General features: G+C 40.3%; 3 protein-coding genes across 7 annotated transcripts; 2 read left to right on the top strand and 1 right to left on the bottom strand.

Annotated features, from left to right (window-relative positions):
* The first annotated feature begins 1,333 nt into the window (after positions 1-1,333).
* LOC140716888 (interleukin-18-like) lies at positions 1,334-50,093 on the top strand. Of its 2 annotated transcripts, XM_073029921.1 has the most exons (7): positions 1,334-1,447; positions 15,883-15,946; positions 18,677-18,688; positions 25,380-25,511; positions 37,375-37,398; positions 42,523-42,674; positions 47,909-50,093. In XM_073029921.1, the coding sequence occupies exons 2-7, from the start codon at positions 15,895-15,897 to the stop codon at positions 48,119-48,121; spliced, it is 585 nt and encodes a 194-aa protein (XP_072886022.1). In that variant the 5' UTR covers positions 1,334-1,447; positions 15,883-15,894; the 3' UTR covers positions 48,122-50,093. The 2 variants fall into 2 exon arrangements, with proteins under 2 accessions (XP_072886022.1, XP_072886023.1); XM_073029922.1 differs by lacking the exon at positions 37,375-37,398.
* Positions 50,094-52,111: 2,018 nt separating this feature from the next.
* On the bottom strand, positions 52,112-82,138 carry sdhdb (succinate dehydrogenase complex, subunit D, integral membrane protein b). Its single transcript, XM_073029924.1, has 4 exons — positions 82,020-82,138; positions 71,390-71,500; positions 63,074-63,218; positions 52,112-54,313 (listed from the first exon to the last, which is right to left on the bottom strand). Exons 1-4 carry the CDS (start codon positions 82,066-82,068, stop codon positions 54,148-54,150), a joined length of 471 nt encoding a protein of 156 aa, XP_072886025.1. The 5' UTR covers positions 82,069-82,138; the 3' UTR covers positions 52,112-54,147.
* A 14,965-nt stretch (positions 82,139-97,103) lies between these two features.
* LOC140716890 (coatomer subunit delta-like) lies at positions 97,104-142,186 on the top strand. 4 transcript variants are annotated; one of them, XM_073029927.1, is made up of 12 exons: positions 97,107-97,260; positions 111,233-111,340; positions 112,944-113,207; positions 117,497-117,676; positions 125,116-125,315; positions 126,489-126,536; positions 126,951-127,109; positions 134,086-134,251; positions 137,915-138,062; positions 140,001-140,109; positions 140,463-140,667; positions 141,559-142,186. In XM_073029927.1, the coding sequence occupies exons 3-12, from the start codon at positions 113,010-113,012 to the stop codon at positions 141,646-141,648; spliced, it is 1,503 nt and encodes a 500-aa protein (XP_072886028.1). In that variant the 5' UTR covers positions 97,107-97,260; positions 111,233-111,340; positions 112,944-113,009; the 3' UTR covers positions 141,649-142,186. The 4 variants fall into 4 exon arrangements, with proteins under 4 accessions (XP_072886026.1, XP_072886027.1, XP_072886028.1 ...); XM_073029925.1 differs by lacking the exon at positions 111,233-111,340 and having other exon boundaries at positions 97,104-97,260; XM_073029926.1 differs by lacking the exons at positions 111,233-111,340; positions 126,489-126,536 and having other exon boundaries at positions 97,104-97,260.
* The last annotated feature ends 1,993 nt before the right edge of the window (positions 142,187-144,179 follow it).

Consider the following 144,179-nt stretch of genomic DNA (forward strand, 5'->3'; position numbering starts at 1 on the left):
GGAGATATTAGTAAAATACCTTCTTATATGGCCCGGTATCAAATATTAATATTGAGTTACAGCAGAAACAATTGCATTTGACAATTAAAAGATTTTTGGACAAGTATCTAGACAGAGATGAGCCAATGCAGGCAAATGGGACTAACTCAGACAAACTGGTTGAAATAGACAAATTGGGGCACTGGGCCTTTTTTCTGTGATTCTATAGTACAATGAGAGGCCTTTATAATGTTAAAGTTGCTGTGAAATATGTTTTGTTCTATTGCTTTCTGTTCCTCTCTCCTCTCCTGAAATTTTCCATGGAATGAGTGGCAGTTCCGGGAATGTGTCCATTTCCCAGAGACAAGTTTAACATTGTCTTTTGATTTTCCAATAAGGTGTTTGAACCTCCAACAAAGGTAAAGAAAATCTAAAGCACCTTCTGCATCTCAGGAAAGTTCAAGGTCACTTCACGTCCAGTCAAGCCCTGCTGAAGTGCAACCAATTTTTTTTTGTTGTCGCAGGAAATAATAATTTATGTTTCCCTAAAAGGGTGAAGGTGAGATATGGGATCTCATCCAGCAAAGCACTCCCTTACTGCTGACACTAGGAATGTTTGAAGGAATAATATGTTGCATTAGGGTCTCTGAAGTGAGATTTACCGCTGCTTCACAGAGAAATGGATTTGACAGCATTGGAATCCTCAGGAGACACAAGAGACTGCAGATGCTGGAATCCAGAGTTTGTGGTTAGAACTCAGCAGGTTGAGCAGCATCTGAGGAGGGAAAGTAAATGTCAAAGTTTTAAAGTTTCAATGTAAATTTATTATCAAAGTACATATATGCCACCATAAACTATCTTGAGGTTCATTTTCTTGCAGGCATTCACAGTAGAACTGAGAAACACAATATAATCAATGAAAAAACTACACACAAAACCACCACGGTGCAAAAGAAGATAAACTGTGCAAATAAAATACATAGATACATGAATACATGAATGAATGTTTCAGGTCAACTTGCTTATTGCTGACATCAACCTGGCCCACTCCTGACAAGGGGACAGATTTTTTCACTTTGGCACATTGGCCTTCATAAATCAATGTACTGAGCATAGGAGATGTGTTGTTATGTTGCAGTTGTATAGGTGTTGGTGAGGCCTAATCTGGAGTATTGTTTGCAGTTTTGGTCACCCACCTATAGGAAAGATGTAAACAAGGTTGAAAGAGTGCAGAGAAAATTTACTGCGATGTTGCCAGGTCTACATTACGACTCAATGTAGATTGGCAACCCCACAATTGTCCAGCAGATGGAACCCATGCTAGGTTTTTAAATGGAGGAAGCTAGAGCAATAACGTAATCACGCAGAGGGCAGATTTTCAGTCTGAGGAGGAAGTTTCCATTCTGACAAGCACATTTCTCAAAGTTCGTCACAGGCAAGACTACATCCACCGGGCTGATACTCATAGGTAGGTACCTATCCTCCAAACAGCAAATTTCACTCCTATCAGGATTGAATTTGACAGCAGAGAAGTTTTGTGTTAAACTTCTGCCAATCATTAGACGACATTTGGTTTAGTGTGTATGTTTTTACTTTCTACGTTACGAAGTAGATTATTGCATCAATGCAAAGTAAAACCAAAGGGATTGGTCACATTAAATGCACGATGAAGGGTCTTGGCCCGAAATATTGACTCTCTGCCATAGATTTTGCCTGACCTGCTGAGTTCCTCCAGCATTTTCTGTGCTACTCTGGAATTTCAGCATCTGCAGAATCTCTTGTGTTTATTCATCGTTATTTAAGTAAATTTGCTTTAATCCCTTAGAATTGAAATGCTATGACAATTTCAAAAAGATCAAAAGGGTTTTGTGCTCTGAGGGTGAAGTATTCTCATTGTGAGATCTTATCAGACATACTTCCCTTAAACTCCTGATTGAACAAAGATAATGATGTCAGTTTTCATTTGACATCATTCTGGCACTATACTGTATTTTGTATTTTGGGCTCTAATTCAAGTGTGTTTCTTGAATTAAACTTTTATCAGTCGGTTATTGTTATAACATGTAACTCAGTTGGACTAGATTCAAAACTGGGAGACTCATGGAGATGGACAGTACAAAAACAGGACTTTCAGCCCAACTCATCTGTGTTGACCAAAATGTCTATAGTCATGTCATTTGCCTGCATTTGACTCATTTCTATCCTGTTAAATACCTTTTAAATGTCATTGTATCTGCCTGTACCACACCCTCTGGCAGCTCATTCCATATCTTGACCCTTAAGATCCTTTTTTATCTTTTCCCTCTCACCTTCACCTTCGGGGTCCTGATGAAGGGTCTCGACCCGAAACGTTGACTGCTTCTTTCAACAGATGCTGCCCGACCTGCTGAGTTCATCCAGCTTTTTTGTACGTCTTGATTTGATCACAGTATCTGCAGTGTGCTTTGTGTTTACTAACCATAACTATTTACCCTATATACCATATAATTTTATAAACCTCTAGAACAGGGGTTGGGGGAAAATGTTGGGAATCTGTGATCTAGAAGGTCACCCCTCAGCCTCCTTTGCTGCTGGGAAGCAGTCCCATTCTATCCAATCTATCCTCCTAAAAAGCAAAGTTCCTGTGAATCTTTTATGTGCTTCATCTCACTTAATCACATTCTTCCTATAATGTGCAATCAGAAATATAAACAGTTCTCCAATTCCAACAGTTATTGATTGAGAGTGGCCTGGTATGATCATAAGTGATTTTCATCACAGCTTGCTTTATTTTTCCATGGCTGATGTTCATCAACAACTTATGTCCACAAATAATCCTTTAAAATCATAGAGGTTTGGCCACTCAGCAAATCTGGAATAATATCTGCTACCACATGAGTTAGCTGGACCTTTTATGTGTCCTCATGTGCTGAACAATTTGATCTGTGACAGCAGAACATGCATTGCTTAATGTTAATTGTCTCTACTCATGCCCGGCATTGTCTCTGTGAGGAGATTCCACCTTTGATGGAATCACATCACAAATTCAGACTAAGTACCCAGTCACATTTAGTCAAAAGGATTTTTGATAAGAATCCATTATGCAAATGTTGCAGTTACTAAAATCTCAAAACTCTCATACATTCATGATAGATTTGGGTTTATAAGATTTAGGAACAGAATTAGGCCTTTCAGCCCATCGAGCCTGCTCCAACATTTCATCATGGCTGATCCATTTCTCTTTCAACCCCATTCTCCTGCTCTCTCCTCTGTGGTCCTTCCCCACCAAAGCCCTGTGATGGCTGCACCAAGCTTCCATGCATCCCTCAGCACGCTCTGAGAGTAGCAAGGCACTCCGCATTCCTCTGGAATGAACATTGATTCTCCAACTTCAGATGAACTGCTGTCTCATTGATTTTCATTATTATACTGGATTCCTTTCCCATATTCTCTCTTTAAGATATGTCTTGCTTTATCATTTAATCTGTCTGCATGTTGTTTTGCCTTGCACCTCACTCCCTTCAGCATGGCTTTGAAAACTGTACACCATTTCCGCCCAGTTCTGAGAAAGAGTTGCTGACTCATATTAACTGATTTCTCTTTCCACTTATGTGTGTTATTATTTGTTTATGTTTTTGCTGAGAAACAAAACCTCAGGATAAAAAGCAACTGCCCAGAATTTCAGTGCTTCTGTGCACTTCATGACAGTTATTTTTTAATCAAACTTGCAGTCCACATCCAGGTTTCCATTCCACACACCCTGACTATTTGGCATGCATACACATGGAGGCTGTCAGATGTAAAGTTAAACCTTACTAGAAAGTTCACAGTTTGGCAATATGTGTTAACTTTTCTGCATATATGACACTTGGGGTATGCATGCAATCGTAACCATCGTTCATCGTAACCAGAAGGCTGGGGGCTGGACTGGTATTAGTTAAATGGAACCCAAGTTTAATGGCCTTTGCTGGGATGTATAAAGTATAATGTATATACTTATCCTTCCCAAGATTATCTCTAACTATTTCTTAGTAATCGCTACTATATCAATTAAACATAAAGGGCCATGGGATTAATATGGAAGTAACTCCACTAGAGCCAGCCGGTGGTGTAGTGGCATTCGCACTGGACTTTGATGCAATTGGACTTGGGTTCAGATCTGGCTGACTCCTTAGACGCTTTCCATGTGCGCTGGGTTGTGCGTTCAGTTAGCAACTCAGCCTCATATAAAAAAAAACAACAGACAAATATTGTGGAAAAGTTTGCTGCCTGATGCACCACAAGGCGCGGAGAGGAATAATGACCGAATGTCCACTGGACCATGTGCATGAGTTGGGCTGAGTGGCCTATTTCCGTGCTGTAGCACACAGACACATCCCCACCTCCTCCCCCACACCACGCACCAGTATTGCCCATCCCCCATCCCACACCCAACACATCATCACCCAACATCCATACAGTCTTCTCCTGGTGACCCTGATTTTCTCAACAGTTTTCCATTGGTGAGCACCTCTCCCATAAGGGAAACAGTAAAAGAACAGCTAGCTAACATGAACTGGCAACTCGGGTTAAAGGATTATTCAGTCAAGATGCAGTGGTAGACATCTGAGGGAATCTTTCCCAATATACAAGATAGATGCAATCCAACAAGAAAGAATATTTCCAATGATGGAGCCCACCATCTGTGGGTAATTTTTTTAAAAGTTGCTCATAACATAAGACTTAAAGCATGCAAGTTGGCTGGCCAGTGGTATAGTGGTATCAGCACCGGACTTCGAAGTGGATAGTCCTGAGTTCAAATCTGGCCAGGTCCCAATCTCGGCAGCACTATCTGTGTAGAAGAAAGGTCTGGCAATCTACTTCCGTATCTTGCCACGAAAACCTTATGGACAATTACACTATCCATAGGGTCGCCATGAGTTATTGACAACTTGACGGCACTCAACGACAACAAAGAATGTAAGTGGAAAAAGATACATGATTACATAGAATATTAAATAGAACAAATAATGAAAAGATTAGTAAGGAAACAAAAAAATAAAATTAAAATCAAAAGATTAGCTTCATTTGTCAAATGTACATCGAAACATACATTAAAATGTGTTGTTTGCATCAATGACTAATGCAGTCCAAGGATGAGAGGTAAGGGAGATCAGGTGCATGATGTGCGATGGATTGTGTGCAGGTACAACACGATTACTTATAAAGTAAATGGTCGTTATCATTTACTGTCAGGAAAATGATTATAAAGGTAAGGAAATTATGGTTCAGTTATACAGGACATTAGGGAGAACATTCTTGGAATACTCTGTACAGTATTGGTCTCCTTAGTCAAGGAAGGCTATTATTGTATAGGAATCGATCAGAGAAAGTTAAACCTGCCAGGTTGTCTTATGAAGCAAGTTTGGACTCATCTTGTATCCACTAGAATACAGAGAGAGAGTTAACTTGATTGACAGACAGGGAATCCTAGGAGACTTTGCCATGGTGAATGTTTCCTTTTCTGGGAGAATCAAAAACTTGGGATTGCTGTTTGAAAATAAGACATCATCTATTTCCTGTGAGTCTTTGGAATTCTTTTCCTCAATGGTCAGTGGAAACTGACAGGTTACACAGGCAGAAAGGGAAGGGGTTGCCACTAGACAGCATAGCAGTAGGCAGGTAGTGCAGGAGTCCCCTGAGGTCATCCCCCCCCTAAACAGATATACTGTTTTGGATACTGTTGGGGGAGATGTCTCATCAGGGAAAGGCAACAGCAGCTGAGTTCATTGCACCATGGGTGGCTCTGCAGCACAGGAGGGAAAGAAAAGGAGTGGGAGAGCTATAGTGATAGGGGATTCGATTGTAAGGGGAATAGATAGGCGTTTCTGCGGCCACAAACGAGACTCCAGGATGGTATGTTGCCTCCCTTGTGCAAGGGTCAAGGATGTCTCTGAGTGGCTGCAGGACATTTTGGAATGGGAGGGTGAACAGTCAGTGGTCGTGGTGCACATAGGTACCAACATAATGGGTAGAAAAACGGGATGAGGTCCTACAAGGTGAATTTAGGGAGTTAGGAGATAAACTAAAAAGTAGGACCACAAAGGTAATAATCTCTGGATTACTACCAGTGCCACGTGCTAGTCAGAGTAGAAATAGGAGGATATTTCAGATGAATATGTGGCTTGAAAAATGGTGCAAGGGGGAGGGATTCAAATTTCTGGGGCATTGGAACCAGTTCTGGGGGAGGTGGGACCGGTATAAACAGGACGGTCTGCACCTGGGCTGGACTGGAACCAATGTCCTAGGGGGAGCATTTGCTACTGCTGTTCAGGAGGATTTAAACTAATGTGGCAGGGGGATGGGAACAAGTGCAGAGAGACAGAGGGGTGTAAAATGAGGGTAGAAGCAAAAAGTAGTAAGGTGAAAAGTAAAAGTGGCAGGCAGGCAAATCCAGGGCAAAAAGCAAAAAGGGCCACTTTTCAACATAATTGTATAAGGGCTAAGAGTGTTGTAAAAACAAGCCTGAAGGCTTTGTGTGTCAATGCGAGGAGCATTCGTAACAAGGTGGATGAATTGAATGTGCAGATAGTTATTAATGAATATGATATAGTTGGGATCACAGAGACATGGCTCCAGGGTGACCAAGGATGGGAGCTCAACATCCAGGGATATTCAATATTCAGGAGGGATAGACAGGAAAGAAAAGGAGGTGGGGTAGCATTGCTGGTTAGAGAGGAGATTAACGCAATAGAAAGGAAGGACATTAGCCTGGAGGATGTGGAATCGATATGGGTAGAGCTGCATAACACTAAGAGGCAGAAAACACTGGTGGGAGTTGTGTACAGGCCACCTAACAGTAGTAGTGAGGTTGGGGATGGCATTAAACAGGAAATTAGAAATGCGTGCAATAAAGGAACAGTAGTTATAAATGGGTGACTTCAATCTACATATAGATTGGGTGAACCAAATTGGTAAGGGTGCTGAGGAAGAGGATTTCTTGGAATGTATGCAGGATCGTTTTCTGAACCAACATGTCGAGGAACCAACTAGAGAGCAGGCCATTCTAGATTGGGTATTGAGCAATGAGGAAGGGTTAGTTAGCAATCTTGTCGTGCGAGGCCCCTTGGGTAAGAGTGACCATAATATGGTGGAATTCTTCATTAAGATGGAGAGTGACATAGTTAATTCAGAAACAAAGGTTCTGAACTTAAAGGGTAACTTTGAAGGTATGAGACGTGAATTAGCTAAGATAGACTGGCAAATGATACTTAAAGGGTTGATGGTGGATATGCAATGGCAAGCATTTAAAGATCGCATGGGTGAACTATAATAATTCTTCATCCCAGTTTGGCAAAAGAATAAACCAGGGAAGGTAGTGCACCCGTGGCTGACAAGGGAAATTAGGGATAGTATCAAGTCCAAAGAAGAAACATATAAATTAGCAAAAAAAAAGTGGCACACCTGAGGACTGGGAGAAATTCAGAGACCAGCAGAGGAGGACAAAGGGTTTAATTAGGAAAGGGAAAAAAGATTATGAGAGAAAGCTGACAGGGAACATTAAAAACTGACTGTAAAAGCTTTTATAGATACGTGAAATGAAAAAGATTGGTCAAGACAAATGTAGGTCCTTTACAGTCAGAAACAGGTGAATTGATCATAGGGAACAAAGACATGGCAGACAAATTGAATAACTACTTTGGTTCTGTCTTCACTAAGGAGGACATAAATAATTTTCCGGAAATAGTAAGGGACCGAGGGTCTAGTGGGATGGAGGAACTGAGGGAAATACATGTTAGTAGGGAAGTGGTGTTAGGTAAATTGAAGGGATTAAAGGCAGATAAATCCCCAGGGCCAGATGGTCTGCATCCCAGAGTGCTTAAGGAAGTAGCCCAAGAAATAGTGGATGCATTAGTGATAATTTTTCAAAACTCCTTAGATTCTGGATTAGTTCCTGAGGATTGGAGGGTGGCTAATGTAACCCCACATTTTAAAAAAAGAGGGAGAGAAAAACTGGGGAATTATAGATCAGTTAGTCTGACATCGGTGGTGGGGAAAATGCTAGAGTCGGTTATCAAAGATGTGATAACAGCACATTTGGAAAGAGGTGAAATCATCGGACAAAGTCAGCATGGATTTGTGAAAGGAAAATGATGTCTGATGAATCTTATAGAATTTTTTGAAGATGTAACTAGTAAAGTGGATAGGGTAGAGCCAGTGGATGTGGTATATTTAGATTTTCAAAAGGCTTTTGACAAGGTCCCACACAGGAGATAAGTGTGCAAACTTAAAGCACACGGTATTGGGGGTATGGTATTGATGTGGATAGAGAATTGGTTGGCAGACAGGAAGCAAAGAGTGGGAGTAAACGGGACCTTTTCAGAATGGCAGGCAGTGACTAGTGGGGTACCGCAAGGCTCAGTGCTGGGACCCCAGTTGTTTACAATATATATTAATGATTTAGACAAGGGAATTAAATGCAGCATCTCCGAGTTTGCAAATGACACGAAGCTGGGCGGCGGTGTTAACTGTGAGAAGGATGCTAAGAGGATGCAGGGTGACTTGGATAGGTTAGGTAAGTGGGCAAATTCATGGCAGATGCAATTTAATGTGGATAAATGTGAGGTTATTCACTTTGGTTGCAAGAACAGGAAAACAGATTATTATCTGAACGGTGGCCGATTAGGAAAAGGGGAGGTGCAACGAGACCTGGGTGTCATTGTATACCAGTCATTGAAGGTGGGCATGCAGGTACAGCAGGCGGTGAAAAAGGCAAATGGTATGTTGGCATTCATAGCAAAAGGATTTGAGTACAGGAACAGGGAGGTTCTACTGCAGTTGTACAAGGCCTTGGTGAGACCGCACCTAGAGTATTGTGTGCAGTTTTGGTCCCCTAATCTGAGGAAAGACCTTCTTGCCATAGAGAGAGTACAAAGAAGGTTCACCAGATTGATTCCTGGGATGGCAGGACTTTCATATGAAGAAAGACTGGATCGACTAGGCTTATACTCACTGGAATTTAGAAGATTGAGGGGGGATCTTATTGAAACGTATAAAATTCTAAAGGGATTGGACAGGCAAGATCCAGGAAGATTGTTTCCGATGTTGGGGAAGTCCAGAACGAGGGGTCACAGTTTAAGGATAAAGGGGAAGCCTTTTAGGACCGAGATGAGGAAAAACTTCTTCACACAGACAGTGGTGAATCTGTGGAATTCTCTGCCACAGGAAACAGTTGAGGCCGGTTCATTGGCTATATTTAAGAGGAAGTTAGATATGGCCCCTGTGGCTAAAGGGATCAGGGGGTATGGAGAGAAAGCAGGTACAGGGTTCTGAGTTGGATGATCAGCTATGATCATACTGAATGGCGGTGCAGGCTCAAAGGGCCGAATGGCCTACTCCTGCACCTATTTTCTATGTTTCTATGTTAACAGGTCTTGGAATATTTTTAAGGTGGGGTAGATACATACTTGATAAGTAAGAAGTGAGAAGTTACCAGGAGCAGTGGGAATACAGAGCTGAGGTTTTCCTGAATGACAGAGAGGACTCGAGGGGCTGTGCAGCCCACTTCCGATGCTAATCTGGATTCTATCACCTCCCTTTGGTGCCCCCCCCACTTGCCCCTTCTCTGAGATTCCTTCTTCTCTACCCCTTTACCTTTTCTACCTATCACCTCCCAGCTTCTCACTTCATACCCCTCTCCCCCTCATATGGTTTCACCTGTCATCTTCTATCTGGTACTCCTCTTCCCCCCCCCCCCCACCATCTTATTCTGGCTTCTACCCCTTCTTTTCCAGTCCTGATGAAGAGTCTCGGCCCGAAACATCAGTTCAAGAGATGTAAATATGGAATTGTCCTTTGATCTTTAGCATGTAAAATGTTGTCTAGTAATGTTGTCAAGCAGGCCTCTTTCTCGGAAAGGGGTCTCAATATGATGCCGGCTGTGTCGTATAAAGAGACTGCTTCATTTCTACTTGTACTTCTCTTCGGTGACTTTGCTCACAAGGCAACAGCCCCCACCACCCTTGAGCTCCAGTAGAATAAAAAGGCTCTTTGTGCAATTTTAGGTGCATAAGACACAACAGCTTTTGGCTTTTGCAGTATGGTATATTGCTACTAGGAATTCTGCCAGAGTCCCACCACTCATCATTGCATTTCTGAGCTCCACCATTATTACTGGCAAATACTAGACAATAAAACCACATTTTCCAATTATAGAGGCAGCAAGTGAGCAGTGTTCTTGCCTTCTTGGATTCTGATGCCACGAGTGCTCTTCCAAGTTGTTTTGACTATTCAAACCATTTATTAAGACAATTGTATACACATTTCTCAATGTGTTGTTATTCCAAAAAACACTGCAAAGATAATCTATGACTCGGGAAAGTAATAGCAGAGATTTCTGTAGGATATTCACATGGAGCTAACCATTGTTTTAGTACAGTCAGAAATTTCTAACTCTGTGAGTTGAGATAAGATGTATGAACAGAATTAGGCCATTTGGCCCATTGAGCCTGCTATTCCGCTATTCCATCATGGCTGATATATTATCCCCCTCAACTACATTCTCCTGCCTTCTCTCCATAATCTTTGGTGTCCTGTCTAACTAAAACTATCAACCTTCGCTTTAAATATACCCAATGACCTGGCCTCCACAGCCATCTGTGTCAATATTCACTATCCTCTGGTTAAAGAAATTCCTCCTCATCTGTGTTTGAAATGGATATCCCTCTATTCTCAGCCTATGCCCACTGATCCTAGACACCCTCACTACAGGAAACATCCTCCCCACAACCACACTATCTAGGCCTTTCAATATTCAGTAGCTTTAAATGAGATTCCCCCCTCATTTTTCTAAAATCCCAGAGCCATCAAATGCTCCTCATATGTTAATCCTTTCATTCCTGGGATCATTCTCATAAACCTCCTCTGGACCCTTTCCAAAGCCAGCATATGATTTCTTAGATAGTGCAAACCTAAGAAAATCTGTTGGCTCTTGCCCTTTGAATTTTCGCAGCTCTCTTACCCCCATCAAAAGTTCCTGCCAGAGTTGCCAAATGCTGAGAGATTTCATTTAATGTAAACTTCTCACTCTATGTGTCTTTATAGTCTTTAATCACTGAGATTAAAGGATTGAGATATTACACAAGCAGAATTGACAAAGGATTTAATCTGTCAATCATCTACTGGCAGAGAAGATGAAAAAAAGTTGAGTTCAAAGTGAATTTATTGTCAAAGTATGTATATGTCACCATATACTACCCTGAGATTCATTTTCTTGCTGGCATTGACAGAAAAATAAAATACAATAGAATATGAAAAATTATACAGAATGGGTGTCAAATTTTTGTTGTGATGCATTTAGTGTAGTAGTGGAGCAGGTAGAGCTGGTCACTCTCACTTTCAGCTTCCACCACTGGCTGGCAGTCTTGCGAGGAGAGCTGAAGGTGCAAGTCTCTCCCTGCCAGTACGTAGCCTCTCCAACAGCAAGCCTCATGTAGTGCCTCCTCACTGGCGACACACGGAAACCGACTTCCTTTCGGACTCAGGATGAACTAGAGAGGACAGGGAGAACGTCTGGCCCCCGCAAACGTAGCGTGCAGGCCCACCGGTGTGTGGACACGCCCCGGTGCTCGTGAACCAGATCCCCAGCAATAGGTAAATAGCTCCACTGTCTTGTGGGCAGCCTCGGGAGAGACAAAGGTTATGGGAGTAAACCCAGACAGCAAATCTGGAGTGAAGCCCCTAAGGTGGCTGGACATCATTGAACATCCTCCTGACAGTTCCTGCAGCCAAGCTGGTGCCAAACATATTGCTTGCTTTCCTTTGGACTACACCAGTGAGGCCAAGAGGAGGAGCTACATACCTTCCACCCAGGCTTTTTAAAAAAATCCATTGTCCCTCGTTACAGACAGATGCCACCATACATAATAAATACTGCTAAACATCCAGTGTGCAAAAGAAAACAAATCATGCAAACACAAAAAACACGAGTTGTAGAGTCCTTGAAAGTGAGTCTGAGAGTTGTAGAATCAGTTCATTGTCCAAGTGAGCGAAGTTAGCCATACTGGTTCAGGAGCCTGACTTTTGAGGGATATTAACTGTTCCTGAAACTGGTGATGTGGGACCCAAGGTCCCTGTACCTCTTGAAATTCTCAAAGAAACAGAAATGAAAATAATATGATATATTTAATATGACCAAACACATTTGCTCAAGGATAGGAAAAAGATAGTTACAATTTTATTCTTCGTGGGAGATTTTTAAAATTAACCTTTTTTATATCTGAGCACAGCAGAAAAGCCAGCATTTATAGCCCATCCCTAAAGGCCTTTGTGAATCTGGTGGTGAATGCAGCAGACTCCTGGTGAGGCCACTCCCGCTCTGCTGCAGGGCCAAGAGTCCAGCAGCCGTGAAGGGTGGTGTGTGACAGGAAAGGAACATGCAGCTAGTGGGTTTGGAAGGTGGTGACAGATGAGGCTAGGTAAGTAACTGCAGGGCATTTTCTAGATGGTATGCTCTAGAGCTACTGTGAGTTGAAGGAGTAGCAATAGTAAGAACAATGGATGTTAGGGTGAAAGGTTAGACATTTTACCATCTGTCATTGGTAGGCAAATATACAGAACAGTACAGCACAGGCATATTAATCCATGATGTTGTGCCAACTTTTTAACCTACTCCAAGATCAATCTAATGCCTCTCTCCCACATAGCCCTCCATTAGATCTGGCAGAGCAGACTCAATGAGCTGAATGGCTTAATTTTGCTTCCATGTTTTCCAGTCTTATGGTCTTATTTTCTTTTCATCCATGTGCCTAATGTATCCACCTCTACCAACACCTATGTGCATTTAAGACACCCACCTCTGTTTTAAAAAACAATTTACCCCTGACATCTCACCTACACTTTCTTCTGATCACCTTAAAAGAATATCCGCTCATATTAACCATTACCACCCTGGGGAAAAAGGTGCTGGCCACTTAGAGTTTGGCCCATCAAGTCCACATCAGCTCCCAGTATCATTAGCTCCATTAATTCCATGACCCTCTCCTGACTTTCTTGTAGCTCTGGGTGTTCTTCTTTCTCACATGCCCCACAACTCTCCTTTGATTCCTTTTGGCATGTGCCAGTGTTGTGACTGTGAATGAAGGTACATCTGGCAGATATAAAATTGTCTTTATTCGGGCCACACACAAGATGACAGCTTTTGTAGTCACTCGAGGGAGAGGGAGACTCCTTGATCTAACATTTCAGTACACTTTATATGTTAAAGAACAAAGATAACAGGACAATTTCTATTATTGTAATGCCCTTATAATGCTTCTTTTGAGTTGCATGTAATTTTTAAGTTTCTGGGTCATCCCACCAAAATGAGTTAATTTTTGTGGTCTCCGAGTTGTGTTCATGTAATGTGTTATAGATCACAGTCATACATATGCAGACATACATCAATTGGGTGTTTCTTGGTCTGCAATTTACTGTTCTGAGCTGCATTTTAAATTCAGTCTGCAATCTATATTCAGATCTGAAGGCTGGTTGATACAAATATTAATATAATATCTGGTATATTGCATCTCCAAAATACACTAACACCTACACAGAGGATCAGTTTATGGTGGCCAATTAACTTAACAGTATTTGGAGTGGCACAGTAGTGTAGCAGTTAGCATAACACTATTACAGTACCAGTGACCTGGGTTCAATTCTACCACTGCCTGTAAGGAGTTTATTCATTCTCCCCATGACTGTGTGAGTTCCCTCTGGGTGCTCTGGTTTCCTCCCACATTGCAAAGATGTTTGAGTTTGTAGGTTAATTGGTTATATGGGAGTGATAGAGTGGAGCGGGCTCGTTGGGCCAGAAGGGCCTGTCACTGTGCTGTAACTCTAAATCAAACAAATAAAATATCCTTGGGCTGTGGGAGGAAACCAGAGCAGAAACATAGATGGTCATTGTGAAAATGCAGAAACCCCACATAAATGGTCAGAATTGAGTCCTTTGAGCTGTGAATGCTATATTACTAAAGGTTCCATCCTTCAGATGTAACATTCATATGATACCCTGTTTGCTCACTTGTGCAGAAGTCACTCCAGGGTACTTACAAGGATAGGTTATTCAATCATGGTCAATGTTTATCCCTCTGTCATTTCTTTTTCTTGTGTCTGAAAAAGAATTAGCTACAGCAATTCTAATTTTACATAGCCTTCATGAAGAGGGTACAGAAGAGGTTCATGAGAATGATTCCAGGAATGAAAGGGTTAACCTGTGAGATGCATTTGATGGCTCTGGGCCTGTACACACATAAGTTTAGAATAATTATGGGAGATCTCACTGAAACCTGTCAAATATTGAAAGGACTAGACAGAGTAGATGTGGAGAGGATGCTTCCTAAATGAGTGTCTAGGACCAGAGAGCACAGCCTCAGAATAAAGGGATGGCTCTTTAGAACAGAGATGAGGAATTTCTTTGGCCAAATGATAGTGAATCTGTGGAATTCATTGTCACAGACAGCTGTAGAGGCAAGATGAGTAAGGGCATCAAAGGTAATGGGGAAAAGGCAGGAGAATGGGTTTGAGAGGGATAATAAAATCAGCCGTGGATTGGTGGGCCAGATTTAATGGGCTGTATGGCCTAATTCTGCTCCTATGTTTTATGGTCTTATGGCATTTGACAACGTGGAGACAGACATGTAAAACAAAGAAAACAAATGTTTCAATGAATACCAATGACATGAATTAAGTGGAATATACAAGAGGTTTTAATCACTTAATGGAATGGTGTTTTTATTTCTCAGAACTACTTTGTGGAGTGTTATTACATACGCACAGATGGTCTGAGGTTTCACAAAAGTGATTAGCTACCGATAGTGGTACAACTTGTCAAGGATTTCTGGGCAGGTACAATGGCTGGTTTTGTGATAATATGGTTTGCTGACCACAAAGCTCTGAACTCAAATGAAGACCCTAAGTCCTATCGGATATAAATAACCACGTACCCTGACTGAAGGGAGGTTATACTGCAACTAGCCAATCTTTAAAAGTTAGATCGCTTCCCTGTTTGTCCTCCACGGTGAGTCTAGCTGCCATTATTTGAGTGGTGGGTCCCCCCTCTACCAAGCAGATACTTTAAACACAGTTCATTTATTTACAGTGACACATTTAAATCCAAATATTCTTAAATCATTTAAAACTCAGGATTTCTATCTTATAAAAGATTTACAAATTACAATTTCTAAAACAAAGGATTTCAAAAACACAGAAGCTAGAAATATGAAATCAAAACAGAAATCCTGGAAACACTCAGATCAGACAACATCTGTAGAGAAAGAAACAGAGTTAATGTTTCAACTTGACTGGCTTTCATGAACAGTCTTTGGTATGGGTATTGGTTTATCTGCCAGGCCTGCATGTGCAGTAACCTTCCAGTCTCCACCCAGATAATAGGATCAACTTGCTGCCCATTCCAGATTCATCACCCACAGCCTACTTAACCCCAGTTCTCATCCACAGTCCTTGTTCACTCAGAGCCAGCCAGACTCAACCAGTTGCTCCTAGCTTTCACTCTCCTTGCCTAAAATTTACTTTGTCGCTTGTTGTGTCTAGTTTTTGTTTTCGTTTTGTGACCCCGATGTTATTACTGTCACGTACCATAATCCAGTGAAAAGCTTGTTTTGTATACTGTTTATACAGATCAAATCAATACACAGTGCATTAAGCTAAAACAATAACAATGCAAAATAAAGTGTAAAAGCTCCTGAAAAAGTGCAGCGTAGGTCAACAATAAAGTGCAAGAGCATAACAAGGTAGAGATCAACTTTGTATCTTTTTCTAGAGATGCTGCCTAATCTGTTGGATGCTTCTAGCACTTACTGTTTTCATTTGGAAAAATAATGCAGCCTTGCTTACCTATTTTTGTGGGCATTACTTTCCACTATACTTCTGTCTTTTATCTTACAGTAATCAACAACAATGCAGGAAATGAGACCAGTTGAGTTCAAGGATGGGGTTTTATGGTTTGAAGGTAAGTTTGATTCAAACATTCACAGTTACTTACCGATACATATACCAGAGCCAAGGAACAAGTTTGTAAGTTAAGGTTAGGCAAGATCCGATGTGGGTTAGGATGCCTGCACAGATCAATCCTAGTCTAGGCTGGAGTATGAGGTAGTTATTCTCTAGATTGAAGAAAGCAAAGAAAGATTCAGCTAAGGATCAAAGGATTATTGACCATTTATGTAAAGATTGGCATCAAAATGTTTCACAACCTTAGCACCAAGTTCTCTGAATACTTTTGAAGTACTATTGTTTTTCTGCTGGTAAAAGGATAACAGCTCATTTACAAGCAAGTTAAAGGACATACATTCCTGTTCTATTGTGAAATCCCTTATATTCACTATAAGTAAAAGTACACAGATGCTCATCCATCACAAGTTCTGCCATCAATTAAATACAGACAAGTCAAACTGAGTTTATTATCATGTGCAAAAGTACAGTGAGATACATGTAGTAATAATAACAGAGCACTTTTCAGACAATGAAATGCTTGCTTTCAGTAGCATTACAGGTATGTAGGTTGAGATAACACACAGAACATGAATCATAAATAAAACATAATGAACACTGGGGAAAAAAGACTATACTGAACAAGATATTAGTGCAAAAAAAGAGACACAATTAGAGACGAGCCCGTAGTAGTTCTAGAAGTGGCCCATAATATTCCTTTGCTGAAGTAGGATTAGTTTTGTGCAGGTTTGTTTAAGAATCTGATGGTTGCAGGAAAGTAGCTGTTCCTGAACCTGGTGGTGTGGGACTTCAGGCTTCTATAGCTCTTGCTGGAGAATAGCAGCAAGAGGAGGGCATGACCCAGAAGCTCTTTTCATTTATTTGGATATTAATTGTTAATTTCCTGCAAACAAGAAAGCATGATCTTCCACAGAAGTAGTATAGAGTGTGGGCAATAGTCCTGAGTTGGCAGGTATAATTTTGTCACCACTCATATAGACCTGTGTAAACTGTTCACAGTGAAATATTTATTTAAATACTCACCATGAACTATATTTTTTTTATCTACTCAGGACGTTAATTGGGTTTGATAAAGAAAAACTAATCTAAATTTCCTGTGGTAAACCTAAAAGAGTTGGTATTAAATAATGCTCGAATCACACTCAGTTGCACTATGTCCGGATTAACCCATGTAAGGCCTTAACTTAAAAACAAAGTGCTGGAAATGTTCAGTAGCTCAATTAGTATCTGTGGAGAAATAAATTGTTAATGTTTCACATTGAAGATCCTCATCAGAACTGGCTATGATTTACTTCACTTGACCTTATTACTCATTTGTTGAAATATATTGCTGAGAAGCAAGATCTCTTAATTATCAGCACCTTCATGAATTTTTGCTCCAATGAATATTCATTAGCTTATAACAAGTGTAAGAAAAAACCTCAATCCAAAGCATAAAAAGCAGATTCATACTTTAACTAATGCGCCTTTAATTCAAAGTAAAGTTTATTATCAAAGTACATATATGTCACCATATACAGCCCTGAGATTCATTTTCTTGCAGGTAATACTCAATAAATCCAATAACCATAATAGAATTGAAAGACTGCACCAACAGGGCGGACAACCGATGTACAAAAGACAACAGTAAAATACAAAAAGAAAAATAAATAATATTAAAGCAATAATTATCAAGAACATTAGATGAAGAGTCCTTGAAAGTGAGTCCATAGGTTGTGGGAAGAATTCAGTGATGGGGTGAGAAAAGATAAATGAAGTTATCCCCTTTGGTTTAAGAGCCTGATGGTTGAGGGTTAACAACTGTTCCTGAATTTGATGGTGTGGGTCCTGAGGCTCCTGTACCACCTTCCTGATGGCAACAGTGAGAACATTGCATGACCTGGGTGGTGGGAGACCCCGATGATGGATGCTGCTTTCCTGCGATAATGGTCCGTGTAGATGTGCTCAGTGGTGAGGAGGGCTTTACTGTGATGGACTGGGCCACATCCACTACTTACTGTAGGATTTTCCATTCAAGGGGCATTGGTGTTTCTATACCAAAGTAAAAAAGAACAGCTTTACTGTTTTTGTGCAGTACATTCTAGTTCTCATTGGTTCAAAGTCAGAGAATGCATAAATATCATCTGAACTTAGTTTGAGGAAGCTCTCTGATCTGTTGCATGTACTTAGGTGTCATTCTATACAGGAAATGAGACCAGACATTAAGTATATAATTAAATGTTATGTGGCTTGGTGGGTATCATCTTGTGCCCACTCAGGAAACGTATCTGAAATTACTGTTACCGTTTAGTGTATTAGAGCATTAATAGAAGCATTTTGGGAGCAAATCCTCAGTGTGTGTAGGAATGTTAATTTCACCGGGGATGATATTTGTTTGCATTGTTGATTGAAAGATAAATATCGTCAGGTAGGAATTAAAAATAAAAAAAATTATTTCTTGTATTCACCTGAGTGTGAGATGACTCTGCTTAACTTTGCATTCAAAGTCTGGTTACTTCTCAAGGTATAACCGGTGACAAATAGCATAGCAATTAAGGATCATCAACTAAAAATATTAACTCTGCTTTTCTTTCCACAGAACATCTGTTAATTACAAGTATTACTATGGTTATATAGGAATAAATGTGAAATATAAACATAAATAATTATTGAAATACTGTAAGGTCACTAGACTAGTCAATGTTTGACTAATTTCTTCTTTTTCTTTCCCTTGCATTCAAACACGTAGAAGTACCAGGAGGTAAGATATGGAACGTTTCAACTGTACAAATCTTATTATATATTCTTTTCCATAAATAATGCTGTTCAGAGATTTAATATGCTCAACTTATTAACTTAAGGCGCCACAGTAGCTTAGTGGTTCGTGTGACACTATTACAGCTCGGGGCATCGGAGTTCAGATTTCAGTTATGACGTTCTCTGTAAGGAGCCTGTATTTTCTCCCTGTGACTGTGTGGGATTCCTCCAGGTGCTCAGATTTCCTCCCACAGTCTGAAGGTGTACCAGTTAGTAGGTTAATTTGTCATTGTAAATTGGCTCGTGACTAGACTAGGGTCAAATAGGTTGGTTGCTGTACGGTTCGACATGTTGGACCGGAAGGGCCTGTTTGGTGCTGTATCTCTAAATAAATAAACAAAATCTGATCTTACTATTTTAAGAGCAAACATGAGGAAATCTGCAGATGCTGGAAATTCAAACAACACAAACAAAATGCTGGTGGAACACAGCAGGCCAGGCAGCATCTATAGGGAGAAGCGCTGTCGACGTTTCGGGCCGAAACCCATTGTCAGGACTAACCGAAAGATAGTAAGAGATTGGAAAGTAGGAGGGGGAGGGGGAAATGCAAAATGATAGGAGAAGACCGGAGGGGGTGGGATGAAGCTAAGAGCTGGAAAGGTGATTGGCAAAAGGGATACAGAGCTGGAAAAGGGAAAGGATCATGGGACAGGAGGCCTAGGGAGAAAGGGGGAGGGGAGCACCAGAGGGAGATGGAGAACAGGCAGAATGATGGGCAGAGAGAGAGAAAAAAACTAAATATATCAGGGATGGGTTAAGAAGGGGAGGAGGGGCATTAACAGAAGTTAGATTAGTCAATGTTCATGCCATCAGGTTGGAGGCTACCCAGACGGAATACAAGGTGTTGTTCCTCCAACCTGAGTTTGGATTCATTTTGTTAGTAGAGGAGGCCATGGATAGACATATCAGAATGGGAATGGGACTTGGAATTAAAATGTGTGGCCACTGGGAGATCCTGCTTGCTCTGGCGGACAGAGCGTAGGTGTTCAGCGAAACGGTCTCCCAGTCTGCGTCTGGTCTCACCAATATATAAAAGGCCACACCGGGAGCACCGGACACAGTATACCACACCAGCCGACTCACAGGTGAAGTGTCGCCTCACCTGGAAGGACTGTCTGGGGCCCTGAATGGTGGTGAGGGAGGAAGTGTAAGGGCAGGTGCAGCACTTGCTCCGTTTACAAGGATAAGTGCCAGGATGGAGATCGGTGGGAAGGGATGGGGGGGACGAGTGGACCAGGGAGTCACGTAGCGAGCGAACCCTGTGGAAAGCAGAAAGGGGGGGGGGGGGGGGGAGGAGGGAAAGATGTGCTTGGTAGTGGGATCCCGTTGGAGGTGGCGGAAGTTACGGAGAATTATACGTTGGCCCTGGAGGCTGGTGGGGTGGTAGGTGAGGACAAGGGGAACCCTATCCTGAGTGGGGTGGCGGGCAGATGGGGTGAGGGCAGATGTGCGGGAAATGGGAGAGATGCGTTTGAGAGCAGAGTTGATGGTAGAAGAAGGGAAGCCCCTTTGTTTAAAAAAGACATCTCCTTCGTCCTGGAATGAAAAGCGTCATCCTGAGAGCAGATGCGGCGGAGATGGAGGAATTGCGAGAAGGGGATAGCATTTTTGCAAGAGACAGGGTGGGAAGAGGAATAGTCCAGGTAGCTGTGAGAGTCTGTAGGCTTATAGTAGATATCAGTAGACAAGCCGTCTCCAGAGATGGAGACAGAACACATTTTAATTCCACGTCCCATTCCCATTCCGATATGTCAATCCATGGCCTCCTCTACTGTCAAGATGAAGCCACACTCAGGTTGGAGGAACAACACCTTGTATACTGGCTGGGTAGCCTCCAACCTGATGGCATGAACATTGACTTCTCTAACTTCTGTTAATGCCCCTCCTCCCCCATCCCTGATATATTTAGTTTTCCCCCCTCTATTTCTCTCTCTTTCTGCCCATCACTCTGCCTGTTCTCCATCTCCCTCTGGAGCTCCCCTCCCCTTTCTTTCTCCCTAGGCCTCCCGTCCCATGATCCTTTCCCTTCTCCAGCTCTGTATCACTTTTGCCAATCACCTTTCCAGCTCTTAGCTTTACCCCACCCCCTCCAGTCTTCTCCTATCATTTTGCATTTTCCCCTCCCCCTCCTACTTTAAAATCTCTTACTATCGTTCCTTTCAGTTAGTCCTGACGAAGGGTCTCGGCCCAAAATGTCGACAGCACTTCTCCCTATAGATGCTGCTTGGCCTGCTGTGTTCCACCAGCATTTTGTGTGTGTTACTATTTTAAGTTTCAATTTGCCACAGTTGCTGATATCTTTAAATTCCATGTAAACCTTTTTGGAAGTAAATTGTAATATGCAATGGTTTCCCTGAACTTGGGATAGTTCTTGCAGATGTAGGATGCAATCAGTGTACCAGCACTTTGAGGGTAAAATGGAAGGCTGTAGAACTGACAAATGGGAAGGGTGTAGCTGTAAGAAACTGGTGGGACAAAAAAAGGCATCACAAGGTAAGAATGGTAGTTTGGAGCAAATAGGATTCTGCAACAAAGTTTAATCAGGGAAAATCTCCTCACATTAATTTTGAAGCATAGGTGTGATTAAACACACCAGCAAATTGGGGCAGTCCCATAAACAGCGATGACCAGATAATACTGGCTTGGCCCCAAAAATCCAGAAAAAATTCTGGGTGAGGCATGATCCATGAAGTTTTGGAGAGATGACTGTGAGATGAGCTATTTAAGGTCAATAAACAATTATCAGTGGTTGCAAACCTGAAAAGAGGAGAATTTTTTTTATATATAAAGGAAGGGTTAATATATGAGGAGCTTATATGCAGGAAATGTCATTGAAACCTTCAGGATATTGCAAGGCCAAAGCATGGAGAGGAGGTTTCCTTCAGTAGGAGAGTCTAAGATTTGAGGGCACAACTCAAGAATAAAGGGACATCCCTTTAAAACTGAGATGAGGAGGAATTTCTTCAGCGAGATGTTGATAAATCTGTGGAATTCATTCCCACAGAGAGCTGTGGAGCCTGAATCACTCAAGACAGAGATTGATAGGTTGTTGACTGATAAAGGGCTTAATGGGTACAGCAGAGGTTCCCATCCTGGGGTCCACAGACTCCTTGCTTAATGGCATAAAAGGTTGGGAATCCAAGGAGGGAGAATGGGAATGAAACAAATCAGTCATTATTGAGTGTTAGAGCAGACTCAGTGAGCCAAATGGCCCAATTCTGCTCCTATATCTTATGGTCTTACAAAAACTTATTTTCAATACAGTCACTAGTTTGATTTGGACATTAGTCATTGATTTTATTGACAAGTTCCATTGGTTTGTTTGAGGCAGCACACAGCAGCAACTCTTTGAGATGACTTCATGAGACTACTTAAATCCCCTGGAAGCTGAAGAGAATATTAACAGGAATGGTTAGAAGGGAAGAGGACAGATATCTGGGAAGGAAAATTACTTGCACAGCAGACTTGATGGGCCAAATGGCCTGCTTCTGCTCCAATGGCTTATAGTGTGAAACTAAGCTAGTGTGGAAGCAAGATTATCTGATATTGGAGGATCGACACATTGTGCAAACAAGTTTATGAGATGCCAAACACACAGTTTACAGCTCCTGTGTGTGGTCCTAAGGTTGCCATTTCCAGTTGGATATACGCCTGGAGGCTTCATTACATGACCTCCTACCCTTCTCCCAAGTTCTCACCATTGGTTGTTCATCATGTCTATTATTGGCACAGCATTCTTCACACCTGACATGATGATTCTAGGCTGGCCATTGAACAAACAATCAAAATCATTTTTTGCTTTAAAAAAAAGCACTATTCTGTTTAATGCTTGTGTGTTTTCCCGCATCTCTTTCCTGAGTTCTACTATTATAGAACCTGGGTGATTAATCTTTAATACTGGAGACTTGGGTGAATCGGAGATTTAATATATTACCTGAATGACTGAAATGAGTTGTCTTCTGCTTGAATAAATGTTCAACCTTTCTCCTATAGCCCAGATGTAATTCTCATTCTTGGCCTAAGAAGGACAAGGCAACTCAATTATACCCATCTCTTGCATTAAAAATATCAAAGTACATTTATTATCAAAGTTTGTATACAGTAAATAAACCTGAGATTCCTCCTCCCGCAGGCAGACATGAAATAGAGTCAGGGAACCCATTTCAAGAAAACATCAAACACCTAACGTGTAAAAAAAAACTGCGCAAACAGCATAAAGCAAGCAAATAACACACTGAATATTAAACATTTATCAACAGAGTGGTTGACATGGCCCAAGAGTGATAACCACCGAGTTAGTTCTGTTTAGCGCTGTGTCAATGCTGCAGGCCTCAGCCACATAGCCAGCTCCACGCTGAAGAGCCTTCATCAAATTGCGCAAATAGCAAGAAAGGGTAAACAGAAACACATGGAGCATGTTGTAAGTGAGGAAACAGATTCAATAGGTCTTAAGGACAAGGATTCTGGACACGCAGCCTGATGCACCATCAATAACTCACTCTGAGACGTAAGAAGCGAGATATCGGCTTTTATTGACTGGAAGAATGAACAACACTACATCCTGGAGAATGAGGCCGGGCTCAGGCCTCAATCGCCTTTGTACAGGGGTCTGTGGGAGGAGCCACAGGAGCAGTCAGCAGGGGGTCTGTGGGAGGAGCCACAGGAGCAGTCCAGACAGGTATATGTAGTTCACCACACAGCCTTAGTAGTAAAAGATTTTATTTACAGAAGGCAAACATGGGAAAATGGCAACAGAAGCAACACACACACACACACAATTTACAGCAGTCAGATCAGCAATAAAACACACACGGACCATTACTAACAAACATGGGAAAATCACGTGGGAACAAAGTACACACACACTCAAACAAACAAAAAGTCAATGAGATATACGGTACCTGCCCCCCTTGGCTCCATGCAGGCATGGCTCTTATACTACTAGGGACAATTATCAACACTCCCAACCCTATTCAATACACAACTCACCAACAGTTTCTCCAGTGCCACTATGGTCCTTGGCCTGGAGTGAAACAGGATGGTCTCTCCAGGATTGCAAAGAAGAGAGAGGGGCCTGCACACATGGCACCCTTTATGGTGCAGCAGGGCTGGAGGGTCCCACCCAGGTAATTCACAGGAAGGCCAATGGCTCGGTGCCAGCAGAGTTAAGCTGATTACAAAGGTCAATTGCCCGAGGCCAAGTACAAGGCTAATTAAAGGGGCCAATGGTTAGGTGTGCATTGATGGGTGAGGAGGGGTCAAATCTTGATTGGCAGGTGGCGTGCCTTCCGACCCGCTAATTGGCAGTGCTGTCATGTGACAGTCACAACCCCTCCAATACAGAGCATGAACTGGAGTCCTCCAAAATGAGTCATCTCTAGATCTGGCTATTGCTAGATGAGGGTTCTGCTTATGATCCATGTGCAGCTACCCTTATGAAGACAGGAGACCAACAGGTCAACTCACCAGCAGTTCATGAGGTAAAGGGAATCTCACAAAAGAATGGCAGGTAAATATCCATTAATATCCTAAAGTTTGCAGATGGCACGACTACAGTTGGTCTCATCTCTAAGAAGATGTGGCCTATCAAAGAGAGGTAGACTGGCCTGCTGTATCATGTGCTCTTAACAACTTATCAAGACAGTGGAAATGAGGGATGGTAACCCCCCCACCCGCACCCTTTGGAAATTAATGGTCAGACTGTGTCTGTGGTCAAGTCATTCAAATTCCTGGGGACTACCATTACCAATACATTGAAATGGGACAAGTACGTTACACTCATCACTAAGAACGCCCAGCAGATTGTTATTCCTACGACAGCTTAAGAAACTTAACATCTCAAGGTGTATCTTGATGAATTGTTACTCAGCCATCATTGAAAGAGTGTTGTGACCACCTCTATCACCGTTTGGTTTCCTGCCACATCCTCCCTCTCCAAGTCCAGGTTGCAGTGAGTGGTCCACTCAGGGAGAAGGTCATTGACTGTCAGCTACCAACATTAAAAGATCTGTTCATCAACAGAGTGAAGACAAGCTGAAAAAATTACTGCTGACTCCACCCACACCAGTAGTGACCTATTCACCAAATTGCCACCAGGGAGACACTGCAAGTCCATCACCACCAGGACTATACATCATCTCTGAAGCTTCTTTCCTCTAGCTATTCATCTTCTCAACAAAACTTACTCAGGTGTAATACTCTAACTGTCCCTTAACTGGTCTTTCCTGCTCTCCTTGTTCTGTTGATAACTACTGAGTCTGTTTATATGTTTGTACATATACTTAGGTTGGATTATTTATGCTTGTGCATGTGACCGTTCTGCTAATTGTTGATTGCTGATGGCTGTTTACACTATTGTCTTGTAAGTAGTTGGTTGCTATGGTGTTGTCTGTTCTAGTATTGTCCTGTGTTTTACGCTTGGCACCGAAACACAATCAATTCTGGTATGTTTCACATACTGGCAATAAAGTGATTCTCATTCTGACAGTATACAACTGGATGAAAGATTATTATTCTGTCCACTGTTCAATCTTAGGGAATGGAGTTCACGGGTTTGGGAGGTAGACTTATGTTAAATTTTCTGAGACAGGTAGTTTGGCTGTTTCCACCTTGTGATGAAGTTTATTTCTATTTAGATTACACAGAAGATTGTTTGGAGTTTTCCCACAAAAGCACTGTGATTCTGCGGGATGCACAGCAGTATATTTTAATTGTCCAGAATGAAGTAGCATACTTCAAAGATATGAACAAAAGTCAATTAAATGAAGGTATTATTTCTTAATTGTTGAAATTTTTAAACACTATTATCAATGTGAGTACTAGCATAAATACCAGAGATTCTGCAGATGCTGGAAATTCAGATTAACACACACAAAAATTTGGAGGAACTCAGCAAGTCAGGTAGCATCTATGGAGAGGAATAAAGAGTCGATGTTTTGGGCTAAGACCTTGAATGAAGACCCTGAACTGCTGAGTTCCCCCAGCATTTTGTGTGTGTTATTATCAATATGAGTTGTGTTCAGGATTCTAATTAAAATATAATTTAATTTTTAAAGCAATACAAATGTTAGGAGATGGGAATGGATGGTTAAAAAATCTCAATGTTTTAGAGAATATAGAGTATTTATGGGTTTATCCTGAATACGCTGGGTTTAATATGTGATACTGTATTCAGTTAATTTATGTTCACCATTCCATGTAATGTTAATCCTGAGGAATCATTATATTCCCTAACCCTCTATTTTACATGTTGAGGTAATCAAACTATATTTAAATTTCTCTTTAGTTAGGACTCTCTGTCGTGAGAAACAGTATGTTTTCAATACCGTATTAAACACTGTCAAGTCATTCCTTCAACACTTCTAATTTAATGAAAGCCATTCCATTTTTAAGTCTTTCTTCGTGTTTCTACTTAATCACACCTGGCAGTTTCTTCGCAAATCTTCGCAGGTGAATATTCATATTTTCCTGCAAAACATGAGCAAAGAGGAGCTGTTCTACTTAGGACACTTATCTCAATTAACAATGCTTTAAGATCAGCCAGGAATTTTCAGTCTGTGTCTGTGAGTGTGTGAGATTCTTTGAGTTTGATTGTGATAAAAATACACTAAGTTCTATGATTTGCAATTTCATCTGAAGTAACCAAGGCTAATGATTTGGCATGGTGTAGCACTTGTGAACCTGACTCTTACAAATCCTTCAACTGCCCCACATCACTCAGCTACTTTCTAATCAAGTATTACTTATTGTTAATTAAAACTTATTTTAATGTAAAGATTGGAAGGGCCATGCTGATTTATCCTTGGATAGGTTCTGGGTTTCTTCATCAGGAGATCAGTTTCCAACTGTTGGAGAAGTACATGGACAGGAAAGGTTTAGAGGATTATGGGCCATATGTGGGCAAATGGGACTAGCTTCAATGAGCATCTTGGTCAGCATGGTCCAGTTAGTCCTAAAGACCTGTTTCCTTGCTGTATATTTATTGATATTTGTTGTGAGATAAGCCAGATAAATCATAGTAATTTGACCTGGTAGTTTACTGACAAGAGTAGCATAGAAATTGATCCAATATATTTCCAAAAGAGGGCAAGACCAGAACATGTGTGTCAAGGAAGCTACCTCAGACTTGTATCTGTCACAGACAGGATTTATATGGCAATAAAAATGAACTAACTCATCCTTGGACATAAGGGCCCAATAAACCACCTTAAATTGTATCAAGGCATGTCTAGCACACATTGAAGAAGTGTTAACTAGTTGGAGAATTTTCTCCCATTTCTCCCATTTCTCTATCGGTAAAGATACCTGAAGTTCTCTTTCCCATTCATTCTTAATTTTATCAGATGTACCTAGACATATTTTCGTAATCAGATCATAAATAATTGGTATTAAACTCTTCTGATAGGGGTTTAAGCCTAAATTTTTTTCTGTAATTTCAGTTTGATATGATATCGGAAAAATGGGTAAAATAATATTTACAACCTCATCTGCAATTAGATAAACATTGTTATGTTTATCTACTTGAAACTCAATAAAAAAGATTGCTAAAGAAAGAAATTGATCCATATTTGATGGTATGTGCTCTATTATAACATTGGCATATCGTACTCTTTCTGCAATTGAGGCATTTATCAGCGAGAATACAACACAATTATCCTACCCTCACTCAAAGAGTTTTCCCCATTTTCTTAAGCTAGGCAGATAGGTAAACTCTAGTCCCAGTGTAGTTGTAGTTTGAAAGCAGCTCTATTGTTCACCAAAGCATTGCAGTGTGCAAAGAGCTGAGTAAAAAGACAGTACTTCTAGACGTTCTCACTAAAATATTTAAATATTGATTAAAATTCCTTCAGCTCGTAACAAAATCCTTCTAATAAATTAATAAATATACAAGCAATTATAATGACCAACCTAATGTCAAAGGTCAATTGCTTAGCAACACAAAAGTAAGTAATGAACAATAGTTGTAAATTTATAAGTGAGCAGTGAGATGTAGTAGCAAGAAATAATAGCAAACCAATTCAGGAGGGACATAGCAACAATATTGCTGTAATAGTATTGGCACAAATAGCTGCAGTGACTGTGGATGAATTGTAGTGCAAGCTTAACTGTTTGGTCACAGACTGCTATAAGTTTACTCATTGATGATAGTCGACCAAAAGCACACACGTTGAGCAATGTTAATCTTTAAAGATATCAGAGAACATTCCTGTTTTGATGGACTTCGTTCTAATTTACAACCAAACTGTGCAATGAGTTTGACTTTACAACTTGCTTTGAATACTATCTATCCCCATTTATCTTTGATATGTTAAGCAAATATCTTGGGATCCTCTAATCAATTTGATTTCTTTAATTAGTTTTCTGTGGTTGAAAGAGCATCACCCTAACTATAAATTTTGCCCTTTTTGCTCCTGATATAGGAAGTCATTATTATTTAGTAGTGGCTTTCTTTCCAAGCTGAGATAGTTACTTGGACACCTGTAAGTATTTTTTTCTTTTGTTAAAGACTGATAGAGTCATACAGCACAGAAACTATTCATTGGAACACCATATCAATCATCAAGTATCCATCTACCAGGGGTGCGAACCTATGGCATGTGTGCCCAAGATGACATGCACAAATATTTTTGGTATGTGGCATTTGTTGCCACCTGTTAATTCTTTAAATCCTATCCATAATAAAAAGATACATAATGATTATTTTACTGCTAAAGGAAGCAGTGAATTATCTTTTACAACAGGAGAGCAATTAAATGTTTTCACAGGAAATATGTCATGTCAGCTTGGCACCAGACAAACAATTATGAGAACGCGTGACAACAAGTTAATCTTTCAAAAATAGTTGCTGCTATATCTTATGGTCTTATAAGATATAGGAGCAGACCTAAGCCATTTGGTCTGTTCTGCCATTTCATCATGGCTGATCCATTTTCCCTCTCAGCCTCAATCCTTGTATCCCTTCATGCCCTGACCAATCAAGAATTGATTTCTATGATAACCGGTGATACACCCAGTATGACTAATAAAGTGGCAGGTTTTGTCAATCTGTTTGCAAAACATGTTTGACATCCACTGATAGGCTTTCATTGTAAAGTACACAAAAAGGCTTTGTGTGCAAAAGCTGGCCTTAAGGAATTTGAAGAAGTGATAAAAATTGTAACCAAGATAACTTAAATTTACCTCTGGATGTCCTTTGAAAAACAGACAATTTTAGAATTTACAAAGCAAGATAAATATCATGTACAATAGTGTTCATTGACTTAGTAGAGGTTCTACCCTTGAACGAGTTATTGAGTGGATGAAATTCATCTATTTAACATTTTAATTTAAACAAATTAAAATTTTTCTTGTCAAGAATTATGATGTTTTTCAGATTTGTAGATTGATGTTTTTTTGCAGAATTCTCCTCACATTTCAATAATTTGAACACCAGGGAAATGGCAAAACACTGTTATTTTTGTTAATATAAAAGCCTTTGAAATCAAACTGGAAGTATTTAAATGTGATGGCAAAAATGGCACTTTAAAATATTTCCCAAACATATAAAAACACATGACAACTATTGAAATTCCTGCAAAGATAGATGTTCCGAGCCTTCCAATGCAATTTTTGAGCATCATTGGTTAAATACTGAACAATTTTCTTTAATACTCACTAAGTTCAGGTCATTTAAAGAAACTGAATAATTCATAAAATAGGTAGACAGTGTAACATTAAACAAACTGAATCTGGAAGTGTTATAGTAGATTGATTTGGATAGTTTGAAAATGCAATTGATTAATTTTCAAAGCAGCTTAATTTGACGGCAAAATTTGTCATCTTAACAGCTGAACTAGAAAATATTGAAAGGGATTGGATCAAGGTGTGAAAATCCAGATAATGGGGTTTTAAAACTCTGGAATTCCATTTCTGAAACTTTTAATAGTCTGAAAAAATCTTGCAATGGCAATATTGACAGTATTTATGTTGATATGTTCAGGTGAGACATCATTTTCAATGATGAACTTAGTCAAGTCTGAACTGATGAAACTAGTGCTTTGTGCATAGTTCTCAAAACAACCAAATACAAGCCGGATATAAAATATATGTCTTCGTTATTGAAATTCAGGGTTTAAATTGAGGTTTATAAGATTATGAGAGGCAGAGATATCTTTTACCCAGGGTTGAAATGTCTAAAACCACATGGCATGCATTTCAGATGAGAGGGGTAATTTCAAAGGAGATGTGAGGGCCAAGTTTTTTACGCAGAGTGGTGGGTGGCTGGAATGCGCTGTCTGGGGTGATGATAGAGACAGATACATTTGAGACTTCTAAGAGATGTTTAGATAGGAACATGAATGTGAGGAAATGGAAGGATACGGATATTGTGTAGGCAGAGGGGGTTAGTTTAGTTGCTCATTTGATGACTAATTTAATTGGTTTGGCACAAATTGGGGGCTGAAGGGCCTGTTCCTGTGCTGTACTCTTCAACGTTCTATGTTAGTGCAGCAACAAGAGTCTCACTGAAAGTAAAGTGTGTTTATTTTTCTTTGCTTGATAAAATACAGCACAGAAGCAGGCCCTTTGGCCCATCTAGTCTGTGCCAAACCATTTAAGCTGCCTACTTCATCAACCTGCAAACAGACCATAGCTCTCCATATCTCTACTATCCATATACCTATCCAAACTTAAGCATTGAAATCAAGATTGCATGCACCATTTGCGCTGGCAGCTCATTTCACACTATCACAACCCTCTGAGCGTAGAAGTTTTACTTTATGTTCCCCTTAAACTTTTCACTTTTCACCCTTAACCCATGACCTCTGGCTGTAGTCCCACTCAACCTCAATGGAAAAAGCCTGCTTGCATTTACCCTATCTATTCCCCTCATAGTTTTGTATACCTCTATCAAATCCCTTCAGTCTTCTATGTTCCAAGGAATAAAGTCTGAACCTATTCAATCTTTCCTTATGACTCGGATCCTCCAGTCAATATCCTTGTAAATTTTCTCTGTATTCCTTCAACCTTATTTACATCTTTCCTGTAGGTAAGTGACCAAAATTGCACACAATACTCCAAATTAGGAAACTTTCCTGAACAGACTTGACAAACTCTATCCCATCTAGTCCTTTTACAGTATGGGAGTCCCAGTCAATATGTGGAAAGTTAAAATCATCAACTACAACAACTTTATGTTTCTTGCAGCAGTCTGTGATCCTCAAAATTGTTCCTCTAAATCCTGCAGACTATTGGGTGGTCTATAATATAGCCCCATTAATGTGGGCATACCTTTCTTACTTCTCAGTTCCAACCATGAAGCCTCACGAGATGAGTTTTCCAGTCTGTTCTGACTGAGCATTGCTGTGACATTTTCCTTGACTAGTAACCGCTCTCCCTTTAATCCTTCCCACTCTGTCGCGGCTAAAACAGTGGAACCCCGGAATATTGAGCTCTCAGTCCTGCCCCTCTTGCAACCAAATCTCACTAATGGCTACAATATTGTAATTCCATGTGTTGATTCATTCCCTTGAGTTTATCTGCCATTCCTACTATACTTCTTGCACTGAAATACATACAGCTCAGGACATTAGTCACACCGTGCTCAAAATTTTGATTCCTGACTTTGTCTGAGGTCTTAACGACATCTGTCTCCACAATCTCTCCACTAACTGTTCTGGCACTCTTAATCCCATCCCCCCGTACAGTACTAGCAAATCTCTCTGCTAGGATATTAGTTCTTCCCCAGTTCAGGTGCAAACCATCCCTTCTCTACAGATCCCACCTTCCCTGGAAGAGAGCCCATTGATGCCCTCCCTCTTACACAATCTGCTTAGCCATGTACTAAACTGTATAATCTTCCTTGTTCTGGCCTCACTAGCACTGGACACAGTTAACAATCCTGAGATCACAACCCTGGAGATCCTGCCCTTTAATTTATCACCTAACTCCCTGAACTCACTTTGCAGAACCTTGCCACACTTCCTTTCTATGTCATTGGTACCCACATGGACCACCACCTCTGGCTGCTCACCCTCACACTTAAGAATGCTGTGGACTTGATCTGAGATATCCCGGACCCTGGCATCTGGGAGGCAAGGTACCATCTGGGAATTTTGTTCTCATCCACAGAACCTCCTTTCTGTTTCCCTAACTAACGAATCCCCTGTCCCAGAAAACAATAAATAAACTGAGGGAAAAATAATCTACTGACAGATTTTTCACCTTCTCTCACTCAAGCCTCTCCTCACTACAGCCTTGAAGAGCAAAAGCCTCAAAATCCCCACGCTAACACTGTCCACTCCAACACTTGCCCCTGCTTTATTTTAATTTATTCTTGCCAATCAATCCCGATTTCTGATCGGCCGCTTTTCAAAACACTAAACTGCTGTAAGTCAATGCCTTATGTAATCATTCGGTGAACCTGAGTGAGCTACATCTTCTCACGCTTCGGGTCACTGATTGGCTGTTGCTCAAAACATCAAACTGCTGCTAATCAATGCCTTATGTACTCAATTGGTGAACATACTTGAGCTATGTTTTCTCATGCCTCGGATCGCTGATTGCCGCTGTTCAGGATACCAAACTGCCGCAAATCAATGCCTTGTATACTCAACTGGCGAACCTAAGCAAGCTATATCTTCTCACACTTCAGGTTGCTGATTTCCACTGCTTAAAAAAAATGAATATGCATATAATTTCCATTCACATTTCTTGTGTTTATATACAAGGGTCAATGGGAGTACTATTTAGAAATGATGTCATTTTCAAATGCCTTTTTAAAACATTAGTACAGTGGATTCCAGTTTATTGGGACACATTGGGACTAGTACTTTTTGGCTCAATTAAGTGGCTGCCCTAATGAGCTAAAGCTAGTTAAAAAAGTATTAAAAAATCAAACTGAGCAATGAATTATGTGTTTAAATGAAATACAGATCAAATTAGAGCACTACCAATAGTACTATAGTGCTATAAAATTGTGTTAGTTCCTCATAGTAATCAACGAACAGATTCATCCGGTGTACGCATTGAACAAAATCAGTGCAGACACCTCGTGTAGATAAGTATAATGGACTGCCTTCATACAATGCTGTCGATGACTGCATTTCCAAGTCTTCATTCTCAATGTAACATTCAAGATGATTGTCGATGCCTTCAAATTCTTCATAGTTTCTAACTTGCTGAAGTAGTAAAATCGCAAACACGAGAAAATCTGCAGATGCTGGAAATTCAAGCAAAATGCTGGTGGAATGCAGCAGGCCAGGCAGCATCTATAGAAAGAAGTACAGTCGACGTTTCGGGCCGAGACCCTTTGTCAGGACTAACTGAAGGAAGAGATAGTAAGAGATTTGAAAGTGGGAGGGGGAGGGGAGATCCGAAATGATAGGAGAAGACGGGGGGGAGGGATAAAGCTAAGAGCTGGAAAGTTGATTAGCAAAAGGGATACACAGCTGGAGAAGGGAGAGGATCGTGGGATGGGAGGCCTAGGGAGAAAGAAAGGGGGAGGGGAGCACCAGAGGGAGATGGGGAGCAGGCAAAGAGTGATTGTGAGAGGGACAGAGAGAGAAAAAAGAAAGAGCGAAAAAGGAAAAAAGGGAAAAAATAGTAAATAAATAAGGGATGGGGTAAGAAGGGGAGGGGGAGCATTAATGGAAGTTAGAGAAGTCAATGTTCATGCCATCAGGTTGGAGGCTACCCAGATGGAATATAAGGTGTTGTTCCTGCAACCTGAGTGTGGCTTCATCTTGACAGTAGAAGAGGCCATGGATAGACATATCAGAATGGGAATGGGACATGGAATTAAAATGTGTGGCCACTGGGAGATCCTGCTTTCTCTGGCAGACAGAGCGTAGATGTTCAGCGAAACGGTCCCATGATGCTTTCCCTTCTCCAGCTGTGTATCCCTTTTGCCAATCAATTTTCCAGCTCTTAGCCTCATCCCTCCCCCTCCTGTCTTCTCCTATCATTTCGGATCTCCCTTCCCCCCCACTTTCAAATCTCTTACTATTTCTTCTTTCAGTTAGTCCTGACAAAGGGTCTCGGCCCGAAACGTCGACTGTACTTCTCCCTATAGATGCTGCCTGGCCTGCTGCATTCCACCAGCATTTTGTGTGTGTTGCTTGAAGTAGTAAAATTGTTTCATTTTCACTCCTGGTTGTTTCTGGCATCTCCAAACCTGAAAGCTTGAAACTGCAGTGAGCAAAACAGTTCTGAATTGTCTGACTGCTTATTTCTCGCCAACTGTCAGTGACAAAAATCACTGTTCTTTGAACGCTAACACACGCATCTGATGCTATTTTAAAAACTGTTCGCTCTAAGCACGGTATGGTGTCTAACGGCCACGCAAGTGCGCGCAACTGATGCTGGTTTTTGACAGTAGCCTGCCACAATTAAGTGGCAGAATGTCCCAAATAAATGAAGGGAATCCTGGAAATTTTCTCAATTAGATTTTGTTCTTTTTGAACAGTTTGTCTAAAATATTTAATTTATATCTATCTGTCTCTGTTAAACTTTTATTAATAAAACAATGAATGCACATAAATAAGCAACAGGACTCAACCTTTTACCTTAAAAAAAAATCCATTATTATTGTTGCCAAATCTTTAATCGATGATCTCTGCCAAAATTACCACAGCACATGAGAGAATTTTTTTTTAGATTATTGTCCATTTGGGTACACGCTCTCCAAAAGGTTTGGTACCCCTAATGTATACTAATCCCCTTACCAGCACTTAGAGTCATGGAGGTATACAGTAGGGAAACAGGCCCTTCTGTCCAATTGGTCCATGCTGACCAGGATGATCTATTGAAGCTAGTCCAATTTGACTGATAACCTTCTAAACTTTTTCAATCCATATATTTGTCCAACTCTCTTATAAAAGTTGGTCCATAGCCTTTCTGCCTTGAAGGTTCAAAAGATGATCCAAATACTTTAAAAAATGTTTTGAGAGTACCTGCCTCCACCATATTAGGTATTGCATTCCAGATTCCAACCATCCTCTATGATTTTTTTATTGTTCTCAGATCCTCTCTAACTCTCCTATTCCACATCTTAAGCCTATGCCTCCATTTTCAGATTCTCTCCTATAGGAAATGATTATCATTATTCACTCTGTCTGTACCCCTCACAACTTGTATATCTCTGTAAAGGTCTGTGACCCCCAGCCTATCTGGTTTCTCCTTGCAGCTGAAATGCTCTGTCCCAGGTAATACCCTGGTAAATCTCTGCACACTCTCCAATGCAATCACATCCTTCCTACAATGCAGTGACCAGAACCATACACAATACTCCAAGTAAAGTCATAATCAAAGTATTTGTATGTTATCATTTTATCATTTTCTTGCAGGCATTTAAAGGAAAATAAAGAAACACAATAGAATTTATGAAAAACTGTACATGAAGACTGATAAACAACCAATATGCAAAATACATAAATAATACTAAGAACATGAGCTGTAAATGATCCTTGAAAGTGAATCTGTAGGTTGTTTTGTCAGTTCAGTATAGAGGTGAGTGTAGTTATCCATGCTGGTCCAGGAGCCTGATGGTGTAGGGTAATAATTCAAAGTAAATTTATTATCAAAGTACATATGTATATATCACCATATACTACCCTGAGATTAATTTTCTTGTGGGCATTCATAGTAAGTAGAAAGAAATATAATAGGATTAATGAAAAATGGTACAGTATAAGCTAAAGTTTTAACATGATCTCCATGTTCTTACTTTTATGCCCCAGCTAAGGAATGTCTTCTTCACCTGTGTGGCCATCTTTGGGGATCTCTGTACATATAAACCAAGGTTTCCCCTGTTTCTCAATAATCTTTGGAACCCTACTGTTTATTGTGTATGTCCTGCGCCAGAATGCATCACCTTGTACTTACGGGGATTAAATTCTGTCTGCTATTATTCACCAAACTTAGCAGTTAAGCGATATCATTCTCTGTCCTGGGACTAATTGTGAATGCTGCTTATAGAATGGTATGTGCCCTTGATACTGCTGAAAGGAAAGTTTTTGTTGCACCTGTGCACACATGTACTTGTGCAAATGACAATAAACTCGACTTTGACTTTGATTATCCTTACTATCAAAAAAACCACCAATTTTTGTGTCATCTAAAACTTACCAATTATACTTACATTCAAATCTAAATCATTACTATATATGACAAAGCACCAATCCCTCTGATACACCACTGGTCACAGGCTTCCAATCACAAAAACATTTCTCTATCATCGCCCCCCGCCCCCCCCCCCCCCCACTTCCATTTGCAAACACTTGGATCCAATTCACCGACTGACATGGGCTCTAACTTCTGGATGAGTCTTCCATGTGGATTTTCTCAAAAGCCACACTTAAGTCCTTATGAATCATATTCACCACACTGCCCTCTTCAAGATATTTTGTTACTTCTTCAAAAAGAAAATCAAACTAATCAGATTAGATCTCCCAGCCCCAAAGCTAAGCTGATTATCCCCGATTAAGCCTTACTTTTCCAAGTGTAAATTAATCTTAGCCATCAGAATTCTGTTCCAATAATTTTCCAACTACTAAGTTAGACTCACTCAGCAGTAATTACCTACCTTATCCCTTGTGCCACATTTCATCTAGTACTTCATCTGTATCGGTGTCAACTTAAAAATCCCTGTCAAGGTGTCAGCAGTCTCCTTCCTTGTCCCCTTGGCAGACTGTAATTTATCCCCACCAAGATATCCAACAGCTTCCTTTAATAACACATTCTAGAACATCTCTGTCTCAAGCCTTGATTCAGTTTCTACAATGTCTATCTCTTAACTGAATACAGATATGAATCAGTTTTTTAAGACCTGACTCACTTCTCGCCAAAAACAAGAGAAAATCTGCGGATGCTGGAAATCCGAGCAACACACACAAAATGCTGGCGGAACTCAGTAGGCCAGGCAGCATCTATGGAAAAGAGTATGGTCAATGTTTCTCAGCCCGAAATATTGACTGCATTCTTTTTCCATAGATGTTGCCTGTCCTGCTGAGTTCCTCCAGCATTTTGTGTGTGCCACTTCTATCACCACACATAAATTGCACTTTTGACCTAATCTCCCTACTCATGGATCTAATTTGCCAAATGCCGTGGCCTCTGACCTTTTAGTTCCATGTGGGAGCTAAACTGGTCCATATGGATCATCAATATAATATGCTGCTCCCAGTATACTTCTGCTAGGTCCTGTCTTATGGTATTGAAATCAGCCTTTCCTCAATTTTGTACATCAGTTTCCATATCACTGTTAGTCCTTTCCATAACTACATTGAAACTTATGGGCATGATCTTCAAAATAATCACTAACAATTCAACTACTGTATTTACCTTGTGTCATTTTCTAAAATTAAGTTCCTTCCCTCAACAAATTCTCCTGGATGCACTTTTGAGAAAAATGATGAAAGGGAGAGGTCCATAACAGACTGAACAGATTCTTCTTTCCTGCAGAATCAGCCGAATCTGGATTTAGAGACCTGTGCTTGTCATTACTATGAATCTGTTTATTCGTAGCCCAACTTGGGCTAATTTTCCCATCATCTTTTTTAATTTTTGTGGCACATATTCGCATTTTTAGCTATCACATTTTCCATGATTCTCAATTTAGACACTAAATGTGTTTTCTATTCTTTTCTTGATTAGCAAGGAGGACTGACAGCTCAAGTGGTAAGTTACTTAACTGTTGGTGTCTACATAGTTGTAATCCCCAGTTTGGTGGGCTATGTTAGTCTAGGGAAAGACACTCTCCAAACTTATGAAATCTCGTCTGTGTGGATGCTGCGTGATGTTTTCCCTTGTTGCAAATCAGTACCACAAAATAACAAACAGTACACTATATGCAACTATTCAGCTTTATAATTCTTAATTTGACTAAAGGGTTAGTAAAGAAAACAAAAAGAAAAGAGCCCATTTTAATGAAACAGTCTAATGCGCACGTTGGAGCTCACGACTTTCCCGTCTGTTCATTGTCCATCAATTTTCCCCTGGGTGTCGTTGACTCCCGACCCCATTCCATGTCCACTCAGTCCTGCAGTCTACAACCTCTCCGTTCAGGCCTCTTCTCTCTCCATCTCCCGCTGAACAAAAAGCCCCACAAATCCCTCGGTCTCAGGCACACAAGAAAGAAAATCACTCCCCTCATTGGACGGCGCACATTCCAAAGCCCTGGTTATCTCTAGCCATAACCCAAAACACTGTTCCTACAGAGAAACCATTACATTAGCAGTGAAACCTTTCCCAGGGCATTACATAATATTGTATTCCCAACAAGTTTCAAGCAGACCTTGTTTGATGGCCCTCCAGTCATTTATTGTATTCTTCTCATCTTAGGAACTAAATGAATTCCAGAAGAGACAACTGTTTTCATCCTTGTTCAACTTTATGTTCCACTCAGCTCAATGGAATTTAAATCAGACAGGGTTGGAAAATGGGCAACTGGTGCTTGTACCATTTCTCTCCTCATCCCATTACGCACTATTCTTCAAATTCAAATCCTTATTCCATTCCACTGCCTGACCAGAGCTTCATCTGGACAGATGCACAGTAATATAGGGGTCAGGCCAGATGTGCAGTTGATAAATCACCAGAGATTACAGGACAAGACTGAATTGGGATGTGAAAAGGATAAGGGTGTGGTTACTGTTACTTCCAGTCGCAATTGACATGGTGTCAACAATTAATCTGCCAATAATAGCCAATATGGTTTCTTGCTAGGTAGTTATTGGTTGGGGGAGAGGGGTGCTGAAGTAATTAAAACCTGCAGCATCACCTCCTCTGTTCAATTAGTTTCCACAACGGATAGTTGTGCACCACCTTCTCTTACAATTCAGGAACCTCCCCTTTGGTGATGAGGCGGTCAGCAATATCCACAAGGATGTGAGGTGTGCAGCAGTGTTTAAGGGAGAGATGTCACAAGCAAAAGTTTGGTGTAAGTCCTGATTAATGTTAACCAGCTGGTGCCTGATGTGGGCATGAATTAAGCAATGACTGTGGCTTTAGTAGTACACTTGGTGGGATAAGGTGGGATCACTGATCTTAACCACTGTTGTGATGCCTTTGAACCACCTGCACCACTTTGGACTACAGGACCTTTCTGCAGAGCCTCAAGCAACTTGCTGCAAACTCTCCTCCATGGTTAGCCATCGTTCTCTATTGCATGATACTATTCCAAAAATATCAGCACCAGCAGAAGCCCGCTGCTCCTTCCTTTTAAGTGTAGCAGGCTAGCTTTAAACCACACACACTGTTAATAAGTAATGATACACACAAGGCAATGACCAGTTCAGTTAGCACAGACTGCAGACTGAACTGTCCCTCAGGGTTGAGGATGATGCACACACACACAATGGACACACATGCAGATGCATGTGCACACACAGATATGAACTGGAATCAAGCTTATTCGTATTCAGTTGAATTAGATCTTCTCATACAAGCTGGGGAGAATGCAATTGTCCAGTTTGAAGCCTCCCTTTTCCAGTGTTATCAGTTCCTGTTCCTTTTCCTTTTCCTCATATTCCTTCACATTCTCACCCTACAGCTGAGGAAAAGGGCTCTTCCCTTGTGCTGCACTAGGCCACCACAAGCCTTTAGAGTCACCATTGCAGTCCAGGTTAAATTCAACACCTAGGTTCTGTTCTGTCACATTTGCTGTGACATCATGGCTCTCCCTTCACATGTTATTGCAAATGTTGACATATGGATTGTGAGTTATTCACGAACTAGTGAATACCCTTGTAGGCTAAGAGTTACTCTGCCATTTGCAATGCTGCTTGAAAGTCATGGTCAGGATATCAATTTTATTGTCATATGCACAAGTACTTGTGCACTATCTGACAGACATTCACAAGACATAAATAGTACAAAATTATACATGGAAGAATACAGTAAGAACAAAAGAAAACAAATAGTGCAAAGTGACCATAGTGTTGCTATACTGAGGTGGTGATCAGGGTTGTGCAGGTTGGTTCAAGAAATGACTGTTTGAAGGGAACAAGCTGTTCTTGAATCTGCTGATGTGAGCCAGTTGCATATTGCACTGCTGATGCATCACAGATCAGCTGAAAACTGAGTGGGGAGCTTAGAGTTCCAAAACGTGGCAGTGTTGACTAGCAGAACCAACAAGGCCACCTGGTGGCTTCTCTTGGGGTAGTGGGAATGAGTAGAAGCCCTCAGTGAATCCCGCTTAGCAGCTGAGTGTTGAATGAGGGAAGATGTGCTGATAAATTAGGAGCCGAACTCATAAAAAATTTAAAATAAGATCACCTTCATAGCCAATAGGAGCCCTAAGATACATGGAAGCAGGACTAAGCTATTTTTATTGATTTGATTGGGGCTGTTCTACCATTCTTGAAATTGTGGCTGGTCTATGATACAAGTCCCTTCATGATCCCTATCACCGTTGATTATTAAAAACCATCTTTAGATTTACAGGAACCTGGTATTGGTTTACTGAAGAGAGCTACAAATTTAATGCCTATCTCTAGAAGTATTTTCTAATTTCACAACTGAAAAGCCTGCTTGCAATTTTAAGACCACAAGTTCTTATCCCGGACTCACCAAACAGTGGTATTGGTTTCTCTTTTTCTACTGAAAGTATCAAGGATTTTTATCTTATTCTGAGATTGGAGTTTTGGATTGCAGAATTGAAAGATTTCTGAAACAACCTCTTTAATAATGCTCAGGTGTTCCAAATATGTTAATTACCATTGTTCAGGAGAAATGGAATTAATATTTTAGGTTGATAACGTTTATGTGAAATTTTTTCCCTCAAAACACAGCTGGGTACAACACAATATTCAGACTCAGAGGACGTGGTTTTTGCAAACTTTTAATAAGTCTACTTTAGTGGCCACCACACCATATCCTGCAAAGTTTTGAGAATTGATGTGCGACTCAAAAAAGGAAATAAAAACAAAGGGTATTGCCACATGAGGAATAAACCAACAAATAATGTGTAGGTAATGAACTCCCTTTAAATAGAACTGATGTGGGGGTGGGGGGAGTCCCTCATGCTAGCTATGACCAACTCTATAAGGTTCAGAGAAGGTAGTGTGTTGCGGGTGTCAAGCCAATATTGCTTAATCATTGATATTAACATCTGCCTGAATTGTAGTCTTCTGGCAGATGGTAATTGTACACATACCATCACTTTCTCCAAAATGGCATCTTGACCATTTTGGGTCTTTGACCATAATCAGTGTTCCAATACAGCAGGCATTGATGGGCCCAGTAAGAGTAAAAGCATGCTAGTTTTTTTAAACAACCTTATTACCATTTTCTAACATCTTCAAAGGTTTAGATAGATAGATAGATAGATAGATAGATACTTTATTCATCCCCAAGGGGAAATTCAATGTTCCTCCAGTATGATATCACATAAACACAAGACAGACCAAGACTAACTGACCAAAAAAACCACATAATTATAACATACAGTTACAACAGTGCAAAGCAATACCATAATTTGATAAGAGCAGACCATGGGCACGGTAAAAAAAAGTCTCAAAGTCCCAGATAGCCCATCATCTCACGCAGATGGCAGAAGGAAGAAACCTCCAACGTGGCAAAACTTCCCGATGCAGCCTCTGGAAGCACCCGAGCACAGCCAACTGTGAGTCCGTCCGAAAACTTCCGACAACTTCGTGCCTCCGACCAGCCCTCCGACACCGAGCACCGAGCACCATCTCTGCCGAGTGCTTCAACCCCGGCTCCGGCCACCAAGCAACAGGCAAAGCCGAGGATTCGGGGCCTTCCTCTCTGGAGATCTCTCCGATCGCTCAGTAGCAGCGTCAGCAGCACAGGCATGTCAGAAGTTTCGCCAGATGTTCCTCCGTGCTTCACACATCCGTCTCAATCAAATCAGGATTGTGCACGGCCCCTACTTACAGATAACGGATATTCCTTACTGGAGTTTAATTATCTTTTCAAATCTTTTTTTATTATTATTATTCAAAAATAACACAGGTACATCGAAGTAACAACACTTACAATGCCTCAAAAAAAAAGAAATTATCTTAAAGATTGAAAATTTTTGTGAATTAAAAATAAACCCTACTAAGCAAGAAACGTGAGAACAAAACAGAAACCCATTGGGGGTACAACCCCGGAGCCATGCATCATACTGAAAGCTTCTAAAAATAAACATCAAACCACCAACAAGAAGGAAAGATATATCAAAAAAAATGTACACTTAGATCATGGAGGAAATCTATCAGTTAAGTGAAATGATAATAACGAGCAAATGAGCCCCATCTCTTCTCAAAATCAAATAAAGGTTCAAAGGTTTGACTTCTAATTTTCTCCAAGCTAAGACACAGCATCACTTGAGAGAACCATTGTGACAAAGTAACAGCTGATATATCCTTCCATTTCAACAAGATGGCCCTCCTAGCTATCAATGTAACAAACGCAATAACATGTTGGTCAGACACAGAAATACCATGGATATTTTGAGGAATTATTCCAAAAAGCACAGTCAATTTATTAGGTTGTAAGTTGATTCTGAGTGCTTTAGAAATTGTCGAAAAGACTGACTTCCAAAACTGTTTTAATATAGAACATGATCAGAACGTATGTGTCAGTGTAGCTATCTCAGTTTTACATCTATCACAATACTTGTCAACATTGGGAAATATTTTAGAAAACATCTTCAAAGGTTTAATTATATACACTTCCTTCACCCAAAGCAACACCCCAATAAGTCTGTATCATGTAATTAGAATTTAAATTGCACACCGTCGTTGGTAAGTTGCCAGAATTAATGCCATGGTTTTGAATTTTTTTTTGTAGGTGTTCAATTTGACCTCATTTTCTATCAACCAACCGAATGTGATAGAGATTGTAAATTCAACAACGGCCTGCCTACAGTTAGCTTTGTAATACAAGTCAATTCGAAGAAGTATCAAATGTCGTGCAGCAAGGCAAAGACCATCGAGTTTCTGGTGGGTGGAGTCTTAATAAAAGTGCATCAAAGCCTAATGTCTTTAAAAAGAGTCGCTCAACCTAGTACTGTCTTAGTCATCATTGCATGTGCATTGAAAAAACTGTTTATTTCCAAACATCTGTTTGAGAGGTAGCTTTGAATTGCATAGCAGGATTTTAAAAAATCCACTTAGTAGCTTCAGGTCATGAAACCATAAGACACTGGAGCAGAATTAGGCTATTCAGTCCATCGAGTCTACTCTGCCATTCCATCATGGCTGATTTATTATCCCTCTCAACTCCATTCTCCTGCCTTCTTCCCATAACCTTTGATTCCTTTCTAATCAAGAACCTTGCAACCTCTGCCTTAAATATACCCAATGACTTCACCTCTACTGCTGTCTGTGGCAATAAATTCCACTGGCTGAAGAAATCCCGTCGTCTCTGTTCCTCGAATTCTGAGGCTGTGCCGCCTGGTCCTAGACACGCCCACTATAGGAAACATCCTTTCCACCTCCACTCTATCTAGGCCTTTCAATATTCAATACGATTCCTTCTTCTAAACTCAAACAAGTACAGGCCCAAAGCCATCAAATGCTCCTACGTTAATCCTTTCATTCCCAGGGTCATTCTCATGAACATCTTCTGGACCCTCTTCAATGCTAGCACAATTCTTTCTTAGATAAGGGGCCCAAAACTGCTCACAGTACTCCAAATGTGGTCTGACTAATGCCTTAATAAGCCTCAGCATCACATTCTTGCTTTTATATTCTAGTCCTCTTGAAATGAATGCTGAATGTCAGGCTGTTTGGAGACAGTGAAGACAGTCTTAAAGATTTTTTTATGTCAAGGATTCATGGTATAAACTGCAGTCTGATTGACTTAGTGGGCACTTGGCTACAACCTCCCAGGTTTGTTCTCCAAATGCCAAGCTTTCCAAAGAAGGTTAATGCTCTACAGACCTGTACTCATGCCCTGTAAGAGGGTCCAGTGTCTGACACTAGTACTGGCAAACCAAGGCTTGAACTAACAGGTAGAGGGCAATCTTAGAGCCTTAAAATTTGGCTTTGTTCTGATGAGGTCTATGAGATGATCTTGCTCATTGTAAACACCAAATATCCAGTGTCAAAGGGAGAGCCCCTGAGTAAGATTATATTATAAGATTATATATATATTATATATATATAAGATATATTCTGAGTAAGATTTGCTCAGCCCGCCTCAGGGATTTGATTTTTGATAATACAGAAGGCCACACAGTGTTTTCAGTGTCCCTAACTTGTTCCCCATGACTGCCCTTAGCTGTACAACAACTCTTCAGCTGCGACACAGTTCAGCTGAAGGATAAGAATCCGAATCAAAATCAGGTTTAATAACACTGGTGTGCGTCATAAAATATGTTGGTTTGCAGCAGTAATACATTGCAATACACATTAAAAAGAGCTATAAATTACAATAAAAATATATAAATTAAATGAAATAAGTAGTGCAAAAACAGTGAGGGTAGTGTACATGAGTTGACTGTTTATTGAGAAATCCGATGACAACGGGAAAGAAACTATTCCTAAAACATTGAGTGTGTGTCTTCAGGCTTCTGTACCTCCTCCTTGATGGTCATAATGAGAAGAGGGCATGTCCTGGTCGATGGGGGTCCCTAATGATGGATGCTACCTTTTTGCCTTTTGAAGATAAGGTTTATTTAAGAGGCTTGTCTGTGTTCATGCTTCTCAGAGCTATAATATTTAGGACCATTTTCAAGCTTGGAGTTTCCAACATGCTAGGATGGATAATAGGACTGAGAAATTGAACATATTCCTCCTCTGCCATTCATTATCAACTTCAGTCATTCCTGGTTTGCGTGCAGCAGAGGTCAGTCTTATGGATTCAGCTAGTACAGCAGCCAATCACCAAGATAATGCAAGTTTGATAATCCGTTTAAGTAAATTTATCTCATTTAAGATAGAAGGGGCACCAGCATTTGGCTTTAGTCTACCTGATGGCAGAACCTCATCTGACAGTTCTGCATTCAATTCCACTGCCAGCACCTCACTTAATTAATAAAATCTCCTATTCAATTTCTTAAAAGTGCTCCAACTACCCATTTTTTCCAAGAGTGATATCCCTGCAGTTCTAAAAACGTTGTCAATGAAGTAGAATTGAAGGCAAGTGATGTAGGAGATCATTCGCCCCACGTGATCTACACTAGCCATAAGATGGCTTGTCCTCCCACCCAGCATTGTGGGCTGTGGCATTTAAGGGATACCTGATACTTTTTAATAGTGATGAAGACTTCTACCTCCACTGTTCTTCAGGCAATAAGTTCTGGACCCCTTCAACATTTTGTGTAAAATAAAATCTGCTTAACAAGCACTCAGTTTCCCCCCACCCCCATACCAAACTTCATCATTCTGTCAATTATCTTGTACCTATGGTCCTGCTAGATTTCTTTACAAGGTAAACTTTAAAATAATTTTATACATCTTGATTAAATCTCTCCTAGGTCATCTCAGGTTCAAAGTAAACAACCCCAGAACTTGTACATTTCTGCAATCTTTCCTGTACTATCACTTCCTCCCTATGGTGTAGTAAACAGAACTGTTCTTAATACTGATTGAATTTTTTGAAGATGTGACTAAACACGTTGATGAAGGAAGAGCAGTAGATGTGGTGTATATGGATTTCAGCAAGGTATTTGATAGGTACTGCATGCAAGGCTTATTGAGAAAGTAAGGAGGCATGGGATCCAATGGGATATTGCTTTGTGGATCCAGAACTGGCTTGCCCACAGAAGGCAAAGAGTGGTTGTAGGCAGGTCATATTCTGCATGGAAATTGATCACCACTGGTGTGCCTCAGGGATCTGTCCTGGGACCCCTACTCTTTGTGGTTTCTATAAATGACCTGGGTGAGGAAGTGGAGGGATGGGTTAGTAAATTTGCTGATGACACAAAGATTGGGGGTGTTGTGGACAGTGTGGAGGGCTGTCAGATGTTACAGCGGGACATTGATAGGATGCAAAAATGGACTGAGAAGTAGCAGATGGAGTTCAACCCAGATAAGTGTGAGGTGGTTCATTTTGGTAAGTCAAATATGATGGCAGAATACAGCATTAATGATTAGTCTCTTGGTAGTGTGGAGGATCAGAGGGATCTTGGGGTCCGAGTCCATAGAACACTCAAAGCTGCTACGCAAGTTGACTCTGTGGTTAAGAAGGTATACGGTGCATTGGCCTTCATCAATCGTGGGATTGAGTTTAGGAGCTGAGAGGTAATGTTGCAGCTATATAGCCCTGGTCAGACCCCACTTGGAGTACTGTGCTCAATTCTGGTCGCTTCACTACAGGAAGGATGTGGAAACTATAGAAAGGAAGAGATTTACAAGAATGTTGCTTGGATTGGGGAGCATGCCTTATGAGAATAGGTTGAGTGAACTTGGACTTTTCTCCTTGGAGCGACAGAGGATGAGAGGTGACCTGATAGAGGTGTACAAGATGATGAGAGGCATTGATCATGTGGATAGTCAGAGGCTTTTTCTCAGGGCTGAAATGGCTATCATGAGAGGGCAGAGGTTTAAGGTGCTGGGGAGTAGGTACAGAGGAGATGTTAGGGTTAAGTTTTTTACTGAGAGAGTGGTGAGTGTGTGGAAGGGGCTGCCAGCAACGGTGGTGGAGGTGGATACGATAGGGTCTTTTAAGACAGTGGTCCCCAACCATTGGGCTGCAAAGCATGTGCTACCAGGTCGCGAGGAAATGATATGATTTGGCGGTATGAAGCGATATGAGTCAGCTGCACACTGCAGCTGAGTCATATTGCTTCATACCGCCAAATCATATCATTTCCTCGCAGCCCGGTAGTTGGGGACCACTGTCTTAAGAGGCTCCTGAATAGCTACATGGAGCTTAGAAAAATAGAGGGCTATGGATAAGCCTAGGTAGTTCTATGGTAAGGAAATGTTCGGCACAGCTTTGTGGGCTGAAGGGCCTGTATTGTGCTGTAGGTTTTCTATGTTTTACTCAGTTTGTGATCTAGTTCACATGGCAAATATTGTGGCATGATCTTCCTTTCTTTGCTGTAATCATTCATCTACTTTCTGCTGTACTGCTGAGTTGCACAACTATTTTCAGAAATCTGTTTTTGTTCAGTTCAATATCCTGATAAAGGATCTTGGCCTGAAATAGTCGGCTCTTTATCCTTTCTATAGATGCTGCCTGACCTGCTGAGTTCCTCCAGCATTTTGTGTGTGTTGCTCAATATCCCATTGTTTCTTTGTTACTTCAGATTTCCCAGAAAGTATCGCATCTGTAGTATCTTTACTATTGCTGTTTATTAAGACAAGGTGGGAGTTATTAACAGGCACCTTTTATTGAACCCAGCATACAAACAACAAACCACAATATAAGTTCAATTTCTAAAAGGACACTTACACATTTAATACTACAGCAGTGGCTTTCCAATTTTTCCTCTGGTTGTTCATCAGTATGACCTAACACGTTCTCCAGTTTGTGAACTGGTGCCTATTAAAAGAAGGAGTTGTTGGCCCATATTGTAACATATCCCTACACTTTGAAAGCCAATGAATTATAATATACTATTTATTGTTTTTCCTCACACGTTTCTGAATTGACTTTCCTTTGTCACTTTCTAACCTTCAATCTCAGCTATTCTGTTAAATTTGCTATCATCTGCAAGCTTGTTTATCGTGACTCTCACATTTAAGTCAAAATCATTAATATATATATCATGAAAAACAAGAGACAGAGAGCACTTCAGAAGCCTTCCATTCCACAAAGTATCCATCTATCATATCAATGGATTTATCTAAGGCTTATCTTGCTTTAATAAATAAGTTAATTTGGCCTAACCAATGTCCTACATATAACCATATAACAATCACAGCACGGAAACAGGCCATTCCGGCCCTCCTAGTCCGTGCCGAACTCTTAATTTCACCTAGTCCCACCTACCTGCACTCAGCCCATAACCCTCCACTCCTTTCCTGTCCATATACCTATCCAATTTTACCTTAAATGACACAACTGAACTGGCCTCTACTACTTCTACAGGAAGCTCATTCCACAAAATGTTCCATAAATGTTAACTTTACATTGTTTTTTATTCTTCTGAACACACCCTAGTACTCTTCATGGCCTTATTAACTAGTATTGTTATGTTTTAAGCTTATGCATCTGTGGCCTCTGTTCCTTTGTTTCTCTACCCTACTTCCTAGAAGTTTAATTTAATTTAATTTTAAATTAGGAGATGAAAACCTCAGAGGAAGATATGGTGGATGGGGATCAACGCAACTTTGTATTCTACAAGAGAAGAATCCATCAAAATTCATGTTTCGAATCTGCGTTGGCACAGAATCACTATCTCTGTACAGTACCTGAAAAGGGACTTTTTAAATTAGGGTTGAAGGAGTTCATATCCAAAACCGATGAAACGATACAGATGCACGTGGAAGTGTGACCAAAGAGCATTTGGACAAAATCTTCTGAAACCAAGATGCCAAGAGCAGTTCTAAATCTATGATGAGACAATAGGTGTTTTTTTTTAACTGTTTATTGTATCTGAACCTTTTAAGTATATCTGACCTTCCCTCATGCTAATATCACAAAGAAACAAAGACATTGAAAAAAGCATTCATTTTCCAGGTCTAGGGGTAGATGGTGTGCATTTATTTGAGGAGTTCCTGTAGGTGCTGTCCTCCTTTTCGATGGCAGAGGTCATGGGCTTGATTGTAGTCGATGTAATTTAATGGCAGTGCATTTTGTAGATGATGCCTACTGCAGCTGTTGTGTGCCGGTGATGGAGGAAATAAACATTTAGGGTGCTACAAGTCATCTGGTTTGTCCTGAATGGGGTGGAACTTCCTTTTTGTTGGGCGAGGTTTTCATCCAGGCAAGGGCACAATATTCTATGTACTCTTAACTTACACTCTATAGATGGGAGAAATAGTTGTTCGGCACTGTAAGGGACCCTACCAGGTATCTTCTCCTTTAGTAACAATATTTAATTGCCTGGTGTTGATGGTGGATCACGCAGCTACTGAATGGCATGGATGCTACATTAGCTTCCTCCCTTATGGAAGTGGGTCTATGATCAATTTACACTGGCTTATGCTACTGCTATACGGTTTCAGTGAAATGACCATGTAAACAAGGTTGTTGAATAGGAGCATTTAAAAAATGGGAACACAGACAAAGGAAAAAGAGCTGTGAAATGCAGAGCAGGAAGACATAATTGCCAGGTTAGGCTATGCATATCGTCCACTTTAAAGTGGAACAAAATAACAAGCTCAGCCAAAATCACAGATAAGTGAGAGCTGTTGATTTGGGAGTAGAGATTGTGAAGTAATCTGTAGGAAATAACCAAGTTCTTAGTGTAATGTTACATCCTTGTTTGAAAAGGATTGTAGAGCAACAATTTTACAGGTGCCAGGCAAATAACCTCTCCCTCAATGTCAACAAGACAAAGGAGATGGTTATCGACTTTAGGAGAGCTTGCACCACTCTTTACAGCAGTGAAAACTGTGAAAAAGTTTCAAACTCCTGGGACTGCACATCTTGCACAGCCTCTCATGGTCCCAGAACATATTCTACACAATCAGGAAAGCTCACCAATGCCTCTACTTTATGAGGAGATTGAAGAGAGCTGGACTTTGCACATAAATACATCATTCTACAGATGCGTAGTAGAGAGCATTCTAATAAGCTTAATCACTTCATGGTATGGAAACTTCGCTGTGGCAGACAGGGAGGTTCTACAGCAAGTACCCAAAACTGACCAACACGTTACTGGCACCAGCTCCCCCACCATCAAGGACATACATAAAGGTGCTGGAAAAGGGCCAGTAATATCACGTAGGATCCCACCCACCCTGCTCATGGTCTGTATTTCCCACACCCATAAGGGAGGAGGCTACGTAGTATCCACACCAGGACGACGGGACTCAAAAACAGTTGCTTTCCCCAACCAGTAAGGCTGATCAACACCACCACCCACTAACCCACCCTTCCACACCCCCAACCACCACTTTATCATTTTCTGTCTGTTACCTTATGTGCCTAGCGTCACTTTATGGGCATACAATCAGTCTATATATACACAAGCTATCTTGTGTATTTATATTTAGTGTTTTTATACTATTATTATGTTCTTTATCTTATTGTATATTTTTTGTGCTGCATCAGCCAGAGTAATAATTATTTTGTTATCCTTTACAAAAGTGTATTGGGAATGACATTAAACAGTCGTGAATCTTGTTCTCTCCTTCTCAATCTGAAGGGTCTTTGATCTGAAATATAAACTACTCCTCTTCCCACAACTGTGCTTCAACAGCTGAGCATTTCCTGCATTTTTTGTTTTAATTTTGGATTTCTGTAGTGTTTTTCTGTATCTCTCTGCCAAATGTCTCAAAATAAATGACAATGCTTGCAAACGTTTTGTACCCAAGTTGAATTCTGTATACACAGCACCATCACCAAAACTCTTACCCACCCTAACAACACCTGATGCCACTTCTGTCTCAGCTCATTTGCTCAAACTCTAATTCACCTCATTATTACAGAGACATGCTCTTGAATTAAATTTAATCAGTTCTAGTAATGTACATTAAGTGCACATTATACAAATATGCTTATGTGATGTCCTTAATGATTATTAAAAGGCTGTGGCTCTGTTTACTCTCCTCTTGAACAAAGTATTTCTGTTCTTGAATTAAATCCAAATCCCAGGTTAGATATTTCTGCATTTAATTGAACACCGCTTTTTCAATACAGAGGCAGGATTTTACTGCTGGAAGTGCTGTCTTTCAGACAAGATCTTAGATAAGAGTCTTGTTCTTTCAGGTTGATCATAGTCAATTCCCAAGGCCAATTAAGTCTAGCTCCGAGAGGAATAAACTGGTGTAGGGTATTCAAAATTAATGCACTTTTTTTAAAAACACATCTTTCACACTAAAAGTGTTGCTTTAGTTATTTTCAAAAAAAGCATGCAGTAAATTTAAAACTTCAGCCCTCTTGCATCTTAGTAGGTAATGAGGTCAATCTTAGCAAGCTTCAAAAACAGTGTTGAATCCATTGACTGTCTTGAATTGGAATGACCACTAGATTAACAATATTATTTCCACCCGAGGCTTAAGAGTGTGATTGAGTACAGAATATGCCAGTTCTGTACAATGTGAAGCTAATCACATAATCATTTCGATCCCACCCACGTATAACAAGATATGACTCCATCCTTAATCATAGCTATCCTTTGCAGATTAATATTTAAAAAACTATTTAAACAAAGATTCTTAACTGAGATGTGAGTGAAGACCTGTTCTGGAGAAAAACACAGTGGTTGGTGCATAAGAATAAGAAGTCTTTTAATAAGTTGAGCATAGTTTAATTGTAACTTGCTCTCAACTGCCACAGGAGCATAAAAGCTCAAAACTTCTACAATTATGTACATAGAATCAACCATTTCTACAAATATTCTGGTAACAGCTTGCACATATTTGACAAAATCCTTCAATATTTTCCATCTCTAGGGTTGTTAATTTTACAATTACTGAAAAAGTGACAAAGCTTGAAGGGATAAATATTATACATTTACACTGGTCGAGATACTGACTATTAAGCAATAACATAACAAATAAATGGTTTCTCTCCACCCAGTCATGATATTAATTCTATAACTGAACAATTTCCCTTGAAGTCTGCTGTAACCATAATATATACCTTGTAAACATCTATGGAAATAATGACAACAGAAGGATTTTTTTTTTCTTTTCACTGGTATCACAATATAGATGTTACTACACTGCAAAAATATTTGTGGTCTGATATGGTATATAACTTCACCACGAAGTTCAAGCTGTTCAATGCAAATTTTCTAGATTAATAGACTGGTTGAAAAGTTTTAGATGTCCCACATCAGGTTTGCATGAAAAATTTTCCAAATTTTAAAAAAAGAGCAAGAATAACTAACATCCAAAGCAAACTTCTAATTGCATTTAATAACCTATTTACAGGCACTACATAATTGCACTCTACAATTTTTCTGCAACATAATTATTCTGAATACAAGATTATGTTCTTCTAAAGCACTTCATCTAACATGCTGAGTCAGAATAAGATTCCTTTAAAATCAAGAACTCAAATTTTTATTCAAATTAAATCTTGTATGAATGGATATAACTGCAATAAACATAGTACATTTTTTGTATCCACAAGGAGATGATATCACGAGTTCAGGTTTTTGGAGATTCTTAGGCAAATCTTGTGTACTGTTATGCACATCATCAGGAACTCATTACTTTCTTGCACTCCTCCCCACACACAGTAACGTAAAATCTTTTCAGGGTATTTCCCAATTCTGAACTTCAATTTTGATTCCCTCTAATGTAGAAAATTACCCAGTGGTTTTGTTTGTGATTCTGTGTTCGGGATGAAATAATGTTAACAGAACAACTTTAAGAATTCAGAACAAACTTTATGTAAATTTAGTTAAATTTCAACAGATACAGTTAGTTGCTATCATCTTCCAAGTTACACTTGTATCATACAGATGGAATGATATCTTAAACCACAGGAGTAATATGTTAATCCTGCCTTACAATGCTGAGATCAAATCTAATGTGTTCATCTTTTTACACATAGTCAGATGGCTTCATCCACTTCAAGACTTTTTGGTATTACAGGTAACATCACTAATCACACCATTAACTCTAATAGTATCCTACAGATTTAAATAATATTGGCATTATCTGATGGAATAACTGAAAAAATATATTTTCAATTGAAGGTTGAGAAACATTTGTAACAATAGTACAATTAACCACTCCCCCCACCCCCCAAAGAACATCACGGCTGGTTGCTTTGTCAACAACAATACTACTTTTCCTTTCTACTTTTGTTTTGGGATCCAAGTGCCTATTTTTTTTCATACAACTCTGGAAAGGTAAGGTCAGCTGGTCACACAAGTTAGGGGTTATTATAATAGCTGAAGAAAATCTAATCCTTGAAAAACTGTGGAAAAAGTCCATCTGGCATAAATTTGGACAACATGTGTATAACACTCTTTCCAGCCTTGCACTTAGCTGACACCTTCAGGATGCCCCAGGTAACTTCCAGACAATAAAAGTCTAGTCGTCGTAGAAACACAGCAACACACACTGCACACACCAAAAATAGCAAGAACATCAACAATTTGTTTTATTAAAAATCTCTAGCAAGGTAAAATTTAAAAAGAAAATAAACCAAAATTAACAAACTTCCTTTTATCAAAAAGGTTTTATGCCAAGGAACGGCGAAGTTGCTGTGTCAAGTAAATGAAATTTTTCTATTCTTGGAACCCAAATGCAGTGAAACACTCCAGGAATAATTCCACACGAAGATTCCCATTATTGTTCAAATATGTTTGCCTCCTAACCCAATACCACCTTCTCTTCTGGCACACTACATCCAATGACATAAAATTATACATCATTCCATAGCATGTATCAACAATTTGTTAAGTCATCTAGCAATTATAAAGTTAACTGTTTTAATAGTACTGCATTATAGTCAAATTTGTAATGTAGATCTATCCAAAATCATATCACATCAGATGCATTGGGAACAGGGAATATGCCTTCTTCCCCCCACCCCCATCAGAACAATTAAATTTGGAACCTAGGCTAAAAACAAAAAAAAAACAAATGCTGAGTTAGGATATCCACATCCTACAATGAATGCTTTTGATTACAGAAGATATCATTTCAACGAGCAAGACATGCCTCAATATTTGCACACAGACTTCCACAGCATCTAGATTTGTTTTGCAAAACAATTAATACTAGAAAAGTGTCACTAATAGACTTTTTTCTTCAATAATGAGACTAAATAAAGAATTTGGAAGGCAGATCCCCATGGTTTAAAAAAACAGCAAAGTTAAACAAATTCAGACAAATCTAATTACTGTTAAACTTTTATTATCTAGTGATTAACAAGACTTAGATTTCTTTCTGCATTGCGCAATTATAACTGATGAATTTGGGAGGAAAAGCTAATGAGGAAGAAAGTAATAAAAGATTATGCAAATCAGTGAAGTCAGTAGGATAGGTGATGGTTCAGATCAAGCATAATCTTGCACAAAAAAGGCCTGTTTTTCTCCTGTGGAAAATGCAAAATAAAACTTAAATGACTATTTTGCTATGGTTTTGCATATGATTCTAAGTTTTGGCCAATGTACACAGCAAGCCGCGTCCCTAGTGATCACTGATTTAATAACATGCACGGTAGGAAGAGAAATGAAATTAAAGCGCAAGTGCAAGATATTCCAAAGACTGATGGAACAACTGAATAACATAAGGCAACATCTGCGATCAGTGTAAACATGGCTTAAAATTACATTCTGAAATACATGTCCTTCCCTAGTGAAATTTTTCTAAAGAAATCACTGTTGTGATTTGTCAATTTTTTTAATTAAAGCAACCCCAGAAGTTGAAAGAATAAAGCCAAAATCAATTAGAGGCTCCAAAGCATTGCCACTGCTTTGCAAATCCCCACATCGTGATAATTGAAGTAGCATAGCCCAGCGAAAGTGACAGCTGACATTATCTGGAGGCCCATCTTGGCCAGCTTCACTTTTGCCTCTCCATGTACGTAATCTGTAATTATTTGCCCAAGGCCCCTAAAAGGAAACAGAGCGGTTAAAAATGGATTAATATGGGAAATAAACAGGTATCGGACTTGCACAAAATGATCAAATGATTGCTTAGTGCATCCATTTTTGCATTATTCAATGAATCAGCCCATTTTCCCCACACGGAATATTTGAATAATAGGTGGTGCTGTGGTGCCAATACTCTGATGTTAAAATCTTTACAATTTAAGCCCATAAATTAATAACCAGTATTTTGAGCAATCACTATAACATTGGAAAGTCTGATTAAATTATGAAGAGGAACTGAAACCATAACAGCAACGCACACACAAAATGCTGGAGGAACTCAGCAGGTCAGGCAGCATCTATGGAAATAAATAAACAGTCAATGTTTCGGGCTGAGATCCTTCTCCAGGTCTGAGAAGGAAAAGGGAAGATGCCAGAATAAAAAGGTGGGGGGAGAGGAAGAAACTTGCTGGAAGATGATAAGTGAAGCCAAGAGGGTGGGAAAGGTAAAGGGCTGGAGAAGAAGAAATAAAATAGTTAAGGAGAAATAAACCTCCAAGAGGACCACAACCTTATCGTGGTTTGGAGGCTTGCATGCCACAATGACCCAGAGAACTATATTGGCTGGAGTCAGGACTTCATGTTTTGGCTCTTGGTAGGTTCAACCATCCCAAACAGGTCAAAGGGTAGAGGCCAGATTAAGTGTGGTCCACTAGTCCTCCAGGTTTGGAATTAGCTCAGAGAAACAGTCCTGACTGGTAAAACAAAATTGTTACGGAAACAGCAATGAAGAATCCTTCTACATCTGAGTGTGACGGTATTCCTGAGTCTCCACCTGGGACTTGCATGACTGACAGTAGTGAAAACTGAGAGGAAGGTACTGACACGATGAAGGAAGCCCTGAACACTGTCAGAGATGGAGGACCTTTATTGCTGCCCTAAACACCAGCGGCATAATGAGTAGTAAGTACCAAGCTAAGAATGGGTGGGTGGGTGGGGGAAGAAACTGTTTACTGGAAGGGAAAAAAAATCAATATTCATGACATCGGGTCAGAGGGTATCCAAACAGAATATAAGGTGTTGTTCCTCTACCCTGAGGGTGACCTCATCTTGGCACAAGAGGCAGCCACAAACCGACAAGTCAGAATGGGAACTGGAATCCAAATTAAAATGCTTGGCCACTGGGAACATTTCTCTTTCTAGTAAACATATTCCACCCCCCCCCCCTTTCCTTTATTCTCCACTCTGACCTTTAAAATCATCTCACCTGCCTATTACTTCCCCCTGGGTCCCCTCTTTCTTCCCTTTCTCCTATTGTCCACTCTCCTCTCCTATCAGATTCTTTCTTCTCCAGCCCTTGACCTTTCCTACCCACCCGGCTTCACCTATCACCTTCCAGCCAGCCTCTTTTCCCTCCCCCCCCCCCCCCCCACTACCTTTTTTTCACTCTGGCATCATACCCCCTTCCTTCTCAGTGCTGAAGAAGGGTCTCAGCTTGACACGTTGACTATTTATTCTTTCCATAGATGCTGCCTGACCTGCTCAGTTCCTCCAGCATTTTTTGTGTGTTGCTTTAGATTTCCAGCATCTGCAGACTTTCTCTTGTTCATAAAAGCACCAGCTTAGGTTTAAGATTCAAGATTGTTTAATGTAAATTTCTTGAATTTGCTGTACACAAGTATAAGGAGAACAAAATAACTGTTCCTCCGGATCTAATGCAACGCAGACCAACAAAAGCAAGTACAAAAAATACACAACATTAAGAGATACAAAAGGGACAACTGGGAGTGGTCTGCACTATTCAGGTAGAGCCACCAAATTGAACACTTAAAACTGTAGCAAATGGGCTATGTGATATCTACATGCTAACATTGGATTTAACACCAAGGCAAAAAGATAGGAGTCAAAAGATAACCAAATGCAGTAACACTGTAAGAAAGGGTATAAATCAACAAATACTAAAAAAAGGGGCATATAAACAAACAGTATAATAATCGTGGAGGACTGTAACCTTCATGTAGATTGGGCAAATCAAGTTGGAAAGAGTAGCTATAAAAATAAAATTATAGACTGCATCTAAAATTGCTTTGGATCTAATTACACTGGACAACAAAGATTTGGCTTCCTGAATACTTTTGGGTGTATCTTATGGATTATGGGCTACCAGTCATGAAAATCACTGAGAGATTTCCTTTTCATGCACCATTTTTTTGGAAATTGCCTATATTTGTTATTTCAATTCATAATTCAAATCAATTAAAATGTTTTCTATCTTGTCCAGGAATGGCTAGACATGCTTAGGCAGGGCAGATGCTGCGTGGCAGGACAGGTTTTATAAAGGCTATAAGGCATTATGCACATATCTTTCTGTACATTGCGTTTACATGTATATCAGTTTGTGATCACGTTGATACGCATGCTCTGCATGCATAGCATATTGTGTGTACTCATTATACCCATTTTGTTATTTCCGTAAGACCACAAGATATAGGAGCAAAATTAGACCATTTGGCCCATCAAGTCTGCTCCGCCATTTCATCATGGCTGATAAATTTTTCCTCCAGCCCCATTCTTCTGCCTTTCCCCATACCCCTTCATGCCCTAACCAATCAAGAATCTATCAACCTCTGCCTTAAACATACATAAAGACTTGGCCTCCACAGCTGCCTGTGGCAACAAATTCCACAGATTCACCACTCTCTGGCTAAAGAAATCCCTCCTCATCTCTGTTCTAAAAGAACACCCCTCTATTCTGAGGTTGTGTCCTCTGGTCTTAGACTCTCCCTCCATAGCATACATCCTCTCCACATCCACTCTATCAAGGCCTTTCACCATTCGATAGGTTCCAATAAGGTCACTCCAAATTTTTCTGAATTCTAGTAAAAACACAGAGCCATCAGATACTCTTCATATGACAAGCCATTCATTTCAATTCATAATTCAAATCAACTAAAATGTTGCACACAATGTAAGCTGTAAAGTTTTCTATCTTGTCCAGGAATGCCTGGACAAGCTTAGGCAGAGTGGATGCTGCGTGGCAGGACAGGTTTTAGAACGGCTATAAAAACATCACGCACACACCATTCTGTGCATTGCGTTTACATCTGTTTGCGATCACGTTGACGCGCATGCCATCGCGCATAGCATTTTGCGTGCGCTCATTATAATAAAGTAATTGTATTTTCAGAAGTACTTGTGATAGCAAAATGTCTCACCATTGCTGCAACAGCCGCAATACTTTCTGTAATATCTGTGGCGAGTATGTGCTTAAACCTCAGATGGCGCATGACTGCTCTTAAGCCTATGCACACTATTTCGCGTGTAAAATTGGAGACCAAGCCAAGGCCTGGGCTCCTCACATTTGTTGCGCAACATGCACTGCTGATCTTAGAGCTTGGCTCAGAGGTACTTGGAGATCAATACCATTCGCTGTCCTGATGATAGTGAGAGCAAAAGGATCATGTGACAGACTGCTCCTTCTGTCTGACCAGTGTGTCTGGTTTCTCTGCCAAAAACAATAAAGTCATTGAATATTTCAATCTCCCGTGAGACCTGTGCCGCATGACGATAGCCTTCCAGTACTAAAGACACCAGAGATATGGTGTGTCGAGGAGGCAAACAAAGATGCCATGATGCACAAGCCAGGAATGGAAAGCAACACTGATACAGATTTTGAACCCTTTATGTCAAGTGAGCCTCACTTGATAATTCAATCTGAGTTAAATGAGGTCAGACACTTGGGTTTGTCAAAAGGTAAAAGTAGGATTACTGGGTTCAATACTGCAAGGATGAAATGAATCTGTTGTTACCAGGTACAAACATTTCTGTGAAGGATTTAGATATTTGTGACAGACGTTTCCCAGAATAACTGATAGCAAGATTAAGGAACGTATTTTTGTTGGTCCACAAATCGAACAGGTCATCAATGACAAGCAATTCAAAGAATTTCTCATGGGACTGGAGAAAATCACATGGATGTTGTTGAAAATTTTCTTGCCAACTTCAGAGCACCAAACTACATTCAACTGGTTGAGAACATGCTTCAAGCATACAAAACCGTGAAGTGCAACAGGTCACTAAAGATTCTTTTTCTACGTTCAAATTTAGATGTCTTCCTTGCAAATCTTGGTGCTGTCAGTGACGAGCATAGTGAAAGGTTTTACCAGGACATTGCGGCCATGGAGAAACGGTATCAGGGCAACTGGAATCTATGAATGCTGCTTGATTTTTGTTGGCCACTGAAGTGAGAAGTCTCAGACACTTGAGGACAAACGAAAATCATCAACAACACATTTTTAGCTTAATTCAACTACTACAAAGCGTCAGCACCATTATGCAATTAAACACACTATATTCAATAAAAGTTAATTTCTTGTTTCTCTAAATTCAGACATGATTAGTCATCTGAAATTAAATTTGTGTTCAGCAGCACTTTTGAAAAAGTTTGCGGTCTAATGTTATGGGTAATGAGACAGGTTCACTGAATAACTTCAGGAAACAAATGACTAAGTAATGCTCATTGCACAATAGAATCTTTTAAAAATTCAATCTCAAAGGGAGAAACTTGAGTCACACACTTTGTTAAATTTGTATAAAGGAACAGAAGGACAATAGAGTTGGCTGAAGTGGATTGGGCAGACAGATAGCGGAAAAGACATTAGGTAAATAGTGGCAGACATTTAACGAGATGATTTATGACTCTGAAAAGATGTATTACAGCAAGGGCAAAAGATGGGAGGAATGAACCAATTAAGATAAGGAGGCAATAAAATGAAAGAAAATACATGAGGTGGCAAAATTCAGCAGTTGAGCTAAAGACTGGAATAAATTCAAAATCTAGCAAAGGAGATCAAAAGAATGATAAAAATAAATCATGAATGTGAACTAGTTAGGAACATAAAAGCAGTCAAATAACAGCTTTATTCAACATATAAAAAGAAAATGGGCCACGTAAACATAAGTGCCTTAGAGAATGTGATTGTAGAAAAAGTCAGGGAAACATGGAAATGGCAGATGAGTTAAGCAGACATCTTGCATCAGCCTCCACAGAAGGTACAACAAACATTTAATATTGAACAATGCCAGTGACAAATTAAACACTACAGAAATTCTACTGCCCTCACTGTGCATATGGGCACAGTTATGCAGCGAGCTAAAGAATTTGTCAAAAATCACCCAAGATGGAAGCTTTCTTTCAGGGTTTTTAAATGAGATTTTTTTTTCCAAATGATATCGCTATTTCAAGGGCAAATAGAGAGTCGATGGAGATGAATGTTTTTCCACCGTGTGCTTCAAATCAGAACTTAAAAACTACAATAGCTTACGCATTGTAAGTGATGTTCAAAGTGAATTGTGCCTCTAGAGGCCAGAACAGAAAAATTCATAGACAAGATAATGGGGTTAATGTCCCCTGCATCTGAGGATTCCAAAATAAGTGGCTACCAAGATAATGGATGCATTGGTTGTAATTTTCCAAATATCTTTATATTCTGCAGAAATACCACTAGATTGGTACACTATGACATCCCTATTCAAAACATGGCAAAATGCCAGTTAGCCAAATGTCTATTGTTGGAAAATATGAGAATCAATTACTTCAGAAGTTATAGCAGCACATTTGGAAAATCATAATCAAAACACGCATAGTGAGCATGACTTAATGAAGAAATCCTGTCTGACAAATTTAGCACTTTTTGAGGAAGTCTCGACCAGAATAGAAAGATGAAGACTTTTACACGTATTTTGGATTTCCACACGTTCAACATGGTCCTAACAAAAGGTTAAAATCATAAAAGATAACTTAGTATTGAAAATAATATATAGGTACAGACTAAGGATTAATTGACAGGTAATATCAATGGAGTTTCATGGGGATTAGTACTGAGACTGCAACTGATTGCAATGTACATTAAGCAACTTGGGGAAAGGAAGTGAACATATGGTAGTTAAGTTTACAGACAACACAAAGTTAGTGGGAAAGCAAGTTACAAATAGAATACAAGGAACTTGGGGATATTCTTCGGTTGAGTGAGTGAGCAAAAGGTTGGCATAAACAGTGTAATATATTTTGCTGATTAACGAATAAAAGTGTAAAGTTTTATTTAAGTGAAAAACTACATAAAGCTCGAGCATGAAGAGCTTGGAGAATCTTTATAAACACAGAAAACTTATCTGCAATAGATAAGAAGGCAAATCATACCGCAGAGGCACAATGTACTACTGAGACTAACAGTATTGTGAACAATTGTGGGCTCTGTATACAAGGAAAGTTATTTCACTGCTGTTGATTCAAAGAAAGTACACCCAGATATGGAAGGATGGTCCTATACAGAAAAGTTAAACAGGTTGGGTCTCTATTTGTTCGCGCTTAGAAGAATGGCAACCAATCTTATTAAACAAGTGACTTGGGAGGTTTGACAGGGTAAAAGCTTAGGAGAACGTTTCACCTTATGGGAGCATTTAAGACTAGTGAGAATGATCTGAAAAATAATGGGGTGTCCATTTTCAATTGTTATGCCTGCAGCCCCCTCCTTTGTGAGAATCACAAGATCACTATTGGGTTGGGTCAGGGGACTCAGGAAATGAGAGAGAGACGTGCAAAATGCCTCATTCCCCGGCGATGTAAAACTACGAGACATGGCCATTGTCTCCTGGAGACAATGTTTGTGGATTGGGGACTATGCTACGTGCACGCCCTCGGGCAAAGGGGGCTGGTTGAGAGAGAGATTGCATCATCCCCAACCTGATTAACATCTACGACCCTGCGAGTCAGGATAAAAGAGGGGCTGTAGGAACAGCCCCTCAGACGCACCAGAAGAAACGCTAGCGATCTCGTAATAGCGGGAAGCCATTTGAAGGAGGCCACGTGCGTTCAGTCCCGTTGCCTGGGATTGGTGGCTGATACCACGGAAAACGGCTTTTAACTAACAACGGGGAAACCAACTCCCCCGACTCAACGGATTGGCATCATAAAAGACCTGGGCAAGTTTAAAACCGTCTCTCTTAAACCCAAAGAGCTGCAGCTTGAATGACAGTGACTTTTATATTTCCATCGGACAATACGTTATCCCCTAGACAACGATAGAGCTATTTCTTATTGATCATTATTACATCCGCGCTTTTAGATTTAGTACTGACGACGTATATTATCTGTATGTTTGCATTAATCTTATTTTGTGCCCCTTTATCAATAAATACTTTTAAAAATAGTACCATCAGACTTCAACGGACCTCTCTATCTTTGCTGGTAAGTGACCCAGTTACGGGGTACGTAACACAATACATACATTTAATGTCAGAGAAATGTAAACAATTTAAGACTGAAATTAAAAATAATTTATTTTTTGTAATTCTTTTCCAGAAGCAGCAAAGTCCTTGTGTGTATAAGATAGAGATTTGAAAAAAAATGTAAATCATGGACAAGGTGCGCCAAGACTCTGTTCCTATGCTGTACATATTTATCATTTTACGTTTTAGAGGGGGGAAAATAAGGGATAAAGCAAAAGGGTAGGAAAGCAGACAAAGGAATGTCAGATTCCCGGCACATTGCAATTTTGTGATGGAGGAAGACCATTCAACTTTGCTGGAGAATAAAAGAGCACTCAAGTGATTCAAGGAAGTCTTCATGGCAATTTTTACTGACACGAGTTTGACTTCTGTCTTCCATACCATCAAAATATAGAAAAACAGGAAGAAGGGTGAATGGGAAAACTGCTAATTTCCATTTTATCTCTGATAAACTTAGCTTAATTAAACTTGTTCTAAAGTAATGGTTACCATGAGTGACTATATATTCAATAAAATAAACTTCTTGGGAAGATAAAAATAAATATGTAACAAGGTGCAAAACACTGCTCTGTCCAGTATGCACCAATTGTTCTGTAAATGCTAAGGACAATTAGGTGTGATAGAGACAGATTATTGCAGGCAAATAGCTTGGAGATGAACATCATAACATCTGTTTAAATAGGATTTTACCTTCATAAGTAACACTGATGGCCATATTTTATCAATATGTAAATTACTGTTTTAAGACAAAAAATTTCTTTTAGTTCATTTTACAGGATCTAGGGGTCACTGATGAGGCAAGCGTTCATTACCCATTGCTGACTGCCCCAAGATGGTGAACCAACTTCTGAAACTGTTGCAGTCCTCCTGAAGTCATACTATACTGTTGAGTCAGGAGCTCTAAGATTTTAGCCCACAGAAGATAAAGAAATGAAAAAGTGCCAACTGACGTTATTTTAATGTACTAATTTGGTGCACACAAATTAAAACAACCAATATGAGATACAAATATCAGAATGCATCATTCAGCCCCATTCAAAATTTCACATCTTGACTTGGGATTCAACAGAATCCTTTATCCCCTATGAGTTTCATTTTTCACCATCACTACAAACTTCTCCAGCTGCAGAACCTTCAGAAGTCTCTGCATTCACCAGTTTAGTTTCACCACCCTTTAAGCAATGAACTAAAGCATAACAATGGCAACATGAAAATTGGCTTTTTTTTACTATGATTTGATATGACTTACCTTTATAGACACCTGCCAATGAAACGCATTTCTCTCCCTTTCCTATAATCTGAAGCTCTTTTACATCTCCTGTTTATTTTCTCTGTTGCAAGGAGAACAATCGAGCTTCTCGAATATCACCACATAACTAAAATTATTCATTCGTGGTGTAGCTTTATTTGAAGAGTGTATCATGACTTAAAAATTAATTTAGAAAAATTAAATCAATAGAAGCAGCTTATTAGATGACTTTTAAAAAATCTTACCAGTGGCCATGGAGAGTGAGGGCTGCAGCCAGTGAATAATCCATGATAGATCCCGGATAGACATAGGCAGCAGGAAAAAGGCTAAGTAAGACTACACTCAACATCCGTTCACTGGTCCAATGCAGTGAAGCAGCTTTTGAACCAGCTACGAGAGAATGAAGCAAAGCATGAACATTGTATATCATAACGTTAATGACAAAATACACAATTCTCTCATTTCAAATCATAATCATAGCATACATCAACTACAGTAGGACATACACAGTGAACAGCATGGGCCTGGGGAGTGTTATTGAGCAGTAAGACCTCGGGGGTGGAGGTATAAATTTCCTGAAACTGGCAACACAGGTAGACAGTGATGAAAGTGATGTATGGCATGTTTGCTCTTTTTGGCCATGATATTGAGTATTGGAGTCATGTTACAGATGAGTAAGTCATTGGCTAGAGTATTACCTGCAGTTCTGGTCACCATTTTATAGGGACAGTGTGATTGAGTTAGAGAGGATGAAAAGAAGATTTACACAAATGAAGCACATGAGCCCTGCCGAAACTGTACGCTTTTCCATAGATATTGCCTGGTCCGCTGAGTTCCTCCAGCATTTTGTGCATGTTGCTCGGATTTCCAGCATCTGCCGATCTTCTCTTGTTTGTGAAACAGTGTGGCTTCCCTAATGAAACCAGTTGAGTATAAACAGATGACGTCCTGCAGACAGTTCACAAAACTACTACTTTTACTTCTTTCAAATAAGATTCTGCTACTAAGCTGTGTATGATTGGAACCTGTGGTGTACATTTTGATGGTGTTTTTTGAGCCATTTGAGCAATCTGGCACTTTGCTGTTTATGAGCAAGTTCGGCGAGGTTAGGAGCAGAGTGTACAGCCTGGAAACTGGGTGTGAGCCCATGATCAACTCCATAACTTCTCGCCAATTGAGGTGTCAAGCAGGTTTGAAGTCGACAAAGACGACAGCCGGAGATGGGTGGGTGTTCAGTGTCGTCTACATGGATTTGACCGGTCTCACTAGCTCCTGTCGGAGGAAAGTGCAGGAATTTTGGGATCCATATTGCAAGGATTGATTGGTGAGGCTTGTGGCTGTGGACTCATTTTGGGGGACTTTAAAATTCATTTTACATGTTTTACTGGATTCTGGTTGCTGTTTGATGGGGTAATCAACCGACTGGACACTTTAGTGATTAGTACCAACTTTTCTCTTGTTTTAAATTCCAACTTGATGAATAACTTAAATTTTAAATCCCTAGCCATAATGATTTAATCTGATTTCATACCTCTGGGTGCAGTATTGCTCCAGTAACCTACCCACGTTGCTATCACATCTCACATCTTAAGATCTGATCAATAATCACTTCAGATTTCAGATAGCTGGAGGACAAGTGGTCAAATAAGGTTTAATATAGCTGTTTACTTTTTTCTGAGTGGTGGCTCCCAAAAAACATTTCCAGTCTAGAAGTTTCGTCTCACGAAGCGGCCATTGTCAGAGTGGACTGAGTCAGAGTGGGACGGCTTTGGCTCAGCAGGCAGAGGCAAGGGTAGGTTCCGGTAAGAAGTTGTTGTTTTTTCTCATTCAATTTCTTTTTTAACTGGTAAGTTTAGAGAGAATGCCAGGCAGGATGTTGGAATGCTCCTCATGCAGGATGTGGGAAGTCAGGGAGACCTCCAGTGTCCCTGACAACACCTGCAAGAAGTGCATCCAGCTGCAGCTCCTAACAAACCACGTTAGGAAACTGGAGCAGGAGCTGGATGACCTCCGGATCATTCGGGATAGTAGTTTCAGGGAAGTAGCTACACCAAAGGAGCAGGGCACAGGTAATTGGGTTACCATTACGTGAGGGGAGGGGAAAGGACAGGCAGAGCAGGGCTCCCCTGTGGCCATTCCCCTCAACAACAAGCATACCGATTTAGATACTGTTGGGGTGGGGGGGGGGGGGGGGGGGGGGGAGGTAATGACTTACTTGGGACAAGCTGCGGCAGCCAGGTCTCTGACACGGAGTCTGGTTCTGCAGTGCAGAAGGGAGGGAGGAAGAAGAGGAGAGCAGTAGTGATAGGGAACTCCATAGTCAGGGGTACAGACAGGAGATTCTATGGTCGTGACAGAGACTCCCGGATGGTTTGTTGCCTCCCGGGTGCCAGGGTCAGGGATGTCTCTCATCTTGTGCACAGCATTCTGAAGTGGGAGGGCGAGCAGCCAGATGTCATGGTACACATCGGTACCAATGACGTAGGAAGAAAGAGTGAGGAGGTTCTAAAGAATGAGTATAGAGAGCTTGGTAGGAAGTTAAAAAGCAGGACCTCGAGGGTAACAAGCTCAGGGTTGCTACCTGTGCCACGTGCCAGTGAGGGTAAGTGTAGGATGCTCTGGAGGATGAAGAACGTGGCTGAGGAACTGGTGTAGGGGGCAGGGTTTCAGATTTTTGGATCATTGGGACCTCTTCTGGGGCAGGTGGGACCTGTACAAGAGAGACGGGTTACACCTGAACTACCCGGGGACCAATATCCTTGCAGGGAGGTTTGCTAGAGCTATTGGGGAGGATTTAAACTAGGTTTGCAGGGGGATGGGAACCAGAGTGCCAGAGCAGATAGTGGAGCGGGGGTGAAAATAAATGATGTTAAAAGTTCGTGCAAAGTCAGAAATAGAACGTTTGTGTGTGGTGGTAATAATCTTCTGAGGTGTGTCTATTTCAATGCAAGGGGTATTGTGGGGAAGGCAGACGAGCTGAGGGCATGGATTGACACATGGAATTATGACATCATAGCCATTAGTGAAACTTGGCTACAGGAGGGGCATGACTGGCAGCTTCATGTTCCAGGGTTCCGATGTTTCAGACGTGATAGAGGTAGAGGGATGAAGGGTGGGGAGGGGGTGGCTTTGCTAGTCCGGGAAAATATTACAGCAGTGCTCAGACAGGACAGGTTAGAGGGCTTGTCTACCGAGGCCATATGGGTAGAGCTGAGAAACAGGAAAGGTATGACCACATTAATGGGGTTGTATTATAGACCACCCAATAGTCAGCGAGAATTGGAGGAGCAAATCTGCAGAGAGATAGCAGACAACTGCCGGAAACAAAGTTGTGATGTAGAGGATTTTAGTATTCCATATATTGATTGGGAATCCCATACTGTTAAAGGTCTAGACAGGTTAGAGTTTGTAAAATGTGTTCAGGAAACTTTTCTAAATCTATATAATATACATATATAGGTACCAACTAGAGAGGATGAAATATTAGATCTCCTATTAGGAAACAAGTTAGGACAAGTGACGGAAGTGTGTGTAGAGGAACACTGGGTCTAGTGATCATAACGCTATTAGTTTCAACTTGGTCATGGATAAAGATCGATCTGGTCCTCGGGTTGAGGTACTAAACTGAAAAAAGGCCAAATTTGAAGAAATGAGAAAGGATCTAAAAAGTGTAGATTGGGACAGGTTGTTCTCTGGCAAGGATATGATTGGTAAGTGGGAGGGCTTCAAAGGAGAAATTTTGAGAGTGCAGAGTTTGTACGTTCCTGTCAGGATTAAAGGCAAAATGAATTAAGAATAGGGAACAAACACAAGGAAATCTGCAGATGCTGGAAATTCAAACAACACACACAAAATGCTGATGGAACACAGCAGGCCAGGCAGCATCTATAGGAAGAAGCACTGTCGACGTTTCGGGCCACCAGCATTTTGTGTGTGTTGTAAGAATAGGGAATCTTGGTTTTCAAGGGATATTGGAAATCTGATAGAAGAAGAGAGAGATGTACGACAGGTATAGGCAACAAGGAGCAAATAAGGTGCTTGAGAAGTACAAAAAAAGCAAGAAAATACTTAAGAAAGAAATCAGGAGGGCTAAAAGAAGACATGAGTTTGCTTTGGCAGTCAAGGTGAAGGATAATCCTAAGAGCTTCTACAGGTATATTAAGAGCAAAAGGATAGTAAGGGATAAAATTGGTCCTCTTGAAGATCAGATTTTTCAGCTATGTATGGAACCAAAACAAATGGGGGAGATCTTAAATGGGTTTTTTGCATCTGTATTTACTAAGGAAACTGGCAAGGAGTCTATGGAAATAAGGCAAACAAGTGGTGAGATCGTGGAACCTATACAGATTAAAGAGGAGGAGGTGCTTGCTGTCTTGAGGCAAATCAGAGTAGATAAATCCCCAGGACCTGATGGAGTATTCTCGCAGACCTTGAAGGAGACTAGAGTTGAAATTGCAGGGGCCCTGGCAGATATATTTAAAATGTCGGTATCCACGGGTGAGGTGCCAGAGGATTGGAGGATAGCTCATGTTGTTCTGTTGTTTAAAAAAGGTTCTAAATCCGGGAAATTATAGGCCGGTAAATTTGACATTAGTAGTAGGTAAATTATTGGCAGGAATACTAAGAGATAGGATCTACAAGTATTTGGATATACAGGGACTTATTGGGGAGAGTCAACATGGCTTTGTGCGTGGTAGGTCATGTTTAACCAATCTATTAGTTTTTCGAGGAGGTTACCAGGAAAGTGGATGAAGGGAAGGCAGTGGATATGCTGTCTACATGGACTTCAGTCAGGCCTTCGACAAGGTCCCGCATGGGAGTTTAGTTAGGAAGATTTAGTCGCTAGGTATACATGGTGAGGTAGTAAATTGGATTAGACGTTGACTCAATGGGAGAAGCCAGAGAGTGGTAGTGGAGGGTTGTTTCTCTGAGTGGAGGCCTGTGACTAGTGTTGTGCCACAGGGATCAGTGCTGGGTCCATTGTTATTTGTCATCTATATCAATGATCTGGATGATAATGTGGTAAATTGGATCAGCAAATTTGCTGATGATACAAAGATTGGAGGTGTAGTCGACAATGAGGAAGGTTTTCCAAGCTTGCAGAGGGATTTGGACCAGCTGGAAAAATGGGCTGACAAATGGCAGATGGAGTTTAATGTAGACAAGTGTGAGGTATTGCACTTTGGAAGGAAAAACCAAGGTAGAACATACAAGGTAAATGGTAGGACACTGAGGAGTGCAGTAGAACAGAGGGATCTGGGAATACAGATACATAATTCCCTAAAAGTGGCACCACAGGTCGATAGGGTCGTAAAGACAGCTTTTGGCACATTGGCTTTCATAAATCAAAGTATTGAGTATAAGAGTTGGAATGTTACGGTGAGGTTGTATAAGACATTGGTGAGGCCGAATTTGGAGTATTGTGTGCAGTTCTGGTCACCGAATTACAGGAAGGATATTAATAAGGTTGAAGGAGTGCAGAGAAGGTTTACAAGGATGTTGCCGGGACTTGAGAAACTGAGTTACAGAGAACGGTTGAATAGGTTAGGACTTTATTCCCTGGAGCGTAGAAGAATGAGGGGAGACTTGATAGAGGTGTATAAAATTATGATGGGTATAGATAGAGTGAATGCAAGCAAGCTTTTTTCCACTGAGGCTAGGGGAGAAAAAAAACAGAGGACATGGGTTTAGGGTGAAAAGGGAAAAATTTAAAGGGAACATTAGGGGGAGCTTCTTCACACAGAGAGTAGTGGGAGTGTGGAATAAGCTGCCAGTTAAAGTAGTGAATGTAGGCTCACTTTTAACATTTAAGAAAAACTTGGACAGGTACATGGATGAGAGGGGTATGGAGGGATATGGGCCGGGTGCAGGTTAGTGGGACTAAGCAGAAAAATGGTTCGGCACAGCCAAGAAGGGCTGTTTCTGTGCTGTAATGTTCTATGGTTCAAAGGACTTATTGCAGATCCTCATTATTAGTTGGAAGTAGAGGCACCTTGCAGAGGGAACAGGTTGGCAAAGGATTTTTTGTTTTGCAGACCTGTATGTGCAATCAGTGCAAGTGTCTTTTGTATTTCAGTGAAAAACTGACTTGGAGCTTGGCTTCCAAACGTGTGCATTTGCAAGTATTGTCTCCATAATGCAGCCTGATGACTAAGGCTTAAAGTGGCCTTGACTTAGGAATGAAAGTGACATGATCTCCGTTGCAGACACACCATGGAAAGTACAAGGACAGCACCAATCACTACAGACCTATGTGACCTCATATGGAAAATTCAACCCTTGAATTTTATGCTTGCTCAGACTGAACAGCTAAATTTAGCATGGTTGCCACCCACAGTACTCAACGTTTGAAATTACATAATCAATTTACTGTTAATGAATCTTTTTTAAAGTGAAATTTACCTTGTAATTTCAATCTTCAAAAAGCAGAAAAATATGACAGCACACTGAGACAGTTAGAAAAGACAGGCAGATGATAGGGCAAAATTACTGTCAGTGAGACAAGTTAAAACGTAACAGGGCCAAAATTGAAAAGGGTGATGAATACAGGACTGAAGGTCTTATATTTGAATGCATGCAATATACGGAATAAAGTAGATGATCTTGTAGCGCAGTTAGAGATTTGCAGGTATGACATGGACATCACAGAGTCGTGGTGGAAAGAAGATCATAGTTGGATGCAGGTTCAAGTGCTTTCCCATCGTATATGACAAATAAAGTCTTTTTGGGCTTCCAGTATAGGTATCAATTTTAACTGACATTTCAATGACAAACTTGGCCATCTTCATCAGGGATGATGCCTGGGCATGTCTAGTCCGGTGGTATTTATACCCCCGTTGTCCATCCCTCCTGATTGGTTAGGGACATCAGGTCCTGATGAAGGGTCTCGGCCTGAAACGTCGACTGTACTCTTTTCCATAGATGCTGCCTGGCCTGCTGAGTCCTTCTGGCATTTTGTGTTTGTTGCCGCTGAATATTTCTACCATTTTCTGTTTTTATTTCAACTTTTTAATACATTTATAACTATTGATAATGGAATAGAAAAGACGTATATCCAAACTCATTAATGATGCAAAGATGTTCAGGCTCATAGATGAAGTATTAAATTGCAGAAAGATATGTACAGATTAAGTGATTGGGAAACTTTTGGAAATCAATCTGATCAATCTGTAACCTTACTGCTTACAGGTCTAATTCATTTTTTGGACTCTCCCAAGAGATTTTTTTCTGCTTTTTTTCCCCGAATTGGCAAATTTGCTATTGGTCTAGAGTGGATGATCTCATATTGGTCAATATGAAATCATACAGACAATATGCCATCATCCAAGTCTAGACCAACAGAATAGTTTCCAAATAGAAAAAAAAGCTCCAGAGAGTCCAAAAAATAAAACAGACCTTTAGGCAGTAAAGTTAAGAAATATTTCTATAGACACTGCTACCTGATGCTAAATCCATGAATAGTTTTGAATGACTATTAACTTCAGATTCAAAAAGATATTAAAAAATGTTAAGTAAAATATATAAACATCAGAGAAATACATCACAGGTGATCATAACTGTAAGGGATATTCAATGTAATTAGCATTGTAAATAACTCACTTCCCTGCTATCGTATTCTATAAAACAGCTAATTAAAGATAGTAATGTATTTACCTTTTAACCATGTACCTTTAAAATTTTGTGGGCATTCCATAGAAGGCCCTTTTGTTCATTGAAATCACATGGCTAACTACCTTACAGTTGCAACAATACCAATCAATTAGTGCTTCCAGTCACAGAATCAAGTTTGGATCTATTTTGCCACTCCGTCTTCTTTTTAATCAATTTGGCACTGCCATGTTAAAATTTGCATGGTCTGCATTACTGGCCTTCCTTATCACATGTCCAAGAATTCAGTTAATCTAGTCAGAGAAATTCTTTCCTTTAACAAAGACACGGTAAGTGCCTTTGATTAACCTGCATCTTTTTAGATAAATGTCTGTCTATGCTTTCAAATTGATTCTAAAAAGTTGAAATAATTACCCAGTGGACCTCATCCCTCACATCACGACTTGCATGTCTGAATCTCAGCCGTGCCTACCACTAGCATGACATATGCATGTGCACAAGTATTTCAGTTCACCAAGCTTCATATTTCACTGAAAAACATATTGTTTCTTCTTCGATGGCTATCTTTGCCATTTCCTACTTTGTGACTTAATGTGATTAAGTTTGTCGATTCAAGTTTGTAAAGACATGGAGGAACTCAGCAGAGGAATAAAGAGTCAGCGTTACAGGGTGAGACCATTCATCAGGACGCCAACTCTTTATTCCTCTCCATAGATGCTGCCTGACCTGCTGAGTTCCTCCTGTATTTTGTGTGTGTTACTCTGGATTTCCTGTCTACAGAATCTCTTGTGTTTAAGAGTACCAAGATACTGTATCACCAGTTTGGAGCACATATCCAGACATTGACTTAAACTTCATCCACACATCATATTCCACAGAAATCTCTCCTAAGAGAGAGAAAAAAAATCTTGGCTTTGGGAGCAATAACAAAAATCACATGATACAACACTTACCAAAATGTGTAGGAGATGTATGAAGCTGAGATACTAGTAGCACATGGGGTTCCTGAATCTTCCTTGAAGCAACAAGAGGCCCAGCCACCATCGACTTACATATGAATGGTGCTACAGACAAAGGAAGATATAGGTATTCAAATTAATTTCAATAGAAAATGTGAAATACAAAACATCCTTAAGATTCACTTAACCCATTACCAATCCTCTGTAAATAATTATAAAATGATGCTTGGAAAACCTTTGTTTTGTGCAATGATTATCCTATAAGGTAAAGCCTAACAGCACGAATGGCTGCAATGCATTTGGTGATCCCTGTCTCAAAGGCTAACATCAGAACCTCCTTCAAAAGGGCCTGATGGTATACCTGGCAGAGTACTGAAAATCTGGGCCAACCAACTGACTGGAGTACTCAAGGCCATCTTCAACCTCTCACTGCTTCCTGGGATCATACTGGAATCCCAAGAAGAGCAGGGTCAGCTCCCTAAACAAATATCATCCACTGCAATGAAGTACTTTGAGAGGATGGTCATGGCTAGAATCAACTGCTTGAGCAAGGACCTGGACCGCTGCAATTTGACACCTACTGTAATAGGTCTACAGTGGACCCAATCTCACTGGCTTTGGAGCATCTAGACAATAGCAATACATAGGTCAGACTACTGTTTATCAATTAGAGCTTGGTGTTCAACACCATCATCCCCTCATTACTAATCAACAAGCTTCAAAGCCTTGTCCTCTGTACTTCCTTCTTCAACTGGATCCATGACTTCCTCATCAGGAGACCAGTTGCTGGGAAATGATAATACCTCAAGGATATGTGCTTAGCCCATTGCTCTCCTCTCTCTACACTCAAGACTATGGCTCGACACAGCTCAAAAACCCCAAGATTGCCAATGATAATATTGTTGCTGGCAGAATCTCAGATGGTGATGAGGAATCATACAGAAGCGAGAGAGAGCAGTTGGTTAAGTGGTGTTGCAACAACAACCTCACACTCAATGTCAGCAAGACCAAGGGATTGATTGTGGACTTCAAGAAGCAGAAGTCAAGAGAACACACACCAGCACTCATCAAGGGGTCAGAAGTGGGAAGGGTGAGAAGCTTCAAGTTCCTGGGTGCCAACAGCTCTTAAGATCTACCCTGGAACCAACATACTGATGCAATGCAATAACAAAGAAGGCATGCCAGGAGCTCTACTTCATTAGAAGTCTGAGGAGACTTAGTATGTCACCAAAGGTTCTTGCATATATCATCAGATGTACCGTAAAGAGCATTCTGACTGGTTGCATCACAGCCTGGCACGGAGCTTCCAATGCACAGAATGTAAGAAGCTGCAGAGGGTTGTAGGTTTAGCCAGCTCTATCACAAGCACAACTCTCCCTGTCATTAAAGACATCTTCAAGAGATGATACCTCAAGAAGGCAACTAGATGGTGTAGGTCATCCATCATTGAAGATCTACATCATGCCCTCATTGCTGTACTACCATGGTACAAGAGCCTAAATTCATGTTATATGTACTTCTGGTTACTCCAGTTTTTTAAATTGTTATTTTATATGATTTTGATTGGGGTGGACTGGCACTGCAGCCTGCAGTCAACGAACAACACAGCGCTAAATTGAACAGAATTGAACTAAACCAAATATTCCTGGACTGCTCCATGGACTCTGTGGTTTGATGTTTAATATTCTGTGTGTTTTTTGCTGTTTGTGTGATCGGTTCTTTTTTTGTGTGTGTTGTGTGTTTGATGTTTTTCTTTGAATGGGTTCCATGGTATTTCTTTGTTTTGTGGCTGTCTGTGGGAAGATGAATCTCAGGGTTGTACCCTACATATATACATTGATAATAAATGTATTTTGAATCTTTGAATCAACATTTTAAGAACAGCTTCTTCCACTTCACCATCAGATTTCTGAACAGTCTTTGAACAGTCTCAGTATTCATCTTTTGCACAAGTTTTTTTTGTAAGTTAAAGTAATTTTGTCATGCACTGTACTGCAAAAAACTTCATATTATGTCAGTGAGAAGATGGCATCACAGGATCTGGAAGATGGCATTTACCCACAACGTGCTGCTTTTCTACACTGGGAACCCCTGCTTACACGATCCATGGGAGGCTAATTTATTACACCGCTGCTACCTCAGAAGTGGCACTGGAGGTGAGGGAGAAGGGCCGGTGTCCTGGTGAGGTTGAGCTAATCGGCCGCCACTCCCTAGCACACTCCTGGCTAATGTTCAGTCCCTGGACAACAAGCTGTGCGAACTGATTCTGATTGGTCTAGGTGATGTTACAATGACATCCAATGCAAACTCAAGGAAAGACTCCTTATCTTTCTTTTAGGCATGATGTAGTTTTTCGGAATTAATATCAAATTCTATAGCATGCTCTTTCTTCCAAGGCTCTTCCATACTCTTTCACCAGCCTGTCATCCGTTTCCTCTAAGTACATCAACACATCCCAGTATGACAGAACCTGCACCAAATTACAGAGCCATATCACCTTATTCCACCTGCCAAACATCTTCACTCTATCAGAAAAGTTTCATTGGCTTCACCATCATTTTGAACCAACCTGTAGGAACTTATTCCTCCTTCTACAGGTGCTGCCTTACCTGCTTAGTTTTCCGAGTAATTTTTCATTTTTAATCATGTTGGCGAGGTTTTTCTTATCCTATCCATGCAGGTCTGGGCAACTTTCAATGCATTACGATCAACAACTACTTGACAGATAGACCTCAGTATGTGCGGTTGGGAGACTGTAGGTCTGACACGGTGGTCAGCAGCACAGGAGCGCCGCAGGGAACCGTACTCTCTCCGGTCCTGTTCACCCTGTACACATCAGACTTCCAATATAACTCGGAGTCCTGCCATGTGCAGAAGTTCGCTGATGACACGGCCATAGTGGGGTGTGTCAGGAATGGACAGGAGGAGGAGTATAGGAAACCGATACAGGACTTTGTGATATGGTGCAACTCAAACTACCTGCGTCTCAATATCACCAAGACCAAGGAGATGGTGGTGGACTTTAGGAGATCTAGACCTCATATGGAGCCAGTGATCATTAATGGAGAATGTGTGGAGCAGGTTAAGACCTACAAGTATCTGGGAGTACAGTTAGACGAGAAGCTAGACTGGACTGCCAACACAGATGCCTTGTGCAGGAAGGCACAGAGTCGACTGTACTTCCTTAGAAGGTTGGCGTCATTCAATGTCTGTAGTGAGATGCTGAAGATGTTCTATAGGTCAGTTGTGGAGAGCGCCCTCTTCTTTGTGGTGGCGTATTGGGGAGGAAGCATTAAGAAGAGGGACGCCTCACGTCTTAATAAGCTGGTAAGGAAGGCGGGCTCTGTCGTGGGCAAAGTACTGGAGAGTTTAACATCGGTAGCTGAGCGAAGGGCGCTGAGTAGGCTACGGTCAATTATGGAAAACTCTGAACATCCTCTACATAGCACCATCCAGAGACAGAGAAGCAGTTTCAGCGACAGGTTACTATCGATGCAATGCTCCTCAGACAGGATGAAGAGGTCAATACTCCCCAATGCCATTAGGCTTTACAATTCAACCGCCAGGACTTAAGAACTTTTTAAAAGCTATTATTAATGCTTTTTGAGATAGTGATTTAGATGCATATCATATTTTTTACTGAGTTAAGTATTGTATGTTATTAGTTTTGCTACAACAAGTGTATGGGACATTGGAAAAAAAAAAGTTGAATTTCCCCATGGGGATGAATAAAGTATCTATCTATCTAACTCATTACACAAACTGACATGCTTATAACTGTTCCCCTTCAGACTCTGACTCATCCTACTACACACATTTTCTTCACACAAAGACACTTGCAAATTTCTACAGATGTACCGGGGAGAGCATTCTAACTGATTGCATCGCTGACTGGTATGGGCCGGGGGGGGGGGGGGGGGGAGAGAGCTACTGCAAAATAAGCTGCGGAGTTGCAAACTCAGTCAGCTCTGTTATGGGCACTAGCCTTCATAGTATCCAGGGTATCTTCAAGGAATGATGCTTCAAAGTCAGCATCCATCATTAAGGACCGCCATCACCCAGGTCATGCCTTGTTCTCATTGCTACCAGCAGGAAGGAGGTACAGAAGCCTGAAAACACACACGACAGTTCAGGAGTAGCTTCTTTTCCTCTGCCATCCAATTTCTGAATGGATATTGAATGCATGAACACTACCTCACTAATATTTGTGAGGTAGTGAGATATAGATACATACATTACCAAAATGGCACCACGTACGGTGGCTGTGTTGCAAGCTCCATACCAACCTTACAGTGTATGCTAATTTCTGCAACTTCCTTCGCATTTCCTGTTTGAGAAGCTGATAGTCATGTCAGATATAAACTGACTCTTCTGAACACCGGGAAGATGCTATTTACCCACAATGTGTCACCTTTTCTACACTGAGAACCCTTGCTTACACGCTCCATGGGAGGCTCATTTATTACACCACCGCTACCTCAGAAGCGGTGCCAGAGGCAAGGGATAAGGCCTGGCGTCCTGGTGAGGTTGAGACGGTGTGCTATTTGCCCTTTCTGGTTGCCTGGGGAGTTCACGGCTGTTATAATCACAGCTGTGTATATTCCGCTGCAGGTTGATACTGACCTGGCTCTCAAGGAACTGTACATGACCATCAGCACCATGGAGACTGTACACTCAGAGGCCATCTTCGTTATCACCAGAGACTTTAATAGAGCGTCGCTGTCTAATGTCTTTCTGAAGTTTTGTCAACACTTTGTCATTTAAAGTGAAATTGGATAAGTATATGGATAGGAAAGGAATCGAGGGTTATGGGTTGAGTGCAGGCCAGTGGGACTAGGTGAGTGTAAGCGTTAGCACGGACTAGAAGGGCCAAGATGGCCTGTTTCCATGCTGTAATTGTTATATGGTTATATGGTTAAGGGAGCAAGGGCTTTACTCTTTGGAGAGAAAGAGGATGAAAGGAGACATGATAGAGGATGAACAGCTTTAAGTTCCTCAGCATACAATCACCGAGGACCTCACGTGGTCTGTACACACCAGCTATGTGGTGAAAAAGGCACAACAGCACCTCTTTCACCTCAGACGGTTGAAGTTTGGTATGAGTCCCCAAATCCTAAGGACTTTCTACAGGGGCACAATTGAGAGCATCCTGACTGGCTACATCACTGCCTGGTAAGGGAAATCCACCTCCCTTAATCACAGAACTCTGCAGAGAGTGGTGTGGACAGCCCAGCGCATCTGTAGATGTGAATTTCCTATGGTTCAGGACATTTACAAAGACAGGTGCGTAAAAAGGGCCCAAAGGATCATTGGGGACCCAAGTCACCCCAACCACAATCTGTTCCAGCTGCTACCATCCAGGAAATGGTACAGCAGCATAAAAGCCAGGACCAACAGGCTCCAGGACAGCTTCTTCCACCAGGCCATCAGACTGATCAATTCACGCTGATTCATTTGTATTTCTATGTTATATTGACTGTCCTGTTGTACATACTATTTATTACAAATTACTATAAATTGCACATTTAGATGGAGACATAACATAAAGGATTTTACTCCTCATGTATGACACTTCTGGGTCAATGTTCTGTGGACAGATAAGACAGAAGTTGAACTTTTTGGCGGAAGTGCACACTGCAATGTTTGGAGGAAAAAGGACACTGCACACCAGCACCAAAACCAGGTGGTCTTTTGCAAACTTGAGATGTGCAGCAATCTTCTTTTTGGAAAGTAGTGGTTTCCTCCATGGTGTCCTTCCATGAACACCGTTCTTGTTCAGCGTTTTTCTCAAAGGGGGACACATGCACTGAAACTTCCAGCAAATTTAGAAATTTCTGCAAGTCCTTTGCTGTGTTACCCTTGGGTTCTTTGTCACCTCCTTCTGCAATGCACGTTGTGCTGTTGGTATGATCTTTGCAAGACACCCACTCTTCGGGAGTAGCAACAGTACTAAATTTCCTTCATTTGCAGACAATTTCACTTACTGTGGACTGATGATCACTCAGGTCTTCAGAAATGCATTTGTTGCCTTTTCCAGCTTCATGCACCTCTACAATTCTCTGCAGCCTCTTTTGAATCTGAGCATTGGCGCCTCCATATCAGACAGTGATGCAACCAGTTAGAATGCTCTCTATTGTACATCTGTAGAAATTTGCAAGAGTCTTTGGTGATATACCAAATCTCCTCATACTCCTAATGAAGTACAGCCACTGGCGTAACTTCTTCATGATTGAATCAATGGATACTTGGGCCCAACACATGATACATTTTCTTTTCACTCAGGACCTCAAGATCTTGATGCCTTGGACCTTGAAACTGCTCACCCTTTCCAGCACTAACCCCTCAATGAAGACTGATGTGTGTTCTCCTGACATCCACTTCCTGAAGTTCACCATCAGTTCCTTTGTCTTGCTGTTATTGAGTGCAAGATTGTTGTTGTGAATCAACTCAACTAGCCACTCTATCTTACTCGGGACACCTCCTTGTTGCTATTTGAAGATTCTGCCAACAACTGTACCTAACCACACAGTTATCATTATAGAGTTCAGCAATGGCCTAAATACACATACTTGTGGTGTGCATTTGTTGATCATCAGCGAGGAGGAGATGTTATTACCAATCCGCACTGAATGTAGTCTCCCAATAAAGATGAATTTTGTTTTTAAACTGATAGCATCTTAATGAGAATAAGCTGTATGTCCACAAGGAAATGATGTGGGGGAATGGGACTGATGACAATGCTGTTGGGAGTTGCAGTGGACCCAATGGTCTGAATGGCCTCCTTCATATCACAATCAGATTTATAATTGCTGACATACAGTACTGTGCAAAAGTCTTTGGCACATATATATGGCTTGGGTGCCTGAGACTTTTGCACAGTATTGTAATAATTTTATGTATGTTTCATGCACTGTACTGCTGTTGCAAAAAGACAACAAATTTCATGACAACACACACAAAATGCTTGTAGATGGGGAGCAGCGAGAGAGGGTTTCACTGAACTCCCGTCAAAGAGAAGATTTAAACTTCTTCAGTGTAGGTATCACTGTCAGAGGCTTCGCAGTAGTGAATTTAAAGACCAAACACGAGGAAATCTGCAGATGCTGGAAATTCAAACAACACACACAAAATGCTGGTGGAACACAGCAGACCAGGCAGCATGTATAAGGAGAAGCACTGTCAACGTTTCGGGCCGAGACCCTTCGTCAGGACTAACTGAAAGGAAAGATAGTAAGAGATTTGAAAGTAGTGGGGGGAGGGGGAAATGCGAAATGATAGGAGAAGACCGGAGGGGGTGGGATGAAGCTAAGCTGTAATAGTGGGTCTGGGTCAAAATATGATCGAAAAGTTAAAGGGCCGAAGGAATCGTAGATGGGGAGCAGCAAGAGAGAGTTTCACTGAACTACTTTCAAATCTCTTACTATCTTTTTTTTCAGTTAGTCCTGATGAAGGGTCTTGGCCCGAAACGTCGACAGTGCTTCTCCTTATAGATGCTGCCTGACCTGCTGTGTTCCACCAGCATTTTGTGTGTGTGTTGTTTGAATTTCCAGCATCTGCAGATTCCCTCGTGCTTGCTCTTTAAATTTCATGACATATGCGAGTAATGATAATCCTGATTCTAATATGTGTCTCTACTGTGGACTGTGGAATGGGGCAGGGAGAGGGGAATCGTGGTTTGAGAAAAGAGGAAAGGAGAGGCAATGGAGTGGGAAGCACCAGAGAGGCATTCTGTAATAATCAATAAACCAATTGCTTGGAATCAAATGACCTTACCTGGTGTCTCAGGGCTGAGTGTGTCTGTACCTGCCCCACTTCCCACCTTGGCACTCCTTCTCTGCCATCTGCCCCACACTCCTCCCGTAGTGCCCCACCCTCACCATTCCCAACATGCTTTGCTCCCACAAAATTTTCGCTCTCTGCTCCAGTTGATAAATACAGTACTGTAGAAAAGTCTTGGGCACCTTCACTATATTATAGCCAGGGGTAGTATGAGGACAAGCTCCCACTACCTATTAAATGCTCCCAATGGCATACACTTCAGTTAGCCTCTGACAATCAAGTCCAACTCCTGTCCTTCATGTGTGACTATTTCCATTGACAGAAGGGGCAAAGGCAGATTACTGACACCTTAAAACCAGTTGTTTTGGGCAGATGGAGCTTGTCAACCATGGTTGGCAGCTCATCTAGGAGAAGGAAAACTCTGATTTCAAACCTCCGCTGCCTTGTGGCTATACCCACTCATGGGGAAGGCTTCAGGAGTAAACCCCGAGGGAGAAATCCTGAGTTGAGTCCCTAAGGCAGCCCTACATTGAGTTTAATGTTGACTGGCAACTCCTGCAACACTGCTGGTAACAAACTGTATCGGTCTCTGCCGTTCTTTTGGATGCAATATCCATGGTCAACCCTGACAGATGGAGGCCTCGCTCACTTAAGACTTTTGCAAAGTACTGTATATCTAAAATCTGTTGTTTTGCAGCAGCAGTACAGTGCAATATATAAAGATTACTAAAAATTACAATAATAATATATTAAAATAAATAAATAGTGCAAAAAGAGAACAAAATAGTGAAGCAACATTTATGGACCATTCAGAAATCTGATGGTGGAGGGGAAGAAGCTGTTCTTAAAATGTTGAGTGTGCATCTTCTGTACCTCCTCCTTGATGGCAGGAATGAAAATAGGACGTGTCTTGCATGGAGAGAGACCTTCAGGATGGATGCTGCCTTCTTGAAGCATTGTCTTTTGAAGATATCCTCAATGCTGGGGAGGCTAGCATCCATGATGGAGCTGGTTGAGCTTACAACTCTCTGCAGTGGTCCCTCCATACCAGACAGTGGTGTAATCAGCCAGAATGCTCACCACGGTACATCTGAATAGTCATTTGCTGGAGTTTTTGGCAGTCTCCTCAAACTGCCAAAAAAATATAGCCAGTGGCATGCTTTTTTCATAATTGCATCAATATGTTGGGCCCAGGATAGATCTTCAGAACTGTTGACACCCAGGAACTCAAAACTGCTCACCCTTTCCATTTCTGATCCCTTCCTGAAGTCCAGAGTCAATTCCTTGGTCTTACTGACATCCAGTACCAGGCACTACTCAACCAGCTGATCTATCTCACTCTTGTACCCTTCTCATCACTATCTGAGATTCTGCCAACAATTGCTATGTCATTGACAAATTTATAGATGGCAATTGAGTTGTGTGTATGCACACAGTCGTGAGTGTAGAGAGAGTAGGTCACACATCTTTGAGGTGCGTCTGTCTTGATTGTCAGCAAGGAAGAGATGTTATTTATAAGTAAGCAAGCAAACACTTTAGAGAAAAATATGAAATTTATGTTCTCTTAAGAAAACACAAAACTTTAAATACTACCAGAAATTCTTTTATTCAAAGTGTCCTATGTTTTATCATGTAAGTATACCTCCATCTCCCCATTTCTCTCTGAGGTTTCTTGAATATGTAAGGTAGAAAAAATTGAGTTCAGAGAAGTAAATGTATTTGAAAATTTCAAATTTTCAATGAAGTATTAGCCCAGAGCTCTAATACATGCTTTCATGATCCTTCCTCACCTCACCATCTAAAGTTTTTGCTGATACTTTCTACATTAAAAGTTCCAGGGATGTGTGCTTCTGGTGTTTTCGGCCTGCTGAGTTCCTCCAGCATTTGATTCAATCCAGCATGTGATTCTGAATATCCTGTTATGAATCAAACCTTGTCAACCACCATTGATCCAAAAATGCAATGTGTCACTTTGTTTAAATCTAGATAGTCAGCTGTGAATTTGGTCTCTGGCATCGAACTTTAAAACTTGGACAGCTAATATCAACTGTATAGTTAAGTGAATTAAGTGAAAGTTCTCGAGACATTTAGTGGATAAGAACATGTACACCAAGGAAAAGCTAGGAAGTAATCAAAGATGCAGGCAATACCAGGATTCCAAAATATAAACATGAAATATCAGACATTGCTCAACTGTTAAGGATAAGATCCAATAAAAAGTCACCAACCTGGAACGTTACCATTGTTTTTCTCTCCAGGCATAACCTTCCCAATTTATCTGGTTGTACTTAACCATTTCCCTTCTGGATGTTACCCCCAAAACACCCCAATTTCTCGATTATAGGTTTATATTACATGTATGTTCTTATGGCCCCTTTTCTTCTATCTTAAACCCCTCCCATTAACAATACTTGTGCCTCTAGGCAGTTTTATGTTAATTACTCTCTGATACTCTTCGTTGGATTTTGACTACCTTTGCAGAATCTCTTTTGAGCTGCTATATCCTAAATAGTAAATGTGATGCTCTAGATTTCCAGCATCTGTAGAATTCCGTGTGTTTATGATCTGTGCTTACGAATCCTACATGCTCAGGTAGATTTAAATCCTCTAATTGTGATTTTGTGCTGTATAGTGGCAAGGCGGGAGCAAGGTCCCCGTTGCCACAGCAACCATACTTGCGCGAGCGGTGCAATCTAAAGATGGCTCATCTTTTCACTGTCCATTGAAATCGATTACAGTTAACTCCCAGTCAGTCGCCTCACACTAACAACCAACAGCTGGCGTACTTCAAATACAATCGGATAAAACATTTTCCCCTCCAAAATCAGAAGAAACAGCCACTCACATTTAACGCCACGTCTGCACATCACGCTCAACCTTACAACAGCAGCCATGTCGAATAGTCCAACCAAGGTCACCCTACCGGATGTAGTTGTAAGGGCACGGGAATAAGGCAATGCGCATGTCTAAAATTACTGAGGTTTGTGGCCGTTGTTGTTTGGGCGTTGACGTTTAGTTTTAAGTTCGCAGTTGTGTTTTATGTGGCTTTTCTTTCAGTTTTTCTTTTCAATTCACTAGTCTCAACGTAGCAATAATATTGCTGCAAAGTGAATGTTTTCTGAAACGAGATGCTCCAACTTTAGGGAATATTTTTGAGGGTGAAAATGTTCGATGTTGAAGGTGAAATTCAAAGGGAAGTCGGGGCAACTTTAAGCAAGGAGATTCGTTGTAAATTATTCACGTGTTCAGATTTGATAAAAGTTAGTTCAGTTCACCCACACGTAAACTTTTAAAAACACTTCTGGATACAGATCACATTCAGTTAACGATCAAAATCAATGTGAATAGCACCGTAAATCAAAAGTTAAATAAGCTATTTTGTTCCGGTAATTCTGATGGACACAGTTAACTGACGACTTGGATTTCTTTTGGAAACTGACAGATATGACCAAAACAAGTTCATCATTAAAATTAATAATCTAGTACCTTTGAGACTTTGGTCATGCTTATTTAGTGGGTTAGATCCAAAGTGGCCCCACCCCACACACAAATTAATACCCAAACGCACCCTTATTACACTTTTTTAACATATTACACAGATGTATAGTCAATTTTCCAGTGGACCGAGTAAGCTTAAGGAAAATAAAAATATACAAACACTCTAGACTCCAACCCCATCTATAAACCTGAAACCTAGTTTTCTGGGACTAAACCCATTCCCAGCCACCCAAGCGGCCTACGATCCAGATCCTGATCCCAGCTGTAATCCAGACCCTGACTCTCCAGTTTAGATTCCAAACTAGCAACTGAGTCTGATGCTAGAGTCTGAATTAATGAACAACTGGATGTTGGATTATCAGTTTTATTGTACTGCTTCGATAAGCTTCTTATCTGAATATATATATATATGTATATATGTAGAGTGCTGGCGTATTGGACAAGATTGTATCAGCACATTTTATGGATTGGACTCTAGTTCACGTTATGATGGGTTTATGGTTTCTAGGTGCTCCTTTTTTGTTGCTATTTTGATTGAGGCAGACTGGCTCTGCAGCCTGAAGTTAATGGACGACACAAAGCAAAATTGAACTGAACTGAATATGCCTAGACTGGTTCAATGATTTGTGGTTTCGTGTGTTTTTCACTTTTTTTTTGCTGCTTCCATGATTTGTTTTTTTTTGTGCATTGGGAGTTTGATGTTTTTCTTTGAATGGGTTCCATGGATTTCTTTGTTTCTTGGCTGACTGTGGGAAGACAATCTCAGGGTTGTATACTGCATACATACTTTGGTAATAAATGTACTTCCAATCTTTGAATCTTAATATCAACTGCAAATTCCAATCATGCCATGCTGCCATACATTTAATGCTCCAGATTTTGTTGTATGTCAAAATTAAAATGTTATGTTGTTCTAACACATAATTATTCCTTGATGTTGTTGACTAGACATTGGCATCAATCTTGTTGAACACTAGGAGTGGATGATAGATGGGAACAAATGAGCACGTTCCTTATGGATGAGATTAAAGATTAGGTTTATTTGTCTCACATACATTGAAACATACAGAGAAATGCATCCTTTGTGTCAATGACCTACACATTCTGAGGATGTGCTGGGGGCAGCCGCAAGTGTTGCCATGCTTTCTGTGCCAACATAGCACAACCACAATTTACTTACTCTAACCCATACATCTTTGGAATGTGGCAGGAATCCAGAGCACCTGGAGGAAACCAACACAGTCATGGAAGTAACATGCAAACTCATTACAGACAGTGGTGGAATTAAACCTGGGTCGCTGGCTCTGTAATAGTGTAACACTACTGTGCCAAATGTAATTTGTATCTATTTTTCCACGAAAACACTCAGATCTGCATTAAATTTCATTCAATGTAAGGATTGAATCTCTTTGTAAATTGGAGGACAGCTGCCCTTTTAATGCTGCCTTCACCAGAAAGATTGCAGTGGTTAAGAAGATGACTCATCAGAAGCTTCTCAAGGGCAGCTGGGGATTGGAATTGAAGACTGCTGTATCCAAATTCCCAGAAAAAGCTGCATTAATCGTGCAGCTGGATTCTGGACTTCCTGTCAGATCGCTGACAGGTGGTAAGAGTGGATTCCCTCACCTCCACCCCTCTGACTCTCAACACAGTAGCCCCTCATCTGACTGACCTATAACAGATTTCCATTGGATGTAGTCCAAGGGCTACACAACTTGGAGCTTTAGGTGACTTCTTTTGTTCTGTTCAACTCCGGTTCAAACTAGTCAAACCAGATCACTCAGACACTGGGAGATAATACCTCTGCAAACCTGCCATTGTACACAATACACAGCCTATCTGAGAACATTCTCAGGTTCAGCAGATCAGAAACTCCTTGTGTCTGTGTTCAATTTCTCTGATTAAGTTATCCCAGAGCAGGTATCAGTTCATCAAACAATTGACAAAATGGAGGTTTACAGAGCAGCTACACAAAATGACAGCCTCCATTCCTTCAAGCGCGTGGCAAGAACAAAGACAACTGGTTTGTCTGCTTCCATTGACCTAGACCCATTAAAGTTCAATGTTTTCTTCCATATTTTAGTTCCCTCATGGCCATCAGTCTGGGAGCCGTTAAAGGCCAGTTGGACAGAACTGAGAACCAATGTACTCATGTGAGGCAGAAAGGCAAAGATGGCAATGGTGGTGTTATGTTTGTGGTACTGGGAAGCTGGGTGGCCATGAATAACACACATAAGAGATGGAGGGGTGAGAAACAAACATGTCGCTGTTTATTTTACTTGGAAGTCAGCTACCCAGAGTGCCCTCTCACATTATGTTCAGTATGTAACACACAGGGAAGCTTGACAGCAACCCGTAAGGGTCAAAATATATATGACTATATAACATATTGCTCCCCCTTATTTTAAGGCTTTCTAATTTCCATTTGTTAGTTACCATGTCCGCCACTTCAGATAGAACAGGGTTAGGACACATGTGGTTCCGGACTTGGGCTGTAGTTATTGGAGCTGTAGGTACCTCCTTGAAGTAAAAATCTCTTTCAGGGATGGCTCTGGAGCTGTAACAGCTAAGGGAAGTGTGGATAGTCCATCAGAGTTTGAATGGTGTTCGGACCTCCTGTGTTTTATATCATACTGATGTGCAGATAGTAACCCAGCCCAACATTGCATTCAACTAGCAGCCAGGGAAGGAACGCTGGATGTTAAGAGGTGATAATCTGTCAGTAGTGTAAGTCGTCAATCAAAGATGCTTTGTCTGGACCTAGCGGCTTTCTGCCTTGTTTAATGTCCCAATGCGAAAGTGATTGGATGCTCTTCACCTGATGGATGATGTTTGAGATAACTGCCTCCATACCATAGGGTGATGCGACACAGGCCAATGGCATCAGCAATGATGGGTTGAAGTGTGTGAGTGCCTCAGATTGTGACAAAGCTGTTTTGGCCTTTTTAAAAGCCTCTTCACAGCGATCTGTCCGCTGCCATTGTGTTGATTTATTTAAAAGCTCATGAAGTAGTTTCATCATGCTAGCTAGGTTAGGAACAAACTTTGCGTAGTACGTTAGTAGTCCTGAGAAGGATCTTAATTGGCTTACATTCTGTGGTGAAGCAGCCTCCATGATTGCCCTCACCTCTGATGGTGTCTTCTGAAGCCCCGAGTTGTCAATCATGTGGCCCAGGTATTCAATCAAAGGTAGAAAGAACTCACACTTGTCCTTCCAGACCCTTAGCCCATATTCCTTGAGCCTTTGTACTGTAACATCCGAGTTTTGGGGTTGCTTACGCTCATTTCTCCCAGTAATAAGTAAGTCACATGAGTTGCATTGCCCCCGTGTCAACCCGCTCAGGATCTGGTCCATTGCTTGTTGAAAAAGTGCTGGAGCTGAGATGATACCAAACGAAAGTCTTCAGCTCCTGAACATTCCTTTGTGAGACACTATGGTGTACAGTTCCTGTGACTCTGGTTCCACATGCATCTGCAAGTAGGCTTGACACAAGTCAATCTTGCTGAGTGTCTGTCCTCCAGCCAATGAGGGGACGAGGGTACTGTTCAGCCGTAAGAACCGGGTTAATGGTTCTAATAAAACCTTAAAGACCCATCCCTTTTTAGGACAGGAACCATTGGAGTTGCTCACTTACTTACAAACACTGGTTCCAATACCTTACTCTGGCCCAGTCTTTCCAGTTCAGCCTCTACCTTTGGCTTTTGAGTGTGTATGCAACAGGTCTTGTCTTCAGGCACTTGAGTGTTATGTCGGGCTTCTTTCATACTATGTTGAATACTTCTGCATGTTGCTTCAATACCACTTGTAGATCAGTGCTCCCATCAGTCAAGAGCACTTTGTGCTAGTTGAGTTTGAGCTGCTCTAACCAGATGCAGCCCAGAAGTGCTGGATAACTACCTTTAACAATGCAGAGTGGAAGTTTGTTAATCTCCACTGTAACGTGTACTACTCCCCTCACGGGAATAAGTCCTCAATGGACAGTGTAAGTCCTCAAAGTCAAACGTGCCCCTTCTGGGTGACATGCTGCAATTGCCCCTTGTATATTGTCTCTGACACTGCAGCCTCAGAGTTCACTGTGGCCCCATCCAACAGCGGGGTTCACCCAGTAGTCGTCATTGTGTCCTGAAACAGACAAAACATGCAGAGCTTCTTCAACCACAGAGTGAGAGTCACTCAGTCTGTCCTCAGTATGCTCCATCTTGTTCACATGTTTCTTTCTCTTTTTCCAAAAGTCATTTTTCTGTACTACAGTGCTTTTGCTTTACAGGTCTTTTTACTTTTGCATGCATGTTACTTTTTGCCACGGCTTCAGCAATCTAAATCCTTATGCCAGCATTCTTTTGCTGAATACCCAGTTTTGCCACAATGGTGGCATTGATTGCCAAGAGGTGTCTTATTCCTAAAGTCAGTAGAAACTTTATGAACTTGGAGAGATGTTCTTAACAGCTGTGCTTCTTTAGCTGCCGTCTCCATTGATGTACTGTCCTAATCTCAATTGCCTTCTGTAACGTTAGTCTATCTTCTGTAAGCATTGCCTCATTACACCAACCACGTATGAGTCTATCATGTAAACGTGTCATTCAGACACTGCCCAAAATCACAGTGTTCAGACAACTGCTTCAGCAAACTGAAATAGTCTCACCTTCCTCTTGATTCCTTTTATGAACTCTAAACCTCTCAGCAATCATCAAAGGTTGCATTGGACTGCGTAACAAATTTAACATATTTACACCCATCACAGTCAGTAAAATTAGAACATGAATATCATCTGAATTTTGATTTGCCAGTGCAAAATATTCAAATATTTCAGTATATGAACTCCATTGCTCTGTCGTTTCGCCATACAGCCCCAAACTCCCAAACATTGTCGCCATTTTCAAACACGATCACACTCCAGAACAGTTATCTATCTCTCTCTTTCCCTCTCTTATTTGTTTTATTTAACCGTCCCGATCTCGTTCTTTCCTCTCGGATTCTTCACTCACCATGCTTCCAATGCCCAATTCATTCACCCACATTACACAGCGGTACCCAACCCTGCCAGTGTTACACCGGACTATTCTTGTCAAAAGGAACGAAACAATAAAAGGTTTATGAGGACTTGTCACCTCATCGCCGGTTGTTATGTTTGTGGTTCTGGGAAGCCGGGTGGTCGTGAATAACACACACAAGAGACGGAGGAGAAACAAACGTGTAGCTGTTTATTTTGCTTGTAAGTCGCCTATCCAGAATGCCCTCTCACAACACTTTCAGTACATAACACACAGGGAAGCTCGGCAGCAACCTGTGAGGGTCAAAATATACATAAATACAGAACAACTGGTCCAGGAGCCTTAGAAGACAAGATGTAGTGAATTTAGTCAAAAAGATAAGTATCATATGTAAGGTTGAGAGAACTGAAATTGGACAGGGTGTTTGAATAAGGTAAAGGAAGCAGGAAAAAAGTTAAACAGGGAATAAGGAGGGTTAAAATATATAATGTTATGTCCTTCGCAGGTAGGATTACGAGAATCCTAAAGCATTTTATACATGCATTAAAACCAAGAAAGTAACCAGGAAGAGGATAGAGGAAAGACTAAAAGAGGGAATTTATGCCTGGAGTGAGAGGAAGTGGGCGAGGCAGTAAATGAGTACTTCTCATCAGTATTCACCAAGGAGAAGGACATGCAGGAAACAAGAATCTACTCTTGTAGCATTTTGACAAAAAAAAACAAAGGATATCTTTGGGGATGAGAGGGAAATCTTGCAGTAACATAATGTACGAACTCCACATAGCCACCATTGAAGTTGGGTGGTTGGAGTTGTGGGACATCTGCTGTAACACCACTATGCTGCCTGAACTAACAGAGTTTTGATTATTTTTAGAGAAAGTCTGAATGTTTCTTAGCACCAATGTATCAAAAAATAAAACTGTTTAAACACTTAAACAACGTTAAAAAAAATCTGAAGTACTAATCCAATCCAAACAAGAGAAAATCTGCAGATGCTGGAAATCAAAAGCAACACACACAAATGCTGGAGGAACTCAGCAGGCCAGGCAGCATCAATGGAAAAGAGTAAACAGTCAACTGTTCAAGCCAAGACCCTCAGAAGGACTGGAGAAAAAAGCTGAGGAGTCAGAGTTAGAAGGTTGGGGGGGGGGGGGGGCGAGGAAGAAACACAAGGTGATAGGTGAAACGGAATGGTGGGAGGGGTGAAGTAAGTAGCTGGGAAGTTGATTGGGGAGAGAGGTACAAGGCTGGAAAAGAGGGAATCGAATAGGAAGGCCATGGAAGAAATAAAAGGGGGAGGCATACCAGAGGGAGGTGATGGGCAGGCAAGGAGATAAGGTGAGAGAGGGAAAGGGGGATGGGGAATGGTGGTGGGGAGGCAATTACCGGAACTTCAAGAAATAGATGTTCATGCCATCAGTTTGGAGGCTACCCGGATGGAATATAAGGTGTTGTTCCTCCAATCTGAAAGTGGCCTCATCACGGCAGTAGAGGAGGCCATGGACTGACATGTCAGAATGGGAATGGAAAGTGGAATTGAAATGGGTGACCACTGGGAGATCCTGCTTTTTCTGGCTGACGGAGAATAAGTACTCAGTGAAGCAATCTCCCAATCCACATCGGGTCTCACTGATATACAGGAGGCAACACCAGGAGCACCGGATACAGTAATGACCCCAACTGACTCACAGGTGAAGTGTCGCCTCACCTGGAAAGACTGCTTGGAGCCCTGAATGGTAGTGAGGGAAGAGGTGTAGCACTTGTTCCACTTGCAAGGATAAGTGCCAGGAGGGAGATCAGTGGGGAGGGACAAATGGTCAAGGGAGTCACGTATGGAGTGATCCCTGTGGAAAGCAGAAAGTGGGGGGGGGGAGTGAAAGATGAGTTTGGTGGTGGGATTCCATTGGAGGTGCTGGAAGTGGAGGCTGGTAGGTGAAGACACAAGGAGCCCTATCCCTGATGAGGTGACGGGAGGATGGGATGAGGACAGATATGCACGAAATGGAAGAGATGTGGTTGATGGTGGAGGAAGAAAAGCCCCTTTCTTTGAAGAAGGAGGATATCTCCTTCATTCTGGAATGAAAAGACTCATCCTGAGAGCAAATGTGGTGGATATGGAGGAATTGAGAGAAGGGGTTGGCATCTTTACAATTAACAGGGTGGGAAGAGATATAGTCCAGGTAGTTGTGGGAGTTGGTGGGTTTGTAAAAGACATTGGTAGATAAGCTGACTTCAGAGATAGAGACAGAGAGATTGAGAAAGGGAAGGGAGGTGTTGGAAATGGACCAGGTAAATTTGAGGGCAGGGTGGAAGTTGCAGGCAAAGTTAATGAAGTCGACAAGTTCGACACCAATGCAGTTGTCATTGCAGCATAGGAAAAATAGTGGAGTGACACCAGTGTAGGCTAGGAATATAGACTGTTCCCTGTAGCTGACAAAAAAGCAGGCAGAACTGGGACTCATGCAAGTACACGTGATGACAGCTTTTGTTTGAAAGAAGTAGGAGGAGCCAAAGGAGAAATTATTCAGATTGAGGACAAGTTCCATTGGATGGAGGGGAGTAGAGGAGAAGTGGTGGGTCCGGTGTCCAGAAAGAAACAGAGAGTTTTGAGGCCTTCCTGTTGCATGGTGAAAATAAGATGCTTGGGGCTAGGGAATTTGAAATCATTGCAAAGATCCAGAGTGTGTGAAGTGTCACGATATAGGTAGGAAGGGACTGAACTCGGGGATAAAACTGATTCAAGGTATGCAGATATGAATTCAGTGGGGCAGAAACAAGCTGAAACAATGGGTCTACCTGGACAGGCAGGTTGGTGGTCCTGGGCAGGCCTTAAAGCTTTCTGTTTCTTTCTGGACACCAGATCCAACCAGATCCCTACCTGTCCCTTCATGATTTTAAATAACTTTACAATCACATCCATAATTTCAGCTGTTTTGAAATATATTTTCTGTTCTTGTGGGCATATTCAATAAATCTACAGAATAATAACCATAACAGAGTCATAGAAACATAGAAAACCTACAGCACAATACAGGCCCTTCGGCCCACAAAGCCATGCCAAACGTGTCCTTACCTTAGAAATTACTTAGGGTTACCCATGACCCTCTATTTTTCTGAGCTCCATGTCCCTGTCAAGGAGTCTCTTAAAAGACCCTATCGTATCCGCCTCCACCACCATTGCCAACAGCCCATTCCATGCACTCACCACTCTCTGCGTAAAAAAAACTAAACCCTGACATCTCTTCAGTACCTACTTCCAAGCATCTTAAAACTATGCCCTCTCGTGCAAGCCATTTCAGCCCTGAGAAAAAGCCTCTGATTGTCCACACGATCAATGCCTCTCATCATCTTGTACACCTCTATCAGGTCACCTCTTGTCCTCTGTCACTCCAAGGAAAAAAAGCTAAGTTCACTCAATCTATTCTCATAAGGCATGCTCCCCAATCCAGGCAACATCCTTGTAAATCTCCTCTGCACCCTTTCTATGGTTTCCACATCCTTCCTATAGTGATGCGACCAGAACTGAGCACAGTACTCCAAGTGGGGCCTGACCAGGGTCCTATACAGCTGTAACATTACCTCAGCACCTAAACTCAATCCCACGGTTGATGAAGGCCAATGCTCTGTATGCCTTCTTAATCACAGAGTCAACCTGCGCAGAAGCTTTGAGTGTCCTATGGACTCGGACCTTAAGATCCCTCTGATCCTCCACGCTGCCAAGAGTCTTACCATTAATACTATATTCTGCCATCATACTTGACCTACCAAAAGGAACCACTCACGCTTATCTGGATTGCTCAGCCCATTTTTGCATCCTATCAATGTCCCGCTGTAACCTCTGACAGCCCTCCACACTGTCCACAACACCCCCAATCTTTGTGTCATCAGCAAATTTACTAACCCATCCCTCCACTTCCTCACCCAGGTCATTTATAGAAACCACAAAGAGTAGGGGTCCCAGGATAGATCCCTGAGGCACACCAGTGGTGATCGATTTCCATGCAGAATATGACCTGCCTACAACCACTCTTTGCCTTCTGTGGGCAAGACAGTTCTGGAACCACAAAGCAATATCCCATTGGATCCCATGCCTCCTTACTTTCTCAATAAGCCTTGCATGCGGTACCTATCAAATACCTTGCTGAAATCCATATACGTACACTACATCTACGGCTCTACCTTCATCAATGTGTTTAGTCACATCTTCAAAAAATTCAATCAGGCACATAAGGCACCTTGCCTTTGACAAAGCCATGCTGACTATTCCTAATCATATTATACCTCTCCAAATGTTCATAAATCCTGCCTCTCAGGATCTTCTCCATCAACTTACCAACCATTGAAATGAGACTCACTGGTCTATAATTTCCTAGGCTATCTCCACTCCGTTTCTTGAATAATGGAACAGCATCCACAACCCTCCAATCCTCCGGAACCTCTCCCGTCTCCATTGATGATGCAAAGATCATTGCCAGAGGATCAGTGATCTCCTCCCTTGCTCCCCACAATAGTCTGGGGTGTATGCCATCCGGTCCTGGTGACTTATCCAACTTGATGCTTTCCAAAAGCTCCAGCACATCCTCTTCCTTAATATCTACATTCTCAAGCTTTTCAATCCGCTGCAAGTCATCCCTACAATCGCCAAGATTCTTTTCCGTAGTGAATACTGAAGCAAAGTACTCGTTAAGTACCTCTGCCATCTCCTCTGGTTCCATACACACTTTTCTACTGTCACACTTGGTTGGTCCTATTCTCTCACGTCTTATCCTCTTGCTCTTCACATACTTGTAGAATGCCTTGGGGTTTTCCTTAATCCTGTCCACCAAGGCCTTCTTGTGGCCCCTTCTGACTGTACTAATTTCTCTCTTAAGCTCCTTCCTGCTGGCCTTATAATCTTACAGATCTCGATCATTACCTACTTTTTGTACCTTTCGTAAGCTCTTCTTCTTGACTAGGTTTACAACAGCCTTTGTACATCACGGTTCCTGTACCCTACCATCCTTTCCCTGTCTCATTGGAATGAACCTATGCAGAACTCCACACAAACATCCCCTGAACATTTGCCACATTTCTTCCATACATTTCCCTGAGAACATCTGTTCTCAATTTATGCTCCCAAGTTCCTGCCTGATAGCCTCATAATTCCGCTTACTCCAGTTAAACACTTTTCTAACTTGTCTGTTCCTATCCTTCTCCAATGCTATGGTAAAGGAGATAGAATTGTGATCACTATCTCCAAAATGCTCTCCCACTGAGAGATCTGACACCTGATCAGGTTCATTTCTCAATACCAGATCAAGTACTGCCTCTCCTCTTGTAGGCTTATCTACGTATTGTGTCAAGAAACCTTCCTGAATGCACCTAACAAACTCCACCCCATCTAAACCCCTCGCTCTGGGGACATGCCAATCGATATTTGGGAAATTAAAAACTCCTACCACGACAACCCTGTTATTATCCCTCCATATCTTCCTCCTTTTCTGCAGCCGTGCCACTATCTCTAATCAGCAATGCCACGCCCCCACCTCTTTTGCCTTCCTCCCTGTCCTTTTTGAAACATTTAAAGTCTGGCACTCTAAGTAACCATTCCTGCCCCTGAGCCGTCCAAGTCTCTGTAATGACCACAACATCGTAGCTCCAAGTACTGATCCATGTTCTGAGCTCATCTGCTTTGTTCATGATGCTTCTTGCATTAAAAAAGACACATCTCAAACCATCGGTCAGAGTACATCCCTTCCCTATCACCTGCCTATCCTTCCTCTTGCACGGTTTACAAGCTTTCTCTATTTGTGAGCCAACATCCCCTTCCTCCGTCTCTTCAGTTGAGTTCCACCCCCCAGCAATCCTAGTTTAAACTCTCCCCAATAGCCTTAGCAAACCTCCCCGCCAGGATATTTGTCCCCCTGGGATTCAAGTGCAACCCGTCCTTTTTGTTCAGGTCACTCCTGCCCCAAAAAAGGTCCCAATGATCCAGAAATCTGAATCCCTGCCCCCTGCTCCAATCCCTCAACCATGCATTCATCCTCCACCTCACTCTATTCCTATACTCACTGCCACATGGCACAGGCAGTAATCCTGAGATTACTACCTTTGTGGTCCTGCTTCTCAACTTCCTTCCTAATTCCCTGTAGTCTGCTTTCAGGACCTCCTCCCTTTTCCTGCCCATGTCATTGGTACCAATATGTACCACGACCTCTGGCTGTTCTCTTTCTCACTTGAGGATATCGTGTCACGATCAGAAACATCCCAGACCCTGGCACCTGGGAGGCAAACTACCATCTGTGCTTCCTTCTTGTGTCCACAGAATCGCCTGTCTGACCCCCTAACTATGGAGTCCCCTATCACTGCTGCCATCTTCTTCCTTTCCCTACCCTTCTGAGCCACAGGGCCAGACTCTGTGCCAGAGGCACGGCCACTGTTGCTTCCCCCAGGTAGGCTGTCCCCCTCAAGCAGGAGTACTTATTGTTAAGGGGTACAGTCACAGGGGTGTTCTCTAGCATCTGACTCCTGCCCTTCCCGCTCCTGACTGTTACCCACTGATCTGTCTCCTGAGGCCCCAGTGTGACTACCTGCCTATAGCTCCTCTCTATCACCTCCTCACTTTTCCTGACCAGATGAATGTCATCGAGCTGCATCTCCAGTTCCCTAACACGGTCCCTAAGTAGCTGCAGTTCAACACACCTGGTGTAGATGTGGCCGTCCAGGAGGCTGGGAGTCTCCAGGACTTCCCACATCTGACGCCCAGTACAGAACACTGGCCTCACACACATTCTTCCTGTCTGTATTCTGCACAGGCAACCTACCACACCTCGACCCGTTATCGCCAAAGCCCCGTTGAGCCAATACCTTTCCTACTCTGTCGCCCACTCTATAAAGCTGTCTGCTTTTAAACTCTTCTCACTGTTCTCATGTGGATGTACTCAATGGTGGGGAGGGATTTATCCATGATGGACTGGCCCATATCCATTACCTTTTGTAGGATTTTCCGCTCAGGGGCATTGCTGTTCCCATACCAGGATGCGATGCAGCCAGTGAATATACTCTCCACCACATATCTATAGAAGTTTGTCAAGGTTTTAGATGTCATGCCGAATCTTCACCAACTCCTAAGGAATAATAACACGGAGAAAGTTGAAGTTGTGACCTTCTGATCCTCCATTAAGGACTGGCTCATGGATATCTTGCTTCCTTCTCCTGAAGCTAATAATCAGCTCTTTGGTCTTGCTGACATTATGTATGAGGCTTGTGGTTAAGGCACCACTCTCCCAGATTTTCAATCTCCCTTCTCTTTGCTGATTTGTCACCACCTTTGATTTGGCCTATGACAGTGGTGTTGTTAGCAAATTGAGAGTCATAGAGAAGTACAGCACAGAAGCAAGCCCTTTATCCCATCTAGTCCATGCTGAAAACATTTAAACTGCCTACTCCCATCAATCTGTACCAGGGCCATTGCCCTCCATATCCCTAATAATCCATGTACCTATCCAAAATTAAACGTTACCAAAAGAAGGGTTTTGGCCCAAAACGTCAAATGTGCTTTTCTTTCTATAGATGCTGCCTGGCCTGGTGAGTTCCTCCAGCATTTTGTGTGTGTTGTTTGGATTCTAGCATCTGCAGATGTTCTGTTCTTTATAATTTCCTGGTTTCTGTTTAGAGCCTTTTGTAAATGGTGGAACAACATTGGCTGTCCTCCAATTCTCTGGTATTTCTCCTGTTGCTAAGAATTTTTAAAATATCTCTGCTAGGACCTCAACAATTTCTGACTTGCCTCTCGTAGGGTCCGAGGGAACACCTTGTCAGGCCCTGATATGCCTCAGGGTACCAAACACCTCCTGCTTGGTAAAATGTACAGGGTCTATGAAGTTGATGCCACTTCAATAGACTCAGTACCTGTCTCCTGAGTAAATACAGATGCATTTAAAAAAAATGCATTTAAGATCTTCCCCCATCTGTTTTGGCTCCACGCGTGGATTACTGTTCCGGTCTTGCAGAGAAGTAATTTTGTCCCTTACAATCCTTTTGCTCTTAACATATCTGGAGTATCCCTTAAGATCTTCTTTCACCTTGTCCACTAGGGCAACTTCATGCCTCCTTTTAGCCATCCTGATTTTTTTCTGAAGTGTTCTCTTGTATTTCTTGTAAGCACCTCATTTGTTCCTACTTGCCTGTACCTGTTATGTACCTCCTTTTTTTCCTCTTAACCAGGGCCTCAATATCTCTTGAATAATGCATTGGAGCTGTGTTTAGCCACACAGTCATAAGTGTAAAGCGTTTCAAGCAGGGTGTTAAGTAGGGTGCACCTATGCAGATGGAGATCATGGAGGAGATGTTGTTGTCAATCCAAACTGACTGATGTCTGCAAGTGAGGAAGTTATGAATCCAATTGCACAAGGAGATATTGAGGCCAAGGTCTTGAAGCTTATTGATTAGTGTTGAGGGGATGATGGTATTGAATGCTGACCTGTCATTGATAAAGAGCATCCTGATGTATGCATCTTTGCTGTCCAGATACTCCAGGGTTGAGTGAAGAGCCAATGAGATGGCATCTGGTGTGGACCTGTTGCCCCGGTGGGCAAAATGGAGCAGACAACTCATGTTGTCAAGTGAAATATTATGTTGAAAATACTATGCAGGAACTGTGTGTGAGGAATAGAATCTTGGGGAATGATCTTGATGGGAATGTAGAAAGGATAAAAATAAGATTAGTGTAAAAGGATGCTTGACTGTTGGAATGGATTCTAGTACCATTGTTCTGTTTGGTGAGTTAGCAAACACCAAACAAAAATGGTTAATTTTATGGTACCTTTGAATTCATGTAAATCTCATATAATCTCATTTTTTTCACTTTCTGATTCAGACTGTATTAATTTTTGACTCATTTTGTTTGCATGGCGGATTTTATACTTTATTTTGCCATTTATAATGGTTTTGATCTGACATTTTTTATTCATTTTGGCATAATAGATTTCATTTTTTCAACTACAAAAAAGTACGTCATGCAAACATACGTTGTTATTTAATGTTTTTGACTCAACTATGTATTTTGTTTCTGCATTTTCAGCATTAGCACAGGTTTTCATTTTAACTTTTCTTCAAAAAAACACAACAATATTCATTGCAAATTTATCCTTGAAATTCTTACTTTAGTATTGTAAGTATTGGGTAAAGGTACAATTTTAAATAAAAATACAAATATTGTATATGTTTGGAAAACTTTGTGTTGGGAAAGGGGCAATTTTAAATAAAATTACAAATATCCTATATATTGCAAAAACTTGTTTATATTGGGAAAATGTGCAATTTAAAAACATAAAAATACATATATCTCAAATATTGTAAAGACAATTACGCAAGTCACTGTAATTGCACTTTTGTGCTACGTGTGCAATGAGTAGCGCCCTTTGACCTGACGGGGTGTGCGCTTCCGGTTGGAGACGTGGCTGCCGCTGCCATATTCCGGGGGCTCGGTAACGCTGTGGAGTTGCTCTGCTTTCGTGCACAGTTGTCAATTGTGGTATTTACGGCCGTTAGGTGTTTTTTTCAGTTAAAACTGATACTTTCACGCCTGTAAAGAGGCCCCTGACGTCGCGAAAATGGTAAGGAATGGAAGCGTGTTTTTTTTCTTTGAGTTAGCGCGTTTGGTGAGGAAACTGAATCGGGACTCGGCCTTTGCTAGGCCACACTGACTACAAAGAGTTTCGCCACTTCCTTGACTATTACCGGCCTACGCTCTCGTCTACTCTACGAAATGGTTAATAACAATTGTTATTTCAACTATTTTTATGCAGCCTGTGCGTTTTAAATAGTGGGTTATAGAGGTCATAATTATGTTTGTCTGAAGAATTGTCTAAAATATGGAACCGATCCTAGGCTCTTCCCCTTTTAAGAAAGGAGGCGCTTTTATTAAATTGTTTTTAATTTTTTTATTATTTGTACTTGTGCAGAACTGAACTCCAGCCCGTTGTCAGGGTTAGGTTGGATAAGGCTTTCACGTTTTAATCATTTGCTTCTTTAGTATTTTCCCGATGTTAAAAAAAATAAGTTGCTCTGCAACAGGATTTTTTCCCCTCTAGACAGGCCGCGGTGAATCCTCTAACAGAGAAAGATTCTGAAATATTGCAGCTGTTGCTGTATTTTAACTATTGTTTTACTTTGGATGTTTGTGCCTTTTTAGTTTTTTACAAAGGATCATTTTCTGTTTCGAACCCTTGCTTGCCACAACACTCATCCCTTACACCCCTTTCAGCACAGACTAGGTGCTGATGTAGCAAAGTGTGGATATGACACATCATCATATAACATTCTGTAAAGGTGGATCTAATCGTGGTGCTGAAGACAAAAGTAACAGCTTGAAATTGAATGTTAATTTATGTTATGATACAGGCTGTTTTTTAAAAAAAGTTCTGAATTTAAGATGTAATATCTTTGTATAGCCTTTATTTTCTGTCACAATTCTTGTAATAGAAATGTATGGAAATAATTATATACTATTGTTTGTCACCTGAAATAATGTGTATTTGTGATACAGTAATGGTGCTTGTTCAATACAGTCCAGATATTTGAAATTATGTCTAGATTAATTAAAAACCACAATTTGGAACTTTAATAAAATGAGCTACATTTACATAATTAAACTTCAAAGATCAAAATATTGCTCATTTGTAGTTCTAAATTGCAAATGCTTTTCAGCAGACATTGATATATTTTTGCTTTATTTTAATACTACTGTTGTTTCCTGCCATTCATGGCAAATTTAGATGGCTCCATGGCAGCATTGTTTATTGTATTGGTATTCTAATTGACATTTATAATTTCTAGTTGCCCTTTAAAGTGAAGAACTACTGTAAATATTTTCAAGCAAGTGCTCTTTGTCAAATTTTCTATTTCTTTTTTTAAAAACAAAGCCTTCAATTATTTTTCTGAAGCCTGTATAGTTAAATTGGTTTCCTATTGAAGTGCTGAGCATCAAGGTTATAGGTTTGATGCCTCATTTGTATGATAGTTGTATCTCATCTGAAAGAACAGTTGGCCAAAAGTGTCCCCTGCCAGTCTTGGCTAATATTTTTGAACATATTTGATTTAGCAGTGATATTCTACCTATTTCTGCTAGAGGGATCCAATGAGAAAGATGTCAATTGAGTCAAGGACTGACAGGTTGTTGCCTTCATAGAACAGAGCACAGGAAGAGGCATGATCTGTATCCCTCTGTTTCCCCCCCTTTGTGCCTGTTTAAATGTTATCACTTCTAGCTGCACATTCCAGGTACCTACTACTATGAGTGTTAAGAGAAATAAACATTATTCATCTTAAACATATGTACTTTGGTATTTGACATTCTGATCCTGGGAAAAAGGCTATCGATCTTGCCTGTGCTTCTCTTAATCTACTTCTATCAGCTTTTGATGCTCCAAAGAAAAGAATCCAAGTGTGTCCAATCTCCTCTTGTAGCTCATATAATTTTAATTCAGGCAGCATCCTCATGAACCTCATCTGTACCCTCTTCAAAGCTTCCACATCCTTTCTATAGTGTGTGACCAGTACAGCATACAACATTCCAAATGTGGCCTAACCAAAGTTTTATACAGCTGCATTATGACTTTGCTGCCCTGTTCAATGAATGCAAGCATGCCATACATTTTACCATCTCATCCACTGTGTTGATGCTTTTACGCAGCTAAGGACTTCCAACATCTGTACATAAAATCTCTCAAGATCTTTCCATTTATTGTATACCATCTGCTTGCATTTAATCTTCCAGTATGCATCACCTTACACTTGTCTAGATTAAACTACTGTATTTCTCTGTCTGTGTTTTGGACTTGCCTTATATCCTGTTCTAACCTTTGCCAACGTTCCTCACTATCCATATCTACACTAATTTTTCTTTTGCTTGCAAACTTCCTAATTATGCCACCTACATTTTCATCTCAATCATTAATATATATTGCATATATCTATGATGAAGTCAGTTTTTATCCAACTCCCCATGGCTTCCATGTGATTAAGCTTTTGGACCAGTCTACCGTGGATGACTGTTAATTTGTGTACTAAAGTCCATATGCCCTACTCATTATTCCTCCACTTCAGAAAAGACAATTACATTTGAGAGACTAGAGCAACAAGCAATCTACTTGAGGAACTTGGATTGAGCGGCATCTGTGAGATGAAAGGAATTGTCAAAATTTTGGATCAAAACCCTGAATCAGAATGGAGTGTGTGGGGTGGCAGAATAAAGGGGGGAGAGAGGGAATAGTGAGAGCAATGGACCAAGGTGGGTTGAAAGATGAAGGGTCAGCCAGGACATCATACGTGCATACTCATCCATGTATACCTACAAAAACTTTTTCAGTAGTTTCACTAAAGGAACAACCTTGGCTATTCTCCAAGCTTCTGGGTTAAAAGATATCTACTAGGACCCTCTGCCTTTAGCTCTCTCAGTATCTTGGAATCAATTCTATAAGGCCTTGGAGAATTGTCCACTTTAATGATTTTCAAGACATCCAGAACCACTATCACCTCAAGATTGACAAGCTCTGGCACAGGGTTTCTCAACTGGGGTTCCATGAGATAGCATGATAAAGAAAAAATAAACATAGCTTTTTTTAGAAAAGCTTAACAACATGTGATGTTAGCACTCGCAGTTGGCGGTGACCAAGCAGTCCCGTTAGCAATCTCAGCCTAGTATGATAGTGCGCAGTAAGACCGTGTTTATTTGGTTGAGTCTTTTCTGTTTTTGACATGAGGTAGGGGAGGCTGCTCATAATTGGTGAGCGCTCTATTGCACAGAAGGAAGGAGGTAGGCTGATAATTGGTGAATGCGTATTACACAGAGAGGAGGACGGTAGGCTGATGAGCTTGAAGTGTGTTTTCTGAGCATTGAATGGACTTGCCCAACTTGGGCTGTCAGTGTCTTTCTCCCGAATTACCTCCCCTAACTTACCCTTGTGCGCTGCTGACTGTCTTATGGAAGCAAGCAAACTACCAGTGTAGTAGAAAATTGGAGGGCAATTTTCATTCCAAAGATGGTCCAGTGTGGCAACTTTCTTTTTTCTCCCCCTTTTTTTTGAAGAAGAGGTGAGATGGAAGAGGATTCTAGGCCTTGGTCTACGGACAATTCTGATAAGGTTAATGATGAAGAATTACAATCTTCTGAGTCATTTCACTGCAATGGTGCAACAATGAACACAAAACAGTCTGTATTTACAATGAAAGTTACTTATCATTGGGTTTTTACATGGACTGGTGATCCAAGTTGTCCTATTTCATTGTGCCCAGTCTGTGGCAAACAACTTACAGATGTAGCAATGGCTCCAGCAAAGTTGAAAAGACACTTAACTACAAATCACAGCCATACGCCATATTGTTTTAGCCAACTATTGGAATCTCAAAACAAACATTAAAGCTTTTGAAAATAAAGTCAGTCAGTAAAGGGTGTCAGGAAGCAAGTTATTTAGTAGCTTCTACTGATCACTAGAATTTTTTTTTTTAAAATGACGACCTTGACAAAGAACGCATCAACGTGGAAGAACTGCAGAACAAAATTTAACGGTATTTTTCCTTCCTTTCAACACAAGTGTATGACTAGGTGAGGGACATTTTTTCTGAATCTTCTGATTAGCCTGAGAACTTGACTTTGAGAGAAGAGGAAGAATTTTCTGAGCTGCGCTCTGATCATGCACTCAAAATGAGATTTATTGACCTACGCCTGGGCAAGTTCTGTATTTCTGTTCCTGCCATTCCTAAAGCAATGAAGTTCTTGCAGCAGTTTTCAACTTCTTACATGTGTGAGCAAGCTTTTTCTCATTAAGCAAGCTTTAAGAGCAAGGATAGAAATAGGCTCATCTCAATTGAAGGTGAAATCCATGTGTGCTTATCTCAAGTTTGACCCAGAATTGAGAAATTTATCATGTTTGCCTCATGAGTTTTAAAAATTTATGAAAGGGAAAAAAAAAGATTAATTTAAAGAAGGGTAAGCCAAAAACTTACTCTCTACTCAAAAGAACATTTGACAATTATTTATGGATTATTGTATCTACAATTTACTGATCAGGCTAACGTACCATGAGCTATAGATATAATAATTTATATGGAGGTCTCAAGATGGCGCTTATGGAGTGAAGTGGTTTTAGGCTTTGCTCCAATCCTTTTACTTTTTTTTAAACCTACAAACACCCCCTAATTGATCTTTTTATACCTATTCTAAAGGGGTTTAAACATATGAAATTTTTTTCAACCGTTTGAATCATTTTCAACTCGCTGAAATGTTTAAAGCAAAGGAATCGAAACAGTCTAAAGAACCGGTAACTTTAGAAGCAATTGCGAATCTTATGGACGACAGACTTGGAAAACTGGAGAATAAATTAACCGCAAAGCTTTCTACGTTCGATGAAATTTTAAAGACATTTGACGCAAAACTTCAAGCACTTACACTGGAGTCACAAAAACAACAAGCAAGTATTTTAGTTCTTGAAGAAGCCGCTCGCCAGAGAGATCGTATAATTGAAACTTTGCAACAACAGCAAGTTTCAACTTCTCAACAGATGGATTGTTATAAATCTAAAATCACTGATCTTGAAAACCGCTCTTGAAGACAAAATCTTCGGTTAATTGGGATTCCGGAAAAATTTGAGAATGGCGATCTCACTGTTTTTTTTCTCCAAATTTTTAATGGATGTCTTTGGCTCAGAAGTACTGGATTCCCCTCTAGTAATCGACCGTGCACATCGCATTTCTTGTTTTCATTCAGATTCAAGTTTGAAACCACGACAAGTAATTCTCCGGATCCATTATCCTCATACCAAAGAGCGTTTGATTTGGGCTGCACGGAAAAAGGGTATGATCAGCTTTCAAGATTTTAAATTCCGTATTCTGGAAGACTACAGTCCCGAAGTTTTAAGGGCAAGAATGGCTTTTAAATCGGTTATGTCGGAAATTCATCAGAAAGGCTACAAGCAAGCGCTGTTATTTCCAGCACATTTGAGAGTTACTCTCGAAGACGGAACTTATCGGCTGTTCAAATCTCCAGTGGATGCTCAAAGATTTCTTGAAGAATAACATTTTATCGGGTTGACTAATGTAATAATTAGTTTATAGATTTGGATCTTTTATAAAATGATTTTTTTTTATGTATGGCTTACATGTATTTTTTATACATGGTAAAAGTCCGTTTTTGGTTTATTCTGAGTTTGTTATTTTTTCATATTATTAATCTGTTTTGAAAGTAATTCATTAGGGTTTTCTTTTAAGTTCGTATACACTTTTTTATATTTTTAACGTTTAAATATTAAGATCTTTTTTAAAAATAAAATGTCGTTTCTTCTTCCCGAAAGACCTTAGTGCTTGGAACGTCACATCAGTTTTGATGTGTTTGAATAAGTTTCAAACTTTCTTTTAAAACACTGATAAAATATTATTCATTTATGGGTTTTATCATTTTAATTTTTTTTAAATCCTTTTGTTTTATATATATAATACTAATTTTATATTTTAATTTTTGTTATACCAACCCTTTCTTATAATATGGGTGGTTTGTATCTTTTATTCAACTTTTTTTTTGTTTGAATTGCCGTCTTGAGACATGGGGGTAATTTTAGTGTTAGATTGCTTGCTTGCCTCTTTTTGGCTTTTTTCTTGGGGTTTTGAGGGTGGAAGGAGGGGGATTTTTCCTCTTTCTTTTTGCTTGCTTTATGCTTAGTTTTACTTCATGGGCTCATATGAAACTACAAAAATGGTTGCAGTGCCGTGACTTCCCGTTCCTCCTTGAACTTCCCTCTTCTGGATTCATGAGTTCATCTTTTTTTTAACCTTGTGTGTTAATTGTAATAAATATTGTCAATATGGATAGGGTTATTAATTTTGTTTCTTGGAATACTAATGGTTTAAATCATCCAATCAAACGGAAAAAAATATTCAAAGTATTCCATAGAATGAATGCTAATGTTATCTTTGTACAAGAGACTCATGTAAGGAAGGTCGATAGTCAACGCTTTTTTAGGTTTTGGAAAGTACAACAATATCACTCGAATTCTCAGGCCAAAGTAAGAGGCGTTTCCATTTTTATAGATTCTTCAACCTCCTTATACACCATGAAACAATTTCAGACCCACAAGGTAGATTTTTGCTTATTACTGGTCTACTTTTTAATCAAAAAGTTGTTTTAGTTAATGTTTATGCTCCAAACACTGATTGTCCTGAATTTTTTAAGTGTCTATTTACATCCTTTCCCAATTTGAATCAGTACAGGTGGGGATTTTAACTGTTGTTTAAACCCTTCGATGGATAGATCCAAGCCCACCCAAGCTCTTCCGAATAAATCGGCCTCTCTTATTAATTCCTTTATGACTGATTCAGCAATTTTCGAAATTCGGCATTTTTTACACCCCAATGACAAAGAGTTTTCATACTTTTCTTATGTTTATCATAATTATTCAAGAATTGATTACTTTTTCATTGCTCACCGTTTACTTACAGATGTTATCGATTGTAAATATGACTCTATTACCATTTCTGATCATGCACCTTTGAAGCTATCTATTAAGATAATGGATTCATCTATTAATGCTAAATCTTGGAGGTTTAACTCTATTTTGTTGCAGGACTTAGATTTTGTTAATTTTATCAAACAACAAATTGATTTGTTTTTCTCAACAAATTCTACAGCAGAGATCTCTAGTGGAATTTTATGGGACACTTTTAAAGCATTTATTCGTGGACAGATTATTTCATACTCTGCTGGAGTTAGGAAACCAACTAATTCTAAAATATTAACATTGGTTGATAAAATCAAAGCAATTGATAAGATTTATTCAGTGACCCCCCCAGCAAAGAACTTTATAAAGAAAGAGTGGAACTTCAAATGGAGCATAGTTTGTTATTATCCTCTTCGATTGAAAATCAGTTAATTAAATCTAGAACCCAGTTTTATGTATATGGAGATAAGTCTGGCAAATTATTGGCTAATCAATTGAAAACTGCTTCGGTCAAACGACAGATTACTAGGATTCGTAAACAAGATGGCACTTTGACGATCGACCATAAAGAGATAAATAAAGCCTTTCAAGATTTTTATAATTCCTTATATCAATCAGAATTTGCTGAGGATTCTTCTATAATGAATTTTTAAGGAAATTGAATATTCCAAAATTAACAGTAGAGGATAGTGTATTCTTAGATACACCTATTACGGAAACTGAAATAAAAAAGGCTATTTTTTCAATGAATTCCGGTAAAGCTTCTGGTCCAGATGGTTATACTGCAGAATTTTTAAAATCCTTTTCCTCTATACTTTCTCCTTGGCTTTGTAAAATTTTTAAAGATGCGTTAATTATAGGCAAATTGCCACAATCTTTTTATGAAGCTTCTATTTCTTTAATTCTTAAAAAAGATAAAGACCCTATTGAATGTGCATCCTATCAGCCTATATCCTTGCTGAATATGGATTTTAAGATTTTTAGTAAAATTTTGGCTACTAGGTTAGAAAATATATTACCTCGAATCATTTCTGAAGATCAGACTGGATTTATTAAAAATCACTGTTCATCTTTTAACATTAGAAAATTAATTAATATTATTTATACTCCTTCACCCAAAATACCAGAATGTGTCATTTCTTTAGATGCTGAAAAAGCATTTGATAGAGTTGAATGGCCATATTTATTTAATAAATTGCAGCATTTTAATTTTAGTTCAAAATTTATATCATGGATTAAATTAATATACTATAAACCCTTGGGTTCGGTTTTTACCAATAATCAAAGATCTCCTTTTTTTTCTCAGCTATTTCGTGGTACAAGGCAAGGTTGTCCTTTAAGTCCTTTACTATTTGACATTGCTTTGGAACCTTTGACTATAGCCATTCGTGAATCACCTAATATTTTGGGTATTACTCGTGGGGAGGGGACGTATAAGTTATCATTATATGCTGATGATTTGTTACTATACATATCTGACCCTGAGAGATCTATTCCTGCTATTTCGTCCTTGCTTGCTCAGTTTAGTAACTTTTCTGGTTATAGATTGAATTTTAATAAAAGTGAATTATTTCCATTAAATATGCAAGTTCCAATTTATAAATATTTACCATTTAAAGTTGTTACAGATTATTTTACTTAGGTATTAAAATTACTAAAAAACAAAGATTTATTTAAAGCTAATTTTTTTACCCTTAATTGACCAAATTAAGCAACTTGCTACCAGGTGGTCTCCACTATCTTTGTCATTGGTTGGTCGAATTAATGCTAATAAGATGATGGTATTACCCAAATTCTTATATTTATTTCAAGCATTACCAATTTTTATTCCTAATTTTTTTTTTGATATTATTGACTCCAAAATATCATCTTATCTGTGGCAGAATAAAAATCCTAGACTAGGCAAAAAATATTTACAGAAGCCTAAGAAGGAGGGCGGTTTGGCTTTGCCAAACTTGAGATTTTACTATTGGGCAGTTAATATATGATATTTAATATTTTGGACACAAGAATCGACTATAGCTGCTTGCCCACAATGGGTAAATTTGGAATGTAAATCTGTACAAGACTTTTCATTGTTTTCAATTTTAGGATTTTCACTTCCTTTTTCTTTATTTAAATTGAATAAACAAATAACTACCGGTAATCCTATAGTCAAATATACATTGCGAATTTGGTTTCAATTTCGTAAATTTTTTGGTTTGAATAAGTTTATTTTATCATGCCCTATAATATCTAACTTTTTTTCGGCCCTCTTTTATGGACAAGCTTTTCTTTTATGGGAAAACAAAAGGTATAACATGTTTTCGTGATTTGTTTTTGGATGATAGCTTTCTGTCCTTTGAACAGCTATCTAATAAATTTACCTAAAACCCATTTTTTTAGATATTTGCAAGTTAGAAATTTTTTGTATAATGAGTTACAGTCTTTTCCGAAACTATGTCCATTGCACATTACAGAAAGAATTTTAGCTCTGAATCCTTGTCAAAAGGGTTTAGTAGCTGTCATTTATAATATGATAATGAAAATACAGCCAGAAGTATTGGAAAAAATTAAGAAGGAATGGGAAGAAGAACTTCATTGTCTTATATCCACTGAGCAGTGGGAGAAAATTTTACAATTAGTCAATTCGTTCTCTATTTGTGCTAAACATGCCCTAATACAATTTAAGGTTGTACATAGAGCTCATATGTCTAAGGATAAACTTGCTCGATTTTATTCTCATGTTAATCCAACCTGTGACAGATGTCATTCTGATGTTGCTTCATTGACCCATATGTTTTGGTCTTGCCCTTGTTTGCAAAATTACTGGAAAGATATTTTCAGTATTACTTCAGGAGTTCTGAATATCAATTTCCAACCGCATCCTATTACTGCAATTTTTGGTTTACCAATGGTGGATAATAGTCGTTTATCCTCTTCATCTCGACGAATGATTGCATTTGTTACATTAATGGCTAGAAGATCTATTTTATTGAATTGGAAAGAAATTAATCCTCCAACTATATTTCAGTGGTTTTCTCAAACTATCTCTTGTTTGAGCTTAGAAAAAATTAGAAGTGTTGTCTTTGACCCTTCAGTTAAATTTGAAGAAACTTGGAGACCATTTATTCAACATTTTCATACGAGTTAAATTGTCTTTTCCTAAACCTCACTTTTATTATCCTTAATTATTTGGATGGAGGTTCGGAGTTATTGGCACTACTGTATATATCTAACATTATGCAATGGCCCATGTTGGTTAGTGTTTTTTTCTTCTCTTTTTTTGGGGTTTTTTTCTTTTTATTTCTTTTGTTCATATATACTATGAGTTTGGGAGGCTATATATATTGATTATTATATATTTGAATGTCTACTTAAACTATCAACTATGTACTCTCAAACACTTTGTATTCATGTTTCATTTATGTTTGCTTAAAAATTAATAAAAAGATTTAAAAAGAAAGAAAGAATTTATATGCAGGAGTTCCCTGAGACCTGAAAATTATTTCAAGGGTTCCTCCAGGGCAAAAAGGTTGAGAAAGGCTGCTTGAGTATATTGGCTTGCCCCTCCACAAAGCTTGCCATCATCTATGTCCTTTCCTTAGTCTACTAATGTAAAATACTTATTTAGGGCCTCACCCACTTCCTTTGGCATTTTTTATAAATTCACTTCTTTGCCCTTGACCAGACTTTCCCCGGCTACTGTTTTGTTCCTAGCATATGTGTAAAGTGCCTTGAGATTCTCATCAATCCTACTTTCCAAGTACATTTCATGGCCCCTTTTAGCCTTCCTAATCCCTTGTTTAAATTCTTTTTTCTTTTATATTCTTGAGGGTATTGTCCAATTTCAGCATCCTTTTTTTTTTGCATGTTTTTAAATTAAACTTAAAACATAATTTGTCATACAAGGTTTCCAAGCCTTGCCATCCTTTTCATTCTTGGGTGCATGCTGGTTTGGTCTTGAATTCCAACCAGCTGGGATTGAATTTGAACCAGCTCACCTTTAAAGGATGTCAGATGTGGATTTACCCACAAGCAGCCACTGCCAATCTACTTTCGCCTAAATAAGAGGTTGGTAATGCAGGATTTTTTTTCTTTGTGTCATTTGTAAAATGCTTTGGTCTTCATGACTGAGCTTAGTTGAATAATGGGAATTTGGATATGGATGCAGGGCAGCAAAATTCATTCAAGATAACTGAAGTTGTAGAGTTGCAGGTTAGGTTCAAGGGGCAAGGTATGAGTTGATATTTTTGTATTCCTGTCATGCTACAATATCAGGAGGGAATGTTTAGTGTTATAATTAAGAAGGAACTTGATAATGTTTCACAAAAATGTTTTAAAGGACTGTGAGTGTCAAACCATTGTTATCAGTGCAAATTTTGATTTTTTTTTTGTTGTAAATATGGGATGTGGACAGGTAGCTGGGTTTACATATTTTGCTTACTGGACTATGAATGCTAGAAGATGATAATCTGACTCTCAATTTATCTGGCTATGTTAATTTAACAAAACTGCAAAGAAGAAAAAAGTTTGCAATATAATGGCAAAGTGAACCACCTAATATCCAGAGCAGCATATAATGCAGATGACCCTTTTATTGTCGAATAGAATAGAACATCGATTTCTCCTTCTGGTTTAAAACAAAGTTCTCTTCTCTCCCCCCCCCCCCCATTCCCTACTCTGACTTGTACCTCTTCTCACCTGCCTATCACTTCCCCGGTTCTTTTTCCTCCCCCCCCCCCCCTTTCCTTTTCTCCCATGGTCCAATCTCCTCTCCTATCAGATTCCTTCTTCTCCAGCCCTTGACAATTTCCACACACCTGACTTCACCTATCACCTTCTAGCTATTCTCCTTCCCCTCACCCACTTTTTTTTATTATGGCATCTTCCAGTCCTGAAGAAGGGCCTCGGCCTGAAACGTCAACTGTTTATTCATTTGCATAAATGCTGCCTGACCTGCTGAATTCCACCAGCATTTTGTGTGTGTTGCTTTGGGTAGAATAGAGTTTACATTCCGAGAAAAGGTCTGTATTGTGATTTTTTTTCCATAACCTCAAGTTGCATCATGTATGGATGTCAAGAAATGTAGGGGTTGGTGGAGAATTTTTAAAATTCTTTATCCTGTACGGTAATGTGCAAAAGTTCTGTGCATCCTAGATTTTTAATATTTTCTTTCAGATAATCTTTGGTCTTCTGAATTAATGTGCCAGTAGAAAAGAGCAAATTTTAGATTTCCAAAGAATATCATCTTAGAGGATTTTTTGTATTTAATTAAAGAAAGTAACGTATTAATTATTAGGCAACAGGAGTGAATCTGCAGATGCTGGAAATAAATAAAAAACAAAATGCTGGCAGAACTCAGCAGGCCAGACAGCATCTATGGGAGGAGGTAATAACGACATTTCGGGCCGAAGTGATACTCATCCTGATGAAGGGTTTCAGCCCGAAATGTTGTTATTACCTCCTCCCATAGATGCTGTCTGGCCTGCTGAGTTCTGCCAGCATTTTGTGTTTTTTTTATTAATTATTAGACCACTTTTCAAATGAAAACCTGATTACTTTGTAGGTATATAGCCCAGTGCATGATTAAACATAGAAAACAAACAGGATGCTAATGTTCAATGGCATTATGAGTTGAATGAACTAAACTGATTAATTGAAACAGAGACTGGTGTAGAACGAATCAAAGTGGGTGAAGGACAACCAAACTAAAAGGTGAGGGTGTGCCAGATGTGACAGTTTAATCTTCAAATCATCATCAATTCTTATACCATGGCAAGAGTGAGCATAGCAACAGGACACAAGGTAGTCATCCTGTATCAGCAAGGTCTCTCCCAAGCAGAAATTTCACAGCAAACCGGAGTTTCAAGATGTGCTGTCCAAGTTCTTCTGAAGAAGCACAAAGAAATGGGCGAAGTTCAGGACCAGAAATGCAGTGGTCAGCCATGGAAACTGAGTGCAGCAGACGAGATACATCAAACTCTCATCCCTTCTAAATCGGAAGAAGCACAACACTGCTTTTGACTCTGAACTCACAGAAACCACTGGAACCCAAGTACCCCCCTCTACAGTCTGGAGAAGTCTTGTTAGAAGTGGTCTTCATGGAAGAGTTGCTGCCAAAAAGCCATTCCTCTGAAGGGAAAACAAAGCCAAGAGACTCACCTTTGCACAGAAACACAAAGACTTGGGTGCTGAACAATGGCAGCATGTGCTTTGGACCAGAGTCAAAATTTGAATTTTTTAGCTTAACCAGACAGTTTGTCCATGGAAGAGCTGGAGAGTGCTACATGGATGGGTGTCTGCAGCCAACAGTGAAGCACAGCGGAGGTTCTCTGCAGGTTTGGGGCTGTATTTCTGCAAATGGAATTGGTGATCTGGTCAGACTTAATGGAAATCTCAATGCTGAGAAATACAAACAGATTCTCATCTATCACAATACCATCAGGGAGGCATCTGATCAGTCCCAACTTCACTCTGCAGCAGGTCAATGAGCCCAAACACCTGGCTGAGTTCATATGAGATTCTGTGGATGAGCTAAATAAAGACTCAAAGATGCTTATTTAATGGAATATGTGCCATTAGTGTAAATAGTAATAAATTTGCTCTGTAGCTAGAATGTGGAGGTTTTGACTAAACACCAATGTAGTGCCCCAGATCCCCAAATGAAATGGGGTCATAAGGGTGTAGGTTAAAGGATAACATTTCTTTTAGGGGCAAGGTCAAATCTTCTGGTAGAGGAGTACTTTATATCCACCCAACTTTTAGAATTCAAACATAACTGCTGCTATCACAAATATTCCAATCACTAATGGTGATTCTATTTTTCTCATTTAAATGTTGGATGGTTGGAACATGGCTTATACCACCCCCCTAATATTTTGTCTTCCAGTTTGCTGTCATTGAGACAAGTTAACAGTGATATGAAATATGCAGTTCACATCATTCTTTAAAGTACTTTAAAAAAAAATTTAAAACATCTTTTGCACGGTCTGGACTGAACATGCAATTTAGTGATTTAATAATTATTGAGATTTGACTTCAATATTGCAGTGTTAACATAGGTAGTTTTGTGCCCTCCCTTTTATCTTAAACTTGACTGTTTGTTTTCGGATTGGAGCTCCAGATTCTCAGAGTTTGTTTAGGTGGCATCACCATTAATTGAGAGCATGATGGAAATGAAAGCAAGTCATTCTCTGGATCAACATGTTCTTTGCAGAGTAGAAAGGTCAGTAAGTAACAATTTAAGAGATGTATAAAATAAGTGTTTTAGCATTTTAGTGACCCAACCCGAATGCACGCCAGCTTAGAAAACTATTTTCCAAAAATAGAAAGGATGATGATGATAAGGAGTTATATTTAAAACAGTTCTTATTTCAGCTGTATTTGTTGAAAGGTGGTTGAGTGTGTTAGATGTCACTTTAATAGTAATTTTCAAAAATCTATAATTGCTTGAAAATTGCTCCTTTGTAAACTCTGATTTGAATGGTCATTCCATCCTCGGCTATTGTAAAATAATACTTGGTCATACATGTGTACCTTTGAGCTTTTTACTTTTTTTGATGAAGGATTTAAGAAGTATTTTCAAACCACATTTTGAAATTTCCACTTGACCTGCAGCAAAATGTTTTGCTTTCTAGACCTTTGCCCTCTGGTTGATGAACTGCTTTCTCTGATGATACCTCTGAATAAACGGTTACGATCTAATCCTATATTCTTTATTAGGGTTATAATCCTATATTGTTTGCTTATCAGTGGAAGTTTTTTCCCCTGAATCAAATGCTTAATCTCAATTATCGTTTAACCTTCTATATTCAAGTTAATAGAAACCCAGTCTCAACAACAAGCCTTCATTTAACACTTGGCTTGCTATCTTTCTGATAAATTAGTGCCAATTTTTTTCCCCTGGGTTTTGATTGTAGTCCGAATTACATGAAGTACTCTGGTGGCAGTCTAATCAGAGCTTTATGCAGCTGTTGCAGTTTTCACTGTGTTCTCTTGCAGTTTGATGTAACAGCTGTTCTACTGTTTTATTTCTGTTTATTAAATTCAGGGCTTGTAGTTGTAGAATTTGAACTAATGTATAACAGGCATTCGTAAGAATGTTTCTCTGTCTTCACATTATAGGCCATCCCCATGTTATTGCCACATTCTGTCATTTAAAAAAAATCACAGAACTTGCCCAAAAATTGATAGAAAATTAAGTTTTCAGAATTTGTGATGGAAATGTAGTTAAAATATAAACACTTTTTTGAAAAATTTTAACAAGTGAGTTGACACATCTTTGCATTATAGAAAATTCCTATATGTACAGTTTTCTAGGAACACTACCACCCCTGAAGAGGTGAGGCAGATGTTCTCAAAACTTTTAAACATCTGGACAAATACTGGATAAGTGCAATCTTAGCAATTATTAGTAGGCTATCAATGTGGATTTTATCTTATTCACCTTTATCTTTTCTTTTCTCTCCCCCCCCCCCCCGACATAAAGTAGTAGCCTAATCTAATGTGTTGAACATGTGATAGCATCTTAATATTTTTCATAATATTGCATAGTTGTGCTCAGATTTGTGCACGTGGGTATGTTCCAAATTTAGAGCACTGCTTTAGTGCAGTAGAATGAAACAAAATGACAGTCCATAATGAAGTCCTTTCCATTGGGAAGAACTTCGGATTATATTATTTTCATCTGTCATGTCATAAGACTTCTCTTTTCCTGGACACATTATGCTATATCTGAGTTGGAAAAAAAGTTTATCGAATCAATGCCACTTTTCTGCATTTATTTCAAGCTGTAATTTCTCTTTTTTGCATTCCACCCTCCACTCTAGGTGCTGTTGGCTGCAGCTGTTTGCACCAAGGCTGGGAAGGCAATTGTGTCACGCCAGTTTGTGGAAATGACAAGGACCCGAATTGAAGGCTTGTTGGCAGCATTCCCTAAACTAATGAACACTGGGAAACAGCACACATTTGTGGAGACAGAGAGTGTGCGGTATGTTTACCAGCCACTGGAAAAACTCTACATGGTGTTGATCACAACCAAAAATAGTAACATCCTGGAAGATTTGGAAACACTCCGTCTATTCTCCCGAGTGGTAAGACCAATAAACAAGCTAAGGATGTGCACAAACTTGAATGCGGTGAATTGAATTTCAGAGTACACCAGTGCATTAATTGGTGCTGGTCATCCCTGACAATTGGGAGACCAGCAGAATAGACTTGTCAGTTCTGTGGGGCTACAGGCATCTTCTCCCACTTGAGAACTCAGATTAAGGCCACATTTCCAACTCGTGAAATGTTCAGGTTAAGAACAATTCATAGGTTTGGAACCCTGGATGTTTTGTAGAAATGAACTTGTTACAAATCCAGCTAGAAGACTTCGTCATTGCCTTTCTTATTGTGCTACGTATGAGATGTTAAAGGGATTTTGTAGAATGATGTACCTCATCTAATACCAGAAAAAAGTTTCCTTTGTAACAGGCTTGGTTGAAAGTGTTAGGTGAGAGAGGTCGGTAAGGTGCAGTGGGAGCACTCAGGCTGTTAGTGACAGTATTGATTGAATTGATTGAATTTTATATTTTTTTAGTATATACTGGCAAGTTTTAGACCAAATGATTACAAATGACCAAATTATTTAGACCAAATGACACCAACCAAATGATTACATTGGCCATCTTGCCATTCCTGTGAAAGTGGAAAAAAGCAAATAATACTGAATAGCAATTTTTTATTTTTTTTTTGAAGTGTTGCTTCCTTAAATTTTTTTGGTTATAATTGACTGCTTGAAGGTGAACACATGTCTTTTCAGACTACTTGTATCACATTGGGATTGGGAGAAACAAGAAATTAACTTTTATTGAATATAATGTGTTTAATTACATAACAGTGCTGATGCTTTGCAATTGTTTAACTAAGCTAAAAATGTTTTGATGATTTTTATTTGTACTCTGAGGCTTTTCGCTTAAGTGTCCAATAATAATCAGCCAGTATTGATGGATTTTACTTACCCTGATACTGTTTCTTCATGACTGCAATGTCCTGGTGAAACCTTTCGCCATGCTCATCACTGACAGCGCTAAGATTTACAAGGAAGATGTCGAAATGGGAATGCAGAAAATGAATCTTTCGTGACATGTTGCACTTCATGGTTTTGTACGCTTGAAACATTATCAACCAGCTGCACGTAGTTTGGTGCTCTGAAGTTGCCAAAAAAAATTTCAACAGCATCCTTGAATGCCTTCCATATGATTTTCTGCAATCCCACAAGAAATTCTTCAAATTGCCTGTCATTGATGATCTGTTTGAAATGCCTTCCATAATCTTGCTATCAGTTATTCTGGGAAACGTCTGTCACAAATATCTAAATCCTTCACAGAAATGTTTGTACCTGGTAACAACAGATTCATTTCATCCTTGCAGTATTGAACCCAGTAATCCTACTTTTACCTTTTGACAAACCCAAGTGTCTGACCTCATTTAACTCAGATTGAATTATCCAGTGAGGCTCACTTGACATAAAGGGTTCAAAATCTGTATCAGTGTTGCTTTCCATTCCTGGCTTGTGCATCATGGCATCTTTGTTTGCCTCCTCGACACACCATATCTCTGGTGTCTTTAGTATTGGAAGGCTATCGTCATGCGGCACAGGTCTCACGGGAGATTGAAATATTCAATGACTTTATTGTTTTTGGCAGAGAAACCAGACACACTGGTCAGACAGAAGGAGCAGTCTGTCACATGATCCTTTTGCTCTCACTATCATCAGGACAGCGAATGGTATTGATCTCCAAGTACCTCTGAGCCAAGCTCTAAGATCAGCAGTGCATGTTGCGCAACAAGTCTGAGGAGCCCAGGCCTTGGCTTGGTCTCCAATTTTACACGCGAAATAGTGTGCATAGGCTTAAGAGCAGTCATGCTCCATCTGAGGTTTAAGCACATACTCGCCACAGATATTACAGAAAGTATTGCGGCTGTTGCAGCAATGGTGAGACATTTTGCTATCACAAGTACTTCTGAAAATACAATTACTTTATTATAATGAGCGCACGCAAAATGCTATGCGCGATGGCATGCGCGTCAACGTGATCGCAAACAGATGTAAACGCAATGCATAGAATGGTGTGTGCGTGATGTTTTTATAGCCGTTCTAAAACCTGTCCTGCCACGCAGCATCCACCCTGCCTAAGCTTGTCCAGGCATTCCTGGACAAGATAGTAAACATTTCAGCTTACATTGTGTGCAACATTTTAGTTGATTTGAATTATGAATTGAAATAACAAATATAGGCATTTTGTTTAAATGGTGCATTATAGGGAATTTTCATGGTGATTTTCATGATCAACGGCACAAAATCCATAAGGTATTCCCAAAAGTATTCAGGACAACTTTTTGTTGTCCGGTGTAATTTGCAAGGAATTTTAGCAGTTAGTCCTCTTATTACCTTGACAAGTTTGGTCATTCATGAGCTATGAACTACCAGAGCAATGGGATTTATTTTATAAGTAAATATCATTTAAAATATTGTAATACACATTATAGAAGTAGAGATGCTGGCCCTGTCCTAAAGGGTATGCAGTGTATTTGATGTTGTACAACTCTCTAAACTGGTGACAAATGGAAGAGTAGTACTGTTTATAGTTGAACCAAGTGATTAAGCTGGAAGCAAGTAGATGGTTTTTAAGGTAAATGTGCATTGAGAAAGGTGCTAGATTTACACTTAAGTAAAATTAAGGGTAGCTGTCTAAGTCTTGTTGTCCTATAGTGTATTATGTGGATTTTAAGTTTTGGGAGAACTTTGGCTTTTCAGAAGTGGCAGGCTGTGAGCAGCTCATTCAGGAGATCTGAAGCATCATTGCTGACACTTCAGTTGCTGACAGAGCGAATATTGCACTGATGGGCATGCTGTCTTTAGGAAGTGGCTTTAGATGGGCTCCAACTTTCTTCAGGTTGAGTGAAAATCCTTCAGTACTATTTATTAACCTGCCTGAGAGTTTGCTTCCTATCATCGATAACACGTTCTTCTGCTACTAAATTCTGGCCACACATCCCAATAGTTATATTAGCTTATAAATTACCTGAACTTCTAAAGTGTTACCCCTTAAATGTTTGAGGGAAAGTTAGTGATTTGTGTTTGGTTTTCCTTGCAATCTCACTGCTTTGACAAAGGATTTCTATTATGTTACAATACAAGGATTTTGCTTTACAAACATTCTTTGTCATCCAGTTCAGCTCCACTTTGTGTAGGTGACATCAATAAGGATTTTCTGCTTGCATTTCTCAAACATTTCCTTTGAAAATAAGAATACTTTGTATATATTGATCTATTTCTGACTAGTATGTTCATTATGTAGCGAATACTTCAATTGCAAACTCAGAACATTGTATAACTCGGAATTCACTTTGACTCTATCCCAATTAATTTCTCTTGTTTAAACCTTTTAGTAAATACATCAGTGATGTACTCCTACAGTAGAAATGTCAAAGCAACTAAAATTCAACATCAGTGCATTAATTGGGTTAGTTGAGAACAAGTTACTCCTCTGGTTGGAGTAGTTTTGAGGCCGACGGTTATTGCAAGGTATAAAAAGGATAGGTATTCAATGGATGTGAGTAAAAATAATCCTTATGACTGATCCCAAAAATCCCCGGATGGACCAGTGAGCGGGTACTCAGGAAAAGGAGGTGTGTTTACTGTGAAAAGGTAACTGGGAAAACACTGTGTATATTTTTTAAAAATATTCAAATATGTTTGATTTGAAGAACGCTTAGAAGATGTGCCAGTCTTGAATAAGATGTTTTATCACTTAAAGTTTGTAAAAGTAAAATTTAAGATGCATGTTGGGAAGAATGTGCATGATTGGGATATAGAATTGTTTTAGGAACAATGGTAATATTTGTTTAATATTATAAACTTTATATTGGGGTTATGGTTTAGGTGGATGAGCTGCAATACTTTTAGCCTGCTATGTTTTATATCACAATCTCGTAATTATGCAAGCATATAGTTTAACTTCTGCAATCATTTTAACACTTTTTAAGCAAATAATACTGGAGTATAATGAACAGAGAGCATGATTTCTCCCACACCACCCCTTTCCACCTATGAATTTCATGGTATTGGTTATATTAATGAGGTACACTGGGAACCTTCTCAATGGCATCATTTAGTAATACTGTACAAAAGTTTAAAGACTTCATAATTGAAGAAGTCATTTGTCCTGTATAATTCCTCAATTGGTATAAATTATTATAAACAGAAGAATTTAAATTCTAAGAAAGCTAGTAATGAGTTTAGAAGCCATGGACCTACTAATATTGTGATTAAATTCTGTTTGTTACCTGCCTTACAGGCACTTGCTGGTTAAAATGCTTTTTTGTCTTGTAGATCCCAGAGTATTGTAGAGTTCTGGAAGAGAGCGAGATATCAGATCATTGTTTTGATCTCATCTTTGCCTTTGATGAGATTGTGGCACTGGGTTACCGTGAGAATGTCAATCTAGCCCAGATCAGAACATTCACAGAAATGGATTCCCATGAAGAGAAAGTTTTCCGTGCTGTTCGAGAGGTAACTGAGATGAAAATGAACAATACTAAGGGGTTCAGTGAAAGTATTTTTAAAAAAACTTAAGTTGGGAAAAATTTGATATCGAAACTCTTGATCGACTTTATTGTATTTACTGGCTTGTAATTTAATGTAATGCTTTGTGACTCAATGGATAAAATAATCTTGCCTCAGGCAATCATTTATTTGCTCCGGTCCCCATCTGAATGATTTGGCATTTAATGTAAACCAATGCCAGTATCATTCCCATTGCATAATTAGAGTGATGGTTGATGAGCACGAGATTTGTTCAAATAGAAATGTCTTTTCAAAATGGCAGATTGTTATATAGTTTATTGTTACAGAGGACTTGTCCCCACATCCCATCCAAGATTAATATATTGCTAAAAGGATTAGCTCCCATTCATCTGCCTAGGAATTTGCTGGTTTGTCAGCATGAAACAGTGCATTAGCTTCAAAGTTCTTTTGGTTACCTGAGATGGTTCTTTTCAAAACCTTTGACATTTATATTTCAATTGAACCAACTATTAAAAATGTGCTTAGTGTTTCATACTATATAAAGGAAGATCTCTCAGTAAATTAAGGTCTGGGACATCTCATTGTGTGAGATAGCATTCAGAAAATATTCATGTAAAATCTGTAACAAGTTAATTAATCACCTAGTGGTGTTTTGTTGCTTGTGCCTGTTGAAATCCAGCATAGATTTTGAAGGGATAAATTTCATCTGTTGGGATGTGAACAAAGTCACCAGAGAGTCACTGAAGCTAGTGAATATAGAAGTGTTTTATTCAGCAAAAGTGAGCAACTGGCATCCTACTGAGGCATTTTTGTAAGAAAAGATCCATTTGACCCAATATTACATGGCATTTTAATATGCTAAGGATCAAAAAACACAATTCTATAGTTACAATATATCTACAATGCTTCCTTTGAATTACATATAGTTTTCAAACACATCCTTCTTCACACCCACACCCCAGACACCCAAAGTGAATGTTAATCCCCCTGACTCTCTCTGGATTCATGCATATGCAGACATCAAGTGAATGGCTGTTTCCTGATATGCAGTTGACCCAATCTGTAGCTCCAGGGGAACTTTTATTCATAACTGCATTTTAAATTCAATCTGCAATCCACATTAAAATCTGAAGATTTGTGGCTGGTGAAATTAATATTTCACCCTAACACCAGAATACACCCTAATAGTCCCTCCTCTTGGCCCTCCTGGACAAAACTAAATTTGTTTCAGGAAAGGCTGAAAATTGAGGATGTTATCAAATAGGGCAGCAAAAATGCCCTGTACTTTGGAGCCCCTTCCCCAGTTACCTATTGTGTCCCTATGGTTACCTGCAAGACTCTAAGCAGAGATTGTTCCAGAACTTTGACTTTAAAATGCAGCATTGTCACTCGTGTACCTGTTGCTTCCTTCCCTGCTGACAGATTGCAGTTTAATCATATTCTTTATCTTCACCCCTTCTTTCTGTGGTAGCTAAAATGCTGCAGTGGCTATCAGTGGTTACCCTCTGGTCAGGGGCACCAGCAAGGTAAATCTATCAGACTCCCAGGCAACTGTTCACACTCCATGTTATGACAAAAGATTGTCAGAGTCTTGATAACTAGCCTCTCAGGCCCTCTCATCGATGTAAAGAAGGGGTGGGGTGGTCTCTATTTGACTGTCTGCAAAGATCTCACCCCAGTGGCAATCCCCTTCTGAACTGTCCAGTCAATCACTGGCCCAACCACTGAAAGGGCCCAGCTGTGTGTAATTTCTTTCTCGGTCTGCCCGCTATTGAAGTTGTGGAATTTGATGTCTCTGCTGTAACTTGGATCCCTTCCCATCTATTTTGCTTAGATGTTTTTCTACATTTGAGCTATACCTTCATCTACCTTCAGCAACCAACCTTCATTACAGAGTACACTTAACTGTTGTTCATGGCTTGCTGGCATGCTCTCTGTGTCCCCTGCCTTGGTGTTTGCCCTGAGTCCGTTTCCATTAGGTGTGGTCAGGTCTGATGCAGCTAGCTAGTGTTCATCACTTAGGTTCTCTGTAAAGACACTGTTATGAGGCACACTTCATCTCTCGCTCTGTCTCTGATAGTGACAAGAAGGTGAGTCATGCGGTTTAACCTGAGTTCAGTGTTTCCACTGGCTACCTTGCTGGAGTATCACACAGGTATCATTTGTCCGGACCACCACCTGTGGTTCTATCAACCTGGAAGTGAAACCTGTCTTTTCAGCCAGCTCCCTTACCATAACTTGGTCACATGGCTGTGGGAGGACTATCCTCTTTCCCTCTGGCTCTCTGATCTGCAGTATGTTGCTGCTGCTTTGGTTGATCCCTCAATGTTTTACCCTGGTTATAGTGGTGCTTCACATCTCCATGTAATCTTACTAACTTGGTGTTTGTAGTTTCTTCCTATACACTTGACATTTCTGTTGCTGCTTGTTATGCCGCTGCCCTGCTCTCATTGATGTCTGCCCACTTGTTCCCTTTATGCTCCTTACAGAAGGGGTTCTGGTGAGTCGTTACTTAAATCACTGCTACCTCCGCAGGCAGCTGCACTATTTGTAACAGCTTCTGGCTGTGCTTGGTCCCAACCCTTGGGACCTCCTGACATGATTCCCATATATCACCCTGTCTCTCCTCACTGCTCGGGGCTTTTGTCCCTCTGTGGGCCATGTTAACTGCACTGCGGTCCACACATGTTCACTGTTCCTGTCTTGTTCATGTTTTTCAGGATTTCAGGATCTCCCAGTGGCCAAACATTTTAATTCCACATCCCATTCCCATTCTGATATGTCTATCCATGGCCGTCTCTACTGTCGAGATGAAGCCACACTCAGGTTGGAGGAACAACACCTTATATTCTGTCTGGGTAGCCTCCAACCTGATGGCATGAACATTGATTTCTCTAACTTCCATTATTGCCCCTCCTCCCCTTCTTACCCCATCCCTATTTTTATTTTTATATATATAATTTTTTTCTCTCTCCTCTCTCACAATAACTCCTTGCCTGTTCTCCATCTTCCTCTGGTGCTCCCCTCACCCCTTTCTTTCTTTCAAGGCCTTCCATCCTATGATACTCTTCCTTTTTTAGCCTGGTATCTCTCTTGCCACTCAACTTCCCAGCTCTTAGCTTCATCCCTCCCACTCCTCTTCTATAATTTTGGGTCTCCCCCTCCCCCCTCCCACTTTCAAATCTCTTACTATCTCGTTTTTCCATTAGTCCTGACAAGGGGTTTCGACCAGAAACGTCAACTGTACTTCTTCCTTGGCCTGCTGCATTCCATCAGCATTTTGTGTGCGTTGCTTGAATTTCCAGCATCTGCAGATTTCCTTGTGTTTGCATTGTTCATGTTATTTCTCCTTTTCCTGAGCCTGTGATAGCGCCTGCCTTACTCGGTGTGTCTATCCCCAGGGTAGTACCTTCATTTTTTGTGCACACCCAAAAATCTGCAGGAAGCTGCAATCCCTCAATCTCAAGTACCTTCGACTGACTTCTCTCCACCCTCAATTGTTTCGCCTTCTGCACTGGTAATGTGAATCACCCCTCCATTCGTGGGCAAGGGTATTTGATATTGCTGATTATGTGTCCACTAACCTTTTACATTGCTGGCCCCTCTTGGATGACCACCACTGGTAATAGAGGTTGCCATCAGCTGTTTGTCTGACCTCACCAGCTCTATAATCTGGTCAGTATTCAAATTGGAAAGAGGAGGCACTGCTGTGGATTCTGCCTGTGCTTTGCTGACTGATTTTTCACACTTTGCTCACTTTTCAGCCACTACCTCCAGCCATGGCCTGACAAGCTGCAGCTGTAACAAATCATCTCCACCCTCACACATCTATTCTAGCTGCTGCATCCACTACAGCCACATTACGACTTCTCTTCCCCCTCCTCTGGTCTATCTCACCGGCCCATGATACTGTTGTAAAGTAGATCGATCCCACTGCTATCCCCAAATCTAAAACTTCCTGGGCTGAGCTCCAGTCTTCCTTTAGCATTTTCAGGAAGACTGGGTCAGGTCATCCCTCCCTGGATTATCCAAACCTGAATACTCATATGCTCAATGTTTATGTTCTGCATAATCCATGACAGGCTCATCAGCTCTCTGAATTACTGACATTATCATTCCCAGTTACTCTCACTTCTGCCCAGTTGTTGCCTCACTTCCCCCTTAAAGAAGTGATATATCTCTTTATTGCTGGCATTCCCTGTAGTTGCCCATGTACCATCCTGCACCCCCAAGGCCAAACTGTCCCACGTATTCCTCGGGCACTTCACTTTTACCAACACATGGATGTGTGACATGGATGTCTTTCGGGTGTATCTGGTGAATTTCAATCATTTCCTTGAGCTTAACCAGAATTCTACATTCCTGCAGGCAACACTAAGTGAGGGCAACACTGACAAAATGCTCTGCTTTTCCCTGGGATGAAGGGCTTATGAATGGTCATAATCAGGGTCAAGGGCTGGCTTGGGTCATCAGGGTTCTTGACCTGACATTGCCTAACCTTATTTGGTGCCATCATGGCAGATATATCTTGGAATAACCTCTCCCTCAAATATCTCTATACTAATTCCCACACTATGCAAAATATAAATGATGAATAAAAATAAAAATTAAACAGTTCATACTTAAACCATAGAGTACATACTCTGCAAAGTGCCACTTGTGTGTCTGAGCTCACTATGCCTGCTGTATTACTTTGCATTTAAAACTGTTACACCAAGGTTACAGACTTATTTTTAAAACACACAAGCACACTCGTAAATGAGTCTGCTACTATACAGTTCCCCAAACGAGTATACACACACTCCACTGGCATCCCATATGTTCAGTAATCACCCTTCGCAACTGGTGGCCCTGTCTCACCAAATTAATATGAAAATGTCTCGTCTCTTAAACACATATGTGCATGCGTGTACGTGCGCGCACACGCGTGCGCTGTCCACCATGTTCGTGATACTTCACGATTCTCATGGTCACCGACCTGAGCAGCACCAAGTGAGAATGCTAATTTTAAAAATACTCACCAGGTTAGACTGAAGGATTAAGGCTGTGCCTGAAACGATGACAGTTCACTCTTTTCCGTCGATGCTGCCTGACCTGCTGAGTTCCTCCAGCATTTTGTGTGTGTCACCCAGTTAGACTGCTGAGATGGTCATGAATGTATCCTGGACAGCCCCCAAATGTTGTGATGTTACCAAAGTCACCAGAGAGGCACTGAAGCTGGTGGATATAAAAGTGTTTTATTCAGCAAAAATGAGCAACGTGCATCATAATTGAGCCACTCTTGTAAGAAGAGGCTTGCTTGACCCAATATTACTTGACAGTTTTACATGCTACAGATCAAGGGTAACAGCTAGATAATTCTCTAGTTACAATTCTTACTTTGAATTACACATAGTTTTCCAATAGATCCTTTTTCACACCCACACTCCAAACACCCAAAATGAATGTTAGTCCTCTCTAACTCTCTCTCTGGATTCAGACATATGCAGACATCAAGTGAAGATTGGTTGCAAATTAGTATTTGCTATATACCCTAATTCCAGAATATGCTCTAACATCCACATTTTACTCTGAAATTTGCATTTAGTTTACTGCAAATCTATATTCATTGAGTGTGAACCCAGCTGACAGAGTTCTATTTTGACTGCTGAGTGGTTCTGGAAAGGCCACTTTGCTGCTTCATCCTGAGAGTCCAGTGGTCCTTAGTTAGTAATGGTAGAAAGTAGGATTTTTGCTCATTGACAGCAAAGGAATGGAAAATGGTGTCTTCAAGGTGACCTGAACTTAAGTCAATAGGCATCAAGGAGATAACATTCTAGTAGTTGGTATCATAACTTATACAAAGAATGGTGGTATTTGTTTGGGTTAGTCATCTAATCCCTAGGACATCACTGTGGGAGTTCATCAAGGCATTGACTTTGGCCCAGTCATATTCAGCTACTATCTTTTGATCTTCCTTCCATCATAAGATCAGAAGTCAGGATGTTCACTGATTTCAAACAGTTGAATATTGTGAACCCTAACCTAATTTAAAAACAGTTGAATCCTAACCCAATCAAAAAAGCAGTAGACTCCTGAAAGCAGAAAAACTTTGGCATAGGCTGCTAAGTCAAGTAGCATGCACAACACAAATGTTAAGCAATAGCCATATTCAGCAAAAGAAAGTGTAGCCACCTCACCTTGACATGCAATGGCATTACTTCTCCAATTTCTCCTCCAGTGGAATCCTGTAGATCAGAAACTCCTCTGGACCAAGCACAAACATGTATGTGGCTATAAGATAGGCTTGAGTCTTCTAATACTCTAAAACCCTTTTACCATCTACAAGGTACAAGCCAAGAAGTTTCTTTCCTGTGGCATCAAAAGGAGTTGTTTGCAAATATGTGATTGTAGTGGAGAGTGTGCAGAGGAGATTCACTGGGATGTTGTTTGGATAGGGAGACTTTAGTTCTGCAGAGAGGTTGGAAGGCTAGGCTTATAAGTAAAGGGCACTGAATTATATAAGATTACAAAAGACATAGACATATTTAAAATCTTATTCCCATGAGAAAGGGAGTGGAAAGAGGTTTAAAGAGGATCTTGGGGAAAGGGTTTTTTTTATTCCCCCCCACACAGCAGTTGATACCTGTAACATAATGCCATGTGGTAGAATCAGATCAAGTTACGATGTTTTAGAGACATTTAGATACTTCAACAAGGCATAGGGGGATTTTTTTTTGTAATTTTTTTATTGGGGGGATGTGGTTTTAATGTGGATAGATGAGTCAAAAGGTTGTCATGGATATGGTGGACAGAAAGGCTCATTTTGGTATTGTACAATTCTATGACTATGCTATCTGCCTCTATGAATACCACTCAATAATAAATCTAGAAACTTGGCACCTTTAGAGGACTAGCATTCTTTTGATTGATAGTACTTTCACTACTCTATACCACTAGCATACCATGCTGCATTGTGTACTCGACAAAATCAACTACAGTTTCTTGGGTAGCTTAAACTGGCAGTACCTATCAAACCTGCAGGCATTACTACCAAAAAGGACAAGGACATTGTAACACCTTTGTCTGTATTACCTCCAAGTGGCACACACCTCTGACTTGGAATTGTCGCTGTTTTTAATCATTGCTGGGTCTAAATTGTGGAACACTCCTGGTGATGGCACTGAGTGGACTCAGAAAAGCTGCAGAGGTTCAAGAAAGCACACATCAGCATTCTGAAGGCAGTTAGAAATGGGCACTATAAGATATTGCCAGTGTTGCTGCAATCCCCAAAAAATGAAGATTTTTTAAAAAAAAAATGGTGCCCTAAAATACCCCAGTTGTTACATTCTAGATGCATTTTTAAAGCAAAATCCATATTTATGGTAATATTCTGTGTAACCCTCAGAAATCTTTTAACAGTGGGCTGTGTATTTCCTTTTAAGACACAAGAACGTGAAGCAAAAGCGGAAATGCGCCGAAAGGCAAAAGAATTGCAGCAAGCTCGCAGAGATGCAGAGAGACAAGGCAAGAAAACTAGCTTTGGCTTTAGCAGTGGAGGAATTTCAAGCAGCTCTGCAGCTTCCATGATAACAGACACCATCGTTGAACCAGAGAAGCCAAAGGTGACACCAACAGTAATGAGGTGGGTTTTTTGCTGCTTCATGTGGTCTAATAATACAGAAAACTTCTTTTCCTTGAGGAAGGTTGTATCTTAAGAATGTATGTCATGAGTCTTGCATGGACGTGACTGATTCTTGCTTTTCTTTGTATCAGTGCTATGTGAGAGTATGAGGGCATTCGCACCATCACTGGTGTGTGCTTCTATACTACTGTCATGCATTGTGCATTTTTGATTTATTAACTGCAATTTTTAATTTCAATGACAAGGATAGTGACCATTAATTTTTATAATAAATTTGCTATTTTCCTGCCTATCTGCTGCTTCAAGATAATGAATTGAAATGTTGGAGAAATGTGCCAGGCTTGGTCTTCAAATCTCATTGGAATAACAGGAGACTTGAAGGATAGAAGCTGCATTTTGTATGGTACTGATCATACTGTAAGGTGGTGACTTAATGATTCAGATTGTCTTAGTTTCAAAGTAAGAATTTGGAGTGGAAGTGGCCCCTGTTCAACAGACATTTGGACTGTGAAGGTGAATAATGAAATATTTCAACCATGCTACTTTCAAGTTTCAGTTTCCATGATTGATGTGGAGAATCAGATAAAGGCTGTATGTTTTGAATGTCATTAGTTTACTCATAAACATTTGATTTGGTGCTTTTGTTTGATAGAATAGTGATGGAATAGTAAGGCTGATCTTCTGATTTCTGAACCACTGAGTCGAATTGACACCTACTCACAATATGTAATGGGCACCAATTTGGCAATGATTTTCCATGGCATGTGCGTCATTGGGCTGAGGACCATTTGATCTCTATTTCCTTCCTGTTTAATTCCTTTGACTTTTAAATTTCTGAGTTATGTAGGGCAAGCAAATTTATCTTGAAATTCTGCCTCCTGACTGCAGGTATATTGGCAAGTATTTTTTTTTACAAACACAATATTTTAAAGAAATAGATATTGAATGTGTCTGAAATCACTTGAGTAAAGAGATAATGGTGTTTTGTCTGTAGCTCTCCTTAACTGCCAGCTGAGGTGCTGTTAAATTTATTATCATGGGGTAGTCTGTCAAAGTTAATCATTCCTTGGCCTGTTTCAGTTTGTAAAACAAAATGTTAGCTGTGATATATACTATGGATCAAACCTGTGCCATTTTAAACCCATTATCACTTGTGTTCTCTTATGGATTAAGGGCTGATGCAGCAGGTCTTGCGTATGAAGCTGGTTTATATATAATCAGGTACGGTGTGCTTCAATTGCTCTCAGTAATGCATGGGAAGGGGGCCCTTCCTGCAGCATCCAGTACACGGTAGCCTATTGAGTTGAAGGCCCTTTTTGTTTTCATTATTCAGATTGCTTCCGCTTACCTTGGCTTGATTGTGGTGTCATTGTGTGCATAGTAGACTAAAATATTTACAGATATACATCGGTACAGCTGTATAGTTTGTGTACTGAACCAAGCAAAATTTTGGGGAAAGTACTGCATTATGACCAAAGTTAAAAGTTAAAATGTTCTGTTTGGGAAAAATAGTAAATTACATAGGTAAATATGAAAGTATCAGCATGTTCTATGGTTATCTGATTGAGTTAATTGTTAAGTCCGGGTTTTAATTCTCCAGTTCTAAAATATATGCATTTCCATTTGTTTCCTTAGACCTTCTGGTCCAAGCAAAGCCTTAAAACTTGGAGCAAAAGGAAAAGATGTTGAGAATTTTGTAGATAAACTGAAATTGGAAGGAGAGCACATCAGTTCCTCAACAAAACGTTCATCAGAAGTGGCTAAAGTGCTGTCACCTCCCATTAACGTAGAAAGGTGGGTTTTGGTCTTTCTGTTTAATTGATTTTTTTCTATAAATGATATATTTTAATAAATAGCTTCTTGTCACTGCCAAGTTATTATCAAATCAATCACAAACACAATCTCATTACCCATATTTGGGAAGAATTGTTATTCCAGGGCACTTCAGACTATGGAGTCATGACAGTTTTCAAGAAAGAAGATGATCTTGACGGTGGAACTGCAGAAGAGTTTCCCTGTTGACAGCTACGAGTAAAGTTATTGCCACCCATGCTTGTTGCCGAGCCAGTGACTAAAGAGCTGTTCCTGGATTCTGCTCGTTCAGTAGATAGTGGACATGTCCTTAATGCAGCAGGAATAAAGCAGGAAGCAGCACAATACATGTTTAAAAATTTTTTTTTACCTCAGTAAAGTTTTTGATTGAATTCAACAGTGGAAAACCATCCTTAAATTTGCATTTGCTCCTTGATGCCATATAGAAACATAGAAAACCTACAGCACAATACAGGCCCTTGGGCCGAACATGTACTTACTTAGGGTTACCCATAGCCCTCTATTTTTCTAAGCTCCACATACCTATCCAGGAGCCTCTTAAAAGGCCCTATTGCATCCACCTCCACCACAGTCGCCGGCAACCCATTCCACACACTCACCACTCTCTGCATTTTTTTTTGAAAGAAAACTTAACACTAACATCCCTTCTGTAACTACTTCCAAGCACCTTAAAACTGTGTCCTCTTGTGTTAGCCATTTCAGCCCCGGGGGAAAAAGCCTCTGACAATCCACAGGATCATTGCCTTTCATCATCTTATACACCTCTTATCAGGTCACCTCTCATCCTCCGTTGCTCCAAGGAGAAAAGGGCGAGTTCATTCGACCTATTCTCATAAGGCATGCTGTCCAATCTGGCAACCTCCTTGTAAATCTCCTCTGCACCCTTTCTATAGTTTCCACGTCCTCCTTGTAGTGATGCGACCAGAACTGAGCACAGTATTCCAAGTGGGGTCTGACCAGGGTTCTATACAGCTGTAACATTACCACTCAGCTCTTGAACTCAATCCCATGGTTGATGAAGGCCAGTGCACCGTATATCCTTCTTAATCACAGAGTCAACTTGCGTAGCAGCTTTGACTCTGACCCCAAGATCCCTCTGATCCTCCACACTGCCAAGAGTCTTATCATTAATGCTGTATTCTGCCATCATATTTGACCTACCAAAATGAACCACCTCACACTTATCTGGGTTGAACTCCATCTGCCACTTCTCAGCCCAGTTTTGCATCCTGTTAATGTCCCGCTGTAACCTCTGACAGCCCTCCACACTATCCACAACACCCCCAACCTTTGTGTCATCAGCAAATTTACTAATTTACAAAATTTATTAATTTCATGTAGACCATGAAATTAAGCAACAGATCTGCAGCAGAATTTTCTCTTGGAAGGCTAGTGTAAAACAAATCTGCATTTATTAATTTTCTTTCTTTTTGTATTTGCACAGTTTGTAGCCCTTTGTACCCTGTTGCTGTGGTCTTTCATTGATTCTATTATAGTTATTGAATTTATTGAGTATGCCTTCAAGAAAATGAATCTGAGGGTTGCAAATGGGTGACATGTATATACTTTGATAATTTACTTTGAAGTTTAATAATTGCTGTAAAGCTTTTTTTCCCCTCGTACCTTTTGCCCAAGTATTGCAGCTAACCTGCAACAAACTCCCCTTGGGAGTGAAGATGGTTTTTGGAACTGGCGGGCAGCTGTTCATTCCATGGGATTACTCCAGCAATGATTACACAAACCTCAGTGACTGAGTTTGCCTTTGAAGTTTGTATTTGTGTGTCCAGAGGCCACAATCCCAAAAAATTTGAGAGAATGGGCCTTGCATTCTGTTGGCACACAGATTATCTACCAACCTGCACCACGCTGTCCTCAACAATAAAAGCTTATAGACCCTGCTAATCATGGACTTCTTCATTTAAGTTGGAAGCTATCCCTCAATGAAAGCAGACTTTGCTCATATTTGCTATTGTCTTCAATGTGACAGCTCAGCCTTGGTCAATTTAAGGAAAAGTGGTTTGAAGTCTGAGACCACAGATCTGGTATTAAATTCCTGGTTAACCAGACAGCACTAACCTCTCTCTAATAGACTTGAAATGTGGGCTTCTCTGAGCAGGCAATGTACAAGCAAAATATCATCAATACTGTTTCTACAAAATCCTCCAAATTCTCTGAAAATGAGCCACCTTTGGTGCTTTCTAGGCTAACATCCAAAGCAAGGACACCTAAGATACCTGTTCATTTTAAGAGGGAGTTCCTGAGAAGATGGTTCTTGCCAATTTTGACAGTAAGATAGCAGGACTGGATGTTAATTTTTGGGTATTCTAAGTTGATTTGTTGGCTTTTGGTGTTGTGCTGAAAGGGAGCCAAGCAGGACGAACTTTATTGCTGCCTCATGAGTGTCAAATACCAGCCACTAAAGTATACGAGTACAGAAGTATAATTTGTGCTGAGTCCAATGTTGCAAAGGGCTTGATGCAGTGGCTTACATGTGTTATTGGCATCAGTGATCATAGTCTCAAAGCTGTAAATGCTGCTGTCGTAAGTTTCACTACATTCAATGGAAGGAATGTTTTAAAGTCATTAAAGGATGCCTTAGAATCCCCCTCTGTTATCCTTGTACCTGGTAATTCAGTCTTCAACAGATTTTTGCAGCAATATACCGTGTCTATAAAAAAATATTCGCCCCCTTTTAAAGTTGTCATGATTTATTGTTTTACAACACTGAAGCATAGTGGATTTAATTTGGCTTTTCTGATACTGATCAACAGAAAAGACTCGTGTCAAAGTGAAAACAAATTTCTGCAAATTGCTTTAAATTTATTACAATTATTAAACAAAATAATTGATTGCATAATTACTCACTTCAAGACAGTATTTAGTAGATATACCTTTGGCAGCAATTGCAGCCTTGAGTCTGTGTGGATAGGTATCTGTCAGCTTTGCACACCTGGCCACCGCAATTTTTCCCCATTCCTCTTTACAAAACTGCTCAAGCTGACTCAAATTGCATGGGGAGCATGAGTGAACAGCCCTTTTCAAGTCCAGCCACAAATTCTTAATTGGATTGAGGTCTGGACTCTGACTTGGCCACACCAGGACATTAACCTTGTTATTTCTAAGCCATTCCTGTGGTGCTTTGGCTTTATACTTGGGGTCATTGTCTTGCTGAAAAACAAGTCTTTTCCCAAGCTGCAGTTCTCTTGCAAACTACATAAGGATTTCCCTGTATTTTGCTGCATTCATTTTACCCTCTGCCTCTCAAGCCTTCCAGGGCCTGCTGCAGTGAAGTATCCCCACAGCTTGATGCAGCCACCGCCATGTAGGGATGGTGTGCTTTTGATGATGTGCAGTGTTTGGCTTACACCAAACATAGCATTTAGTCTGATGGCCAAAAAGCTCAATTTTGGTTTCATCAGACCATAGAATGTTCTATCAGCTGACTTCAGTGTCTCTCACATGCCTTCTAGCAAACTCTAGCTGAGATTTCATGTGAGTTCTTTTTATAACAGCAGCTTTCTCGTTGCCACTCTCTCATAAAGCTGGGACTGATAAAGCACCCAGGCAACAGCTGTTGTATGCACAGTCTCTCCCATCTCAGCCACTGAAGCTTGTAACTCCTCCGGAGTTGTAATAGTCTCTTGGTGGTCTCCCTCACTCGTCTCCTACTTGCACAGTCACTCGGTTTTTGAGGACTGCCTACTCTAGGCAGATTTACAGCTGTGCCATATTCTTTCCATTTCTTGATGATTGGCCTAACTGTACTCCAAGGGATATTCAGTGACTTGGAAATGTTCTTGCATTCTTTTCCTGACTTGTGCTCTTCAATAACCTTTTCATGGAGTTGCTTGGAATGTTCTTTTGTCTTCGTGGTGTAGTTTTTGCCAGGATACTGACTCACCAGCAGTTGGACCTTCCAGACACAGGTGTATTTTTTTTACTACAATTAGTTGAAACACCTTGACTGCACACAGGTGATCTCTATTTAAATAATTGTGGCTTCTAAAACCATTGGCTGCACCAGTGATACTTTGGTGTGTCATGTTAAATGGGGTGAATACTTAGCAATCAATTATTTTGTGCTGAGAGTCTTTTCTGTTGATCAGTGTCAAAAAAGCCAAATTAAATCATTGTGATTCAATGTCGTAAAACAATAAAACATGAAAACTTCCCGGGGGGGTGGGGGGGTAGTGAATACTTTTTTATAGGCACTGTATTAACCAATTTGGTTCAAATGAAGTTGGGATAGCAAAGGTTTGAAACCAAGTACATAACACCCTGGAGGATAAAGCTGTGTGAGTCCTCTGCATTTCAATGCCACTTTTACAGTCTTTGCAACTTCGAATACTCCAGCCAGTGTTGTATTGCAAGACCGGTAATCTGTTATATATTGTAATGTTTTTTGCTGAGCATAAATTCTGCCTGCATGGTTTAAAAGGAGTGGAAAATTGTTTATTAACATTTATTCCTCTAAGCCAGTGGTTCCCAACCTTTATTATGACATTGACCAATACCATTAAGCAAGGGGTCTGTGGACCCCAGGTTTGGAACCCCCTGCACTAAACAAAACCTTGTAATTTATCATTTGCATTTCCTACTTAGGGAATTTTCCAGTGTGGAAATTAGCTGTTAATGTGAACATAAGTGCTGAAATCAAAACTAGAAGTGGTCAAATAGCCATTCAAGGTTTAACTGGTCTGTAAATTCATAGGAGATCCTCAACTTCGTCCACCTTGATCATTTTGATCATCCCATCTCTTGATTCTTCTAAAGAATAAGTGATTGTTTTGGGGGTATTAAATATTTTTCAGTAACTGACCACCCAGAGTAGTAATGTCAAAAAATGCAGGAGACAACTCTGCATGTTGAACAGCTTCTGTGTCAAGAGAAGCATTTAATAACTCAGGTGCCAGAATCTCTGCACGAAGTGGGAAAGGAAATACATTTTCCAGGAACAAGTGATGGAAGTAGTGATAGAATTAAAGGAATATCTGGTGGGATGAGACTAAATGTAGCAGTTGGAAGCAGTATGCTGCTTTATCTGTGTAATGTGTTCTTAATAAGAAAGCTGTGGGACTTGTGCAGTAGAAAATTTAAAAATTGAATGAAAATGTTGACTGGTAGTTGGTAGAGGTAGTCTGTTCCAATACAGTCAAGAGAGGATGGTGTTTATGACAAAAACAAAAGAGTCCAATGAAATCCCGTGTTGTGTGAAGGTTGCAGAATAAACAATACATAATAGTAATAATAATTACAAGACAAGCACACAACAGACTGGTGCAAAGATTGTCATGCAAGGAAAAATAAGTTTGTAATATAGTAAAGGCTGAGCTGTTGGAGAATTCTATAATTTAGAAAGCTGTAGCCTATCCAATGGATGATGAGGTGCCACTCATTAAGCTTGTATTGGGCTTCTTGTGCAGAAAGTAATGGATGGATCAGAGTCTGATGGAGAATTAAAGTGATAAGCAACTGGAAGCTTCAAAGTTCAAAATAAATTTATTATCAGAGTACATACATGTCACCGGATACAACACTGAGATTCATTATCTTGCAGGCAATCACATGAAATTGCAAGAAACATAATGGATTCCCACTGCTGTCTGTAAGGAATTCTTCCTGTGACTGCATGGGTTTCCTCCGGGTGTTCCGATTTTCTCCCACAGTCCAAAGTGGTAGTAACGGTTGGTAGGTTAATTCGTCATTGTAAATTGTCCTGTAATTAGGCCAGGGTTATATTGGGGATTGTTGGGCGGCCTGGCTCCAAAGGCCAGAAGGGCCTATTCCGCGCTGTATCTCAATAAATAAAACAATGAAAGACTGCATCTAACAGGATGGACAAACAAGACAACAATCTGCAAATACAGAGAGAAAAACATAGAAATAATAAATAAGCAATAAGTATTGAGAACTTGAGATGTGTTCTTGAAAGCAATAGTCCATAGGTTGTGGGAACAGTTCAGTGATGTGGTAAGTGAAGTTATCTCCTAGTTCAAGAACCTGATGAATGAGGGGCAATAACTTTTGCTGAGCCTAGTGATGTGGGTCCTGAGGCTCCTGTACCACCTCTTGCTGTTACCATCAGAGGGAAGAGTGCATGACCTGGGTGGTAGTCCTCAATAATGGATGCTGCTTTTCCTGCGACAGCACTCTATGTAGATGTGCTCAGTGGCGGGGAGGGCTTTAACCAGGGTGGACTGAGCCATCTCCACTACTTTGTGTAGGCCTTTCCATTTCAAGGGCATTTGTATTTCCATACCAGGCTGTGATTGAACCGATATATTCCACACATCTATAGAGTGTGTGGTGGCGAGTATATTCCTTCAGACTGAATGCAAGTGCTACACAAAGCCATCTCTCCATCTGTATTGGTTCCTCCATTATAATGGAGATTACATTGAAATCAGTACTCTAGATTAGAACAAGTTGATTGCTGTTTCACATGGAAAAATTGTTGGTTCCCTGTACGGTAGGAAAGGAAGAGGTGAAAAGACAGTTGGGATTGCTTGTAAGTGCTAGACAGTATGGTTGAAGTTGTGAAGGAAGTGATCCTTTTAAAATGCTAAGAAGGAAATGGGTTTGGTTGAATCTTGTTGGAGCTGGCAGAAATTGCCAAGGATAACTTGTTGAATGTTGAATGCAGCAGCAAGGTGAGAGCTAAGTGTGTTTTGCTCTTGTTCTGCTGAAAGCAGAGGTGTGGGAAATGAATGTGCTCAGGGTATCTCTATTATGATAGAGAAGAAGCCGCAATTAAGGAAGAAAATCCATATGAATCTTGGGTCAAAAATTCCAGGATCCTGTACCTGTTGTCAATTACATTTAGCTACGTAAAGGTGTTACCCCCTATTGCTGCAATTTAATCTTCTGTAATAATAATTGAAGTGCATAATAGTGCAAGATCTTCATAACTGGTGAATTTTTCTTCCAACCTATACAGTGTACATCTGAAGATTGAAGAGAAGATATCTTTGGTATGTGGCCGTGATGGTGGTTTGCAAAACATGGAGGTACATGGCATGATCATGCTAAGAGTTACTGATGAAAAGCAAGGAAGAATTCGTCTTCAAGTGGAGAATGATGATAAAAAGGGAATTCAACTGCAGGTAAAAATAATAGTTGTGTGTATGATTGGAGATTGAGAGGAGTTTGGTTGAAGTGAAGGAATTAGAAAATTTCCTGGGAGAAATGGTTGGTTCAAGAGCACAGCCCTGGTGGCTAGATAGAAGTGGAAATTAGTCAAGTCAAGTTTATTGTCATTTAATTATAACATGTATACTGACAAATGAGATGTTTCTCCAAACCAGGGTGTAAAGCACAGTAGTACATAACACACACTAACTTATGAAAGTAAGGATAAAATCTACAAATAAATTGCGCAATAAGCAAACTGAAGTGCATAAATTAAATATTGTAAATACAGAACAGATTAACCAGTGACACACTTCAAATGCAATGCAGCAGGGAGTTCAAAAGCCTGATGGCCTGAGGGGAGAAACTGTTTCCCACACTGACCTGTAATCTGTCATTCTTGTTTTTATGCATCGGAGTCTCCTACCTGATGGTAGAAAGTCAAAGAGGATGCTGGGTGGGATCCTTAATAATACTAAGGGCCCTGTGTATGCAGCGCTCCTGATAAATGTCCCTGATGGATGGCAGGGAGGCTCCTATGATCCTCTCAGCTGTTCTTACAGTCCTTTGTAGGGACTTCTGGTCTGATGCTTGACTGCTTCCATACCAGATGGAGATGCAACTTGTCAGGACGCTCTCAATGGTGCTTCTATAAAAATGCAGCTAAGATGGGGGTGGGGTGGGGCTCGCTTGCCTCAATCTCCTTTAGAAGTGGAGACCCTGCTGTGCTGACTTGTTCAGAGAGTTGATTTTAAGGGAGCAGGTGAGATCATCCGTGATGTGAACTCCCAGGAACTTGGTACACTTAACTCTCTCTATAGCTGAGCCATGTTTGTCTGTACCTTCCAGAAGTCCACAATGATTTCCTTAGTCTTCTCCACATTCAGACTTGGGTTGCTGATTTCACACCAGTCTGCCAGCCGCTCTGCTTCCTCTCTGTGCTCCGACCCATTATCGTTGTAGATGAGGCCAACCACTGTTTTGTCATCCGCAAACTTGATGATATGGTTTGAGTTGAATCCTGTGAACAGCAGCAGGCTGAGCACACAGCCTTGGTGAGCACCAGTGCTCAGCATAATGGGACAGAGACGTTGCCGTCCACACAGATTGACTGTGGTCTTACTGTTAAGAAGTGCTGCATCTGATTGCAGAGGGAGGTGTTCAGACCCAGTGAGGACAGTTTCCCCACCAGTTTCCGGGGTCTGATGCCGAACTGAAGACTATAAACAGCAGCTGGCATGTGAGACCCCATTTTCCAGGTGAGACAGGACAGAGTGGAAGGCAGAGGCTAATGCATTGTCAGTGGATCGATATGAGCAATAAAGCCAATTGCAAAGGGTCTAATGTAGCCGGGAGAAAGGCTTTAATGTGTTCCATGACCAGCCGCTCAAAGCAGTTCATAATGGTTGATGTTAATGTCACTGGACGATGGTCATTTAGGCAGGTTGGTCTCACCTTTGGCATTGGAATGTTGGTTGCCACCTTGAAAATTGAGAGGACAGTGAACCATTCCAGAGAGATGTTGAATATATCTGTCAGCACCTCAGCTGGGTTGTGCAGTCTTTCAGCCAGACAGAATGTCTGCTCCCCTGCCTTCCTCGCCAGTACTTCCTTCTGTGCATCAAATTGGGCATAAAAGACATCCAGCCTGTCAGGGAGTGAGTCATCCTGGTCACTAATGTGCAGGGTAGACTTATAATCTGTAATCTTCTCAGTTCCCTGCCACCTGCGCCTCGTGTCTCTGGTATCACAGAAGTGGTTGTAAATTCTCTGAGAATGCTCCTGTTTTGCCTTCCTGATGGAGCAGAAAAGCACAGTTCTTGCTTTCCAGAGATCTGTTGCACCCCCCGATTTTAAGGCAGCATCACGATCCCTCAGCTATGCACGGACCTCTGCAGTAAGCCATAGCTTCTGGTTTGCCCTCACCCGGAGGTGTTTTGTGATGGTACCATCCTCAGTTCAATTCTCTATGTAGCTGGTAACAGAATCCACATATTCTTTGATATTAACGTGGTTGCAATAGTCAGCCTTCCTGAACATTCTCCAGTTTGTGTTTTCAAAGCAGTTCTTGGGCCATTTGGTCAGTGGTTTGTATGCTGGAATCAATATCTGAGAGCCCAATGTGGGGCCAAGGAACTGCTTCATGTGCACCTGGTATATTAGTATAAATCAGGTCTGGTGTATTTTCACTCTGGAAGCAAAACCAACATGCTGGTGGAATTTTGGCAGGACTATTTTCAGTTCTGCATGGTTAAAGTTAGCAGTGACAATGAAGATACCATTAGGGTGTTTGAAACTCACTGGTGCTGTTGAGCTCAAGTAATGCCTCACTGGTCTGTTGGGGGGGGGGGGGGGGTGGTGGTGCGGGGGCGATATATACGGCTACCAGCACAACAGTTCACAGTAATGAACTCCCTCGGTATATAAAACAGTCTGCACTTTACAAAAATGAATTCAATCATCAGTGAACAATGGGATACCACTGCTAAAGCCTCCATACAGCAGTTGTAATTATGTAAATACAGATGTCAGCACTGTGGGTCTTGCCTGAGATTGCTGGGTTCCTGTCAGCCCAATATGATACATCCTGAAACCCTCCAGCTAAATGGCCACATCTGGTATTAAGTCCTGAAGCCAAGTTTCAGTGAGAATGAGTGCACAAATGTTCCTCATTTCAATGAGGGCATGGATAGCACTATTTTGAATGACTTCTGAGTTTGTGGGCAACAGATTCAAAGTGAAGTGTAGATGTAGGACATGATAGTGCAGATAGGTTGCTGAGATTCACTTTCGAGTTAAAACGCCAAGTTTGCAAACGATTTTGTTTAATGTCGATCAGACCATGGCAAAAAGGATGGAATAGGTATCTTGGAAAAGTTCTTTGAAATAACTTGAAGACTTTGGATTTGATCTTCCAAATTTAGTTACATGGAGAATCTTTTAGTCACATGGGAAATCTTGTCAGGACTATATTTGACAAGAGGTCTGGCATTTTGCAGCTTGTGCAAAGATGATAAGTGGTCTTATTAACGTACATGTAGTTGTGTTGATTGAAGGCTTTAGAAGGCAGCATATTGGTGAAAAATGGAAGCCCAGAATTGATAACTCTAGTATTTCCAATGCAAGTGATCTTTCTAGCTACAACTGGTTAGTTAGGAATAGGACCAAGCAGTTCCATTTTGCTGGTCAGTAATGTAACAATGTGGAGGAATACCAGATGAGGGACAGCAGCAGCTATGGGAAGGTGTGGAGGGATATTTTACTTTAGCCAAACTCAAACAATGTCACTAAAATTTTCAAGGTTTTTTTTCCCATGCTGGTTGAAGAAACACTATTAGAAATTCAGCTATGGAACTCAAAAGCTTGGAGTGATGAGCAAAGACTTGAGAAAGAGAAGTTGAAAGCAAGATGTTTGCAGGGCAGAGGTATTAAATGCTTTTTTGAAAAGGGCACATCTTTTTAGAAGTGGGTTGTGATGCAAAAGTGCAAACGTGGTACAAGGCAGTGAACAGACTGCATTTTGTGTTTTTATTCAACGTTATTCTTTGGCTCCTGGTTGAGCTCTCCTTTAGCAGAAACTCAAATTACATTAAGGTCATGATATTTGGTTTTATACTCTTATTTTTTTTTGCATCCAGACTCATCCAAATGTAGATAAAAAGCTTTTCACTGCAGAGTCATTGATCGGCTTAAAGAATCCTGAGAAATCGTTCCCTCTGAATAATGATGTGGGTGTCCTGAAGTGGAGATTGCAAACTACTGATGATGCCTTTATTCCCCTTGCGAGTAAGTACTGAAGTTAGAAATAGCAATTGGTGCATGGGTACTTTCCTATCTGGAAGAAGAAAATATTCTCTATGTATAAATGGTCATCTTTTTTCCTTTAACTCTAGAATTCCTCTGGTTTCATATTTCTTCCCTCTTGCATCTGAATTTTTAATTAAGCATCTAGTCATTATTCCTCCTTTCTTGCCATTGTGTCAAACTGTTTGAAAATACCTTGGAGTTTCTGTCCTTACAATGCTATATAAATGTAAGTTATCAGAAGATAAACACTTGTTTTAGGAAGCAGAATTTGAATAGTGTTCCAGTGGTTGATTTTAATTTCAGGTGTTGCCCAAGTTAGGAATGTCCTGATTTATGGAAATCAAACTTTACACAAATACTTTCATGCAATTGTAATAATGCATTGAGTTAGTATAGATAAAAGATGCCCATAAGACATGGGAGCAGAATTAGGCCATTTGGTCCATCAAGTCTGCTCTGCCATTCAATCATGGCTGATCCTTTTTTCTCTCCCCCCCACCCAGTCCCACTCACTATAATCTTTGATGCTGTGGCCAATCAAGAACCTATCAATCTCCACCTTAAATACACCCAATGACCTGTTAGCAATGCCTGTGGTAACAAATTCCACAAATTTGCCACCCTCTACCAAAAGAAATTTTTCTGCATTTGTTTTAAATGGATGCCCCTCTATCCTGAGGCTGTGGCCTCTTGTCCTAGACTCCCCCACCATGGGATACATCCTTTCCACATAAAGATACTCTGTCTAGGCCTTTCTACATTCGAAAGGTTTCAATGAGATTCACCCCCCCCCCCCCCCCACCCATTCTTCTAAATTCCAGTGAGTACAAGCCCAGAGCCATCAAACATACCTCGTATGATAACCCTTTCATTCTTGGAATCATCCTTGTGAACTTCCTCTGAACCCTCTCCAGTGCCAGCACATCTTAGATGAGGAGCCCAAAACTGTTCACAATACTCCAGGTGAGGCCTCACCAGTGCCTTTATAAAGCCTCAGCATCGCATCCTTGCTCTATTCTGGACCTCTTGAAATGAATGCTAACATTGCATTTCCCTTCCTCACCACCGACTCAACCTGCAGGTTAACCTTTTAGGGTGTTCTGCACAAAGACTCCCAAGTCCCTTTGCATCTTAGATTTTTGTATTTTCTCCCTATTCACAAAATAGCCTGCACATTTATTTCTTCAACCGGGATGTTTCTGGCTTGGGGAGAAATAAGCTTATGGACAGTTCCCAGGAACAAACCCTTTGTGTAACCTGGAGAAGGCCCTGTACTGTGATGCTACTAAAACCTGGGAACCTTTCCTTTAGCATCTGACACAAAACTGTGACAATAAATAAATCCATCAATGAGTATTAAATGTGTTCTTAAATGTTAATGGTATCAGAGTTTTGAAAGAAAAAGATCCCTCAATACATTAATTAAGACAATAGGCAATGAGACATTCACTTGCAGATCCAGAATTCACCAAGTTTCTTGACTGACTACATTTTCCATCCAAGAATTCAATTTTAATTGTGCATGTAGTTGTCCAAGTCATATTTGAAATCCATCTGCCCTTTTTACTGTTTCTGGTCTTCTTTTAATATCACTTTGGCTCTAATTTTATTTTTCTCACTTAATTAAGCACGATCTCCAAAACAGAAAGATATCCTAAATTGATCACCTATCAATTTGTAAGCAGAACTGCAGGTTGTGAAGTCTGCAATTGGGATTTAATCAACATTGGTTTTCTGGTTTTTGATTAAAGATCCCCTTTCAATGGAGGTGATTTGATTCAACTACTATAAAGATTTTGTTAGTTGATAGGTTATTCAGTAAAGAACTAATTGATCTAATAGTTTAGGCAGCTTCTGTTCAAACTTGGGGTATTTCCATTATTTTCAAGCTATTTTCATTACTTTTTTCTAAATTAGTTAACTGTTGGCCTTCTGAGAGTGCTACCGGCTGTGATGTAAATATTGAGTACGAGTTACAGGAGAGCAGTCTGGAACTAAATGATGTTGTTATCGCCATCCCTCTTCCGTAAGTGGTTTTGCAACTGCAAAAGTTTATTCCTTTTTTGTTTCTTCTGCTTGTTTCCTTAACTTTATTTTCACCAGTTAATGTGTTTTCTCTGGCTTTATGAAATTTTAGAAGTGAAACTATTTTGTTATGTCTACTGAGCTTCAAGCCAGTCAGAGAGCTGATGATTGTGCAATTTGGTGCCTTGCTGTTTAAAATCTACAAGCACTCGGCAGGAATGATGTCTTACTTAAATTGTTTTGTAAAACATTGAGGTGACAGTGAAGGTATCCCTGACATTCAGGCAACTGTATACATGTAATAATTGTTTCTCTAGTACTACTACATTCAAAGTTTACTTCTGTTGTACTTAGGGCTGGTCCTGGGACTCTATTAATTAGTGAACTGGAAGGCGAGTATCGCCATGACAACCGGAAAAACTTGCTTGAGTGGTGCCTGCCAGTCATAGATGCCAAAAACAAATCTGGTAGCATGGAGTTCAGTTTTCCAGGACACCCCAATGATTTCTTTCCAATCCACGTGTCATTTGTGTCCAAAAAGAACTACTGCAATATACAGGTACGAATTCTGATTAAAATACCTTACCGTTCAGGAAGGTTTCAAGTATACCTTGAATAGGATAGAAATTGGGTGGAATTTGTGCTGAAGGAGTTGTTAAGATTCAGTTGGGTTTAGTAGAGAAGCTGTTGGGTTTTCAGCAATTTCCCAAGTCTCAACATGTATTTATCAATGACATGTAAAGTTAACACTACTGTACACTCTGAATTTCTTACACGTGGTTAAGTTTGTTCAACCAACAGCCCAGACATTTGGGCTCATAACACAAAAGCATTTTCAAATCTCAGCATAGTAGTTGGGGAGTTTAAATTTCTTTATATTATTTTGGTGATCATGATTTTTATTAAACCCCATCTGGTTTGCTAACTTTATAGTGAAAGAAGTTAAGCATCCTTGTCCAGCCACCCATCATGAATCCAACAGTAATATGATGGGCTCAAACACAGTCTGACCCGGAACCAGGAAAAGGAAATAAATGCTGTCCATGCCATGACACTTGCATCCTACACAGCTGATTTTTAGGAAATATTAAATTAAACCTCATGCTGCTGCTACTATAACAGCATGACCTTAAAACAAAGATTCAGTTTGCAAGTTTAACATTCGTGTCTATAAGTGGAATGAGCTACAAATTGAATTCCCCCAATAAAAAAATTACTTGACAAAATTAAAACTTGGTCTTTTCTCTTGGTGTCACTAACCAGTGGTGCCGTTTTGTTTATGGATATGTGATTGCCCTTACCACCTGTATTGAGATTTGCTGCTTAGAAAAAAGTTAAAGCCATAGCTGAAGTCAGCAGAAACCATCTGATGGGCATGTGATTGTCTACTGTGTTTTTGGGGAAAAGTGGGTTAATATTGGAAATGAAAGCTTATCCTCTTCATCCACAGGTGAGCGGAGTAAATCATGTTGACAGCAACAGTCCAGTGAGGTTCTCTCTGGAAACCATGTTTTTGGTTGACAGATATGAAATACTGTAAAATCAACACTCAAGAAATATCCAGAGAACCCAAGAGCAGGTATCACTGAGCTGCATATAAGAACAGAGACCATAAACTTCAAAAATAAAATTGCACAGTGTATAGGGGGAAGTTTCTAAATGCTTAAAGAGCAATGTGGTTTATTGTCCAAACATGCTGACTATTCTCAGATCACAAAAGGAGTTTGATATTAATACTTTAATTAACCAAGTAAATGTGTTTTTGTTTTGGAAGGAGGGGGTGGGAGGAATGACATTTGGTAGCATCTACAGCATCTTGTATGTCAACCACAGCACCCCTTATTCCCTATTGTATTGCCTCATTGGCTGTAATTATCATTTTAGGCCTATTTTTGTTGAGTTAGTATTAAGGTGAAGTGAATTTTTTCCTTTCCTTTTGTTCCTTGATTTGGATGAAAACATGATCAAAACAAATTTTGTAACCCTGTAAAGTGTATTGAGGGAATATGACAACATTCCAATGTAAAAAGACTTAAAAATGTAATCTTTAAGATGATTAAAAGTATATTGTAAAACAATGTGATGTTGCTTTGTTTCTCTGTGGACACAGGGTGAGTCATAACTACAACACTGAAATCTACATCTTGAAGGTGTAAGGAAGGATGAATAATTTCCCTAAACTGTGGTGCAACATGTGGTAGGGTTGAATTGGATGTGATCTGGTCATTGTTATGACAGCCAGGGAGTTTAAATTCTCACTGCTTTTTACTCCAGAAATATGAAACTACCAGACATAAAGAACACAAGAAATAGGAGCAGGAGTAGACCATCTGGTCTGTTGAGCCTGCTCTGCCATTCAATAAGATCATGGCTGATCTGACCATTTCCATCTACCTGCCTCTTCCCCATAACCCTTAATTCCTCTACTATGCAATAATCTATCCAACCTTGTCTTGAATAAATTTACTGAAGTAGCCTCTACTGTTTCATTGGGCAGAAAATTCCACAGATTCACCACTCTTTGGGGGAAAAGCAGTTCCTCGTCTCCATCCTAAATTTACTCTCCTGAATCTTGAGGTTAGGTCCCCTAGCTTTAGCCTCACCAACCAATGGAAACAGCTGTTATGCCGTTGGCCCCCTCCTTTGTGAAAATTGCAAGAACTCTAGTTAAGGGGGGTCAACTGACCCGAGAGAGAGACGTGCGAAAGACCACGTTCTTCCAAGAAGCAGAATAAAAGTGACTTTGACTATTGTCTCATGGAGACCACCTGAAAAGCCCTCGGGCAAAGTGGGCTGGTTGAGAGAGAGATCGCATTACCTGCAACTTGATTGACACCTGCGATCTCGTGAAGAAGTATAAAGGCGGGTCTGAGGGGAGGACCCTCAGATGCACCAAGGAAACACACGAAGGAGAAACGCTAGAAATCCTGCGACAGCGTTTTAATAGCTACAGCCGGTGGTGGGGTTCGTGTGCGTCCTTCCCTTGCCTGGGATTGGCGACCTCACCACGGAAGATGGCCTAGCTACAGGGGAAGCCACAGATGAGAGTCCATTCCCCCAACGAGACTTCCGACTACTTCCTACAGGTTGGAAAACCTGTCGGGTAAATGCTTCATGTTCTCTGTCTTTCTAACTAAAAGTGCACCAACGCGACACTTCCGCCGACAACTAAGTGAAACTGCCGTGATCTAAAAGACTTTTAGCTATCCAGTGAACGATATAAAATCTACATTACCCCTAGACGACAATCGAGCTTGTGTTTTGAATGATTATTATTACACCGGTGTTTTAGATTGAGTTTTGATGATCTGAATGTTTTGTATTAACCATACGTTTGTGCCCTTGTTGAATACAACGGTTGAAAATAGTAGCATCCGACTCAGCTGATCCATCTATCTTTGCTGGTAAGTTACCTGGTTACGGGGTTTTCGTAACACAGCTTTCCTGCCTCTAATCTATCCTTTAATTTTATGTTTCTATAAGATGATCTCTCATTCTTCTGAATTCCAGTAAGTGCAGTCCCAGGCGACTGAATCTCTCCTCATAGTCTAACCCCCTCATCTCTGGAATCAGCCTGGTGAACCTCCTCTCCACTGCCTTCAAAGCCAGTATACGCTTAAGTAAGGAGACCAGAACTGCATGCAATACTCCAGGTGCAGCCTCACCGGTATCTTATACAGTTGCAGCATAACCTCCCTGCTCTTAAATTCAATCCCTCCAGCAATGATAGCCTGGTGTGCCTGCAAACCAACCTTTTGCAATTCATGCACAAGCACTCCCAAGTCCTTCTGCACAGCATTTAAATACCATTTAAATAATAATCTTATCTTCCATTTTTCCTTCCAAAGTGGATGACCTCGCATTGTACTCCATCTGCCAGGCCCTTGCCCACTCACTTAACCAATCTATATCTCTCTGCAGACTCTTTGTATCCTCTGCACAGTTTGCTTTTCCACTCAATTTAGTGTCATTAGCAAATTTAGATAGACTACACTCAGCCCCATCTTCCAGATCGTTAATGTATACCATGAACAGTTGCAAGCCCAACACTGACCACTGCAGCACACTGCT

Source organism: Hemitrygon akajei, chromosome 26, assembly GCF_048418815.1.
Source record: "Hemitrygon akajei chromosome 26, sHemAka1.3, whole genome shotgun sequence".
In the NCBI taxonomy this organism is placed as follows: domain Eukaryota; kingdom Metazoa; phylum Chordata; class Chondrichthyes; order Myliobatiformes; family Dasyatidae; genus Hemitrygon; species Hemitrygon akajei.

Excerpts from the sequence above, each read along its gene's own strand:
- LOC140716890 (XM_073029925.1), top strand. Across the intron at positions 126,537-126,950 it reads GCTGGTTTATATATAATCAG|ACCTTCTGGTCCAAGCAAAG; the intron begins GTACGGTGTGCT and ends TTGTTTCCTTAG. Across the intron at positions 140,668-141,558 it reads AGAACTACTGCAATATACAG|GTGAGCGGAGTAAATCATGT; the intron begins GTACGAATTCTG and ends CTTCATCCACAG.
- LOC140716888 (XM_073029921.1), top strand. The coding sequence starts at position 15,895 with ATGCAGGAAATGAGACCAGTTGAGTTCAAGGATGGGGTTTTATGGTTT. Across the intron at positions 37,399-42,522 it reads GAGGACTGACAGCTCAAGTG|GTGTTCAATTTGACCTCATT; the intron begins GTAAGTTACTTA and ends TTTTTTTTGTAG. Across the intron at positions 42,675-47,908 it reads CAAAGACCATCGAGTTTCTG|GAGATGAAAACCTCAGAGGA; the intron begins GTGGGTGGAGTC and ends ATTTTAAATTAG.
- sdhdb (XM_073029924.1), bottom strand. The coding sequence starts at position 82,068 with ATGGCTGCTGTTGTAAGGTTGAGCGTGATGTGCAGACGTGGCGTTAAA. Across the intron at positions 71,501-82,019 it reads GTGCAGACGTGGCGTTAAAT|CACCATTCATATGTAAGTCG; the intron begins GTGAGTGGCTGT and ends CTTTGTCTGTAG. Across the intron at positions 63,219-71,389 it reads TACATCTCCTACACATTTTG|CTGGTTCAAAAGCTGCTTCA; the intron begins GTAAGTGTTGTA and ends ATTCTCTCGTAG.